Source organism: Ascidiella aspersa, chromosome 7, assembly GCF_963924565.1.
Source record: "Ascidiella aspersa chromosome 7, kaAscAspe10.2, whole genome shotgun sequence".
Lineage (NCBI taxonomy): Eukaryota > Metazoa > Chordata > Ascidiacea > Phlebobranchia > Ascidiidae > Ascidiella > Ascidiella aspersa.
Window position 1 is genome coordinate 16,681,050 of NC_139453.1, and position 112,370 is coordinate 16,793,419.

At 34.9% G+C, this 112,370-nt stretch overlaps 4 protein-coding genes and 1 long non-coding RNA gene across 8 annotated transcripts; 2 read left to right on the forward strand and 3 right to left on the reverse strand.

Moving 5' to 3' along the window:
• Positions 1-220: 220 nt before the first annotated feature.
• Positions 221-22,173, reverse strand: LOC146138073 (2-oxoglutarate dehydrogenase complex component E1-like). 3 transcript variants are annotated; one of them, XM_083393494.1, is made up of 21 exons: positions 21,892-22,173; positions 20,276-20,470; positions 16,360-16,495; positions 13,136-13,236; positions 12,783-12,937; positions 12,469-12,615; positions 12,308-12,390; positions 12,118-12,234; positions 11,897-12,012; positions 10,215-10,330; positions 9,971-10,067; positions 9,406-9,486; positions 9,007-9,129; positions 8,125-8,313; positions 7,875-8,062; positions 5,121-5,248; positions 4,784-4,962; positions 4,292-4,492; positions 3,830-4,066; positions 3,542-3,696; positions 221-530 (listed from the first exon to the last, which is right to left on the reverse strand). In XM_083393494.1, exons 1-21 carry the CDS (start codon positions 22,153-22,155, stop codon positions 428-430), a joined length of 3,111 nt encoding a protein of 1,036 aa, XP_083249620.1. In that variant the 5' UTR covers positions 22,156-22,173; the 3' UTR covers positions 221-427. The 3 variants fall into 3 exon arrangements, with proteins under 3 accessions (XP_083249620.1, XP_083249621.1, XP_083249622.1); XM_083393495.1 differs by lacking the exon at positions 16,360-16,495 and adding an exon at positions 19,929-20,031; XM_083393496.1 differs by lacking the exon at positions 16,360-16,495 and adding an exon at positions 19,923-20,031.
• A 10,618-nt stretch (positions 22,174-32,791) lies between these two features.
• On the reverse strand, positions 32,792-33,547 carry LOC146138074 (uncharacterized). The gene has a single exon (XM_083394510.1). It carries the CDS (start codon positions 33,545-33,547, stop codon positions 32,792-32,794), a length of 756 nt encoding a protein of 251 aa, XP_083250636.1.
• A 36,342-nt stretch (positions 33,548-69,889) lies between these two features.
• On the forward strand, positions 69,890-90,664 carry LOC146138075 (lysosomal alpha-mannosidase-like). Of its 2 annotated transcripts, XM_083394321.1 has the most exons (24): positions 69,890-69,992; positions 71,116-71,218; positions 73,053-73,226; positions 74,038-74,231; positions 76,133-76,265; positions 78,593-78,738; positions 81,657-81,773; positions 81,959-82,153; positions 82,224-82,296; positions 82,490-82,582; positions 83,921-84,036; positions 84,103-84,228; positions 84,981-85,091; positions 86,446-86,532; positions 86,602-86,743; positions 86,816-86,892; positions 86,953-87,009; positions 87,094-87,191; positions 87,606-87,677; positions 87,743-87,911; positions 88,751-88,972; positions 89,107-89,253; positions 89,827-89,938; positions 90,108-90,664. In XM_083394321.1, exons 1-24 carry the CDS (start codon positions 69,897-69,899, stop codon positions 90,230-90,232), a joined length of 2,985 nt encoding a protein of 994 aa, XP_083250447.1. In that variant the 5' UTR covers positions 69,890-69,896; the 3' UTR covers positions 90,233-90,664. The 2 variants fall into 2 exon arrangements, with proteins under 2 accessions (XP_083250447.1, XP_083250448.1); XM_083394322.1 differs by lacking the exons at positions 69,890-69,992; positions 71,116-71,218; positions 73,053-73,226 and adding an exon at positions 73,237-73,718.
• Positions 90,665-91,481: 817 nt separating this feature from the next.
• Positions 91,482-102,799, forward strand: LOC146138076 (platelet glycoprotein 4-like). Its single transcript, XM_083394048.1, has 13 exons — positions 91,482-91,610; positions 91,686-91,873; positions 92,305-92,455; positions 92,539-92,742; positions 95,163-95,257; positions 95,681-95,730; positions 95,802-95,871; positions 96,578-96,762; positions 100,170-100,291; positions 100,356-100,429; positions 100,497-100,586; positions 102,038-102,173; positions 102,242-102,799. Exons 1-13 carry the CDS (start codon positions 91,482-91,484, stop codon positions 102,299-102,301), a joined length of 1,554 nt encoding a protein of 517 aa, XP_083250174.1. The 3' UTR covers positions 102,302-102,799.
• A 7,939-nt stretch (positions 102,800-110,738) lies between these two features.
• On the reverse strand, positions 110,739-111,660 carry LOC146138077 (uncharacterized). The gene is made up of 2 exons (XR_014501440.1): positions 111,448-111,660; positions 110,739-111,202 (listed from the first exon to the last, which is right to left on the reverse strand). It is a non-coding gene; the product is annotated as an uncharacterized LOC146138077 (long non-coding RNA).
• Positions 111,661-112,370: the final 710 nt, after the last annotated feature.

Here is a 112,370-nt window from a genome sequence, read left to right on the forward strand (position 1 = left end):
TATATAATTTAGGTTGCCCAAATTACTTTAGATGGTGCAATGAGACACACGGCGCATTCTGGCTGATCCGTTTACAACATTCTTTTAGCTTTCAGTGCACTCGCGGAACCCCTGGAACCTTATCTCGGACTCCTGGTTGGAAACCACTGCTCTATAGGCAAAAATCACGGTGTAATCATCACCGATAAACTTCTAAATAAACAGTTAAATAATATTTATACTCATTACAGCATGAATTTATTATGCAGGCGTTTTTAGTTTGAAATTTAGGACAAAACTCGGTAAATTAACAATAACAAAAATATAAATATCATCAAAGAGCTGTAAATAACGGACAAACAAAACGTTTACATTGTCAACACCAGACCGATGTTTAGGCAACAATTATAGTGTATATCAAAAAAGGGTGCTTGAAGTTCCTCTCTGCTCATAACTTGCGGAAGGCGTCGTCAAGCAACTTTTGGTGCTCCTTGGCGTGCTTTGATTTTGATCCAGCAGCTGGTGCGGCCTCCGGAGCACGTCCGGTATAGCTGTACACAGCCAAGTCATAAAAAACGACATTAAAAGGGAACTCGACAGATTTTTTAAAAAGATGAAAAACAAAATGCAGCGGACTTCGTGATGTGCAACTGTGCATTCACCGCTTTAATATTTTTATTGTTTAGTTCAGGAATTTCCAACCTGGGGCCATGCCCCCTAGGGGGCAAGTAGCCTTTTTGAAGGCGGCAAGTAAAATTCAAAAATATTTTTTTTAATTTATCATCTCTTAGTCTACTCCACTATAACAAAATAAATTGAAATTTAATAAAGGCAACAATGAGAAACTTCTTAATCTTGAGTTTTTTATGATTTATTAATAATAATATTCGCATTGGCTACCCCTACTAAAATATTGAATATGATGAAAGGTATCTGTGCTGTGTTTATTATTTTATCTTTCTAACTAGCGGTTACAGTACAAACCTGTTTTATAATTAAAATGACGTTTCTTAATTTTTTTAAAAGGTTGAAAAAGAGGGGGCCATTAATTTCTAAAGACTCTCAAAGGGGACCCCTGGTTTAGTTTACCAAACAACGGATATATATATTATTATTACCTCAACATCACAACATCAACAACAACAACAAAATATGAACTGGAAACTTAAATACAGCAATTGCCTAGGGCAATTGCGCATTTTCAGAAGGAACATAAATTTTGAACAAAATAATGGAGGGTTCCAGGAAAAACAAATTTGTTCACGGTTTTTGTAGTAACTTTGGGAATAAAGTCGCCAGATTTTACCCAAATAATTACGCCAAAGTATTCAACGTGGATCGTATCCCTGTGAGCATTGTGTACTTTGCGGCAATTTTGGTAAAAATAATAGTATGGTTATTTGGTCGAACATACCATTTCGATTAAGACAAAGCATGGTTCATTCAAACTTAATGAGGGCCACACTGCCACATATTGCTTTTGTAAAAAAAAAACAATGTGGGCCCAACAAAAAAAAGTTTGCTGTGCGTTGAGACGGCCCATCGCTCGGTTTGGAACCCAAAAGTCCGACGGCAAATCGGACAAGACTGCTTTTTAACATCATTACGTTATGTTCCCAAAATTCATTTGTCTATCAAACCGTAGCTTGCTGATTGTTTTTATTTGCAATTCGTCACCCTGAATGACATAATTAAGTTCATAAGCACATTAAAAAAATGATTTTGTCCGGAATTAAATAATTATGGGTTTTACTAAAAAAAAACAAGGAATATTAACAACCATTGTTTGACAGGAATCACCGTTCAACATGTGTACTAGAGTTTTAGACCCCTTTTTGTGATCAGCCCTCCCAAGACATTTTATGTTTTTTATGAGGCCTCGGTCAAAAATAAACTAGACTAATTCTTTATTGGTCTGCAGGGTCTTTATATTATTCGTAACTATGTCAGTATGTGGGAAACAACGTTTAGCTATTTACCTAAAAAAACGAGCAGCATAACGCAGACTTCACATCATTATAAAACACAATGTGCCAACTACCAATTCACATGCAACCAAAAATGATATTACAGAACGCTTAACATCTTCGACAGAGGGCTAAATATTGCGAATATATTTTAAACTGGTATAACATTTTTATTCAGGCGAAACGTTGCAATACGTGGAGCTACACGTTGGGTAAATATAAATTATATAACATGTGATGCTCTTTCTAGAAAGTCGTCCTTGACCGTTAGCCGCTGATTGTGTCTAAAATGGTTTACCCAAATGAGTAACACGTCATAAGGATACGACCTATGTGGAAGCGGCATTTAATCGACTGGCGTGGTACATTTGCTGAAGCCGCATGTTATAGTCGATGATTTGAAAAGATTAAGCGTATTACACACATCTGATAAGTGACGAAAACCCGTGACGACATGACGTCAATTGACATGGAATGATTTTTCTTGACGGTGATTTAAAAGTCGGCGTCGTTTCCCAGACCAGAATAGGTGGAACTTTTTGGTTTTAATATACCTCCCCGAATAACAAAAATTAATTGAGAAATACCAGTTTCTAATTTCCCCCGGATAGGTAGGGTTTCTATAAGCATTTTTGTTCGTGAAAAGGAAGAAAAAAATAAGGGAAATGTTTCATCTTAAACATAGGCATTTAGCTAGAGTAGCCACTGTACACGTTTAACAAGAGGCACTTTTACTATAGTACCCATAGGTCATCATTAGGGCGATTATTTTTGACTTGTTAAAAAAAGTCAACATTTTGTCAAAATTTACACGTTAGGTCAAAAATTTGTCAAAATATTTTAAGTCAAAATCGATTAAAATGCACATAAATCGTTTACAAAAAGAAAAAAAAACTCTTAGTCAGCTTTTCGAAACTATCGTTCAGTTAAAATATTAGCAAGAAAATTTAGTTTTTAGTTATATTTAACGACATTTTAACTGTATTATGTCTTCATAAGAGCAATATACGGTATACACCAAGCTTGCAGAATAGTTTATCAATTATCACATTAGCCTCATCTAGAACTTCGTTTTTGCATTATAGTTGTTTTTTGATTTGGACAAATGTTTCGAACAGTATTTGCTGTCTTTTTCGCTTGTGACTGCAATTATCACATTTCCTATTTCGAAAACTAGATCTTTGTTAATTTTTTGAAATTATTTTTACGTTGTAGGCCTATTTCAACTGTTTACACAACATTTTTCTTAAATAGCCAGCATATTGTTTGTTTGTCTTTTTTAAAAGACAAAATAACAATAAGCATTTTCATGAGTTTAGTATAAACTCGAAAAAAATATCTGATTTGTGTTCGATCGGTATAGTCAGTAAAACATGTAAAACGTGTGGTTGGCGACGCCCAAGACACTATACAGCAGTACTTCATACAACAATTTGTTGTTTAACGCAATGTATTTCTTTTGAGGTCAAAATTTTGTCAAAAAAATATATTTTTAGGTCAAAATTTGTTAAAATTGTAAATTTTCAGGTCAAAATTTCTCAATTTTTCGGTCAAAAAATAATCGCCTTAGTCATCATAATTGATAGTAAACTTACTGCACTCTGCGGGACCAGTTTCCAGCAGTTCGCATTCTCGGTTTGCAGTAGTCGTAAAATCCCATGTTCTTGTGTTCTTCCTGGCACCAATGAATTCCTGCGTTTGGGTATTTTTCCAGTTCGGCATAAACAAGGTCGAACGGAAATGGGGCTATCTAAAAACATCAAAATAAATCATCATTAAAAAACGTGGCAGTGCACAATTCGTTAACGTAATAGCATGGTACTAATAAATACAAAAACTGGATAAATTTTAGATGCGGTGTACATTCATGAGGCGTTATGTACTTGTTCAATGCGAGTAATCGCCACGTCTTTGGTTAATCCACGAGCTTCCCTCTCTTTCAATATGTCATAATAGACTTTTCCCGTGCAGAAGATCACTCTGCGTGTTTTCTCCGGTTCCTCGGAGGCGGGCCCACTCTCCGGTATGATGCGTTGAAATTGCGTTCCGGGCAGCATTTCATCGAAGGATGATCGTGCCAGAGGGTGACGTAGCAATGATTTCGGGGTAAAAAGGATCAACTTAAAAAAAATTGTTCCCTGAGTTGTTACGCTCGAAGTTTGTTATACAGTCCAAGGTACTAGTACCCAAACTAGCTTATCTAAAGTCGTTCTAAAGCGTAATACGGATGTTTTTTTACCGTACAATACAATAGTTATATGTTTTTTAATTTTATTTATAATTTAAAATGGGTCTAAACTACATCATAGTAATCATAAATACTCATTATACTTGTGTTTACACACTGGTTTTCTGAAGGGAAGTTTGCATTGCCTTCTTAAAATGTGGCAAAGATTTGCGGGCGTCGTACAGTTGGCAATGATCCAATTCGCGTCTTGCAACTGACGAACCAAAAAGCCACTTGAGTTAATATCAGGAAAGTGATCAGGGTCGTCATTTTGCATTTGAAGAAATCTCTCGGGTCTAGCTGAAGAATGTTCCGGACCCTGAATAATGACGTAACTATAAGCTAACTCTGATACAAAACTACAAGAATAACAAACCGCCAGGCGAATTAAAAACAAAACAATGCGTACGTTATATACGCATAGCGCCTTCGGGATAGCATAGCGAAATAAGTAGGCTTATTCAGGATTTTCGTGCAAGCAAGGCCAGGCTAGAAAAACAACTAGCCTGCGATGATGTTCGAACCTACCTTGGTCCAAACCGGGACTGTCGTTCTACTGACGTGTTTAGAATACCTAGCGATTTTAATTTATCTAAAAAATGTTACTAACCATTCCTTCGTATCCATGAGGCAACAGGAGCACAAGCCCACTCATGCGCATCCATTTGGCTTGTCCGCTGGATATGAACTGGTCGATAATGCATTGAGCAGTGTTGTTAAAGTCGCCGAACTGAGCCTCCCAGCAGATAAGTGCGTTCGGGTTTGTCATCGAATACCCAAGTTCAAAACCTATGAAAGTTAATCATAAGATGGACAATTGTTTCTTGAATTACAAAATACTGTTACTAGGTTTGTATGTCACTTTTATTTTAGTGAAAATTAACTGACCAAACCAAATAACAATAAATGAGTTATAATTTCTTTCAATTTCGCAAAAAATACTTAACCTAAAACTCCGTATTCTGACAGCGAGCTGTTGCAAACTGTGTACGAAGCTTGGTCACTAGAGAGGTCATTCAATGGCACGTAAACACTCTTGTCCACCTTTTGATCATGTAGTACATGGTGTCGGTGACTGTAATTGTAAAACAAACAAACTTTTTGGACAAATTCGGACATAAAAAAAAAAATTTTGTTTAACAATTGACGAATATCCGTTGTTGCTCAGGTTCAATTAAACATTTGCCAGTTTAATCATAACAAGTAAAGATTGCTAGCCTCGTGTGTTTATGCATTAGCAATGACTAATAGCATGTAACCAAAAAGTTATGTCAGGGATAGACAAAAATATTCTTTAAAACGTCAAAACATTTTGCATTATGTCTAAACGTTGCAATACGTGCAGCAACACGTTCGGTAAACAGAAATTTCATATCCTTTGCTATGTTTTTTTGGTAATTGGCAAAAATAGCAAAGGCGCTGGAAGTCCCTCGACTGTTCGCCAGTGACTGTGCCTGAATGCATTTGAATGCTTTTCCACAATAAGACTAGCACCTTTCAAGGATAAAACATTTGGTATAAAAGCGATGTATAAAAAGGCGCAAAAACTATCTGCGTTACTGTAAGATAGTTTAGTCTTCATAAACTATAATTTTCAAAGAGTTTTGCAAATGCGTAAAACATTGCTCGGCGTTAGAGCGTAAAACATTTTTAAACAAAATTGTCTCAATTATCTGCGTGATTTTAATGCTATTATTTGTAAGAAAGGGCTTTCTGGCGCTGTTTACCTCGAGCAAATTCAAGATTTTGAGAAGTTAAAACTTTCAAGGTTACTGATTTGTTAAAATATCAACGTTGCGTGTGTGTATAAAATGGATCGACTAAACGTGCTTAGTCAAGTGTAGCGCGTTGTAGTAAGGTATTCGATCCATTTAAGGCGCAATATACATCATCACATATCGGGTATATGATAGTACGTTCTTTTATAAACAGTGTGCTGAAAGGCAAAGTCTTTTTTAGGCTTGACAAAGAGAGCGTCATATAGATAAGCAAGCCTATTTTTACAATAGACACAGTGACGCAGACTATTACGATAATTCAGTCAGACAACTTTTACGACCAGAATTGCGGCTAACAGCATTGGGAATCAAACTATTAGTCAAGGGAGCTACGTATTTGATCCTACAATTCTAACTAAAATACCAAAATTAACACAAAACATCGTGGTACTGGTAACAACAATAATCGAAATAACATAATTTAACATTGATTTTTTAACATAGTTTAATTTATTTTCAGTTGTATGACATTTATACAATCTATAAGCAGTTTACAATTAATAGAAAAAAACGTGATAAGAAATATGTGACATCTTCTCGCTTTAAACATAATAACAAGAGTCAAAAAATCTTTAAATACGATAATAACATTTCTAATTAGTTTGCGAGGCATTTAAGCGTGAGAACTTGCCAGACCGCAATCAATACGTCATTTGTTTGCCTAAAAAGTGGTCCGCAAACTTGTTATATTTATGCAGACTGAAGTTTAAAAATTTCAAAGGTTAAACCAACAAAAACAGATAGTGATAAACGATTTATTTAAACTTAACGTAGGTACGATTGCTAACACAGCCTAAAGTTATACAATAAACATCATCAGCCGTTAATATTATTTTAATTATTGAAAACTAAATCTTGCAACAACTGGTACTCAGGCACAGTAAATTCATAAAACAACATTGTTTTTATGCTTAATTGATAAGAAAACTGAAAACAGTGAAATCTGTAGACTTTTTGATGGGAGGGACGAACAAAATGATAATTCAGTCGTGATTTGAAAAAAAAACTTGTTTATTAAGGTTCGGAACATCCTTATAAATAAACAGTCGTAAGATTTATGCAGTAATCATTTTAACAATATTTATGTTGCTTGTTGTTATGACAATTGATAAGTTTATGATCTTGATTTTTATTGAGTATTTTTTAATAAAACTTTTAATTAACGTTGTCGTTTAACGAAACAGACAGGATGATTACATCTGTTGTTTTTGTAGATTCCGCAATTTTTTTAATCAAACGCTTAGCTAATAAAAATCTTAAAAATACAAAAATATAGTAAAACATCGTCATTTATATCGAATTTTGTGCTAGGCAGATTAATTGCCCTGCAGGTGCAAAAAAAATGTTTTCTATCCATTTTTTCTCAAATAAACAAATGCAAAAAAGTGTTTAGCATATTAAAGTTTTGAAAATGCGTGGTTAAGCGCATTCACATTGGCTAAGCAGAACCAATCATAAATTGCAACAAAAATCAGTCCATGACCAGGTCAGCAACTTATACGACCCACCAATAACTCATAATTTACCCGGTCAGCGATCTCTTACTAACTGCACACGAGCCCATTCGACTTTATTTTACCAGGAGCCGTGCTTATCCTAAAGCTAACGACAATGGAAGTTTAGCCAAATTCTGAATACATTTTATTGTTGTTGACTGATTTTATTGAGTATTTAAAAAAAATAGCACAACCCTGGAAGTTTACCAGCCCTGTTTAAATGATACCATAAAACCTAGATTAACTAATAAAATGGCGTTTTCCGAAACTATTTTTATCGTGCAATTCCAATTGTGATTATGAATAACGACACGTTTACTCAGTAATAAAACAAACAAAGGGTTTTTGCGCTTTGCGCGAACGTGGGGGCATTTTTAATGTAGTTAGACTAATTTGAAAAACTCCTAGGTTCGTCCTTGATCTGTACCTGAATGTTCCGCGCTCAACGTCCTGACCACTAAGTCGTACGTGCATTCCCTCTTGCAGCAAGCTGCCGAAAGCCATGGCTTCTCCTAAAGCCCAGTCGATGGAACGGTTCTTAACCAAGTCCTCGCGCGATTTAAGCACTCTCCTTAATCCCGAGTGAATTGTGACTTCATTGTTTCTTGAAAATTTCTGCAACAAATTGATTTTAGGATAATAGGAATACACGAATAAAATAGTGCTACGGTGCACACCTTGCCTATTTTCTCCAGCATTTCCTCAGAAATTCCAGTGTCTTTTATTTTGAGTTCAACATTTCCGTATGGGTCTTGAAAAAATCCTTTCCATGGCGAATCTAGCCAACTGCTAAAACTAATTTGGCTTATGCTTTTTGAAGCTTCCAAAGCGTCCTCGCAAATCTTGTCATACTCTTGCATTTTACCCTGAACAAAGGAATTTTTTTATTAAACAATCTTTGATAAAATAAAGCGATATTCCTTCATTAACAACGGGAAGGCACACATGACTGTTGAAAGCAGAAATTTATAGTTTCTGGGCCTGCCGCCACTATTCGTGATTTAGGAGTGGTCTAACCAAATTAATCGCATTATGGCAATCCACATAAACGTGAAAAGCACTAAGCTAATGGATTTTATATAAACGCATTGTGAATTATGTCGGGTCTATCAACGTCATTCATAACTAAAACAAAAATATAGATCTATTCCTTCCACGGTTGTCATAAGTTTAATTTTACATTGTTTTGAAAAACAGTGTGAACTATAAACCGTAAAAATTAAATTTGAGGTTTAGCTTGTAAGTCAAGTTTTTTTCCAGAGAAACTTATTTTTTTCTTCGCGTTTTTAGGTGCATACCTGGCCTTATAACACGCGGCTTTAGCAAACTTACTCTAGTTATATGATATTTACAAACAACAAGTATTAACTTATAATATTGGACAAATGGATACTTTCTATTTGTGTAATATACCTCTTTACAATGTGCTAAACGCATAAGCGCAAAATGTTAGCACCTTACTACATCAAACAAATACCCAGTTTTGTAGTTGATATTGTTTTTAATTTATCCCTGTAACAAAGACGTGTTTTGGAGACGGATAAAGTATATAATTATACCTTAATGTCATCTTGTTTAACCAATCCTTCCTTTAGTAGTTTCTCTGTATAAAGCTTAAATACGTTAGGATGTTGTTTGATCTTCTGATACATAAGTGGTTGTGTGAACATAGGCTCATCCATCTAAAAGATTGCACAACATTACATTCAGAAACAACTGTTAAATTTCTCGTCGACGATACGTCAACTTATATCAAGATTACAAAACTAACACAGTAACGTTAAGGCTACTTGCGTAATGGTTATACGTATGAATAGATTAAGGTCAAAAAATAGCCTTTTGTAGAAAAGCCATGTAGATACTTCTCAATCGGCTTCCACTACAAAAATCGATTAGGAAATTATTTTTTTTATATATTAAATAATGCTATGAACTAACTTTTATATGAGTTATTTCACCTCATTGTGCCCGTTTCTCCTGTAGCAAACAAGATCGATAACTACATCTTTGTGGAACTTCATTCGCCATTCAGCGGCTACCTGAAGACAAAAATTTAATTATGCAATTAAAGCGAACCATATGAACCATCACGGTTATTTGCATATCGTTCGTTTGCAATCCATTATTTTGTGGAAAAAAATTGTGCTTAACAACATCACAAAACTACGCAAATAGTGTGGTTAATAATGGCAAAAATATAAATTACTTCTAAATATCAATTGCAAAATAAAAAGAAATGAAATACGGAATAGGGGGAGACACGTCACTTGTTAACCAAACTGTGAGTTAAGGAATGGCAAAAGCAGTTGCGCAACTTCTATTAGGGAGGTTTCCGATTGAGTCATTAGCCAATCACTTAAAAATAAGCACAAGGTGACCTTTTTCAAATGTTATGGATGGGTTGCGGTCGCGCGTCGTGGCTCTAGTTGGCATTTTGATTACAGGAAATAGAGCGACCGGCATTTATGTACAAACCGGTTCGTGTTGGGGAGTTTAACCATCACTAAAGCACTACGCCAGTACCTTACAGACGTGAATCACCGCCTCGACGTCATCAGCATTGACGTGAAATATGGGAGCTCTTACCACCATTGCTACGTCAGTGCAGTACGGGGATGATCTAAATTGACAAGTAAAATATTGCTGAGAAACATAATTTTATATCATTTAGATATTTTTAAACGATTGGGAATCAAAACTAATTGCACAGGTTTTTATAATAGAAGAAGACAGCATTCCTGTGTCGTTGAACAAAACTGAATTATACCTTGAATGCCTTGGATCTGTTGTAAAGCCTATTTGATTATTGACAACGATGTGAATAGTTCCATTTGTTGTGTACTCTGGCAAATCACTCAGGTGGAACGTTTCATAAACCACACCCTGAGCAAATAATTTTTGTAAGTAGGGTGGTTTGAAAATAAACGTTGCAGGGCATTGACTTATATTGCACAGTGTATCACTATAAGACAGCAATTTAACCTAGCTATCAAATTTTTAATTGCTCCTGATAAAATAATATTACAAATCCTCACTGAAAAACTTTAGAAAATAATATTATATTGCTTAAAAAATATAAAAACAATCCCAGTCAGAATGCGTCACTGAACTTTTGAGCCAGCAGTTCCCTGGCTATGATGGACCACAGAAATCACAGCACGTTTAGTGAGCCTCTCAACTATAGTAACAAAGGTACATCTGTACATAAATCAAACTGCTACTGTGCTCAACAAGGCTATGTAGATCCCTTTTTAACACTTTTAACATAAAGTGGAGAAAATCAACTTTGAGGGATATATTATTTAGTGTCTATGGTGAACAGTTCTGGTGATTTATAATTTTGTAGCCAATTTCAAGCACTTCTACCCAAATACGTTTCGCAGCCTATAATTATATGGGCAAAAACAATATTTTCGGGACATATCTTGTTTTCGAGGTTATTCTTTTTTGGTTTGCTTTGGTACGCTTCTGATGAGAAAAATGTGTTTTATATAAATTAGCAAAACTTTCGATTTGATAGGTGGCGTATTAGGCACATAAAAGAGTTTTGCATATTGCTCGAAACAAAAGATTTAAAGTCTGGTTTAACAGTGACATGGCCAAGGCATGGTAAAAAAGTAAATGCATTTAAAGAGTAAAGTTGGCAAAAGTATAGTAAACAATGGGTGTTAAACCATTTTAAGAGAATGATTATATTTGATTTTTAAAGAGGTTAGCTGGCCAAATTTAATAACATGGACATAAGCATTATCTACATAAAGTCTATTTATCAATTTTTTTTTAACATTCCCAAATACCTTGTCATATTTGAATTTATGGTGGTGGTACATGAAGAGACAAGGCCATGTAATAAAGTTTCTCCCTTAGTAAAACGCAGGGAAGCATTGCAAGAAGCGTTTTTTATATGGCGTTTGAGAACTGTGTTGCCAGATTGACAAAAAAAAAAGCTCTAAAAGTATTCTTAAAGGTGAAGTTTTTGGGCGTCAAGTGCCAGTTGGTCACCTTTGCTGGAATTTGGATTTTTGTTTTGTGTATACCTTGCCAACTACCCCTTTCGCATCCAAGCCATAAGTTAAAGCGGGAATTTTTTGGCCCATGTCTGTTTTTGCTTGCAGAAACCAGTTATGAAAACTATAGAACATATAACGTAGATACTAAACCACGGACCAAAGTAAAAATTAATAATATTTAAAAAGTAAACCTAGTGAATAACGCTATTTATAACAGACAACTAACACTTCCATAAAATAAAATAATCAGCCTTGAAAATATACTCCAATAAAATATACAGCAGCTGTAACTTTATCTGGTTGTCTTTTATTGTACCATAGTTTTATAGCTAAAAATAGGTTTGTCAAATACAGCCATGGTAAAATTTAGATATTCAATTTAATGGTTTTAAAAGGCATAAAAAGGTTCGCCAATAACAAAGAGAGGTGCAGCTTTTACCTGACCAGAGAATGCAGCATCACCATGCATCAATATTGACATGACCTTGTTGCCATTAGTGTCGTCTCTATAATATTGCTCAGCCTTTGTTTTTCCCTGGACCACTGGATCCACAGCTGCACAATGACATAAATGGAATGTAAATTGGTGTATAAACTAAGTTATAATTCAACAAGTTGTGTGGTGACTGCATTCAGCAGTAAAATATTAAATGGTCCAACCTTCAAGATGTGAGGGATTAGCCACCAACGACAAGTTAATTAGCTTGTTTGTTACATGATTAATGCGTTGGTGTGACATTCCAAGATGATATTTGACATCACCTGAACCCTCATCACCTGGAAAAGCAAAAATGCAATGAAAGCATCATAACCTAAAAAAACAAAACAACAAAACAACAAAGCAACTAACCTGCTTTCATGTTGCTGTCAAACTGACAGAAAATTTGATCAAGGTCTTTACGAATAACATTTGCAAGGACATTAAGTCGACCTCTGTATAAATTAATGTAGCTTGTTGACAATAGAAGAAACGACTGTTACTTTTATGACAAAAAGCAAAAACACCAAGACCTGTGTGGCATGCCAAGAACAAAGCTGTCCACCCCCTCATTGGATGCAGTGTCAATGATAGTTTTTAATCCAGGAATAAGAATTTCACATCCTTCCAAACCAAACCTCTTTTCACTTGTCCACTTTTTCGCCAAAAATTCTTCAAATCTACAAACCACAGAAGTTGCAAATGTATTATCACATTAGTTGCAAAATGTATTAAGTGACTTTCCAAAAAATGAATCGGTAGCTAGTGCACAAAAACGAAATAACAAATCTACACTCTATGGAAACATAAGAAGTTTAAATGCATAAAAACTCAATTGAAAGCATACTTGGTAGATCTTAGAACCCTCTGCCAAGCCAACAATTTTTCAGCGTCTTTTAACTGTGTAACTCCAGGAACCTCAAACTGTTCACGTATCCAATTACACTGCTCATAGTTATTTATGAACATGTACTCGACACCAATATTTCTACAGTAAGTGTTCTGTAAGACAATCAACAACGGTTAACTCCAGATACATTATTTTTTCATGTTTTTTAACTATGTGTGTTTTTGTAATAACATTTGGTCAGAGAACCGGGCATTTTTTTAGTAATTCCATAAAACATAAAGCGAGTATAATTAGGCAGATTTATAGTCTGTTAAAAATTAAAAAATATGTTCAGTTTAAATAAAATATACCTCTAATCTGCTAATAATTTCTTTTAAAGGCAATGTCTTTTCAGAACCACCAATCATTGTAGTTTTAGGCAGTTGGTAAACTTTGTTCATATCAGATTGACCTTGTTAAACAATGTATTTGTTATGCAACTGTTCTTAAAAATAATTCAAGGAGATAAAAACATTTTTAAAAGGCAGTTTTCACTTGGTACAAAGTCACTTAAACTAAGAGAGGAGTGGGGTTTTGCACATGTTAGTGCAGAGTTTTTTATATTTTTTAAAATAAAACTGACTGCCACTGGTCAATGTATTTGGTGTTGATTTGTATGGTCTTCCATGGTGAGTCTGGGTCTTCCATGGTTTAGTAATACTAGGTCTCAATATCCTGAAAGCAAATCGCTGCCCACACTAAATGTGCCGACATAAACAACAACAATATAAAATTAAAATAAAACACTTTTTTATGGTATAAATTTATATTTCAAATATTCCTTTATTCAACAAACATTATAAAACATCAAGAATTGTGTTGCAAACAATATCTTAAATAAGACTTATGTTAAATCCAATGAGAAATTTTTACCCCACTCTCCCTCATATAAAAAGTAAGCATAGACATATATGTAAGGTTTACAGGTATGAGTATTGCTAAATCAAAAGCAAATTAGTAGATTTGTACACCACTATTTAAATAACACCACTTATACTTTAACACATACAAGTTTACACAATATCATGTCTTCACACTAACACACAAAGGCAGTCCATATCATGCATGAAACAATTAACACCCAATAGGTTTGTTATTTTGTTATATTGTATTCTCACAGAAGCACCCAAAGCAGCAAATAATTTCATATTTGATATACATTGCAAAGTAATAGTACATTTGTGCAATGTTAGTAAAATGCTTAAAAATATTTGTAAAAAGGTGTACTTCTATTGCTAGTCAGTCACATGAATTCAAATTGCATACATATATTATAAAAAAACAAATAAAAAATATTTAGGAATATATAATCAAACAATTAACCATTTGGTTTCTTGAATCTATAACAAGAAGCAAAGTAAATATAATATTTTTATGTTTTTATTAATCCAGCTCAAAACACAAGAGGGCACAGCTGTCCATTCCATATTTTACATTGTTTGACTAAGTCTTGTTATTGTTTCACAACAATTAAATATTCTTTAATAGTTTTTTCAAATATTTTGGATAATACTGCCTACACTTGATTCAGTTAGTAGGGGGTTAAACAAAGTAATGTTTTAAAACCTCCAGAAAATGTGTTCAGGTGCAGTAATAGATGCGATAAGGGTAGATCAGTAAAGGCCCAAACTTAAACATAAATACCCAAAAGCACAGGAGAAAATAACATAAAAATGTGCATAGAAAATGACTTTACAACTTTTTACCACCACTCTGAAAGGCAGAAGCATAATGGATAAAAAATACTTTAATACCAAAATTACTGTTTTTTTTACATTCACGGCGATGCGATGTTAACTGCGCCTCAAATAGTTGAGGGTTTATTATCTGGTACTGATACAGTTAAATTTTAAAACTTAACATATTCGGCTTTCTTCCTTAAAATTTATGTTTATTATGTTAATTGGGTTTATTGGCACAAAATTATGAGAGGGTCTTATTTTATCGCTATAAAATAGTGTGACGTTAAGTTATTTGAAGCTCTCTACGCCTACCTCAGTAATATCTAGAAATATATCTCCCTCGTGTAATATTCGCCAATATGCTATTAATGTAAACCAAATCGCTAATAAACCATAAAAATAATACTATGAATCCCTTGTTTGTTTTTCAGGGGTGAACAACCCAACAATCGAGTGGTTTTATGGCAAATTAAAACAAAAACTTGATTTATAAGAAAACTGTTGGTTGTACTTCGAATTTAGATAAAAAAAAATGATCCAGAAGGTTGCAGATTTTTGTGGTTTGGGCCCAAGGGTTGGCTGAGCATTTTTTTTAAGGGGGAAAAATATTGAAAACCGTATAACAAAATAAACCAAAGTGTAATATATAATACTACAAAAAATAACCTGGTAAATAACACTGTTTATAATGACTCAATTAATGAACCACCCATAAACTACCCCCTGACAAAATATACGACAGTCGCAACCCCATGTAATGATGCAGGATTCATTTTGCAACAATTGAAACAGAAATTACTCCCAATATATTACCTGTGATGTATCACACAAGGAGTTAAGCTTTACTCTAGAAGTTGCTTAAAATTATACGAGCCTCCAGTGGGTCAAACCCCGCTGGCTACAATATAGTTTGTGTTTAATGCGATTTGACTCACCGGTGTACAAAAGATTAAACTGTCTGAAAGAACTCTAAAAGCGAAGAAAACATGTCGCCTAAATTTGGCAGGAAAGCTGTGGCGGCAGCTAGCGGTAGAGAAAATTAAAGGTAATCGCACCGCAAGAAAAATTCAGAATTGCAGTGAACGTGTTAAAGGCTACAGTGTCCTATTATACATTATTATTTATTTGCATCTTACAAATCAAGTATTTCAATTTATTGAGATTTATTTTCTATATTTTTTTGTAGCACTATATAACAGGGTGGGTGGAGCACACACCCTGCAATAAAGCTAACATTATTTCAAAAACCAAAGTGGGCACTTGTTTCATGATATCTGTTTGTTTTGCATGTATATAAATAAGATAAGTATATATTGGGACTTTGTAAACTGCAACAACATTTCCAGTGGGAAAAGTGCCCGGTGTTACAAAATCCTGAAAAAAGAAATCATATAAAAACATGCATTTGTCCCTAATGGCCTTTATTGCCCCCTCAAAGTGAATCAAACATTAGAATCTACCAACAGGAGGTAATGTTATTTGGTCAAATTCCACTAATTTTTGGTGTATTTTTACGAAGTTAAGTATAAATATTTTTAACTTAACACTTGCTTTGCCTGGTGTAAATTAAAACAATAATGTTTGCCTGCCAATTCTTTTTTTAATTAATGTGAACAATATCGCGGAAAGCCACTTAAGCTCAAGCAAAATTTTAAAGTTTGACAAAAATGAATAATTGTTTTTTTAGGATAATAAATGCAATTGTTTCAAATTTAAATGGTTTTGAGCTGGGTTAAGTAATCTATTAGCTTAATTAATTGCACCAAAACACAAATATGCAAAGTGAGTTTTAAATCAATGAAACTGGTTTCTACATGACATGCCCAAAACACCGAACTTCATTCAATTAATACCAAATTGGCTGTCTTTTGCCATAATAACACTGCTTGTCAAACTTGCTTCAGTATTTAGGTTGGACAGCTCGGAGTGTCTGCGGTCATATTTTGCAATTCCAAGTGGATCCAGATTGCTCAGTAAGTGGCCACGTATCTAAGAAATCCAAACTCGCTTTAAAACATCAACATGTTAACCTCTATTTGCCTTTCAAACAAATGTAGTGTGTTTGTTGAAGCTTGTGTCGTGGTAATGGCATTGGACATCCGATTAACGAAAAAAGAGATACATACAATCATACAGACATATATAACAATTATCTTGTCCACATTACAGTTAATTAACTTTCGTGTTATCCTTTCTCTGTTTTGCTTTTCCCACTTAACTAGTCTTCAGCAAAAATATTTTGTCACTTAACCTAATTATTTTTTATAAATAATAAACCCAATAAAAATAAACCAACCACATTTCCTAATATTGCATTTCCTTATAAATGAAAAATACAATTGTCATAAAATATAAGATTGGTTACAATAAAAAGCAGAATTAAATTAATAAAATAGGCTAACGAATCACATTTGGGGAATAAGTCAAAGTTAATGGAATGTAGCATACTTAGGGATAAATTACTTCTAAATGCATAAATCCATTATAGTCCGGGGATAGTGTGGGGGTGTCTAGGAGTCTTGACCCCGATTGGAGACACAAAAACTTAAACCATGATTGCAACGTTACACCAGAAACATTGCATTTGCCATTAAAAACCTGCCTGTTTTGGGCCAGCTTTCTGCGCCAAAGAAGGCACTCTTCTGCCGATTATGAGTTATAACAGCGGTTCCCAAGCTGGGGTCCGCGGACCAAATGGGGTCCGTAGAGCAGTTTCAGAGGGTACGCAAGGGGAATTAGTAAGTTTTCAAACATTAGTCTATGTTTTAAACACTATCTGTCATCATTATTGTGTTTAGTTCTGCTTTATTATTTGATTATAGCGTGTTTTATGATGTCTCTTGTGACATCATAAAGCATCTATTATGCTGTACTACCTGCTATCAGCAAATCGTTCGCATTAGTTAGAACAGGGTGGTCCAAACCCAGGCCCGACATCAATTCGGATCCAGGGTGGCAAGAACACCTAATTCTTGGGATGTGTTAGACCGGTTTAGAGAAGTGCGTCCAATATGGAACTTTCTTTCTAAAATGGCTGTTTTTGCGAACTTATAAGTTATATTTGCGTTTTTAAGCAAATGTACGATAAAATATATCACGCTGCTGGAAAGTATTGCTTTACAGTTTTCACCATGACTTGAGGCTAAACGCCCTGACCCCAAGATGCAATTTCAGCCAAATTGATCTGGTTAATTAAACCTTTTTGCACAAAATGATAATGTCTTTGTAATTTAGTGATTGGAGAGTATGCAACATCTCTCTTACACGAACATTCTACGCTTATAAAATGCAGTCATCTAATTAAAATTTTTGTCAAATACAAAATTTTTTTGCGCTTCGTGCAAATCATTTTTTTCCAGTCTCCTAACATTCGATTTCATTTGCGCACAAGTTCGATGACAGAAGCAAGTTTCTGGAGCGTATCTGTCTATAGATGCTACTTTGTGACGTCATCTTTAAACATTTCATGTCCCACGAAAAACGTTGATCTGCTCCTGGTACGCATGTAGCCTACTTTATGTGGCCCGCAAAGAATAGGCAAGAAATATTGTGGCCCGCGATGCAGTCAACCGTAGACCACCATGAGTAAGAAAGTTGTTGAAGTAGAAAGAATCGTGACTGCCCCAGTGCACTATAAGGAAACCTGGGTTAACTGACTTTGAAATTTTATGGGGCCGCGAAATCAAAACAATTGCAACGGGTCCGCAAGGCAAAATTTTTAGAAAAGTTTGGGAACCGCTGAGTTATAACATCTTGTTGTACATTCATTAGCATTAAATTGATTAAGCACTCTTATGCAGGTGGCTCGGTTGACTGTTTTAATTAGCCTTAATCTTAACAGAAAACATAATACCTTCATGGTTGTAACCAGGGCTTTGGGAGATGTAGATTGACACTTAATTAATTATTAGACGCACGTTATCGCGAGACGCGAAGTAATTGGTCGCCTGAAAAAAACGCTGATAGTGCACTACCCGGCTACATTCGAAGCAAGCCCTATAAATTGATCGCCGCAGCGACTAGCCAATTTACCACACTGGTTTGTACAATTAGGCGCAACAATCGGTGCTTATATCGGTTCCAATTACCCAAAATAAATGGCAGAATTGGATTCAATATTCTACTTTACTTTGAACATCCCTAGTTGTAACAGAAAATTTCATTGCAATTTATATAAAAAAAACATTATTCACCAAAATGTGTTTCATAAAAAAAAAAATTAAATTATGGTAATAAGTGTGAAATGCAAAAACATGGTATGTCATGATTCAGTTTGGCTGCTCGTTAAAAACACCACTAGGCTTAAGGCAAAAAAAGAAATTGCAGTTTGTAAGAATCAATCATACACTTTCGTATAGTGGTAATCTTGCACTGACGATCTTTAGAAGATTGCTTCTAGGCATGTCTAACATGTATTATATATTTAAAAACCTAGGCAAGAACATTTTGTCAAGTTTCAACCTCGGTGCACCAGGTAAAGGTGACAGATTTATGGTATACGTCAGTTTTGTCTGGCATCCATACATTTAACAAAGACAAAATTTCCATTGAACTTTCCTCTCTACATGAGTGCATCAAAAAGCATGCCAAGGTAGATGGATCCACATAATCTACTTAATGCACACCAAATGGCAAAATCTCACTGAAGTCACCTATATAAATCTTTGAACTCTTTAAAACATGCTAATTTTGAACTTTTTGGCACAAGTTTTTTAATTTTTTGAGAAAAATCATTATATAATTCTAGCAGCATAGTTTTTTTTTGTAATCATATCTTAAAGGATAATCTACAAAATAGACAAAAATGCAAATACAACCAAATTAATTTAGGCATTGCTCGTTTCTGACCGTGAAGTGCAACAATTCAATAACCTTTTAATTTGAGTTATACGTCACATAGGCTATTGTGAAACCGCAATTCTGCTGTGTTGTATGTGCAATTGAAATCTGATGACAATAGTACAAGGATGTGTCAGGTGAAAAGTTGCAGTTTTCTGATATATAACAGACAATTTTGCAGCCACACGATCTGAATAAAAATCCACATTTCTAGCGCCTACAAAACACAACACAGAAATGTTTCCAGAATTCGCTCCATCCAATCACACACTTATACCCCCTAGGTGCACTGGGTCGGGGATCTAGTGGCAAACTCTTTTCATAATGTAACGCTATGCGCCTGTATAGTACATATATTTTCACAGGATGGTGAAGTACAGCCATAAATGAATCAAAACTTTATGTAAGAGCAAACAAGTAGATGAGAAGTGTTTTTGAACTTTGTTACCGACCATTAAAACTACATTCATCAAACACTGTTTTGAAATAGTGGTGTATAAATGCACAAACTTGCACCTAACATAGAGCCTTGTTTAAAGTAGTTATTGGGAAAGGCTGGAATATAAGCAAAGATCACTCCTACCCAAATTATAACTGCTAAGGTTAAGTTCTGGTGGGGTTGTAGAGTCGAGATCAGCATCTAGAATACCAAGAGGGTCCAATTGTGCAATACTATGGCCACGTATCTGTGCACAATCATAGCAAAGTTCCTTAGCTTTAAGGTAAAAGTTATAGGTAAAACAGGGTACAGAAATATGAACCTACCATCATACTTTCATATTCCATTAATGATATGCAAATTGAGAATAATGTAAAAAGTAATTATTTTAAATGGTAATACACTTCATATTAGCGTAAAATTACAATTTTTTTAAAAACACTAAGATCTCTATAAGATGAGGTACTTATTTTGTTGAGAAAGATATTTACCTGATAACCACGAATCATGGCTTGGACAGACAAATGCTCATCCACCACATCTTTAATCAAGTTTGTATCTAAGGTTTGACCAGGCACAGATTGATGAGGTATTGTTGATGTAACAGAACCCAATGAGGGTGGGGCTTGGTATGCTTGACCAGGAGGCATCCCCGCATTTACGCTACGGAAATAAGAGTTCCACGACTGCAAAGTTCAATTAGCAAAGATTAGACTACACACCAAAATTGATATAGAAATCGTCTTTATATATCTTATAGCGTTCTCCACTGATTGTCTAGTGTTGTTCAATGATTCAAAAGGCCTTTGTTTCCTTTTAAACATTCATATTTATCTTAAAGATACATAAATGGGAAGACCTTTAGTGGAGAATGCCACACAATCAGAGACAGGCAGCATTTTCCATTCTGCTTCCCAAGCAAGTAACATGCTGCACAGTTGACCTTATCACTTTAGGTAAGAGACTGTTAAATTATAGACAAAAGACAACCATAAATATGATAACTTGGGGTAAAAACGTAACAATGCCCTCTAATAACAATTTTTCATATTACTAAGGTATGCATATGAGGCATTCTGTGCTTAACCAGCAAATCACAGTCATCCTCTTTCTAGGAAAGTTATGCTGAGTTTAAATTGCTCTTCCGGCAATTTCAGATTTAGTTCAGAATTTAAGGGGGAATGTCTTTATCAGGGAATGGAACATACCAGCACGCACTACACTACGCAGAGTCAAAACAAGAAAATTTTATTGAAACATTGGAAGTTAAACAAGAAGTTGCCGAAAAAAGTATCTCTAAGTAGACTATCGCTTGACACATATTTAGTAGTTTAAGTGGTATCTTGAAACGTGTCGGAAGTCCAGCAGAAACTTTTGTGCAAACTTGGGTGCAGGCATTCCTAAAATGAAAGCAAAGCAAAACAGCACTGATATAAATATGCTGTGCTCATGCCAGAACTCAGTCAATTGTACGGAAGACAAGAAATACAATGATTATTAATTAAATTTGAAAAAGTGACTTGTCATAGGGTTTCTATTAAATTAAAAATTACACTTACCAGGTGTGCTAGTGTCTGCACCCGAAGAGACAAAATCACACTCACTAAAAATGATGGCATGTCATTTGCATATCCCACCCTACCCTATTGTTTTTCACCAATAATTCAATTTGCTTTTATTATTCACTATTAATTCAACTTGCTTTCATTATGTAATAAAATGGTTTAATATTTTTTATTGTTTTATAAGTGTATTATCTCACATATTAATCGGCTTACAATCTTTTGCATTTAACATAATCTGTTGCCAATCAATAAAGTCCTATAGGTATGATAACAACTAATTTTTGCTTAAGGGCACTTGTCATTCGCTTGAGTTGTTGTCAATCAGCACTTTCCTGTGGCACTCGTCGTTTAATATCAATATCATATATATATAAAAATCTGCACTCGCTTTGCTCGCTCCATACGCAAGTATGCCATAATGGATAAAAAGTTACGAAAGACTACTGAAAGTAGATTGGTACTAACCTTTGTCATTTTAATGCAGGACTGAGTACATATTAGCTTTACGTACAATTTAATGTAAAATATTTTAACATATATACCTGGTGTACACTGGTTGGGTCTTTAAGCCAGCTTTCATACATATCTTCTACATAAATTGCATTGCTTCCATTTAGAAATGGTTCTGCCTTTGCCGCAGCCGCCACTTGGCTGTGTGAAACTTTGGAGGTACTAGCATATTTTCGATATATAGTCCTACTATTACTTTGTACAGTTCTTTTGTTATTTTGCACAACAATTTGGCTGTTTGGTGAAGATCTTGTTGTCCTTTGGAAAGTTGTGAGAATTTTACCTATTCTATGCATTACTATAAATCAAATGCCTAATCTGGAAAATTATAAAGATATTATAAGCAAATAAACCAGTTTTGTAAATAGGGCTTCATTGGCATAAACTAAAATAATCTGTTGTCATTATAAGACTTCATTTGTAGGTTTGTCTCAAAAATATTCAAACTGTTAGTGAGTGTCTAAACGCTGTAACAATAAGGCAGATTTTAACCAAATGACTTGAAAAATACCTTTCTCATTATTCTTTCGGGCTTGCTTGTGCATAGGAATGAGTAATTGTTCCTACTAAGCAAATTTTTTACGCATTTTATTCACGAAATTGTCCAAGCAAAAAAATCAAATGTTGTTATTTTGCAAATTTCATATCAAGTAGTGTTCGAAAGCCAACACGGTCACAATTTTGCAGGAATTATATATTAAATATAATACCTTCAGTACCTTATGTTTACTTCAGCTAAGTTTAAAAAAGTACCCAAATTGGTTTTATTCAAGCTACGTACAAACAAAAATTTGCCCAAATTAGTTTGATTTGAGCTCTGTACCACCAAGTGTCCACCAAATTAGTTTTCTTCAAGCTACATGCCAATAAAAAGTGTCCGCCAAATAAGTTTGATTCAAGCAATGTGTAAATAAAAAAGTGTTGAAATTAGTTTATATCAAGCTTTGTATGATCAAAAAAACTGCAAAATATCTTTTGGTTAAGTTTTATGTGCGAAAAAATGCAAAATTATTTTTGTTCAAGCTCAAATGCCAAAAAAGTGCTCAAATTACTATAGTTAAGATTGTTCTTTTGTGGATGTATCTTTTATATTTGATTACATTTGCGGATTATTAAAAATAGACATATAGAAAATAACTATATTTTGGGGTCTGTTATAGAATTTACCAGTTAAGTGAAATCCATAATCCTTAAGACATGAAATACAGATGTTATGATGTTTAATCATGTTATGAAAAAAAATTAAGGTGAGGCAACAGCCTGGTTTTTATATCATATTTTATGTTTTTACTTTGTTTTTCGTGTAGTCATGCATCATGTTTTGTTATTAAAGGATATATATATTATGAATAATCCACCGAAAAAATATAAAAAGTAAACAATTTACTAAAAATATACTTGGGATTCAATATTTTTGATTCCTTATTCTAGATTCGAAACCTATTTATCTGAGGTGGACATTAGCAGATCGCAATGTGAAGACCAAATAAAAGGTCTGTCACAGAGCCCATTTTAAGCCCTAACACTGTAGCGATAGGGAGTAATTTTCCCTATCTTATGCTACTGCTTTTTCCCTATCTTATGCTACTTTTCCCCTATCTTACGCTATTGTTGTCAATCCGTACTCTCCCGTGGCACTCATCGTTTAATATCAATATATAAAAATCTGCGCTCGCTTTGCTCGCTCCATACGTAAGTATGTCATAACGGATAAAAAGTTACGAAAGACTACTCAAAGTAGATTTGGCATGTTTTGTGCAATTGTGCATGTGATAAATAACTAAAGGAAACACTGGAATGAAGTCACCTGGTATCTGATTGCGATACATTTTGTTAAAAATATTTGGTCGCCCAATAAAAGTATTGGACAACCCTAATAATAATATAAACCAGTGCTTTTCAACCGTGGGATGGTATGCACTTGTGCGGATAAATGTGCGGATGAAAATGGTAATACAGTAATCAAATAAGCTGGTGCACCCATTTATGCGTTACAGCAGGGGTTCATAAACTTTTTTTACCGCGGACCCCCAACATTTTTTTTGCTTTGCATGGACCCCGGTAGGCAAGAAACGACGTCACAATACAAATAGACTCCATAGCTCTGTTATATCGGTCTGAAAAATGTGAAAGTTAAAATGGAGTCTAACTATACATTCAGTGCAAACCGTTAAATTTTTATTTGAAGTGTTTTCTTAAAAAATTAATTCCTATTAAGTATACACTAGTAACTCTTTAATTGGATGTTCATGGACCCCCTAAAACTGGTTCACAGACTCCAAAGGGGTCCATAGACCCCAGTTTAAGAACCCCTGCATTACAGGTACTGTAATAGTCTCTCAGTGGTTCATTGCAGCTTAAGCTATCTATTTTATATCGGTCAAGGCTTAGGCACACGGCTTTAATGCACAAAACCGTTCCTTGTTATTTAACAAATAAAACTAAAGAGTGCAAACTTACTGTGTTTGTTTCGGGCAGATGAAATTTTTCCCAAAATACAAAAGTGCGGATGAAAAATTTAAAGGTTGAAAAGCACTGATATGACTGCATTCTAGCCTGACTGCAAAAACGACGAACAGCTCAAATAAGTTTGGAAAGTTATGGATGTAATAGGTTTTACCTAAAGTTTGTAGTAATGCAATGAGGACATTAATATAAAATCTTCAACCCTATATAGTAAAACATATTTGTAAAACGTGCTGCTTTAAAAAGTTATTTCTAAATAGAATAGAATTAACAAAGAAACCACACACGAGAAAACTTTAATTGTTTTGAAATGACTACTAGAAAAAAATATGTGCATTTTTGCAGTTTTTATATGAGCACACAGTTGCCGAACAGAAAATCAGTGCTAAAACATAAAAAATCGGCATCAAAACAAAATCACTATTTTTTAGTAGTTCCAGACTTTCATTGCATGACGAATTATATTCAAATATTAACGTGCTCGCTAGTTATGTGTTAAAAATTATTTTGACGGTGTCATAACTCACAACATTAAAGTACACCAGCAGAGTTAATAAACTTTGAAGATTTCAGGTACTAACTGCGTCTATTATCCTCAGTTGTTTCTAAAACTCAAATCAGTGGTTGGAATATATTAAACAAATGTCGCTTAACATGCAATCCAACAATTCGGCAGTTTTGAACTGTCAGAAAAATATCAGACTTATACGATTCGCGGTGCTGGTCTAGAATCCAAAAAACACAGAGTTTAAACAATTATTACATCATCGAACAATATTTGGTTAGGGTGTGTCAAATATTATTTTATATTTCATAATAATTCTTGACCCACCCAAACGCTAACCCAAACAATGTGCGTTGTGGTAGGATTCTATAGCAGTGACCGATTTGCTCCAAAGTATATGGCGATGGCGTCTCAATCGAATGACACTCAAGGTAACACCGACAAAGACAACCAAAAGCAAGTCGCGTGTCGCGCAGACAACATACAAACGACACGCTGCAATGCCTTCTATCCAGTGACACACACGAAATCAAAACGGCAATTTTTTAAGACGACTACGGTGAGTGTGCTAGAGTCTGTGCGTTGGCATAGACTCGGATCGTTGAGTCGGTGTCAGCTGAGTGTAGGTCACTTGTATTTTGAAATGTTACTAGGCGAAATACCCGGCGTTGCCCAGATTAAATAGAATATTTACAGTCAGTTATTCTAAAAGGTCAAAATTATTTACACCTACAATAACCACCATAATGCACAAAATCAGCCTGAATTTTGTCTGGTTAAACCAGGGCTGCTGAGTCGGTTAAAAATAACCCGACTTTGACTTCGGCCATCAAATAAGCTATTCCACCTTTACAATTTTCAGTTGGAGGCCATACCAGTTTTAAAACTTGGTACTGTGCATGTGCATGTGCATGTTAGACTTGGTTAGTTTTACGTGGTCTTACTCGAGTCCCGAGTCCGACTCCAGCAAAACAAACCGACTCCTTGAGTCTTTATAGATAAAGTGTACACCGTAGAACTTTCAAATTTTCAGACATGGCGTAGAGTGGTATGAAGCTGCGATGTCGAGGAGGCTGCACCCCTAGGTGCCTTTGATTGGGGGGCATAAACCTGAAATATTGCATTTTAGCTCTGTGTAGCTAACAATCCAACATATCAACACCAGGCCTACACAACTTAAAATTGTGTGTTGATATGTTGGAATGAAGTATACGAAACAGGTGCAAATGGCAGATATTCTCCAAATACGTTTTTTTCAAATATTTTCTAAATCGTATTTCATTTTATTGTCGCGGTAATACACAACGAGGTAAGGCCGTGAATAAACTTTTACCCACCGTGCAATATTTTAGAGAGATTCTCCTCTTAGCATAAAAACTTATTGCTTTTACAGCACAACATATTTACCGCTGCAATTTTTAATGCGAAATCTGGAGTCAGTGTACGCCCTCCGTTAGCACCTGTTGTGTACGTTGCTCCAACCAACACCAGGCCTAAACAACTAGCAAAACTTTCAATTTAATAGGTTGCGTATTAGGCACCTACAGTGTTAAAAACACTGCATTTATGGATTTAAATTGGCAAAACTTTTACCATAAAAGGTGGCTTATTAGGCACATGAACGTGTTTTGCATATTGCTCGAAACTACAGATTTAAAGTCTGTTACAACAGTGATTATGCTCGGACCAAGCTATGATGATAAAAATTTACCCAGTAAAATATGATGATAAAAATTTACCCAGTAAAAGTTGGAAAAAGTATAGCAAACCATAGACGTTAAATAATTTAAAGAGAATAATAATATGTGATTTTTAAACATGTTAGCTTACCAAAATGTAATAACATTGCCGTACGCATTATCTATACGTAAATTATATTTATCAAATATATATATTTCGATCATTCCCCAAATACTACGCCATAAATTCCGGCGTTTTTTGTGTCTAGAGATGTCTAAAAAACTAAACAAAACATTGTTAAATAGTTTTTAATTATAAAGACAAATTATAGGTTGCTTCACAGCAAAATTTTGACCTTCAACTCAAAATAATTAACCCATGGGGGAAAATAATTAACCAAAAATATAGAAATTAAAGTGATTTTTTGATGGAAAAAAATTGCAAACAGAGTGGTGTACATTGCCTGGCAGATTTTCATTTAAACTTGCGGCGGTAAAATATGTTGTTTTGAAAGAGCAATAAGTTAATTCACTGAGAGAAGCCTCTTTCTAAAAGACAAGTCGCACGCGCTTAGTTTCACTAAGACGAGACACTTTGCATAATGAATGTTGCACGCGCTGGACAAAAAAAGCACAGCAGGGAGCTAGCCGCTTCGCGGCCAGAATAAGGCAAGCGATATGAACAAATTCTGTATTGAAGGTTTTCTGCCGCTAGATTGGAGTGGATAGCTGTAAAGAACTAAATCGAATACATCACACTATTGACTTTTGTCCCCAATTAGAGGCGTATAGGGGTGCAAAAAAAAATAGTTGGAACATGAAATTTTAACAACTGGTAAATGCCCTCCCAAAGTTGTTTCTAATATAAAAAAAATTTGCCTAGGTTCTAAGGGGTGTTTTTTAGGGGCGCAAAACTGTCATTTTTTGTTAGTTTTGGTTTTAAGCACTTTTCAGAGATAAAAAAAATGTAAAAAAAACACATATATTTATGGATGATGGATACATGACATATACAATGCTAAGTAACAAAATTTTAAACCTTATCCCTGAACTGTTCATACAGGGGGTCAAAATTCAAAACACTTTAGGAAATTTCAATGATATATTTACACTAGAAAAATTTTACCTCTTGATAAAATGGTAGTATTTTAGGGGGGCAAAATTAAAATTCCGGCGTTTTTGTGTCTAGAGATGTCTAAAAAACGAAACAAAACATTGTTAAATAGTTTTTAATTATAAAGACAAATTATAGGTTGCTTCACAGCAAAATTTTGACCTTCAACTCAAAATAATTAACCCATGGGGGAAAATAAAATTGCAAACAGAGTGGTGTACACTGCCTGGCAGACTTTTCATTTAAACTTGCGGCGGTAAAATATGTTGTTTTGTAAGAGCAATAAGTTAATTTACTAAGAGAAGCCTCTTTCTGAAAGGCAAGTCGCACGCGCTTATAGTTTCACTAAGACGAGGCCCTTTGCACAATAAATGTTGCACGCGCTGGACAAAAGAAGCACAGCCGGGAGCTGTCAAATATTTTTTAATTGTAAAGACAAGTTATAGGTTTGCTTCGCAGCAAAATTTATATTAAGACTACTGGCAATCAATCTTGTAAAAATGCACCATGTCCAACCTATATCACGCAACTTCGGGTCACATCCGCTTTTGCCTGCTAAAGCACCGAAACTGGAAGCACAACATTGGGAGTATTTGGACACTGACAAATAAGACCCGTTGAAAGAATATAGAATAACTATGGAATAACACCCTGCTAAAGTATAGTGGAACTGCGCTATACCCCTCTGGTATAATATAGTACAACCGCACTATACCCCCTGGTATAATATAGTAGAACCGCGCTATACCCCCTGGAAAAATATATAAAAACCGCACACCCTGTCTAGTTTAATAATTATTTTAACGCTGAAAAAAGCTCAAACTCGTCGGATTATTATTTGTAGTTATTTAATTACGTGGCCCAATTGCAGACCTGCCACGGTTGCTCGTAAATTAACACGAAGATGTTATTTGCATTCCGTAAATACGACTCTGCTAATCGATGGCCAGGCGTGTGTACAAAAGCCTAACGAGGCGGCATCTTAAGGGAATCTACTGAACGTAACTGGAACTGACTGAATCTCAATTTAACCAACTGAAATAATGTAACGGACAGACTTTATTGTGCTAGACTGTGTTAGTACTGTACCATGGACTTTAAGCTATTCCTGTAAGTTGTTTGCCGTTCTGATGTTCTCAATAAACTCAGATACGTTCAATACCTTGCTGTGGCTAAGCTGCTAGAACACGCAACCTTCAAACAACCCCCCAAGTCAACTCAACAAATGATGCCGGTTTCAATCATGCAGAAACCAGTATCAGTCTTCTACTTATCAGCTCTAGCCCTGCAAAAGAAAACTCTCTATACCTTTTTTTCACAAATAGAATATACCCACTACTTCTGTTGTCGTATAAACTGCTGGTTACGTTTCCAAATACATATTTCTTCCAAAATTTACACGTTTTTTTGCCTCGGCTATGATCACAACTGAATTATATCGCCTAGCTTTGAACAGTTGAAGTTTCGCGCGCTTTGTCGGTGGGGACTGGACAGAGACGCTTTCAGGCACGACGCGACAAGTCAACAGACAGACATGTTTCGTCGCGTCGTGTCTGTGGTCCGGTGGGGATTCAGCCTCGCAAAAAAGCATCATCAGTTCTGCTAATTTCTGTAAACACAACGAAAACACCGAAGTTATATATGAATATAAAACTATTAACAAGTCTGAAAAACCAATAACAGAATTGCAATGCAGTACAGTCCAGGTGTAAACCAATAGTGAAGGTAAAATTACAAAATAAAAAACAGCTATAATAAAAGGGAATCGCAATGCCTGAAGCAAAACACCGCCAAGAAATCGCAAAGAAATAATGAGGTCGCGCAAAATGTAGGTCAAGAAAAGAGTAGGTCAAGAAAAAGAGAAAAACGGGAGGTTAAGGATTATTTAATAGTAGGTGTTATAATATGTTAAATATTGATGGTAGCTCCTATTTTATTTAATCAAATATCCTCGTGAAAATCCAGCTGGGCCATTTCGGGTTGTGCAACAAATGTTACATTGTAATCAAATGTTACTCACATTTCACTTACATTTCATTAACATTTCTATGATATTTCTCTCACATATTACTCACATATTTCTCTCACATATCACTCACATTTCACTCACATTTCACTCACATTTCACTCACCTTTAACTCACATTTTATTCACTTTTTCCTCACATGTCACTCATTTCATTCACATTTCAATCATTTCACTCACATTTCACTCTTTCACTCCTTCCACTCACATTTCACTCATGTTTTACTCACTTTTCACTCACATTTTAGTCAAATATTCCTCACATTTCGCCCACATTTCTCCCACATTTCTCTTACATTTCACTCACTTTTCACTCACATTTCAGTCAAATATCCCTCACATTTAACTCACATTTATCCCACATTTCTCTCACATTTCACTCATTTCACTCACATTTCACTGAGAATACTCATTTCACATTTTATTCACGTTTCACTCATTTTACTCACTTCACTCACATTTTAATTCAATGTCACTCGCATTTCCCCCATATTTTACTCAAATTTCACCCACATTGATCTCACATTTCCTCACATTTCACTCCAATTTCATATATTTCACATTTCACGCACATTTCACTAACATATTCCTTACATTTTACTCACATTTCACATATTACACTCATATTTTACTCATTTTACATTTCACGCTTTTCACTCACATTTGCCTCACATTTTACTCAATTCAAATCTCACTCACATTCTAATCATATTTCCCTCAAATTTCACTCACATTTCTCATTTCACATTTTATTCACGTTTCACTCATTTTACACACTTCACTCACATTGTATAAATCAAGCTTTGCAATACTCAGCACTTCTTTCTATTATTGCTTGCGTCTACAAGGACAATAGCGAACGTACAATTTTCGCACGGCACAAATCAAAACAGTAGAGAAATCGGTGCAGGTTTTCTGTAAGGCGTAAGAAGAAATGTTAGCGCTCAATACTTCATAGACAAACAAAAAAGGTTACGAAATAAAACATACCGAAGTTTGATGTCTGGGGTGTATAGCGTCTCCAGTAATGATGCTGGTGATGACTGCACCATGCACCGCAAAACAAAACCTTTATATAGCAACTAAATTGGCCCCAAAGGCTAGAAGCTAATTGCATTCTTAGCGTGAGAGGTGCGCACTCCCTCGCCTAATTAAGTGAGCGTACGTATGCGATGCGTCGCGCCATTATGCGCGCGCAAAAACGAGAAATGGAGCAATAGTGAAAGGCAAAAAACTAACAAACTCCCCCCCAAAAAATAGGGTACGTAACATATTTTTTATACAAAAACAAAGTTTTGCCGTTCGCGACTATCGTAATGTTCGTCGCTATGGATGAAGCGTGGGGGTTTGCTACTCGGGAGTAGCATGGATGGACGTCAGGGATGATGGATGTACATCGGATCATCGTCATTGGTCATCGGCTGCTGGTAGGGTGGCGCAAAGTTTCCTCCAGATGGATCACTCAGCGCCTCCCAAATGCATATTGTAGAAGTCGGTAGCGTTGTCGGGTGTAGCAGTCGCTTACATCGGTGACGAGCGGCGGGAGGCCGATCGCCGAGTTATCTTCAACAAGCGATTTGGAGTAATAAGTAGGTCTTCTCCGGCTTCTAAGGAATGTCAATTGGCGGGACAACATCTTCCACTTCTATAAACAGTGTGTGCACTCCGCAAGCAGAATGTTGCACAGCTTGGAGAAGATCGGGCACCAAAAGTATGGACGGTCATGCGATTTGAGCAGGGCGTTTTGGACATATCTCCACCTGGCCACCAAAGGAACCGCAGAGCGTCGCGGTCTCGAGGCGTGACGAAGACTTTCATTAGCCTATCGTTGATGGCGATTGCTAGCCATCTTGCAGCGCAGTCGACTCGAACCTTGCACGGCTTCCGCGGATTTATAAATGGACGGTGCGGTAAACACCAATTGCGATTCTTCGTATTAATTCGATCAGCCGGTACTTCTTCTGCATAAACTTTATCGAGTAGTACCTTCATTTGTTCAACGTATTCTTGGCGTAGCCTTTCGTCGTTTGAAAAGCGTTTCTTCAAAGTGGTCAAACGTCGACGTGCCATCGGCAAACAGTCAGAGAGGTTTGCAAAGTCGTTCTTCCTTGGAGGAAGCTGGAAGTGGACGTTTATAAGTTCCACCAGTCTAGACATCATGTTGGAAGCTACAGCGTCTTCTCTGGAATGCTGCAAACCGAATTCCACCGCTTCCTTGTGGTTGCTTATCCAGCCTATGACACAATCCGTGTTCAGTACGTCAGTTTCGTGCGGCGAGGGAATAACTTTGGCCTTGTCATTGACAAGAGTGCTTGCGAGTTCGTCTACTTCATGTGCGCTAGCCTTGGTTGATGGAGTTGATGACGAGGGTTCGGTGCGAAACGGCTCTCCAGGCAACAATGAGCAAGGGCGTTGTCATTGCCGATCAGTAGCATTACGGACCCGCCAGTAATGCTTGGCAAATTAACACCGCTGAGGTATTCATGTCGATCCAATTCGTATTGAGGTGGGGCAACAGTTGGCTTTGCGGGAATTTGATCAATGAGCAACACATCTGGTAAGAAGATCTCCCCACTGCCTTCCAAGGGGCGTATTGATAGCGATATAGACGCTGTATTGACTTCCCGCTTTTCGGAACCGAACGTGCTTAGGTTGATGCTTGTTGACCTTTCAGTAGAAGTAGCGTTCAGTAAGCTGGCCAACTTTCGTTCGCAAAACGTCGTGTTAGAACCGGAGTCTAACAGCGCTTAGGTTTGAACTTCTTTTTCTTCATAGCGAACGCATATTGGAACCATGTCTAGATAAGCAGAAAGTTGCTTCGTATCCGCATCCTTCGATAAGGAATGTAGGCAGTTACTTCGTGCAGAGCTTTGACGAGCTGCGGTCTTTTCTGTCATATTGGTACGTTCAGTCTTAACGAAATGCAACAAAAAATGATGAAAACGGCTTTTACAGCCACCCTGACTGCAAGTGACGTCACTGCGACAGTTTCGAACAGTATGGTCGTGGCGCAAGCATCTGTAGCAGCGAAATGCAGTTCGCAAGTACTCTTCTCGGTCGGAGATGGCCTTTCGACCAAATTCTTCGCAGTCCTCCAGGCGATGGGATTTTTCGCAAAGCGGACATTGTCGAACAGCCTCGTTCTAAATAGAAGTTGGTGCGACGACGGTGGTGTAAGCTGTAGCAAACTGTCTCTTATTAGACTTGGAGCTAGCAGCTTCGTTGCTAGGAGGGGCGACATCTTTGTGTTGATCCGACAAATAGAAAAGAATGATTCCATAATTTGAGTTGGCCTCCTTACTCTGGAGGTTTACAAATTCGGAAAAGTCGAAAAACGCTGCAAATCGGCCGGTTGTATTTTGTACTTGTAGAGAAAAGGTCACCCATCGGTCCTGCAATTTTGCCGCAATGGCTGTTATAAAGCCAACAGAATCGACTGTAGAGGCGCCGCGTATTTGCTCAAGAGCTGCGAAGCAGTTGGTTAGAAGGACGGCAAATTTCTCAAGACCTTCAGCGTCGTTAGCAGCTAGCTTGCGTTGCTTATTTAGAAGACTTTCACAGCGACGAGCCACTATGTGTGGCTGCCCGTAGCGGCTGTATAAATCTTGTAGAGTACTTTCGAAAGCATCCTGCGGATTCCGGTTTACAGCATGATGCTTTACCTTATCGCAAACATGTTTTTGGCAGTGCTGCAGAAGGTAGTTGAGCTTCAAGTAAAACGAATCGACCTTCCTGCCAATATGTATGGTGTATCGATTGATGAAGCTCCAATAGTCCATCGGATCGCCGTCGAACTTCTCCACTATAGGTTTCGGTAGAAAGCGTTCGCCCACTTCACCTCTGCAACAATGATTAGCTGGATCACGTTGGCGTGAATCTGTATCGTATAAGCTCTCCATGGGGGCTTGAAATTGTCGTGGCTCATTTGGGGGACTATAACGAAAGGTGTCGACACTGGGATGAAATCTAGTCGAGCGTTGGGTCACGTTGCGGAAATCCGGTGCGTGGCTTGTAGTAGAGAAAACCGGAACTGTCGACCGTCCTGACGTCGCAATAGGAACGGGGAACATGGGCAAGACTAGCCGGACCGCTCAATCTGGGAGTAGAAGAAGATGAAATGTTCGGAAGCTCGATTCCAGGAAGAAGCGGAGTTATAGAACCCGAAAAGTTGCGTTGCGAGAGCCCTCTTAGGCGAGTTGAACCACAGTTTGACACAGCCTCTTCATTTCTTGATATTAAAGAATGAATCGGATTTATGGAGTCCGAATACTCGCACCGAGAGAGCCCTCTTCGACGGCTAGAGCCGCAATTCGATTCCTCCTCGTCGCAGGCAGCTTCCAGTTCCGATAGCTCGTGACGATGACGAGTCTCGCGAAAACGTTCTTGAAACTCAAGCTCCAGTGCCTCTCGTTCACGTTGGATCTTCCGCTCGGCCTTTTCTTTCGCCTCTTCTGCTTCTTTTGCCTGTCGCTGAAGTTGTCTCTCGGTGGCTTGCTTTTGCGATGCGAGACGTTCCTCTTCGTGTACTCTAGTAAGGCGTGCGATTTTCAACTTTTTTCGGCTCTCCCGCTGTCGAGTGCTGCTTTGCCTCGAGGATGCTGCAGTCGTAATACTTCCTTTGACTGAACGACGAGCTGCCTCGTCAGCGGGGCTGTCAGGCAGCGGCGTATGCAATGGGCCTGCGGAAGAACTTCTCACGAGGCAAGCCACTCTTGCACGTGCTTTTGAAATTCAGTGTAGCCAATAATACACTGTGCTTTCGTAGAGCTGGATCCTGGCACGACTTGGTTGTCGAGGATATTGCCACATAGAGACATAAGGTGAAGGTATTGGGCGTTGACATCCGGTAACAACGAAATGACTGTAGGGCGACCTTCGGCTTGCTTCATCTCACTTTCAACGTCTACGTACAATCGGTTTAGCGCTTGCCATGCGACAATAATGGGATCCATGGTGTATGCGCAATGTGCTGTACTTCAGGTAACAATGGAGAAGCCTCGGGTCAGAGCGTGCAATGAAAAACTTAATGCTGCAGGAAATTAAGCAGAGCCCTGCAGGCACGATGCGTGGTGACACAAGACGACGGACGTTGTGCTTTACTACAACGGAAACAAAGAGCGCAAACGGCACAACGTGCTGAACTTTGAGCGTGTCTAAAGCACTTATGCTGCACTGTGTTGCAACGTGACAACAGGGTTCACAGGCACTTCTTGCCTAGCGACGGTACGTCGTGCGCTGCACTTCGGTGCAACGGGACAACAGGAGTCGCGGGCACTTATTACCGAGCGTCCTCACCAGCTGCCTCACCAGCTGTAAGACGGGAGACTTTAAAAACTTGAGAAATGGAGCAATAGCGAAAGGCAAAAAACTAACACACATTTTGCTCACATTCCACTCAAATTTTAATTCAATGTCACTCACATTTCCCCGATATTTTACTCAAAGTTCACCCACATTGATCTCACATTTCCCTCACATTTCACTCAAATTTTACATATTTCACATTTCACTAACATATCCTCTACATTTTACGCACATTTCACATATTACACTCATATTTACTCATTTCACATTTCACGCTTTTCACTCACATTTCACACTCATTTGCCTCATATTTTACTCAATTCAAATCTCAATCACATTTTAATCATATTTCATTCACATTTTACTCACATTTCACACACATTTTAATCACAGTTCAATCAAATTTCACTCAAATTTCACTCATTTTACATTTCACATATTTCACTCATATTTCCTTCAAATTTCACTCATTTTACATGTCTCACATTTCACTCACATTTCACTCTCTTTTCACTTACATTCCACTCACATTTAACTCACATTTCACTCACCTTTCCCTCACATTTCACTCACATTTCACTTTCTTTTCACTCAGAGTTCACTCACATTTAACTCAATTCAAATGTCACTCACATTTTAATCATTTTTTTAAATCATTCCTTCAAATTTCACTCATTTCACATGAATTTCACATTTCACTAATATTTAACTCACATTTCACTCAACTATCCCTCACATTTCACTTACATTTTACTCACCTTTCCCGCACATTTCAGTCACATTTAACTTACATCTTATTCATTTCACATTTCACTCACCTTTCCCTCACATTTAACTCACATATCACTCATTTTATTCACATTTCACTCACATTTTACTCACAGATTTCGGTCACATTTCACACATTTCACTCATTTCAATAACATTTTATTCACATTTTACTCATTTCATTCATTTTATATTTCACACACATTTCACTTACATTTCGCTCACATTTCACTGACATTCCATTCACCTTTCCCGCACATTTCAACCACATTTCATTCATTTCATAATTCCCTTACGTTTTACTACCTTTCACTCATTTCACATTTTACTCATTTAATATTTAACATTTTACTCACATTTTATTAACATCCACTCACGTTTGAATCAAATGTCATTCACATTTCCTTCACATTTTACTCACATTTCACTTGCATTACACTCACATTTAACTCACATTTTATTTAATTTACATTTCACTCACATTTTCCCTTCATTTCACTCGATTCACATTTGATAGTTTTCACTAACATTTCGCCCTCATTTCCCTTACATTTTACCCATTTCAAATGTCACTCATATTTCACTCATTTTCCCTTCAAATTTCACTCCCATTTCACTCAAATTTCCCTCACATTTTACTTAAATTTTATTCATTTCACGTTTCACAATTTTCACACACATTTCGCCCTCATTTCCCTCACATTTCACTCGTTTCAAATGTCGCTCACATTTCACTCACATTTCATTCATTTAACATTTGACTTTCATTTCACTCACATTTCATTATCAGTTCAACCACATTTCACTCACATTTTACTCATTTCACATTCCACTCATTTCATTCATTTTACTCACATTCCACTCACATTTCAATCAAATGTCACTAACATTCCACTCACATTTCAATCAAATGTCACTCACATTTCACTCACAATACATTCAGTTTACATTTCACATTTCATTCACATTTCACTCATTATACTCACTTCACTCGCAATTTATTCACATTCCACTCACATTTTAATTCAATGTCACTCACATTTCTCTTATATTTTACTCACATGTCACCGACATTTAATTCACATTTCCCTTACATTTCACTCAAATTTTATTCATTTCACATTTCACTAATATATCCCTTAAATTTCACTTACAATTTAAATATTTCACTCACATTTCACTCATTTCACATTTCACGCTTTTCACTAGCATTTCACCCTCATTTTCTTCACATTTCACAAATTTCAAACGTCACTCACATTTCACTCACTTCCTTCACCTCTCACCTTTCCCTCACCTTTCCCTCACATCTCACTTTTCCTTCACATTTCACTCATAGTCACTCACATTTCATACAGATTTTACCCATATATCACTCACTTTTCACTCACATTTACTACAACTTTCGCTCAAATTTTGCTCACTTGTTTCTCACATTTCACTCACATTTTACTCATTTGAAATTTTGCTCACATTTCACTCACATTTTAATCACAGTTCAATCAGATTTCACTCACATTTCAGTCATTTTACATTTCACATATTTCATGCACATTTCACTCATATTTCCTTCACATTTCACTCATTTTACATGTATTTTACATTTCACTCACCTTTCCCTCACATTTCACTCTTTTTTTCATTCACATTTCACTCACATTTAACTCACATTTCACTCAATTTTCCCTCACATTTCAGTCACATTTTATTCATTTAACATTTCCCTCTCATTTACTCACTTTTCCCTCACATTTCACTCGCATTTACCTCACATTGAACTGACATCTAACTCACATTTTGCTCATTTCATTCATTTCACATTTTACACACATTTCACTCACATTCCACGCATTTTACTCATTTCACATTTTACTCTCATTTCACTCACAATTCACTCATATTTCTCACACATTTCAATAACCTTTCCCTCAAATTTAAATTTCCCACCTATTTCACTCACATTTTACTGACATCCCTCATTTTACACTTTATCCAAATTTCACTCAGACTTCGCTTATATTTCACGCATTTCACTAATTTCTTTCACATTTTACTCTCATTTAAATGGCATTTCATTCACAGTTTAGCCACATTTCACTCATTTCAGATTACACACATTTCACTCACATTTCAATAACATTTCACTCACATTTCACATTAAACACAATTGCCTCATAATTCACCGATATTTCTCTCACATTTTACTAACTTTTCCCTTACATTTCACTCTTTTCGCTCATTTCACATTTTTCTCATTTCACGTTTCACTCACATTTCACTCATTTCCCTCACATTTTACTAACATTCCACTCGCATTTCAATCAAACGTCACTCACATTTCCCTTACATTTTCCACCCATTTCACTCACATTTCAATCACAGTTCATTTTCACTCAGACTTCGCTCATATTTCACGCATTTCACTAATTTCATTCACATTTTGCTCACATTTCACTCATTTCACACACATTTTACACACATTTCACAAACATTTCACTCACATTTCACTCACATTTCACACACATTTCACACACATTTCACACACATTTCACACACATTTCACACGCATTTCACCCACATTTCACCCACATTTCACTCATATTTCAATCACATTTCATTTCACTCACATCACTCATATTTCTCTCACATTTAACTCAATTTAGATGTATCTTACATTTCACTCAACTTTCCCACACATTTCACTCACATTTTACTCACATTTCACTCATTTCACATTTCACTCACATTTCCCTCATTTTACACTTTATCCAAATTTCACTCAGACTTCGCTCATATTTCACGCATTTCACTAATTTCATTCACATTTTGCTCACATTTCACTCATTTCACATTTCACTCACATTTCCCTCATTTTACACTTGATCCAAATTTCACTCAGACTTCGCTCATATTTCACGCATTTCACTAATTTCATTCACATTTTGCTCACATTTCACTCATTTCACACACATTTCACAAACATTTCACAAACATTTCACTCACATTTCACTAACATTTTTTTCATTTTACATTTCCTTCACATTTAACTAACTTTCCCTCACATTTTACTCTTTTCACTCACATTTTACTAACATTCCACTCACATTTCACCCACATTTCACTCATATTTCAATCACATTTTATTTCACTCACATTTCAATCACATCACTCATATTTCTCTCACATTTAACTCATTTCAGATGTATCTTACATTTCACTCAACTTCCCTCACATTTCACTCACATTTCACTCGCATTTCACTCATTTTTTCCTCAAATTTTGCTCACATTTCACTCACATTTCACTCAAATTTCAATGAGATTTTATTCACAGTTTATTTACACATTTTACTTACATTTTACTCACTTTTCCCTCAAATTTCACTCACACACTCCCTTCGCTCCCTTCGCTCCCTTCGCTCCCTTCATTCCCTTCATTCCCTTCATTCCCTTCATTCCCTTCATTCCCTTCATTCCCTTCATTCCCTTCATTCCCTTCATTCCCTTCATTCCCTTCATTCCCTTCATTCCCTTCATTCCCTTCATTCCCTTCATTCCCTTCATTCCCTTCATTCCCTTCATTCCCTTCATTCGCTTCATTCCCTTCATTCCCTTCATTCCCTTCATTCCCTTCATTCATCCCCAGATGTATCTTACATTTCACTCAACTTTCCTCACATTTCACTCACATTTCACTCGCATTTCACTCATTTTTTCCTCAAATTTTGCTCACATTTCACTCACATTTCCCTCACATTTTACTTACATTTTACTCACTTTTCCCTCAAATTTCACTCACACACTCCCTTCACTCCCTTCGCTCCCTTCGCTCCCTTCTTTCTTTCATTCCCTTCATTCACATTTTGCTCACATTTCACTCATTTCACACACATTTCACACACACTTCACAAACATTTCACTCACATTTCACTCACATTTTTTTCATTTCACATTTCCATCACATTTTACTACCTTTCCCTCACATTTTACTCATTTTACTCAAATTTTACTAACATTCCACTCACATTTCAATCAAATGCCACTCACATTTCCTTTACATTTCAATCATATTTCCCTCAAATATCACTCTAAATTCACTCACATGTTATTCATTTCACATTTCCCACACATTTTTGTCACTTCTTCATAACATTTCACTCACAATTCACTTATTTCACATTTCACTCACATTTCGCACACATTTCCCTCACATTTCATTCATATTTCACTCACATTTCACTCACATTTTATTCACACATTTTACTCAGATTTTACTCACTTTTCCTTCACTTTTCACTCACATTTCACACTTTGCTCTCATTTCACTCATATTTCACTCACATTTCACTGATTTGACATGAATCTAACACTTCCCTAACATTTCAATTTTCCCTCACATTTCACTTAGTATACCTTTCACTCACATTTCACACAAAATTCACTCCATTTTACTAACATTTCATCCACATTTCAGTCAGATTTCGCTCACATTTCACGTTTATCATTCACTTCACATTTTACACATTTTACACACATTTCACACACATTTCACTCACATTTCCTTCAGATTTTATTTATTTTTCCATTACATTTAACTCACATTTCACTGATTTCTTTCATTTCACTAATTTCACGTTAAACACATGACCTTACATTTCACTCACATTTCCTTCAGATTTTACTCGTTTTTCCATTACATTTTACTTACATTTCACTCTTTTCACATTTTACTCACATTTCCCTCCATTTCGCAAACAATTCACTCCCATTTCATTCAAATTTCATTTAAATTTCACTCACTTTTCACTCACATTTTACTCACATTTCACTCATTTCACTCTTCACTCCCATTTCATTCAAATTTCATTTAAATTTCACTCACTTTTCACTCACATTTTACTCACATTTCACTCATTTCACTCCTTTCACTCCTTTCACTCCATTCACTCCTTTCACTCCTTTCACTCTTTTCACTCTTTTCACTCCTTTCACTCTTTTCACTCCTTTCACTCCTTTCACTCCTTTCACTCCGTTCACTCATTTCACTCATTTCACTCCTTTCACTCCTTTCACTCCTTTCACTCTTTTCACTCTTTTCACTCTTTTCACTCTTTTCCTTCTTTTCACTCTTTTCACTCTTTTCACTCTTTTCACTCTTTTCACTCTTTTCACTCTTTTCACTCTTTTCACTCTTTTCACTCTTTTCACTCTTTTCACTCTTTTCACTCTTTTCACTCTTTTCACTCTTTTCACTCTTTTCACTCTTTTCACTCTTTTCACTCTTTTCACTCTTTTCACTCTTTTCACTCTTTTCACTCTTTTCACTCTTTTCACTCTTTTCACTCTTTTCACTCTTTTCACTCTTTTCACTCTTTTCACTCTTTTCACTCTTTTCACTCTTAACTTATGAATAAATAAAATAAAACCTTCGCCATACGAAAATACAATCTTTTAGCAATAAGTTGCCGCAGGTTCTATAAAAATATCTTGTTCACAGCAAAAGTTATGACCGTTTAAAAAAGACAAAAAATGTGGTACAACGTGCCCCGTGCACGGGTCGGTTGTAAAACCTGATGGGGCAAATTGTAACAAATGAAAACAAACGCATAAACACATTGGAAATGTATTTTTATTGTTATATTTCAACGAAATACGATAGAGCAAAAGGGCTACTATCAAGCTGTAGGTCTCAGCCTGGGTGTAACCAGGAGTTGCAAACATGGTACGGTTACCATACTTATCCAAAAAATTAGTTTTCATCATCCGAGTCGCAGCAGTGACATAAATAGGATGAATAACTCATGTCGGGGGTGCACGCTTTGTGGGCCCACAGGTGACATCTGACACTTTGAATCCAAACCTCATTTGTTTTAGAATTTTGAAAATGTTCCATAAATACCAAACAGAAATTTTCTTCGTCGTCCGAAGAATCAATTAGCGTGGCTCGCCTTTTCTTGGATTGTTTAAATTTATTTTGTTTGTTTTTTGTTGCCTTTTTGGGCAGAATTATTTTTCTTTTAGCTTTAGCAGGCTTTTGTCTCTCCGCCTCTTCCATTGCTTTTTTGACTGGTGTATCCGTTAAAATTTCCGCTTGCATCTTTTTTCGTCGTAAGAAGTCCGATCCGTTGGAATGCGAAGACAGAAAAGCTGGTGGCAGACCATGTTGAGACAACAAAGATGTCCCAATGGGAGCTGGAGGCAAATTGCCAGACGATGAAGCTTCTTCTTCATGTTGAGCCTGCAAAGATGAGTCAAGAAGAGCTGGGTATGGCCGATCAGTCACCGGTGAAGGAGAAAAATCATGTTCTTCGAATATATCGGAATTGAAGGGCCAGATTCCTGTGCAACGGAATTCTGACTGAATGTTATTTGGCGCTGTTGCCATTGGAAAAGAGGTTTTGACAAGCCCAGGAACATCGTAAATGGTCATGTTTTTTCCGGGGTGTATTTTCATCCACGCGTCACTGGCACAATTAACAATTTTTTTCAAAGGTCCATAAACACTACGATCGAGAGGCTGATATTTGTGGCTGCAGTGAGGAGGAAACGAAAGAAGTATGATACCACTGCTTACAAAAATCTATGTCGCTTACAAAAAATCTACGTCTGCAATTCTACGGTGGGAGCTATGATTGTCGAGCATAAGCAAAACCTTTCGTCCTACTATGACTTTAGTGTAGCTAACAAAGTGTTTAAGCAAAATAAAGAAGTCGTCCTGTTGCATCCATCCGGATTTGTTTCCGAATCCTATGCAGTCATGAGGACCATCTCGAACAAAATGATCAGCTTATCGAGACCGAGGGAAAACAAACATGGGAGGTATTGTATTTCCGATTGCGTTTGTTGCACAGGCAAGAGTGACTAACGTGCCCCTCTCACCTGAGGTGAAAGCACCGACCTGTTTTGACCCTCGTTTTGCGATAACACGGTTAGGAACTTGAACAGTGGTAATACCTGTTTCGTCGACATTCCAAATATCGTTAACATTCAACTTATGCTTTGATATCACGCCGTCTAGTTTGGGAAAAACACACCGACGTTGTGTAAAACTTGTACCCCTTGACAGACTCGTTGCCTCTGCACTTCGTATTGATAGCGTTGAGTTTCTTTTGATGTAGCCAGTAAACCAATCCGCTGTGGCTTTACCATTTTCTTCCCAACTCTTGACTGCACTTGTATTTCACTGCAAGTTCGTATGCGAATTCTCGGACCTAAAGTTAAAATAAATTAAACTTTATTTCCAAAATTTTAAGTACAGCCTACTTATAATTTATGTGATTTAGAAATAATGTCATCGATTCTACAAAAACAAAAAGCAACATAGTAAATGTAATATTTTACATTTTTGGGAGACAATCCGTAATAAGCATCCGCTGACATCAAGAGATATTTCGTCAACTCCTTTTCTTGCAACTCTGTGAATACTTGAATAGCACTGCGGTAACCAACAGAAGGCAATTCATTTGTCTTCTGTTTTGTTTACAAAATCTAGACAACGTGACATGACAAATAGAATATTCTTTTGCTACTGATCGAATAGATTTTCCTTGGTTTTTCACATCGTTGGCAGCTCTTGCAAGTTCTTGCACAGGTGTAGTAGGCCTACCTCTGTCAGTTTTTCGTTTAAAGTTTCTCACCATAGCTAGAAATATTTAAAGATTTAGTACATTATACTGTTTCACCGGGGTCAGTTGTAACACCTTTCAAATGTTACAACCAACCCCGTCAATTTTGTTACAACCGACCCAGGTCCATGTCAGGCAAAAATTACCTTCGTTCACCACTTGCCCAGTCAACTGGCTAGTTCATAAAGTATGCAACAATGAACTATAATAATTGCTAAATCCGATGCTTTTCAATTTTTAAAGTTAAATGGTTAAACAACACTAACAAAAACTAAAAATAGAAAAAAGTTACTTTCTTACCTGAAATATAAGTTTTTGTCGTGTTACTTTATGTGTTACTTTACGCCCCGGCTCCCCTTAGTTTCATCGCACGTATTTTTTTAATTCAAATTGCGCTTCGGACTGTTGAAACCATACTCGAGGTTGCTCGACCCAAAACGTCGGAAGCTTTAGAGAAACGGCGTTTTGCATGCTTTAATCTTGAATTTCAAGCATTAAACTTATTTATAACCAAGGACCGGGGTCACCAAATGTAGTGGCAACCTTATATTCGGTCAGCATGTTCTGATGAAAGACACCAGTTGCCACGTTCGCGACACGCAAACACAAAAACGACAAATGCGAACACGTACATAAAAAGGCACAAGACACGCTTCGATTACTTCGATTACCATGCTGCAGGGGCTTCATAACCATGGTATTAAGACCAACAACATAATACAGCCAAATATCCAGTAATATCCAGTGCAGTAAGATCAAAATCGTCTGAATATGACCTAAATAGTTTGACTGGCGCAGTCAGGGCCGTAGTTTGACTGGCGCAGTCAGGGCGCCGCTGTTTTGGCACCGGATTTTTGGTCCTGATTGGGGTTATTGGTGGGTATAATGGGTAAGGTTACAAAAGGGGTTAGTTTTTAAATTATTAGGGGGTTATCGATGTACGGGGTGGTGTTCGGGGTTAGTTGAAGTGTTGTTTAGCCCTAATTCTGACCTTTTAGGTTTTAATCAGACGGATTCAGGACTTATTCCGATTTAGACGGTATACTAATACCATTAAGTATTAGTCCTATTTGAGCCCTATTTTGAATTGTGTTTTATTCTGTCGTTGGTGTTGTTCTTTTCTCGGTCTTATGGCTGGAGTCCAATCAATAACCACACTTGTCTTTGCAATAACATTAAAAACTGTTGTGGGAGTGACTATAGGGGTACAATTAAAAAAGAAACTGATCAAAGATGTCAAAAAACTGGTCAAAATGTCGCAAATGGGCTTACTGACTAAATTATCGAACAAATAGTAGGCCTACCACATTAAGCACCTTCGCCATTGTATTTTTTTTTTTTACCTTCGCCATTGTAAACAAAACGACTTCATCTGAGTCGGTCCGCGCGCCCCCTAGTGACAGAAACCATCTCATTAGACGCGTTTTAAACTATTAATCACTATACCAGTATGCTTTAATAGACAGCAGGTAATAAGTTAAGGTGTTACAAACACATTACTGTAACCTACATGACAGTAATGTCGTAAATTTGTTTTTTAAATGTTGGTGAGTAGCCTAACATTTAAAATAAACCAGGTTGGACGAAGATACAGGATCTGTGCATGTAAAACGATGTTTTTTATTGTCATTTTTGTCAATGTGTAAAGTATGGCTCTTTGCGGTTAGCACAGCAAAAATGAGGTCCTTGGTCGCCGACTGCATGGCCACCCCTGCCTTATAAGTAGGGTAATTATTTTTTGGTTTGTCAAAAATATGTCAAAATCGATTACAAAATGCACAAATATTGTTTACAAAACTAAAAACTGTAGCTTTTAGAAGCTATCATTCAGTTATTAAAATCGATAAAGTATAGCTTAAATACACAACATTTTAACAGTGATTTATCTTCTTTAGAGCAATATATGGTATACCCGACCCGGAAAAGTTAGTCATGCAGGCCTAGATTATCGCATTAGGTTCAGCTCAAACTCCGTTTGTTTTAAGTTGGTGTGTAAAAGATTCAAATTTTGCAATAGTTAAAACAGATAAAATATATAGTTTTGAGGAGACGTAGGCTATTTACATGACCTACTCTCCTGGATCTGGCCCCCATTCTTCATAATATTCAGTTAAGATCATTTTCTGCTCAAAATGCATAATTACCATTATATAATAAGTTTATTGCAGCTATAATTATGGTCAAAAAGTAATAATAAATAAGCGAAGACCAAAAATAAAACTCAATTTAAATATGTAATTCATATTTATGAAATGTTTGAAACGAGGAGGTAAAGACAAAATAATATTATGAACGAAAAAGTTGGCCTAAAAGATTATACGTGTACATTGTAAATAAAATGTTTGCAAGTTTACCATTCATATTTTACAATCAAATCGAGCAATGTGAACTGCAGCGGATGAACCTGTGGTAGTTCGGTCCTGCCTACTGGTTAAGATACATTGGCCTACGACAGGCGTGTTTTTAATCGGTGCTTCAATTATTTTAGCACATGTAAAAGCTGGCCAAATTGTTTGGCAAAAATTAAAAAATATGGTTAATTTAAGACAACACAAGCCAATTCAACGAAACGTATTGGACTTTCGTATTCAGTGCCCCAGAAACCGTTGAAAAACGAATTTAAGCCCTTAACAAAATGTTATTTTTTGTTGGCTAGTGAAAACATAGATTATTTTACCAGCCCTTTGTTAAATAGGTCTTGCTAATGTGTATCAAATTTAGCATACTTGTAATAAAATGAAAACCATAAGTCAATTTTGCACTGATCTGGAAAGTTTGGCATAAATATTTACCCAGCTTTGCAAAACATACAAACTTATCGGTTTTATCATGAGCGAGACCATGACGTCATATGGTTTACCTCAGTGTTTCCCAACCTTTTTTACACCACTGCCCCCTTGGGCTCCGTAATATTTCATATCGCCGCACTCATCATGCTTTACAATAAAGTATTATATTAATTTAGGTTACATACATTTACTATAGGGATTTACATAAGCATGTGTAAAAATTTAACTAAGTTAATGACGTAGGTGCCTATTAAAAAACTAAGGCATGTAGGTAACAGAACATATGTAATTTACATACAACAATAATTGCGTTAAGGTCACACTTGTGCAAACTACTTTGCGATACTGCCATCAATATATCTGGCGATTCAACATATTTTTTTATAATCCAGTTTTGTAGTTAGCTCAACATAAAAGAATAACTCCTAATATACATACATTATTTCACAAAGTTATATCATTACCAGGAAAAACTCAACTTTCTGCACCAAGAGTTTAAATCAGGGGTCGGCAACCTTTTTCTAGTCGCGTCAACAACCAAACTCACAAAGGTCTCTGCGAGCCGCGCATAATGTTAACTATAGGAATTGTGTTCTTGAAATGTTAGAATAACTGTGAATCAGGCGGGCCTCGGATTTTTGTTTTGCACTTAAAAATGTGTTTAATTACATTTAAGGAGGTAGTAACAAAGTGTTGGTACGAACCGCGAAAAAAAGCGTTTGTTTGGGTAAAAATTCGAATACACACTTTGTCATCGATACATAATAATGAAAAGTGTAATAAAACTACTTTAAAAAAACCCGATAACTTTCAGAATTATTCTAGATCAGTGTTTGTTAACGTTTTTGAAGTCCGGGCGGACCTGGCGAGCGAAGCGAGCGCAATTCTTTGGGGGTATAGCTACATTATCTTTAACTTTTGTGCTAGTTTTTATTACATTGCCGAAAAATAATAAAAACAGTTAAAAAATATTTGTCCAATATTTTGAATGCGTTTTGCGTTGTCCGCGACGCACTTGGCAGCCTTCCACGGCACAACGCTGGAGAAGCGGTGATATAAAAGACACGTATAGTTAAAATAATCAAAACGTTATTGAAATGGACTCGTGTCTTGTTGTCAAAAAGGCCCATCGGTTGGAAAGCCCTGCGTTAAATATAAAAACATTTTGCCGCGTATAAAATGGGGAAACGCAACAACAGCCAACAACTTTACATAAGAAAGCCAATTGTTACGCCAAAAGTTACCAATTGGCGGAAAACTACGTTAGCAGTATGAAAATTGGCATTTAAGGTTACCTACAGTGCTGTTTGTTACTATTTTTATGTGAACTTTTTATAAAATTTTGCGAAACGTACTTTTGTGTAACGCCCCCTTATGTACGTTCAGCGCCTCCCAAATTAGAAAAAGACCCAAAACGCCGCTTGTAACTCGCCAACGCCCACAAGGGGGCGGTCCGCCCACGTTGGGAACCTCTGGTTTAGGCTACCTGTTTCCTTTGGCTGGAAAAGTTCTTTGCTTAGAAAGCAAAATTTTTAGAACTTATCTTTTGTAGGTCTTCAACATTGAATGACTTGTAATTACCTATCAACTGATAAAGGATTCCCATCGCTAATAGAGTCAAACACTCCAATTTGAAGTTTAGCGGTCCCTGGTATCGCCTGATTTTCGCGTACAGCAGTTTGTACCAAGGCTGCGGATTCAGTTCAATAACCCGAGCGCGATCCTGTAAAAAAATGAACCCGAGTTTTCGTCGAGTCTTCGTCGAGTCTCGAGTGCGCCTCCGATTTTACCGCCTGTATTTCACCCATTTACGCAACTAAAATAATGGGGATATAGACCAATCCGCTCATAGGGGTGTCATATAATTTATCCACCCATAATAAGTGTTTGGGAAATATTTCATTATATGCTATGTCACCTTTGCAATTAATAGTTTGTGCCCTTATCCGTTGCGAAGTTTGGTACTGCGCGTGCGAGCGTCGGACTCGGGTAGTCTTACGGTGTCTTAGTCGAGTCTAACGTCCAACTTCGGCAAAACAAACAGATTCCAACCAGTCTAGAGTCTGAATACAAATCCCTGGTTTGCACTGAAAATATTTTTGCAAAAATCACCTTCACTTCCGTAACTATATGACTAAAATTGTTTAACGCAAAGCAAATGGTAATAATGCTTGCGGCAAAGCAAAAACAGGTAAAGCATAGGTTTCATCTGTTTGAAAAAAAACTATGGCAAATAAAATAAAAAATCAACGTCTCACACAAGAGATATTGCCATCAAATCTAATCATTGAAGATCAATTAAAATATTAGCATTTACTTTACTTGGAAAATTCGTTTATGTTGACTTCCTTCTTCAGCCGAATAGCTTCTATAGTAAAGATCTTGTAACCGTAACTCCAAAATGAGCCGTTAAAATTGGGTCCTTATAAGTGTTTTTTATGGTATTTTATTTAATTTATAAAAGCAATTTATTCAAACCAGGAAGTGGAACCGAACCCGAATTTTTGGACCCGGTTTTAGGAAAATTTTTCCGAACCGTAACCAAACCTTAACCGTGTTTTGTAAGATTTGATTCAGCTGTACGGGAACTAAACCGAATATACCAAAAAAGTTGAATCTTGAACCACAATGGTTCACTCCAGCATGAATTTTAAAGAGTTGCTTGGAAAATAAAATTGTTTGTTTGATAAATGACAAAGTATAATTTTTTTATTCGTTTACCGGTAGCCTACCTAATTTTTTAACATGCTTGTTATAATTGAATATTTGTTAAGTAATAAAATACTTATTACAGATTAGCTGAAAAACGGAGCTTCCGAGATAAACCGTATATCTCCAGCAACTTATAAAAAAGTGTTAAACGCTGCAACAGCACAAATGTAGCATTGCAGGGCGGAACCTTGAAAGGAAATCGTCCGGTCGTGTTTTCGCGCTTTGAGGCCTAAACAGTTTTTACTTGGTTAAAGTAAGAACAAAAAGTCTAAACGCCTGCCTTATGCACAAATTTTTAAATTTCAATATCTACAGGAGCTGCTCGACGTATATTCACAAACTCAAATTTAATGTTCTGTTTTTTAAGTGAAAAAACATATAATTTTGACCTAATGGATGATATGGCTTTTTATGACTTTATTACTTTTTGAATAGACGTTTGCAGCTAAATTCCAGTATCTTTAAATACTTCCAAGTGTTTGAAGAAATGATGCATTAAGTTTCGGAAAGGCAAAAAACTTTTAATACCCTAACAAATAATTAGCACACTGGTTCTTAACCTTGTTATATCCCGCCTTTTTTGTAATTCTTTTCCAGCTCGCGCCTTCTCAGATATGGATTAAGTATCATACCAAAATCCCCAGCGTAATAATGGACAATGTTTCTTATTTATTAGAGTGCAATACATGTGGAGTCTTAATCGCGCGAATGGCAACCGGAAAATAAATCATAAATTGTTTGAATGCTAAATACCGAAAAAAAAACACGAAAAGTCTGGCTCAATTTTAGGACTTTGTTCCAAACAATTTTTTTTAATTTTTTTTTTGTTTTTCACCATTTTTAGCCTGTTAATATCCGCGAATTTACCTAAAAACGAGAAAAGGAGCAATAGCGAAAGACAACAAACTAACAATACCTAAATATCCAATTAGTGCAAATTGCCGCTACCTCAATGTCTAAAAGTCAGACTCTCCAGCTATTGGGATGCCCTAACTGACGTAGACCTTTTTGCTAAGAACTGCACTATTTTCAGACGAATGGGCTAAAACTACATATGCGTGTAATTTCAAAGTAAAGCATAAGACTCTGAATATACATGTAACCAAAAATATTACTGCACAAAATATAAAATATTCATAGCAGTACTTGCGACCCCCTGAGAATTTGCCGGCGCTTTATTTAGGGGGGGAAGCGCCTCCCCTATGTGAAACTTTTTTCGCACGTATATCTCAAAGCAAACTAATTAGGACACTTTTTGGTCGTACGTAGCTCAAATAAAATTAATTTGGGCACTTTATTTGTCCGTACGTGCCTACGATAAAACTAAGTTGGACACCTTTTTGACCGTACGTATAGATCAAATAAAACTAATTTTGGCACTTTTTGTTCCGTGCGTAGCTCGGATAAAATTAATTTGGGCACTTTTTGGTTGTACGTAGCTGAAATAAAACTGCTTAGGGCACTTTTTGTTCCGTACGTAGCTCGAATAAAGAAAATTTGGGCACTTTTGTGGTCGTACGTAGCTCGAATAAAACTATTTTGGGCACTTTTTGTTCCGTACGTAGCTCGGATAAAACTAATTTGGGCACGTTTTCGAAACTTTCGTGAAGCAAAAATGGGGTGCATAAGGTATTATGTGTAAAAATATTTGTAAAATAGTGAAAATGTGGACTTCAGGAGACGACTAGAGGTCGAATTATAGTAAAAAAAAAAAAAGTGCCCAAAATTTTGCGCAAATGAATGCGCTCAGCGGGAACACTGTTGCAATGTTACACAGATTTTTTTTATTTTTATAAGACTTGATTTCACCTCATTTTCACTATTGCGTCCTCAATAACGAACTTTCATTGCCTTTCACGCGTTTTTCTTTCTTGTATTACGTTTTCTGTTGACCTCTTTTCATCATTAAGTTACGTTTGGCACTTATAACATTGTTATTTCGTTGTGGTTGTAGGTAACAAACTAAAAAACAAGTTAGTGAGGCAAGGGTCGGGAACCTTTTTAGCTGGGAGCCATAAATGTCAAATATTCTTGGTTGTGTTTCCATGAGAGCCATATGAACCATTTTTAACATCTAGTTATAGGTCAGCAAAAAATAGTAAACTAAGCAGGGCCGTTTCTTTTGTTCTCATTTAAAGGACAGAACACACTATGCACCAAAAATGAATTCCTAAAATAAGCTATTGTTGCCTGGCATAATATATAACGGAGTGTTGCTCTTCCAGCAGAATATATAATAGATCGACGTTTCGGCGTGCTATACAGAACGTCTTCATCAGGATACTGACGTTACATGTAAAACAGATTCTTTATAAATCAACAAGTAACAATTGAAAAACTCGCACCAACGCTCGTTGGTGTAAGAGCGCGCGATCAACTACTGAAACAGTTTTTACTGATGCCAGAATATACATGTTTTTAGTCACTATCAAACATATTATACTATACTCATCGGTCATACGAAATATTTCTCATGACTTGTATGTATGTCATTTCTGGTTTGGTTTTTGTACAAGCTGAAAAATAAAAAGAGACAAGAGTGAGCAGTTATTTGCTGAAAAAACTGTAAAACTGTGTGAGATAAATTATATGGGCCGAAAATTTATTTTCGGGACATATCTTGTTTTTGCCGTTATTATTATATGGGCCGAAAATTTATTTTCGGGACATATCTTGTTTTTGCCGTTATTATTATATGGGCCGAAAATTTATTTTCGGGACATATCTTGTTTTTGCCGTTATTATATGGGCCGAAAATTTATTTTCGGGACATATCTTGTTTTTGCCGTTATTATATGGGCCGAAAATTTATTTTCGGGACATATCTTGTTTTTGCCGTTATTATATGGGCCGAAAATTTATTTTCGGGACATATCTTGTTTTTGCCGTTATTATATGGGCCGAAAATTTATTTTCGGGACATATCTTGTTTTTGCCGCTATTTATATGGGCCGAAAATGTTTCAGACCGATTTTGTCCGGAGCTTTATAGAAAAAGTAGACATGGTAGAACTTTCAAATTTTCAGACATGGCGTAGAGTGGTATGAAGGTGCGATGTTGAGGTTTATGAGGCTGTACCCCTAGGGGCCTCTGACTGGGGGGCCAAAAACCTAAAATATTGTGACGTCATCGTTTTAGCTTTTTGTAGCTATATACTCCTACCTAGCGGCAGAAAACTCTATACAGAATTCGTTTATATCGCTTCCTGGCTCAACTCGCGAAGGGACTAAGTGGCTGCTGACATCACGCTGCGCTTCATTGTCCCGCCCGTGCAACGTTCATTGTTGCGTTAGTAAAATTTGGCGCGTGCGACTTGCATTTAAGAAAGAGGCTTCACTTAGTAAAATAACCTACTACTGTTACAAAACAACATATTTTATGCCGCAAATATAAATGCGAAATCTGGTGGCAGTGTACGCCTCTCTATTTGCATATGTTGCGCATTTTACTTCAATCAAACATATCAACACCAGGCCTAAAAAAATTAAAATTGTCCAAGGACCGCAGCAAGCAAAACATAAAGCGGAATGCGGACCAAGTCAGGGTAAAATATTACCGAGTAAAATTGGCAAAAGCATAGCAAACTATATGCGTTAAATAATTTTAAGAGAATTATTATATTTGCTTTTTAAATAAGTTGCCTCGTCAAAATTCAAGAACATGACCGCACGCATTATCTACGCAAATTCTATTTATCAAATATATTTCTCGATCATTTCCCAAATACCTTGCCGTATTTTAGTTTATTATCGCGGTATTACATGAAGAGGCAAGGCCAGTATAAAATAAAGTTTCACCCATCGTAAAGCAGGGAGGCATTGCTAGAAACTTCATTTATATGACGTTCGTGAACTATGTCGCCAGATTGAATCATAACTTAAAATAGCCTGAAAATTTTCTTGAAGGTAAAGCTTTCAGGCGTCAAGTGCCAATTTGTCACTGTCTCTGGAAATAGAATTTTTGTTTTGAAGCGGCAAAAAAATAAATAAATGAATAAAATATTTTGATTGATAAACGATTCTAAAATTAATTTTGCAGAGTTTTTACCAAACTAACATATAAGAAAATTAAACCCTGGCAACTTCCCCTTTCGCATCTAAGACATATAAGTTAAGGCGGGTGATTTTCGGCCCATATCTGTTTTTGCTTGCAGAAACAAGTTAAGTAAATAAAAGAACAGGCAACGTTTATAATAAACCACAAACCAAAGTCAAATTAATATTATTTGAAAGCAACCCTGATAGGTAACGCTATTTATAACGGTACAACCGCACTCCCGTCTAGTTCTTTTTTGGTTTCCTATGGTTTCCTATGGTATGTTTCAGACCGAGTTTTGTCCGAAGCTTTATAGAAAAAGTAGACATCGTAGAACCTTCAAATTTTCAGACATGGCGTAGAGTGGTATGTAGGTGCTTTGTAAAAGTTTATGAGGCTGCACTCCCAAGGGCCTTTGCTTGGGGGGTAAAAACCTGAAATATTGCGTTTTAGCACTTTGTAGCTAACGACAGCCATCTAGCAGCAGAAAAACTTTCATACAGAATTCGTTCATATTCGCTTACTTTGTCCAGCTCGCGTCGCGACGAGGCGGCTGCTGGCATCCCTGCTGCGCCCTATTGTCCCGCGCGTGCAACATTTGTGTTGGAAGTGGCTTGCCTAGTAAAACTATGCACATGCGACTTGCCTTTCATAAAGAGGCCTCTCTAAGTAAAAAAACCTATTGCTCTTACAACACAAAATATTTTACCACCGCAAATTTAAATGCGAATCCTACAGGCAGTGTCCACATCTCTGTTAGCACATGTTGTAATTGTTGCACCATTCAAACATATCAACACCAGGTCTAAGCAAATATAATTATACAAGGGCCGCAACAACAAAAAGCTTAAGCTTAACGCATTCTTAACGACGACGTTACAAAGCTACGTCATAACATGGCGTCATAAATAAATAAATCTTGCGTTTATTGGATTTAAATTGGCAAAACTTTCAATATAAAACGTGGCTTATTAGGCACATAAACGTGTTTGCATATTGCTCAAAACTACAGATTTAAACTCTGTTTCAACAGTGATTGCTCAGACCAAGGCATGGTAAAAATTTACACAGTAAAAGTTGGAAAAAGTATAGCAAACCATAGACGTTAAATCATTTAGAGAGAATGAAAATATTGACTTTTTAAACATGCTAGCTGACCAAAATGTAATAACATGGCCGTAAGCATTATCTACGTAAATTTTTATTGATCAAATGTATGTTTCGATCATTTGCCAAAATCTACGCCATATTTGAACCCCCTTCGCTTCAAAGCCATAAGTTATTATATTATTATACACAACTTATAATTGTGATATGTTGGATTGGAGTAACATATAGAACAGGTGCAAATAGCAAATATTCTCCAAATACGATGTTTCCAATATTCTCCAAATCGTATTTCATCGTATTGTCGCGGTAATACACAAAGAGGTAAGGCCGTGAATAAAGTTTCACCCACCGTACAATTAACGGAGGGGAGCATTTCGAGTAGGGATGTTCAAGGTAGAATATCGGCGACACATTTATAATGCTTGCTTTAAATGCGGCGTCAGCATTTTTTGGGGCGACCAATTACTTCGCGATAATCTTCGCCTAATAATTAAGTGTCAATAGGGTGTATTTACCGCCGCAAGTTTAAATGCGAAATCTTAAGGCAGTCTACGCCTCTCTGTTAGCACCTGTTGTGCATCTTGCTCCAACCAGCATACCAACATCAGGCCTAAACTTATCTAGCAAAACTTTCGATTTAATAGTTTGCGTATTAGGCACGTAATAGTGTTTTTCATATTGTTTGAAACGACAGATTTGAAGCCTGTTTTAACAGTGATTGCTCGGACCAAGCTATGGTAAAAAATTACCTAGTGAAAGTTTGCAAAAGTATAGCAAACCATAGGCGTTAAACCATTTTTAGTCTTTAAGAGAATGAGAATATTTGATTTTCAAACACGTAAGCTGGTCAAAATTTAATAAAATAGCCATATGCATTATCTAAGTAAATTCTATTTATCAAATATATGTTTCGATCATTCCCCAAATTCTACGCCATATTTGAAACCCTTTCGCATCAAAGGCATATTTTAAGTGGGGAAGTTTTCGGCCCATACCTGTTTTTGCTTGCAGAAACAAGTTAAGGAAAATGAAAAACAAAATATATAATATAAAGTACACAATACAAATATATTAAAAAAAAAAATTAATATAAAGTAAAAATTGAAAATAAACACTAAGCCCTGAAAATATATCCCCTGACAAAATATACAACAACCGCACCCCCGTTTAGTTATATGGGCCGAAAATTTATTTTCGGGACATATCTTGTTTTTGCCGTTATTATATGGGCCGAAAATTTATTTTCGGGACATATCTTGTTTTTGCCGCTATTCTTTTTTGGTTTCCTATGGTTTCCTATGGTTTGTTTCAGACCGAGTTTTGTCCGAAGCTTTATAGAAAAAGTAGACATCGTAGAACCTTCAAATTTTCAGACATGGCGTAGAGTGGTATGAAGGTGCTTTGTAAAAGTTTATGAGGCTGCACTCCCAGGGGCCTTTGCTTGGGGGGTAAAAACCTGAAATATTGCGTTTTAGCACTTTGTAGCTAACGACAGCCATCTAGCAGCAGAAAAACTTTCATACAGAATTCGTTCATATTCGCTTGCTTTGTCCAGCTCGCGTCGCGACGAGGCGGCTACTGGCATCCCTGCTGCGCCCTATTGTCCCGCGCGTGCAACATTTGTGTTGGAAGTGGCTTGCCTAGTAAAACTATGCACATGCGACTTGCCTTTCATAAAGAGGCCTCTCTAAGTAAAAAAAACTATTGCTCTTACAACACAAAATATTTTACCACCGCAAATTTAAATGCGAATCCTACAGGCAGTGTACACATCTCTGTTAGCACATGTTGTAATTGTTGCACCATTCAAACATATCAACACCAGGTCTAAGCAAATATAATTATACAAGGGCCGCAACAACAAAAAGCTTAAGTTTAACGCATTCTTAACGACGACGTTACAAAGCTACGTCATAACATGGCGTCATAAATAAATAAATCTTGCGTTTATTGGATTTAAATTGGCAAAACTTTCAATATAAAACGTGGCTTATTAGGCACATAAACGTGTTTGCATATTGCTCAAAACTACAGATTTAAACTCTGTTTCAACAGTGATTGCTCAGACCAAGGCATGGTAAAAATTTACACAGTAAAAGTTGGAAAAAGTATAGCAAACCATAGACGTTAAATCATTTAGAGAGAATGAAAATATTGACTTTTTAAACATGCTAGCTGACCAAAATGTAATAACATGGCCGTAAGCATTATCTACGTAAATTTTTATTGATCAAATGTATGTTTCGATCATTTGCCAAAATCTACGCCATATTTGAACCCCCTTCGCTTCAAAGCCATAAGTTATTATATTATTATACACAACTCATAATTGTGTGTAGATATGTTGGATTGGAGTAACATACAGAACAGGTGCAAATAGCAAATATTCTCCAAATACGATGTTTCCAATATTCTCCAAATCGTATTTCATCGTATTGTCGCGGTAATACACAAAGAGGTAAGGCCGTGAATAAAGTTTCACCCACCGTACAATTAACGGAGGGAAGCATTTCGAGTAGGGATGTTCAAGGCAGAATATCGGCGACACATTTATAATGCTTGCTTTAAATGCGGCGTCAGCATTTTTTGGGGCGACCAATTACTTCGCGATAAGCTTCGCGTAATAATTAAGTGTCAATAGGGTGTATTTACCGCCGCAAGTTTAAATGCGAAATCTTAAGGCAGTCTACGCCTCTCTGTTAGCACCTGTTGTGCATCTTGCTCCAACCAGCATACCAACATCAGACCTAAACTTATTTAGCAAAACTTTCGATTTAATAGTTTGCGTATTAGGCACGTAATAGTGTTTTTCATATTGTTTGAAACGACAGATTTAAAGCCTGTTTTAACAGTGATTGCTCGGACCAAGCTATGGTAAAAAATTACCTAGTGAAAGTTTGCAAAAGTATAGCAAACCATAGGCGTTAAACCATTTTTAGTCTTTAAGAGAATGATAATATTTGATTTTCAAACACGTAAGCTGGTCAAAATTTAATAAAATAGCCATATGCATTATCTAAGTAAATTCTATTTATCAAATATATGTTTCGATCATTCCCCAAATTCTACGCCATATTTGAACCCCTTTCGCATCAAAGGCATATTTTAAGTGGGGAAGTTTTCGGCCCATATCTGTTTTTGCTTGCAGAAACAAGTTAAGGAAAAAACAAAATATATAATATAAAGTACACAATACAAAATATTAAAAAAAAAATTAAAAAAAAAAAAAATTAAAATAAAGTAAAAATTGAAAATAAACACTAAGCCCTGAAAATATATCCCCTGACAAAATATACAACAACCGCACCCCCGTCTAGTTCTTTTTTGGTTTCCTATGGTTTCCTATGGTTTCCTATGGTTTGTTTCAGACCGAGTTTTGTCCGAAGCTTTATAGAAAAAGTAGACATCGTAGAACCTTCAAATTTTCAGACATGGCGTAGAGTGGTATGTAGGTGCTTTGTAAAAGTTTATGAGGCTGCACTCCCAGGGGCCTTTGCTTGGGGGGTAAAAACCTGAAATATTGCGTTTTAGCACTTTGTAGCTAACGACAGCCATCTAGCAGCAGAAAAACTCTCATACAGAATTCGTTCATATTCGCTTGCTTTGTCCAGCTCGCGTCGCGACGAGGCGGCTGCTGGCATCCCTGCTGCGCCCTATTGTCCCGCGCGTGCAACATTTGTGTTGGAAGTGGCTTGCCTAGTAAAACTATGCACATGCGACTTGCCTTTCATAAAGAGGCCTCTCTAAGTAAAAAAACCTATTGCTCTTACAACACAAAATATTTTACCACCGCAAATTTAAATGCGAATCCTACAGGCAGTGTACACATCTCTGTTAGCACATGTTGTAATTGTTACACCATTCAAACATATCAACACCAGGTCTAAGCAAATATAATTATACAAGGGCCGCAACAACAAAAAGCTTAAGTTTAACGCATTCTTAACGACGACGTTACAAAGCTACGTCATAACATGGCGTCATAAATAAATAAATCTTGCGTTTATTGGATTTAAATTGGCAAAACTTTCAATATAAAACGTGGCTTATTAGGCACATAAACGTGTTTGCATATTGCTCAAAACTACAGATTTAAACTCTGTTTCAACAGTGATTGCTCAGACCAAGGCATGGTAAAAATTTACACAGTAAAAGTTGGAAAAAGTATAGCAAACCATAGACGTTAAATCATTTAGAGAGAATGAAAATATTGACTTTTTAAACATGCTAGCTGACCAAAATGTAATAACATGGCCGTAAGCATTATCTACGTAAATTTTTATTGATCAAATGTATGTTTCGATCATTTGCCAAAATCTACGCCATATTTGAACCCCCTTCGCTTCAAAGCCATAATTTATTATATTATTATACACAACTTATAATTGTGTGTAGATATGTTGGATTGGAGTAACATACAGAACAGGTGCAAATAGCAAATATTCTCCAAATACGATGTTTCCAATATTCTCCAAATCGTATTTCATCGTATTGTCGCGGTAATACACAAAGAGGTAAGGCCGTGAATAAAGTTTCACCCAGCGTACAAATAACGGAGGGAAGCATTGCGAGTAGAGATGTTCAAAGCAGAATATCGGCGACACATTTATAATGCTTGCTTTAAATGCAGCGTCAGCATTTTTTCGGGCGACCAATTACTTTGCGATAAGCTTCGCCTAATAATCAAGTGTCCGCTGCAAATTTAAATGCGAAATCTTAAGGCAGTGTACGCCTCTCTGTTAGCACCTGTTGTGCATGTTGCTCCAACCAACCTACCAACATCAGGCCTAAACAACTAGCAAAACTTTCGATTTAATAGTTTGCGTATTGAGAACATAATAGTGTGTTTCATATTGTTTAAAACTACAGATTTAAAGTCTGTTTTAACAGTGATTGCTCGGACCAAGCCATGGTAAAAATTTACCGAGTAAAAGTTTGCAAAAGTATAGCAAACCATAGGCGTTAAACCATTTTAAGTCTTTGGGAGAATGATAATATTTGTTTTTCAAACACGTAAGCTGGCCAAAATGTAATAAAATGGCCATACACACTATCTACGTAAATTCTATTTATCAAATATATGTTTCGATCATTTCCCAAAATCTACGCCATATTTGAATCCCTTTCGCATCAAAGGCTTAAGTGGGGAATTTTTTGGCCCATATCTGTTTTTGCTTGCAGAAACAAGTTAAGGAAAATGAAAAACAAAATATATAATATAAAATACACAATACAAAATATTAAAAAATAAAAAGTATTAAATAAAAAAAAAATGAAAATAAAAATAAAACATAAAAAATGAAAAATTAAAACAAAAATCAAAAAAAACTAAATAAAAAAAATAAATAATAAAAATAAAAACATTAATAAATAAAAATATTGAAAAATAAAAATAAATAATTAAGTCAATCAAAAATATTAAAAAAAAAATTGAAAAAAAAAAAAAAAAAAAATTAAAAAAAATAACACTAAACCTTGAAAGTATACCCCCTGACAAAATAAACAACAACCGCACCCCCGTCTAGTGTTTTCTTGTTTTCCAAGCTTCAATTCCATTTCTTGAAGGTTTCTCTTTATCATGTTCAGTGTGTACATATATTGAGCAAACTTTGTTGAATATTAATCAGTTTCATTTGTTTGAAGTTTTGTGTAACATTGGAGCCAAAAAATTGATTAACGTTACATAGGTATTTCAGAATTTCCACAGTTTCCCTGAATATATCAAAGTTGAGTGTAAAAATAAGTTTTAAAATTTGCATAAAGTAATTTTTTCCAAATATTTAGGCCAAGTACTTTACTGTTGGTTACTGTTTAAATGGCAATTCAAATCTATACTCTCAAACAAGTGCTCTTTTTATTATTTATTAAACTAACAAACGTCAACACAATTTTTTCACAAAATGTTAGAATCGTTTTGGAATATTTTGGGGCTCCTGAGACTGGAATTTTTTTTTTTTTTTTTTCTAGTTCTTTTTTGGTTTCCTATGGTTTCCTATGGTTTCCTATGGTTTGTTTCAGACCGAGTTTTGTCCGAAGCTTTATAGAAAAAGTAGACATCGCAGAACCTTCAAATTTTCAGACATGGCGTAGAGTGGTATGTAGGTGCTTTGTAAAAGTTTATGAGGCTGCACTCCCAGGGGCCTTTGCTTGGGGGGTAAAAACCTGAAATATTGCGTTTTAGCACTTTTTAGCTAACGACAGCCATCTAGCAGCAGAAAAACTTTCATACAGAATTCGTTCATATTCGCTTGCTTTGTCCAGCTTGCGTCGCGACGAGGCGGCTGCTGGCATCCCTGCTGCGCCCTATTGTCCAGCGCGTGCAACATTTGTGTTGGAAGTGGCTTGCCTAGTAAAACTATGCACACGCGACTTGCCTTTCATAAAGAGGCCTCTCTAAGTAAAAAAACCTATTGCTCTTACAACACAAAATATTTTACCACCGCAAATTTAAATGCGAATCCTACAGGCAGTGTACACATCTCTGTTAGCACATGTTGTAATTGTTGCACCATTCAAACATATCAACACCAGGTCTAAGCAAATATAATTATACAAGGGCCGCAACAACAAAAAGCTTAAGTTTAACGCATTCTTAACGACGACGTTATAAAGCTACGTCATAACATGGCGTCATAAATAAATAAATCTTGCGTTTATTGGATTTAAATTGGCAAAACTTTCAATATAAAACGTGGCTTAAAAAGTATAGCAAACCATAGACGTTAAATCATTTAGAGAGAATGAAAATATTGACTTTTTAAACATGCTAGCTGACCACAATGTAATAACATGGCCGTAAGCATTATCTACGTAAATTTTTATTGATCAAATGTATGTTTCGATCATTTGCCAAAATCTACGCCATATTTGAACCCCCTTCGCTTCAAAGCCATAAGTTATTATATTATTATACACAACTTATAATTGTGTGTAGATATGTTGAATTGGAGTAACATACAGAACAGGTGCAAATAGCAAATATTCTCCAAATACGATGTTTCCAATATTCTCCAAATCGTATTTCATCGTATTGTCGCGGTAATACACAAAGAGGTAAGGCCGTGAATAAAGTTTCACCCACCGTACAATTAACGGAGGGAAGCATTTCGAGTAGGGATGTTCAAGGCAGAATATCGGCGACACATTTATAATGCTTGCTTTAAATGAGCGTCAGCATTTTTTGGGGCGACCAATTACTTCGCGATAAGCTTCGCCTAATAATTAAGTGTCAATAGGGTGTATTTACCGCCGCAAGTTTAAATGCGAAATCTTAAGGCAGTCTACGCCTCTCTGTTAGCACCTGTTGTGCATCTTGCTCCAACCAGCATACCAACATCAGGCCTAAACTTATCTAGCAAAACTTTCGATTTAATAGTTTGCGTATTAGGCACGTAATAGTGTTTTTCATATTGTTTGAAACGACAGATTTAAAGCCTGTTTTAACAGTGATTGCTCGGACCAAACTATGGTAAAAAATTACCTAGTGAAAGTTTGCAAAAGTATAGCAAACCATAGGCGTTAAACCATTTTTAGTCTTTAAGAGAATGATAATATTTGATTTTCAAACACGTAAGCTGGTCAAAATTTAATAAAATAGCCATATGCATTACCTAAGTAAATTCTATTTATCAAATATATGTTTCGATCATTCCCCAAATTCTACGCCATATTTGAACCCCTTTCGCATCAAAGGCATATTTTAAGTGGGGAAGTTTTCGGCCCATATTTGTTTTTGCTTGCAGAAACAAGTTAAGGAAAAAACAAAATATATAATATAAAGTACACAATACAAAATATTAAAAAAAAAATTAAAAAAAAAAAAATTAAAATAAAGTAAAAATTGAAAATAAACACTAAGCCCTGAAAATATATCCCCTGACAAAATATACAACAACCGCACCCCCGTCTAGTTCTTTTTTGGTTTCCTATAGTATGTTTCAGACCGAGTTTTGTCCGAAGCTTTATAGAAAAAGTAGACATCATAGAACCTTAAAATTTTCAGACATGGCGTAGAGTGGTATGTAGGTGCTTTGTAAAAGTTTATGAGGCTGCACCCCCAGGGGCCTTTGCTTGGGGGGTAAAAACCTGAAATATTGCGTTTTAGCACTTTGTAGCTAACGACAGCCATCTAGCAGCAGAAAAACTTTCATACAGAATTCGTTCATATTCGCTTGCTTTGTCCAGCTTGTGAAGTGACGAAGCGACTCACCGCCTGCTGCGCTTTATTGTCCCGCGCGTGAGACTTTGATTGTGCGAAGTGGCACGTCCGAAACTGGGCTCGTGCGACTTGCATTTTAAAAAGAGGCTTCTCTTTAGTAAAATTACTTAATGGTCTTAAGAAACAACTTATTTTTCCGCCGCAAATTTAAATGCGAAATCTGGTGGCAACTCTAATCCAATATATCAACACCAAGCCTACACAACTTAAAATTGTGTGTTGATGTGTTGGATTGGAGTAATATTTGCTTTTTCAAATACGTAAGCTGGCCAAAATGTAATAAAATGGCCATACACACTATCTACGTAAATTCTGTTTATCAAATAAATGTTTCGATCATTCCCCCAAATCTACGCCATATTTGAATCACTTTCGCATCAAAGGCAAGTGGGGAATTTTTCGGCCCATATCTGTTTTTGCTTGCAGAAATAAGTTAAGGAAAATAAAAAACAAAATATATAATATAAAATACACCATACAAAATATTAAAAAATAAAAAGTATTGAATAAAAAAAAAAAAAAAATTAAAAAAAGTAAAAATTGAAAATAAACACTAAGTCCTGAAAATATACCCCCTGACAAAATATACAACAACCGCACCCCCGTCTAGTTAAGTTTACTTTTTTGTTTAAATCTCGTTCAACGAAAAACACAGTCTTAACCAAGAGATTAATGGCATATGTATTTACAACACTGTTCAAGAGTACGTTTTTCAATTGGTTTAAGGTAATTGACACTTTGTCATTTAAACGAATTATATGTAATGATAACGTTAAAAAATCTTACTAACAAAATTGAATGTTTTACCAATGTTTAAAATCAAGCCGTTCTTTCAAGTTCGTTAAGTCCATATCACGTATTTTAATCAAATATAGCATTAAATTATGCGCTTGTAAAATAAGTTTACTATTTTGTTTAAATCTCAATCATCGATAAACACAAACTTTATCCAAGAAATTAATGGCATAAGGATTTACAACACTGGTCGAGCAAACGTTTTCCATTTGGTTTAGGGCAATTGACATTTTTTCATTTAATTGTCTTCTAGAGCAGCGGTTCCCAAACTTTTCTAAAAATTTTTCCTGGCGGACCCGTTGCAATTATTTTGATATTTCGCGGCCCTATGAGATTTCAAGGGTCAGTTGACGCATGTTTCTTGTAATACACTAGTGCAGTCACGATTCTTTGTAATGTAACAACCTTCTAACTCAGGGTGGTCCACGGTTGACTGCATCGCGGGCCACAATATTTCTTGCATATTCTTTGTGGGCCACATAAAGTAGGCTAAATGCGTATCAGGACCGGATCAATGTTTTTCGTTTGGTCGAGGCATGAAATGTTTAAAGATAACGTCACAAAGTAGCATTGAAAGACAGATACGCTACAGAAACTTGCTTCTGTTGTCGAACTTGTGCGCGAATAAAATCGAATGGTATGAGACTGGGAAAACTGGTGTGCGCGATGTGCGAAAAATTTGCGTATTTGACAAAAATTTTAATTAGAAGAATGCATTTTATAAGCGTAGAATGTACGCGTAAAAGAGATGTTGCATACTCCCCAATCGCTAAATTACAACGACGTTATCATTTCGCGCAAAAAGGTTTAATTGACCAGATATATTTGGCTAAAATTGCAACTGGGTTGGACCACCCTGTTCTAACTAATGCGAACGATTCGCTGATAACAGGTAGTACAGCATAATAGATGCTTTATGATGTCACAATAGACATCACAAAACACGCTATGATGGAATAATAAAGCATAACTAAAGACAATAAAGATGACAGATAATGTTTAAAACATAGACTAATGTTTAAAAACTTAAAAGACTAATTCTCCTTGCTGACCCTCTGAAACTGCTGTACGGACCCCATTTGGTCCGCGGACCCCAGTTTGGGAACCGCTGTTCTAGAGGAACATTTTTTGGGGGCCTGGCTTATTGGCTCGGGAGTCTTTATTTTTGCTCAGGCCATTTTTTTGATCGTAAACCCTAACAAACGTAAAGTCGAAGCAGCAATTGTTCAAATTGCGAGAAATCCAAGCAAATACGTAGGATCCCGGTCGAAAAACCATACTGCATCCAACGAAAAGTTAGGGTTGCTGTACGTTGTTTGTGTAATTGGAAACACACAATAATACCTAAAAGGCAACAATACCTGTAGTAGAGTCTACTTCCGCGTCCAGGCCTACGCAAACGCCCAATCGGGTACTTCAGGTCTGACAATTCGAAAACGCGCCCTCCTACACAGTTCTCTTCCCCCAAACTCCACAAAGGTATCCAACCAAAACTTTATTACTGGTGACACGCTTTAAAGGCTTGAAATGGCAGGACGAGCAATTATGTAGGCGAGTGAGCGGTTTTCTAAATCAACAAATAGGCACATTATATATACATTTTTCAACACAAAACAACAAATCTCACCGAAACGTTTGTGCCTGGGTCTTCAGTTAAATGTGTCGGTACGAAGCCAAACTGTAATATAACATGATATTTAGGCCAGTTATAGTTGGCACAATGAAAACAATCGCCGTAACAATGAACAATAATGACGATTCTTAAAATTACTTCACACTGAGTTATGTTTACATGTACATTTACAACAGTCAACACAACACTTACCAAAATACAGCTTGGGTTCAAATTACTTTCAATTAACACAGCAAACGTAACTTTACACAGTTAAGCTTTTAAATTACTTCTGTAAAGACACTAACAATAAAACATTAGCAGCTTAAAAAATTCAGCAAACAAAACGGCTACGTTTCCAACAAAAAAACAAGGCGACATCGTGACCGCATGAGGCGGTGTATTTAACTATTTAAATTTACACTAAAAGGGGAATAGTTTGCAATAATGTAGATTTGCGATGTAACAATACCTGAAGCAGAAAAATCTATAAAACCATAGTATTAAGACCAACGACATAATACAGCCAAAAACGCAATAATATCCAGTACAGCAAAGATCAAAATCGTCTGAATAAGACCTGAATCTGTCGGAATAAGGCCTAAATTCTTCGAAATAAGGCCTAAATTCATCGGAATAAGGCCTAAATTTATAGGAATAGGGCCTAAACCTAAATTCATCAGAATAAGGCCTAAATTCATCGGAAGGAGGCCTAATAAATGGCCAAAATAACGCCTGAACTTGTCGTCGCCCTAGTTAGACCGGCGCCGTCAGGGCGCCGCTGTTTTAGCACCGGATATTTGGTCCTGTTTTGGGTTAGTATCTGTAATAAAAAGTAGCATCTGTCAATCACACCGTTGTGAAACTCAACCTTTCAAGCAACTTTAACAAAGGGAGCCAGACTCAAATCATAGCAGAAACCAGTATCAGTCTTCAAACTCTATTAGTTTTAGCCCTGCAATGTGACCTGAATATCCCGAACTGGAAGCAATGATACTATAATACCAAATAGTATTATAGTTTCAACGCTGGAAGTTTATTAAATTTGAGGTGAAAGTAGCGTCACAGTTGAGAGACACAACATCACGTGACCAGCTATGATTAGGTCAACATAGCCAACATCGTTATAGGACAAAATTGACGTAGTATTTTCACTGGTAAATACCCTAAATAGGTTGCACAATGTTGCAATTCTGCAACAATAACATAGGCACCCGATCCGTTAGAAATTAGTGCATTTCTAAGCAAAAAGGTCTGCTACAATTAGTGCATCCAAAGGATCAAAAAGTCCGACTTTTAGACTTTGAGGTCTCGGACAATGCACTAATTTGACTTAACATTGTGCTTCAAAAGATTAAGTTTAATAATACTTGACCTACCTAAACCCAAACGCTAACCAGCACCCTAACCCAAATAATGTGCATTGAATTAATATAACATAAACGCTTTAGGCTCCAATACCTCAATTTGTGACGTAACAATCCTATGGTACCATAGACGAGAAACTATCTTATGCCCACCCGAGTTTGGGCTTTTTCACCAGCATTCTTACATTAACGCACATTATTTGAGTTAGGGTTTGGGTTAGCGTTTAGGTTAGGGTGGGTCAAATGTTATTAATGCTATCTCACACTTTTTGTAATCTTTTGTGAATGTTCAGCGAATATTTTCAATTTATCCATGCCAGGAGTTTACCTAAAGGTCCAAATTAGTGCATTGCCAAGACCTCAAGGTCTAAAAGTCCAGACTTTTCTGCCATTGGTTGCCCTATTTGTCGTAGACCTTTTTGCTTAGAAATGAACTAATTTCTAACGGATCGGGTGACATAGGCCACTGCAAAAAGTATGGCAAGTGTACTCGTAATTTTTTTCAGCAAAGCCAACCTGCACCACGATTTACTGTACTTTACACTAGCGGGGTGCACTTTAGACCTTTGATGCACCCCGTCCACCGATTTTTTAGGGCATACACCGGTTGCACCCGTGAGATCTCGTCGAAATTTGCCATACTTTTTCTTCCCTTGAGGAACATATTTCGTTTAGAAACTGCATTGCCATTACTGCCCAATGCCCATGAAATTTACTATGAAAATGACGTGTATAGAAGAAACTGGCGTAGGATTTTGGCTAAAATTGGCTATTAAGATTAGGTAAAAGTACATCGAAACTTTATTATTTAAGTAATAAGTATTTTTTTAAAGAATTACTTGGGTAATTTGGAAATCCAAGTAAATTTTGTAACTCATATTCAGGCTTAAAAGCATAGAACTAAATCTAAATTATTAAAATAGATACATATTTGATCGAAGGAAAATATCCTGCCCTGGTCTATCTAGACTAGAATCCTACCACAGCATTCAAAGAAACAATATTTGGGTTAAGGTGCGGGTTTAGGTGTGGATTGGTCAAGTATTATTATTGTTTGACCTACCTAAACCTAAACGCCCAAATCCCAACCTAAATAATGTCAAATTGGAAACTTTGGATTTTGCGCAGGGGAGATGATTTTGCAGCTTGAAATTGCGCAGGTGCAATAATGTTATTTGTAAAATTTGCACGGCTGAAAATTGAGTACTATACTGAAAACCGTTAGCGCAACATAAGTTTTGCGCATTTGTGCGATTTTTCACATCACACTGCATATCACGTTGATTTTACATGAAATGAATGGGTATGACCCTGGCCGAGTGGGAAACAGTTCTGTTCCAAAACAGCATTGGCTCAACATGGCTGTTTGTACCAGGACTTACAAATGCCGACCAAATATATTGATGGTCCTCGATTGGACAAAATGCTGTCCTTACTATTTTAGGTGGTATTCATGCTTTATTCCGATGAACTTTTGACTTTTTCCAACATATTTAGGGTTTATTCTAACAATTTTTGGTCTTATTTGATCATTGACGCAACTGTGTATTTTGGTTTATTGCGTCATTGGTCTTAATACTACGCTGTTGTTATAGTTAATTCAGCATAGATAATTTAAGATATGGTTGCTTTTTAGTTTCATTGTGTGTTCCTATTTGTGCAAAGTTGGGGCTTTATCCCCAGGTTTCAAATATGTAAATATTCATCAAAAATTATTTAGGCTATGGTGTGGTTAGCATTTGGGTTCGCATAGATAAGGTATTATTTTTAGTCTTGTATTTTTTAATTTTTATGATTATATACCATATATGTGTGTGAAGTTACCTCAGTTAATTGAAAGTAAATAACGCTGAGCAAGCGATTCCTGTTCTGGACTGTTTGTCATTAGCAATATCCTTTCATCAGAATATTTTTGAGCTCAAGCGTAATATAATAATGTACTTGAGTTGCGAAAATAATGTACCTGAGTTGTGAATTTTTTCTATAGCTTTGAACCAAACTTCAAATTTTATACTTCTGGACCCGACTCATTCTTCGATATGTAAAAAAGATTCGATGCCGGTATACCATGCAAATAGCCTCCGTTTAAATCCTATTGGCAGTTTAATTATTATTTTCAAATGGCAGTTTAATCATTAATTTTACAAAACCCAAACAGTCCGACATATCACCACTTAATGAAGTTTTAAGCTTATATACACACAATTTAGCAGAACTAAAGTATCAAAATTACACTCCAATTAAAGCTAAACTAAACAAAAAGTTTTTAAACAATGCAACACCAATTTAAAGAGGTTATTTTGTTTCACGCCACTCATAACACATACCGAAAATTATTTTTTAGTGATCCACAGTTTATTTTGTTATGGTTATGCTCATTTTTATTAATTGGGCATTATTTTCCTGTGAAATTACCTTTGATTAGACTTTTATTTCGTTGTTCAGAATAGAATCATTTGTAATAATTATATAATTGTATTACAACCTGCATTTTTAAGACATTTATTTTGCGATTAGTTGCTATTTGTCAGTTAGGGTATATTTTATTCCTTGTTAAAATCGCAATTAAACAAATTGATAAAAAGATATACTGGGATTTAATATTCTGAATTGGTATTATAGATTCAATACTTAATGTTCTAGAAATCTAGAATACCTGTTGTTTTCTACTTTCCACATCCCTAGGACTGTCTTAAGTCTCAGGATGTGGAAGAATGCATAGGTATTGTAGATTAGTATCGAAGAAAGCAAAATAAGGATATTTATTATTTTAATTACCATGTTGTCATGGGATTGGCAACAATAATTAGTGGCTAACAATAATTGTAAAAAACTTGTTTGAAATATATTTACTGAACCAAAATAAAATTTCATATAGATCAGATTCGAAACAACACTTGTTTGGAGCCATATCATAGAAATTGTTATGACTCCAGAAATAAATAAACCAACACATGATAAAAGAGCAGAGTATTTCAAAAAATATTAAGTGGCATACAACATGACTGTTTTACAATATAATTGTTGGTGTTGTTGGTGTACTTGCTTAGTAAAGTGATCTGTCAAGGTATATACTCAATTCCAACTTTCTGCTGCCAAAACTGCGTAACTATTGCTTGCTGTGCATAAGCTCTTTGCTTATTGGCATAAGCTTGACTTTCTGTAACTTATAGTTAAGGTTTATGTAAAATGTTACATTTGCAACAGAAACACATATTAAGACAATTGCAAAACAAAATAATTGTTTGCAATAAAATGCTGAACATATCACTAAATAAGTGTACTTTCAAAGAAATATTATATATAATTTACTCTTGTGATAAGACATTTTTCACTTGCTATTCATGTGTGTACAAATTAAAAGCAACCTGTCATGTTATGGCAATTTGGTAAAAAATGTGGTCCTAATTACTATACAATAATGGTAAATTTAGGTTTAAATACTTTGAAATCCTAAAGATCAACAATAACATGGTAATACAGATACGCTATCCTGTATTCAGTCATAAATTTTGCATTTGCTTTGTTTCCACAAAAATCTTAAACATGGAATATATTAAGTCTGCCATTGTAAATGATTCTTATGTTTTGGCATATCATTACTGTAGTGATTTAACAACAAAATATTGCAGTTATTTGCTAGCTATTAAATAATATCAGGAAGGAAATCCACCCAACAAATTTTAATGTAAATTTTTGTCTGCCCCAAGTAATGAAATTCAATGAGTGTGGGCTAGTTTTAACCTGAAAAGAATACATAGTTTAGCAAGCTTTGTGTTGTAAATCCAGGGTTATGGATGCTTATGTGATGTAAATTCAGGTTATGGCAGAGTAAAATTATGTTTTTGGTTAATAAATATATCTTAAAGCATTTTTTAATAATATATGCTCCTGTTTTGACAGTCCACCACTTTATGATAAAAAACTTTGTTCATAAAATGTTGTATTCAGCTGTAATTTGCCTTCTTGGCATTGTTGGACATGTTTCTGCGAGTTCTTGTGACTATCAAGTAAGTTATAAACTTTGTTACACTTATGCATATTTTCATGTTGGTTTTGCTAAAGTTTATGTGTAAAGTTATTCAAAGTGGGATATTGGATTCTTGGATTTTAAGTCCATAGTATTTGGATCCGAATCTACAGTTATATCTGTAAATGGAAAGCTATGTTTTTCATTCAAATATTGTAGCTCTTGCTTAAAATGTGTTTATTTAGGGAGATGTTGTTATTTCACTCTAGAGCATTACTTTGCTCAGCTAGATTTTTGTAAATGTTATACACAAACAATAAAGACTAGGTTACATAAACAAAGATAATGCATTGTTTTAATGATTTTATGCGAAATTGTAAAATCACTTTTCTAGGAGCTGTTTAGTAATTATTTTGTACTGGTTTAAAAAGAACCCCCCTGAGTTTTGAAAGTTTATTGCATAAGATTAACTTATTGGAATACATATATTTGTAATAAATATGTGTGTATAACGGGAACCCTCGAAAAGATTATTAACAAAATCAGTTGGCCTCCAATCAGTATGTAGTGCAAGCAAGGCCAGGTTTCAAGACAATTAGCCTATTTTGAACTCATGTTATAACAGGAGCATCACTCTACCAACTGATCTACACAGGCCCGGAGGGGAGCAGGTCAAAAAATCCTGTATGTGCATACAATTTAATGATAAAGGTTTAGCACCCGATTTTTTAAATACATTATTTTACCACAGGACGTGGTTCAGTAATTGGTATACCCAAAAGCAGCAAGTGTGAATAAGTATATGTTACTGGGGCGATGTATAATTATTTTTTTTTTAAGTTTATGGCAACAAAATTTTGATGGCATTAATTATCTTTGGCCCTAACATGATCAGATGTCATTTAATTGTTATGCCATATATTATATATATATATAAAAAGGCTGGATATTGGCCTTAAAGTTGACCTATAAAACCCCAAGAGTGAATCTAGTCAAGGCTAATGCTTTGCAATGATTTTCTTTTTTGCAAAGGAGGCATATTTCATAATGTGCAATTCAAAACTTCTGCTATTTGACATTATCAGTCTGTTTATTGTTCAAAAGCAGCAGCACTATCATTTGAACTAAAATGCAGGCTTACAAGAAACTTTCACATTTTTCAGAAATGCAATTTGGGAGAGAAAGATCATCTTAATGTTCACCTTGTTCCGCACACACACGATGATGTTGGTTGGTTAAAAACTGTTGATCAGTATTATTATGGAGGTTAGTATTAAAAAAGGTTAAAGATATAAATACCATTTTTAGAAATATTTATATTTAACATAAAAATGACAATTTTATTTGCCAAGTTATATTTTTAAATAGTTTGGATAACCTACTTTTTATATTAACTAACAACCCTTTTAATGCTGGTTAGACTTATTTAACTTAGAATAATTATTAGATAGGTATTTGTTAGTCACATTGTTATCTAAATGTTGAACACCACCATCATCGTCACCAGATTCAACCGTAAGTCTGCACAATACCCTAAACCTTATGTTATTGTTGTGTAATCTAAACTAATGCACATTTCAGCAATAGTGGTTGCTTTAATTTTTAAGTAGGTTTATCAATCAATACATAGAAAATTATACAGTTGCTGTTTGCAATAATTTTGTTTTATGAGCCAAATGCAATTTTTCATACTGGAAGTAATTTTCTAATTTTTCTTTTCCAAGTTAAACCAATTTTTTTTTCAACTTTTTTAGTATTATTTATTTTTCCTTCAAACACATTTTTTTGACGCCAAAAATGGTATATGTTTCCTGTTGATGTCACAAAATCAAACTCCTGTATTGGTAGAAATGGAAAATAAATGCTTTGTCAATTTTTTTTACACCAAAAATATTTTATGTAGAAATAGCAGTCCCCAACAATGTTTACATCGCCCAAAATTTATAAAGTTGGCCAATATATTTTTCTCTCTGCCAAAAATCTTTGAAGTTTGCTGTTCATGATGTCGATTGAATGACTCTTTTGAAAACTACAAATATTTAAATGTATGATTGCTAACCTTAGACGCCTTATGTATTATTTTGCAATATGCCAAATATTTTTGAAGTTTGTTGTGGGTCTTACAAGTCCACCGAATATTTTTATAGTTGCCAACTTAATTTTTCCACAGAAAAGTTCTTACCTTTATTGAAAAATTTAAAATGCAGATACACTAGTGACAAACCATATTTACCCAGACACCATTAGGAGCAGCTAAATTTGTGTGCTATATTTCAAACATGTTTGGTGGACTGTAAAATTTCTCTTTAAATTTGATAAATAGTTGATGAACTGCAAATAGTTTTGACAAAAAGGTAGCCAACTGAATCATTTTTCCCAAGATTGAATGTTTAATAGGATTGATCAATTCATTTGGGATTTATGTCAAGTAGGGTACCAAATTGTATGAAACACCCAAAATGTTCAGTATTTAACAGGAGGATTTATCATTGCTTTAAGGGAGAACTTAACACCCCAACTCTCCTATGGGTGCTCAGCGCAAGTGGCTTTATGGTAACACGTAGAGCATCATAAATAAGGAAGATAAACTGGATCAAAACTGAGTTTTTTGGGGGGCTAATTTTTAACCGAACTGTAACCATTTAAAAAAAAAAGTTGTCTAAATTTTTGTTTTTCATTTTTAAATTTTCATTTATCACGAGTTCTTCAATGTATAAAAAGTTTTGGAAGCAACAAAGATGCTTATTTTAGATAGGCTTACTGTATTATGTTTGCTGTACAAATTGTAAATCCAACAATATCTGAGGTAATTGAACCCCAATCAGAACTTCATAAACCTGTTTTGAAAATACCTTTGGTTAAATAGGAGCTGAACCTTATTTTGAAAAACTCTTGAATCCTACCCAAACCTGTAGTTGATAATTCAAATGGTTCGATAAGTCAAAAAGGGTCTTGCTAAGTATAAATGTGTAAAAGATAGACTTTCAAATTAAAATCACCATAATAGGCTATGCTATTTGTCACCCCCCCCCCCCCTGACTTTTCTAATCTCAAAAAATATTTCAAGTTAATTTGTTTTAATTTATATTTTTCTATAAAGCAAACAATAGTATTGCAATTGCTGGTGTCCAATATATTCTGGATACTGTTATACCTCATCTTGTGTCTGACCCAAGTAAGAGGTTTATATACGTTGAAATTGCCTTCTTTTCTCGATGGTGGAAACAACAATCACAAGCCATGAAGTCTCTTGTCAAAATGCTAGTCAAAGAAGGTCATTTTAGTTAACTACTTTAAAGTTTCCAAGATTTGTGTAAAATGTAATTGTTCTAAAAAAGATCTAAAAATAATCGAAAAGTTTAGATTTTGCTAATGTTACGTATTGCACGAATCTTGGAAAGATTTCCATCTAATGTAGAAGGTAAATTATGCTATATTATTATTACAATATTGTGTTTTTATCTTCTTTTAATCCTTGCAAACCAACTCGTTGTTGTGATTGACTGCACGATGAACTAATTTTGTTTGGCTGATGTTTTTTTTACAAAATGGACAACAATTAATTATTTGTTAAAAATTATCACGATCAAAGCATATAGCAATGTACAGAAAGCCGCTGTTCAATATATTCTGGATACTTCTATTAATGCGCTTCTGCTCAATCCCAAACGGAAATTTATCTATGTTGAAATTGCCTACTTTAAAAGGTGGTGGGATGAACAAAATGATATGCTTAGACAGCAAGTTGTCACATTGGTGAATGAGGGTAAGGCTATGATTACCCTTTCTTGTATCACAGTTTAAGCTGGACGTGTGATAGGTCAGGTGATAAAATATTGACTATGTTTTGCAGTTTTCATAACATTCCTCCCATCTTGAGACCACAAATGCCTTATTGTGCAACTTTTTCAAATGCTAAAATAAAATATCTGGCATATTTGCCTAAATGTGTCATTGTATTTGTATTTTTTTTTATGTATATTTGTGTTTAAAATTTAGTTTGTAATGTTAAACTGGGAATGGAATATTGAGTAATGATCTCCTCATTACTACCATGTTTAGGCAAACATTACCTTTCAATTTAGGTCGCCTTGAGTTTATTCTTGGTGGTTGGTGCATGAATGATGAAGCTGCAACTCATTACAATGCAATAATTGATCAAATGTCCCTTGGTTTAAGGTTTCTAAATGAAACTTTTGGTGAATGTGCCCGCCCCCGTGTAGCTTGGCAAATTGACCCATTTGGCCACTCACGCGAACAGGCTTCACTTTTTGCTCAAGTAACTAACATATGATACTATATTATTTGATAATAGGTAACCTGTTTTAAAGGTAATGTAAATGTGAAAAAAGTCCAATTACCCTTGACTTGCATTCATTTATAATCTTGCACTATTTTGTGGTAATGGTGATGCATGGGTATTGAAATCTAATTGCAAAATGTATAGTTCAGCTTAAAAAAAATCAGTATGAAAGGGTGTAATGTATCAACATGATGGATTGATTACACAGAAAACATCTGCTGTCATTTGTAGTGCCTTGTCCTAATAAAACTTACAAAATCAAATCACTTCAAGCTGACATGGTTTCACATATCAACTTGCACGACAAAACCTTTTTGTAAAGCTACCTTAATGTGTAATTCTTTTTAGGCATTGTAATTATATAACAGAATGTAACTAAGTGCAATATAACAAAACTTTTGTGATGTTTTGTATAACAAAACTTTTTGTGATGTATTTTTCTGTAACATTGCTTTACACTGATTGAGATAATGACCACAATATTTGCCGACTATTTAAGGTTATCAAAATGTGGTTTAAATAAAATGACATTGTATTCTTTTCTTCCTTCTTGTCAGTACGAGGTCATTCATTAGTGATTGAGCTTAATAAAGTAAATTACATATTTAGTGCAATTGAAATTTAAAATTTAGAGTTTTTGAAATTGTAACTGGTTTAAACGTCACCTTATCTTAAATTACTTTATTTTGTAAGAAATCGACAATACAGATTTTATAGATTGTTTCTGCTGCTGTGCTCAGCAATACATAAACATATTAATTTACTGGTTGTGTGTGTATTGTTGTATAAAAATGTCAGGGCTGATACGAGGTCATTCTGCATTTTTTAGTGTTTTATACGACTTTACATATATATAGTCAATATAACCATTCTATGTTGTATTAAATAATGCCACTGCAAGATCAACAAAACACAATGTATGTTGAATTGCCTTGGCTCAATTTTTTTTAGTGTTTTTTCTGCAGCCATTGGGTTCCTAGGTCAATTGCCCTTCCAAATTAAACGTTTTTCAAATTATCCATATAAAAACATTAGGATGTACAATTTTTTGACCAACGGGTAATGTTTCACAATACAAAAAAAAGTATGTACTTTATGTGTGTCCATTGGTGCAATCTTGTTAAATGCATATCAACTCGTTTTACTTGTTTGGCCTGGGCCGGAGGTTTTAAACGTTGTTTTATTACATAAAAAAAACATTTTAAGCCATTTAAAAAAAATTAAATGCCCCAAACAAACTCCTACATATGATGCCCCAAAATTGTATACCTTGAAAATAAATGTTTTGGAATGGAAAAAATACCATTTCTGTATCGCCCACTTCAATACAAGTTTCACTTTTAAAATGTTTCACATTGGGCTAACATTTATTTAATATTTTTTGTATTTAATGTTTTCTATTGTTGCACTCTTACAAGACTATTAATACTGAGGAGTAAATTTAGGGTTTGTTTAGGTACAGATTTCAGTTTCATCAAAATATTTATAATCAATTGAGAGCACATTGTGTTGTAGCCTTGGATTTGTAGACTGCTAACTAAACCACCGTTTTTTTATTGTCCCACAAAGTCACCCTTCACCATTAGGTGTAGTGTGTCTTAATAAGCAAGTAATAGATTGGATTGTTATCCATACTAGTTTGTTTCTATACTTTATGTCATCTGTATCCCAGGATTGCCATTTGTAACATTAGGACATTTTAAAATCACTATAGTTGACTCTTTCTACAAACAACAGGTTTTTATTTACTACGGCTTAAAGAACAAATATATATTTTTGCTGACTGATTTATAAAAAAAAAACAGGTCTTTAAAGTGTTTAAAGTTGCCCATTTGAAAAGCATAACTATTTAAATAGATATTTATTTAAATTTCTAGATGGGATTCGATGGATTATTTTTTGGTAGATTGGACTACCAAGACAAAACTCTAAGAGAAAAACAAAATAGAATGGAAGAAATTTGGAGAGGAAGTGATAGTTTAATGAGACCAACTGCAGACTTGTTTACAGGTATAACCCCATTGTAGAGTAAATACATTTTAGAACTTTAAGCTAATATATATCTTATTATTTGCCCTTTTGGTGTTTGGTAAAAAATATAGTTATTCAATTACTAGTCACTATCTTTAAGTGTATCATAAACAAGCAACACAATTGCTCTTTTAAGTATTTTAATAAGTATATGTAATTTTTACATAATTACAATTGTTGTCCTACAAATATACAAACTGCTTCATAGGGGTAGTAGCTCTAAGGAAAACTTTTGTATATTGATTTAAATAATTCTTTGCTGTCCCCTCATTGTTTAGTATGCTCTTTATGCTGTCCTAAACATGAAAAAAATGCATGCATAGTTAGTAAATGAAAAAAATGTGTAATTATTTTGTGATTTAAAAATGTTGGCTGCTTTTTCTTTGTATGTGCTGCTTATTCACTGACAAGTTAGGCCATTTTTTTTTATCAAAACAGTGTTTGTTGTAATTCTATGGTGTTGCACCAAGACTGCTATTTTTTACCAAGTTTAATAATTTAACTGCAATATTTGTATTAATATTATAGTTCTTTGGTTTTCTAATTGTTTAAAATATATTTTGCCATGCATATAATGACCTGTTTTCTGTCTTTTTAAAAGTAAACATGTCAGGGATAAATTTTTTACACTCGCCCACTTGCCAATGTGAGTACAATTTGCTCCAGCGAGTGCTGCTTGTCAGAGTGACAAGTGCTTTAGACAAAAATTAGTTGTTTATACCTACTGGACTCCATTTGTTCGTCTGTAATTCTAAATGTTAAAGAGTGAAGGCCACAATTCTTGCGCAAATTTTTTTACTTGTTTCATTAATAATTTGTTTACATATGCAGTGATATCCCAGTTAAGTGCAACTTGAACCTGAGTAGTTGTGTGGACTTATGTAGTAGGTGCGAACTTAATGATTCTTCATTATGAATACAATGTAATCTATAATATTACATAATACATGGCATAAATCAACAAAACTAAAAACCAATAAATGATGTTGCTGTCAAACTTTATTATTGTGATTCCTTTGGAAAAGTTTGTTTGACTTGCACCGTATCCAGCGATACTATTTTAATTATTTTCATTTAGAAGTTGGGATCAATTGTGCCATTATCTTAGTATCAATGATTTTGTATACATATGTCACGGCATAATAGTATACTTTCACGCATCTTATAACCGCATTTAAGTTTAGATCAAAATCATTTTGCGACAACCTTAAAAAATTGTGACCCACCTGGGTGTGGTGACATTCTCAATTAGAAACAATGTACAGCCATTGAAACAATTAAAGTTCTCTAGGTTATTATTGTTTTAAAAGTGTTTCGCAAAATTTCTCATAAAACTTTGCCAAGTTACATTTTGCAAAACTCTTTTTTCTAAAACAATTTTTTGGTCACAAATAAAAATATTTCTGGCTGGAATTGCTAAACTGCCATGCTTGATGTACAGGCCAAACTACTGTGTTCTCAAATTAAAAGAAAAGGCCTAACAACCAGTCATGACCAGACAAGAGTATAAAAATGTGTAACACTTTTTTTTTAAATAACTCCTATGCTAGAACTTTTGTAACAGATTATTCATAATTGTATTTATTTATTAAAAAACGGGCAAACGTCATTAATTTTTCTGAACTTAAGAGGAGTCGAACTCCCTACAATAAATGTTCCTAACAAACAAATGAATGACAGTTAATTGTGTAACAAGTTTAGGTTTGAGATATAAGTTTTTGCAAGTGCTTTATTGACATAGGTTGCATGCCACTCTTGACAGGAGTGTCCTGTGTTGCACACTTTTGATTCAGTTGAATGGTTTATTCTTATGTGTTTGGTCCAGTTTTACCATACTCTATATACCCTGCAGCACACTTTTTTTGAGCAACCTTTTTTTTGGCAACACACTGGCAATTTATATTAGGGATGGAATTGGCATAAAAATGGTACATAGTGAATGACATTAAATAAATTCAATTGTACAGTCAACCAGGTTATACCTTTTGTTTTACCACACCAAACTTCAAAATTTTGTAGTGAAAATGCATTGCTCTTAAAACTCCACAGGCCAACTGGCTGAGAACCATAAAATCAAGTATATTAAAGTCAATAAGTTACCTAACTGTAATTACTTGGCAATATTTATATTTCAATTTGCTTTATACACCAAAAAATACTGTATTGTTTCTACAAAATATACATATGATTGCAGATAAATCTCCTAATGGTAATTAGAGGACATGACATTTACATTAAGCAAATTAGTTTGTTTAAAGAAGTAAAATTTGAGATATAGATTTATTTGTACAAATTTTCTTAAACAGGGGTAAATGAAAATGGTTATGGGCCACCATCTGGATTTTGTTTTGATGAACTCTGTGGTGATTCCCCTATTATGGATGATCCTGATTTGGAAGAGTACAATGTCGATGAAAAAGTGAACTTTTTTCTTGATGCTGCAAGACACCAGGTAAACATATAAAAATAATTGTATAACCAAAAAGAAAAAAGTTCCAAACTTAGTTTTATTAGAGCTACATGCAGTATGGCAGAATGCTGGCGACTTGGCGACTATGTCGGCCGAAGAAAACAGCCAGAAAACCGAAGAAATTGGTGCAAAAAAAAATTCAACTAAAAAAAAATTTAAAAAAAAAAATTGTTTTTCTTTTTTTTTCGAATTTTTTTTTTTTTTGAAGATTTTTTCAACATCTAATTTTCAAAATACCTTGTGGTTGTTTCCACACATATTTAATCACATATATTTTTGAAAAGTGGAATATGCAATAAGTAATAACATTACACAAACTACAATTGGCAGAAATTAATTTTGTTGTGTCATTTTGAAAAAAGTTAAGGTAGTGTGAAGCACAGTGTTTAGTGAGAAAAAGCCAGTGTAAGGCATATAGACTGTTTATTATTTTAAAAAGTACACACTTTTGATCATACAATTGTTTACCTGTTGGCAGTTTTACTTTGCATTGGCAAGTACTGCTATATTGAGTTGATTTCCTGTATATTGAGTTGAATTCCCCATTTCTGTTAAATGTACAGGTATAACATTCGCATCGGCATATTAAGGATGTACCAGGCTATGTTTCCCCCCCTAAGGCCTAAAGTATATTTTTGGTTGTTTAATTATGCAAATGCAAAAAAAAATTCTTTAGCGTGATTTTGCTACGTTTATGTGTCTTTGTTTTCAACAAATCTATCCCAAAGGTAATATGCATACTATGGGGCATTTTGCAATGTGACTGTGACAATTTCTATTACATTTTCTTATAAATATCATTATTTTGAGCAATATAAATTGGAAATTTAGCCAAATAATATTTTTTTGTGCTTTTCAATCTGGTTTTGAGCAGCTCATTTTCACACAAGTTTGCCTGAAAACAGCTTATCTATGTAACACTTTTAAAGCAAGAAAAGCAGACATGTACGTACACCCCCAGACCCCAGGTTGTACCTTCACATGTCCCTTATGTATTTGTTAATGACTTAATGTCACAAAATTTTTTGCGCCTGCGGCGCTACGTTTTGTTGTCTAATTTTATTATTAATAGCCTTGTTTATCGCCAAAACATAGCAAGGTTCATACATTCCTTTGGCGAACACATCCTTTAAGTTTAGGGGCGCGACCAAAAACTGAATAATTTTCGCCAAAATGCTTGTCACCAGAAGGCTGGCAAGATTCTGCCAGCCTGGCTACATGCAATTAAAAATGTGTCCAAATAAGTTTTGTTCCAGCTACACTAAAACAAAGAATTGCCAAAATAAGGTATAATTGAGCTACATCTGAATAAAAGGATCAAATTAGTATTGTCTAGCTATGTTTGAATTAAAAATTACTGTAATTAGTTTAATTCAAGCTATGTGGAAACAAAAATGCCCTAAATTTTTAATCCAGTTTCAAGTGAATGCAAAAGAGTTGTTTACTTTATTTTCTGGCTATGATTAAATATAAAAGGTCACAAAAATTTATGTAATAGTGTTACTGAGAAAAAAGTTTTCTTGTTGCTCTGCTGATTTTAATGAGAAACAACAATAAAATGTGCTGTTTAAGACAACTGGTTTCTAAATACGTCTAAGGAACGACAAGTCCACTGTGGACTTCATATTGATGTTACCAGGCCAGAAAAATGATATTGTCCTTGGTTTGGTTAATTAAATATGCTAAGCCACATAATCGGCTTCCTGAAAACCTGTTGTATTATGTTGGTGATTTATGAGCATTTTGTATTAGTAAAGAAAAACTCTTTGAAATTTTGAAAGTTTGGCGCCTATGCCTGCATGCCCATACAGCATTGTATAAACTTTTTTTGTACACATAAGGCCATTTCTAAGTATGCTTAGTGCATAGTACTTCAAAATAGATGCTGTAACCCAGCGGTACCCAAACTTTTCTAAAAATTTTGCCTGGCGGACCCGGTGCAATTATTTTGATATTTCGCGGCCCTATAAAATTTCAAGGGTCAGTTGAGCCATATTTCTTGTAGTACACTAGTGCAGTCATGATTCTTTCTAATGTAACAAACCTTCTAACTCAGGGTGGTCCACGGATGACTGCATCGCGGGCCACAATGTTTCTTGCATATTCTTTGTGGGCCACATAAAGTAGGCTAAATGCGTACCAGGAGCGGATCAATGTTTTTCGTCTGTTCGAGGCATGAAATGTTTAAAGATAACATCACAAAGTAGCATTGAAAGACAGATACGCTCCAGAAACTTGCTTCTGTCTTCGAACTTGTGTGCAAATAAAATCGAACGTTATGAGACCGGGAAAACTGGTGTACGCGAAGCGCGAAAAATTTGCGTATTTAAAAAAAAATTTTAATTAGAAGACTGCTTTTTATAAGCGTAGAATGATCGCGTAAAAGAGATGTTGCATACTCCCCAACCGCTAAATTACAAAGACGTTATCATTTTGTGCAAAAAGGTTTAATTAACCAGATCAATTTAGCTAAAATTGCAACTGGGTTTGGACCACCCTGTTACTAATGCGAACGATTCGCTGATAGCATGCTTTATGATGTCACAAGAGACATTATAAAACACGCTATATGATCGAATAATAAAGCATAACTAAAGACAATAAAGATGACAGATAATGTTTAAAACATAGACTAATGTTTAAAAACTTAAAAGACTAATTACCCTTGCGGACCCTCTGAAACTGCTGTACGGACCCCTTTGGTCCGTGGACCCCAGTTTGGGAACCGCTGCTGTAACCAAAATCAAAATGTATTATTATTGACTAACACTCTATTACATATGAATAATAATGTTTTTATTTAACGTTTCTGAATACATGTAATTACTGGTTAGGATGTATTTTCCAAATTTATTTGTGACAACAGCAACACAAAATTTATAATTTTTTGTATCACCCAGGCAAAGCATTTCAAAACCAACCACATTATGATGACTATGGGTTCTGACTTTCAATATAGCAATGCTCAAACATGGTTTAAAAATTTGGACAAATTAATAAAATATGTGAATGCTGCAGTAAGACAATTATTTTCTTTGTATCATTTTTGTTAACTAACAGCATAGATTATAGCCTATTAAGTATGTTGTTGTATAGAACATCATAAAGTTGTATTCTGTTCAGGTAATGGATTTTTGTTATGCTACATTGCTTTCCATATGAAACTATTAGTCAAAGTATATCTATGTATATTTTTTGGCAGAATAAAAGTGTCAGTGTGTTTTATTCAACACCATCTTGCTACTTGTATGCCTTAAACCAAGCTTCAGAAAAGTGGTCCATTAAAACCGATGACTTTTTTCCATATGCAGACAGCCCACATGCATTTTGGACTGGTTATTTTACTAGTAGGCCAGGGCTAAAAGCTTATGTAAGAGAAAGTAACAACTTTTTACAGGTTAGTTTTTAATTTGTTGTGTTGGACTCTTTGTGTTATGCAAATTTATTTCATTAACCTGTTATGTTAGGTATGTAATCATCTTGAAGCCTTTCATGACATGAATAAGGAAAGCAAACTTCTCAATACAACCAAACATCTGCGTGAGTTATCTAAACACGTCCTAATTGAGTGCAAGTTTGCATATCTAGTTTGCCTTTTTGTTTTTCTGGCTTACTTTTACATATTTTTTGTTGTTATTAGATTTTTTTATTGCTTTCTAAACGTTTGTTACAGGTCAAACAATTTTTTAATCAATTTTATTCCTAACTTTAATGACTCAGTTTGCTTTTATAGGTGAGGCGATGGGGGTAGCACAACATCATGATGCTGTTTCTGGAACAAGTAAACAGCATGTTGCTAATGATTATGCCAAACGTCTTTATAAAGGTGTGGTTGACAACAATTGTACAAAATAACTTTATATATTTAACCTATACAAAATATACTGCAACTGCTTTTAAAAACCTAACAACCGAGTTGCATCATCAAATAGAAAACTAATATTGTTTAATGTTAACCTTTTTTACAAAATCATATTTAAAAAAAAACATTGCAATTAAATTCTGTTTCATTTTAATTTAGGGATTGGAAATAATAAACAAAACTAACATAAAATTTCAGCTATGATTTACAATTCAAAGCAGCGATTTAATCTTGAAGGATAAGTTTATCAAAGTAAAAAAGAATTGTAGTTTAGCAACTGGACAACTAGTTTTTCTAAAGCTAAAGGAAATTGCCACCTAATAACCAGACAAAACCCTTAAACATTTTAATTTCACCTATTTTGCTTATTAGGAAATAATAATAACATAACTTAGTATAAATCTAATTGCCATACTTTTTGTCAAAAATTAGTTTTTGGTATTGGAAAAAATGCCAAGTATCAGACATCCCAGGTGTGAATAGTAAGTTGTTTTTATCACATGTTTAGTGTGTAACATGTGAAAATATATACTGCTCTGGATATTATCAGTAACACAATACATAATTCTATGGTTGCCAAATTAATACACAAAAATTCAACAGTGTTATGATATAATACATTGTTTCCCAACCTTTTTATTTTTGCAGCCCCCTTTTCAGTTTTTGAAAACCTAGGCAAACCACTAATTTTTGTGTATTACACAAAAACCATATTACAGTCATATACAATTCGAAAAAATGTTTACATTTCTTGACAGATTGTTTCAAAATTAGGCAAGAGTCAGGATTTAACAAAGTAGAAAATTGATTTTACACTTATTATGTAATGATGAAAATGTACAATTAGGTGCAACCTTCCCTGGTAAAACAAAGAAACTATAATTGTTAAAATGACCTGATATAGACTACCCATTTGGGTTCAATGTTTAACTTTCAGTATACCTACATGCTAATCTATTCTGGTGACCAGTACTGCAGTTAAATTATGTAGGTGATTGTACCCTGCAGCTCTATAACCACATATGGCTCTTACAACTGTGTACCATGGCTCTCACTAGTTAACAGTAAACGAATTTATAAAAACAATGTGAATGATTGGTTGTTTTTAGTTTATTATGTAGTAACCTAATATGTTTGTCAGATTATTATTTAGACCAGTTAATGTTGACAAGGAAAAAATGATTGTTTTTATTTTGGTGATAATTTTATAGGGGTACCTTTTTGTTTGTAATTGGAAAGCATTTGTTTTTATTGATGGTTAAGATTGGCGACGCATGGTGTAGTTTGATTTATGATTTGCAGGTAGACAGTCTTGCAAATGTCTGCTCAGTGAAGCAATAACTGGGAAAATTAATACTTTAAACTACTGTGATTATCTCAACATAACACTTTGCAACTATACACAGCACATGAACCAGGTAAAAGTGGATGCTTTTTCAACTAAAGTAAAAAACTTATTATTATAACTGTAAATTATTTTTCAGTTTGTGGTAGTAGTTTACAATCCTTTGGCAAGGCCAGTCAGCAAGTACTTGCGGCTACCAATATCGACTACTAGAGGGACACTATTTAATGTTGCCTACATAAATGGAAGTGATTTATCTTTTCAGGTAAAAAAAATATTTTCAGGTTAACAATGCTAGAAAGGTCTGAAAATGTGCATAATGTATATATATTTTACCTTTATGCACATTTTCATATGTATATATCATGTTTGGGATAAAATTAAAAAAAACTACCGATATTTTGTTATGTAATTTTAACAGTGCAAAATTTTTCCTGACAAATATTATTAAACAAATCAGATGCTCAGTGAAATAATTAGTTCCTTCTCCACAAGACAGTTTTTAATTGGCTTTCAGTCAGTGAAGTTAAACGTAATTTGTTGCCAATCAATAAATTGAAGACCTTCAGTAGGTCTGAAATAACAACCAATTTTTGCTCTAGGGCACTCACCAGACTTTAACTGGTGTCAAAACTCGCTTTGGCGAGCAGGCGAGCGTAAAAAACACACCTTGTATATGTATTTAAGCTGACTAAAAATAATATGCTTCATAGTTGTGATCAATTATAATTTGTACCTGAGCTAAATGTCTAACTTATCACAATTTTTGATGTAATTCAAACTTGATTAGTTTTTATGAATTCTTATTTAGTGTTTTCAGGACTGGGTAAAACTTGCATTGTAAGTGTAACTTAACTAAAGTTATACAATTCACCGAACCCAATATGCATATATTAGTAAACAGTGCAATGACAATTTCTATATAAAAATCAAGGTTTGTGGGACGCTAAAAAAGCTTAATGGCAAAAGTATAGTAACTTGAAGTTTGTTTTGTAAAAAATCATTTATTATTATTAGATTGTACCAGTTAATGACGGAACAATGAGCACAAGAAGAAATCGTGGCAATGCGGATTCTGAGTTAGTTTTTTTGGCACATCTTCCAGCATTAGGATACAGTGAAATTGTGGTAAAAATTTTTATTTTATTTACTTTTGAACAAAACAATATAGTAATTTTTTGTTAGCAATTTTTGTATTATCATCTGCATGCTTTATCTGGTACTACTGTCATTTAAGAGAAGTGACAGCATGTTGTTAAGCAGCCCTGAAGGTTAAAATATCTTTTGTTGTGATCCTGTTTTTCTTGGGACCTGGTAATACTGTCATTTAAGAAAAGTGACAGCATGTTGTTGAGCAGCCCTGAAGTTTAAAATATATTTTGTTGTGATCACGTTTTTCTTGGGACAGGAAGCATGGCAGACATATCCAGACAGAATCTGTTTTTGCTATTATTAACTGCATTTAACAATCTCTCTGGCTAAAATACGTTCTCTTTCAAGCTCTTGGAATTATGGGAGCTGCCTAAAATGCACTGACTATTAAACCTTTTCAAATCATATATATATATCAGGGTTGGGCTTAAAGCACTCGCCCGCTCGCGAGTACAAATCGCTCCTGGCGAGTGCTGATTGACACCCACTCGCCCGACTGGCGAGTGCCTTCGGCGAGAAATTTACTTAGTTGGTGTGGGATAACTTGTGTTACGCACCACTACTAAGCGAAATATAACTTAGCGCCAGTTATTTACATAAACACTAAGACGCAAATACATTCAAAACTACACAAATAATACGGTTAATCGAAGTCACGTTCGAAGCTCGATATAAAGACTCTTTGTCCCGCTGTATGATCGTAATAAAGACTCTTTGTCCCGTTTAAAAAAAACCGTTTAACTGCAAACAATCAAAGACGTCATTGCGGCAGTGGCAAATAGTTATAAGGTTTATCGTTTAACTTAAACGTTGTTAATTTTTAAATGTTTAACCTTGTTGTTGACGCCTTTGGAAAAGTTTATTGGACTTGCGATGTACCCAGGATAAGAATTCTACTTTTTTGTATTTATTTAATTGTTTGTATTAAGAAATTAAGAGCAATTGCTGCAGTTTTTGGTAACAATAAGTTTAAATGGAAATATATAACAAAGTGTTGTTCATCCAGCAGTATAATAAAATTTATCGACGTTTGGACGTGCTATACACAACGTCTTCATCAGGATACTGACATATCATGTAAAGATATACTAACGTTTACGTATGAAACTACAAGACAGGTAAACGATGACCCAAGAAATGACCGCGCTATGACGTAAATTTGCAGACGGCGTGCCCACATTTTTGGCGAGTGTTATTTCGACCGGGCGAGTGCTGATTGATAGCCGCTCGCCCGGCTGGCGAGTGTAAATTTTTGCTTAGGAACAATAGATTTCATTTGATGAGTAATTTTCCATAACTCACACAAATATGCATAATTCTGCCTTTGCAGGTAACAAAAACAGCAAGCTCAAAGAAATTTCATGCAATTCCTTCCTATAAAAAAATTAAAAACGAAGATGCTATTATAAGCAATGAGGTATTTTTTTCTTTTGTTTACTGTTTATTTCTGTTTTTATTATTCCTCATAATGTCCTTTTTTGTTTAGTATTACAAAGTACTATTTGATGGAACTTCTGGGCTAATGAAAGCTATTGTTAACACGGAAAGTTCTATAGAAATGCCAGTGTCACAAAATTTATATTGGTACAATGCCAGTATGGGAAACAATGTCAGTAACCAACAATCAGGTCACAATAGTTAGCATTTACTTTTATTAGAAAAATGTTTGAATATTTGATGATTGATTTTCCAATTTTAAGGTGCCTATATATTTCGTCCAAACTCAACACATCTGTTTCCATGCGCCAATGGTCAAATTGAAACCCATGTTGTGCAGGTAAAAATTACATTGTGATAGCTTTTTAAACATTAACTGTTTTTAAAATCTGTTTTACAGTCTGAAAATTCACTTGTTCATGAAGTGTATCAAAAGTTCAGTAATTGGGCTTGGCAGGTATAAAAACAATTTTTAACAAAAAACTATCTACAGTCATAATGTAAGGTTTATTCACTTATGTAACTCTATCTGTTAATTTAGGTTGTCCGGTTATATAAGGGTAAGAAATTTGTTGAAGTGGAATGGACAATTGGCCCAATTCCTTTTAAAGATATCATGGGAAAAGAAGTTATTTCAAGGTTTGATATTATATGCTTCCAACTATTCAAACATATTTATTTTTATTGTTCGTGTTTTAATAAATAAAGTTATGGTAATGCTATACATTAAATAATTTAAATAAGAAGCAATTTTGTGACAATTTTAGTTAATTGTTATTTTTTTTACAATATAGAGATAAACTAGTTCAAAATCAGGCTAGGTTTTATAGGTAAAGTGTCATTTTACTTGTTGGTTTATTCACTTTTTATTGATCTGATGTTTTCATGGTTTATATAAATTAAAAACATTTAAAAATGTATACACGCCAACACAAATTTAAGTAACACACTTTCAAAATATACAAAACTGTAGGTAGTTTCACTGATACATGTCTAGTTTAAGTAACTTGTGTTTAATTCAACCAAAAAAATATATTTTTTTAAATCAAAAAGGTATTCAACAAGCTTGAAAACTGCTGGATTGTTTTACACCGACTCCAATGGACGAGAAATTTTAGAAAGAAAGTAAGAATCAAAGCTAAAGTTATAGTTTTGGCAGCAGTAATTTTATAATTTTTGCTTTTTCACAGGAGGAATTTCAGACCTACCTGGACGTTAAACCAATCTGAACCTATAGCTGGAAATTATTTTCCTGTCAATTCACGAATTTTTATAAAAGATACCAATTTTCAATTTACAATTTTAAATGACCGTTCACAAGGTGGTGCCAGCATAGAAGATGGATCCGTGGAATTAATGGTTCGTAAAAGTGTCATCATAACTTCTAGCAAATATTGCATTTTCTTCTGCATTATTTAACCAGAGCTTAAAGCATTTTAGGTTTTATGCATTACCAAGATAGTTTGTCAGAATGTGACTTTTTTAAGATGTAAAAATTTATCATGCAAGTGACTTTTCATATATATTTTTGTAATATGTGAAAAATTTAATATTACATGTTTATAATAATATTATTAACTAGATGAAACACCCAACGTTGCCAAAGTTCAACTGATACTAACCAGTTTAGTACTTTGTTACATTAAAGGAAATGAGAAAAAATGCTTGAACTCCTGTCGTTTTGAGATTACCGCTATATGTTTATTTTATCACTTGAATGAACCTATTTTTTTTTCAACGTACAATTTTTGAAATACTTCTATTTTAATATTATTTTCAAGTGAGTTTAAGTTTCGATTAGGTATGAATTACGAACATAAAAAAATCAAATCTAAAAAATATCTCATGGTGTTTCAGCGTTTAAATAGTAATTTTTTATAGTTCAGCCACACAGGTAATCATAATACGGAAACATGGTAGGAATCAGACGCGGAAAGAATGCTGACAAATTTCAGTTTTTAGGACAAATATATTTTGCTACAAATGAATATTTCTGATGGTTTTGTGCGTTTTTTGGGGGGGCCTTGTATTTCGTTTTTCGGCGTAAGCCATATAAAAAAGTACGTTTTCGCAGACAACCACCTGCAAGCGTTATTGTTTTTTTGTTTAATATTAGATGTATTGTTTTCTAATTTTTACATTTACTTGCGTATCATCGTAATTTGTAAAATGTAAGGTAATAAAATATGTTTTTAAAGCTTCATAGGCGATTGTTCGGAGAGGACTCAAAGGGTGTCGGTGAAGCACTTAACGAAACTGGACAGTTTGGAGATGGTCTAATTGTTCGCGGCAAGCAATGGCTTATTCTGGACACCGTTGAGAAGTCAGCTCGCCAACATCGTCTTTTGGCCGAGCAAGTGTACATGGACGCCCTGGTTGCTTTCACAAACACCACCAGCATATACAACGAATTTAAAACTGTAAGTTAGGTTTGTTGGGTAGGTTATAACTCTAAACAAAGTAAGCAAAGTTTAACAAAATGTAATAACTTTCGTGTGCGTTTTACAGTTTATATCAATAGTATGCTCTCAAATTATTCTCCCTATTTTTACAGGGATCTCTATTAAACTCTGCCCTTCCAGACAACGTTCACCTTTTAACTCTAGCAACAACTGACAGTGGAATTATGATTCGCCTTGAACATCAATTCGCTGTGGAAGAAGATGCCGAGATGTCAAAGCCTGTAACAGTTTCCTTAAAGGTTAATTTACATAACTTGCGTTCATTGTTCAAAAATAGGGTTTGATGATTTTGAACTGACATAGCGAGGAAGAAAATTTGTTTTTTGTGTTGTAAATATTTGTTCTTAAAAGAAATTAAGGCATTTTGAACATAACATGAACTTTAAAAATATATGTTTTCTATCTATTTATTTTAAATAATTTTACGCTCAGTAGTAACTAAACAATACAGCCACATATTACGAAATCATTGTAAACTATATACTGAATGTCTGAATTTGATTTAGTTAAAACTACAACTAAAATAACTTGTAGTGCTGTGACTACTTTTATTAATAAACTGTTTAAAAAATCTACTTTCACGTTTTAAACGAATCAATATAATTTATTAACTTATTACTTTGCACACGACAAAACTTGGCTAGTGTTTTTCATGTTTGTTTTTTCCTTCTGTTTGTCTGTGATATTATTGTAAAACAACAATATTTATTGGCTTATATTTTAATTAACTCTAAATGCTATCTAACGTCGATGGTTATGTTGCCCATTTAAGTAACGTATTTTTTAAGTTATCTTTTCTTTTATATCGACAGACCCTTTTCAAGAACTTCCAACCTGTTTCAGTCGAAGAGTTGGAGCTTGGCGGCAACGTCCTTAAAAGTCAAGTCACTAGGCTGAATTGGGAGGAAAAAGTTCACAAACGAGGTATGCTTTTTGGTCGAAGGTCGTTAGCCTTTGAAAATGTACACATTGTTAGCCTTTAAAACTGTACACATTATGTTGACTCACTCCGCAATTTATTGTGCTTTATGAGAACTTGGTGCAGCACAACAGGTTGTGATTTTACAGGAAAATAAATGTTTAACTTCTGCAGACGTGGATGCCGTGCTTCATTTCGAACGACCTTACAAACCGAACAACGGGTTTTCAAGCGTGTCAAACAACCAGTTTGATGTAGTGCTGCAACCTATGCAAATTCGTACTTTTTTGCTGCATTAATATTCTATATTGTATAGGCTACTGTGATCAAATATAAGTTTTCCAAATTAAGCACAATTTTTTTTTAACATTTAATCATCTTGTAAGCTGTGTGTAATATTGGCACTTTCCTTGCCTATAGCCTGGCTTGCGCTACAAATTTGATTAGGTCAACTAATTTCGGTAATTGGCTTTTGAAAGGCACTTGTTTTATTTATTAATTGTAGATCCCAATTTTGTTAAATACGGGCATTTAAAAAAGTTCTGAGGCACTGGTCTTTATGCTAAAAAAGTAAATCGATATAACGTTAAGAGAAAATTAGTCATTCTATTGTGATGTCGATTGTAGAAAACTATTTGTTATAGCTCTGTTTATAACTGCATTTTTAAGAATATTAATACATCGGTCCAGTGATGCAATATCGCGTTAAATACATTTACTTATAGCTTTGACATTGTTATTTTATTACAGAATGTTGATTTAAAAGTATATGTAGTGTTCACGTAATGGGCGACAAATCTGTAGCAAGAAAAAAAACTAACTAATGTAATAAAAACGCGGTTAAATTCGATTCGATTCCTCGCTTACTTAAACTTTCATTCTAAACCCAAGGCTTCCGAACTTTCAATAATTTTATTGCCTGGTGTGAAGTATTTTTCTATTTTACCTTAACTGCATACAGATTTAAAAAAAAAAAAAGTCAAATAGCGCTGTTCGACAGGGATTCAGATGTAATCAGAGCAGGGTCTTCGCCAAAAGTTCTTTCTTACTTGTGGAGCATTTGTGGCCGTTCGCGGAGCAACCGCAGCTTTAAAGGCCAGCATCGTGCTTTGAATTTAAATCATTTCATACGAGTATCGGATTGGTTGTACTCACAGGCCTACCGCCTTTGTTGTTAATTGACAGTAACAAAATAAATCAATGTATGGGATGACATTTCAAACATTAACCCCAACATTCTGGGCTTTATAACAAAGTGTAACTGTTTGTCATTTATAAAAAAAATCATAAAAGAAGCGAATGCCTACTGGTGGCATTCGCATGTTTACTGATGCTCGTAAAGACACTGCCTTCCATATTTTCCGAGAAGATTAATCTTTGCAATCAAAAGTTATTCATTAACAAATAATCTCGTATGTGCCAGTCTCGTTTTTGTATGCGCTTCATGTCATAAAGAAAATCAGACATGGTGCAACGTTTTTGAACTTTTCATGAAAAATTGTGGATAGCCGAAAGAAGTATTTTTTAACCTTAACAGTAGTCAGCACGATGGGTGTCCAGTGCTGCAACCAAAAATGTGGAATGATAACTTTATTTGTAATTGGAATAATATTTGTTGTTGTTGGGGGAATTGCAGTGTTGGTGTTTGATCTCCTATTTGTGGAAATCGTTAAACAGGTAATAGTATTTTTTACAGAAAACACGTTTTTAAACTTGAGTTGTGATATATATTTTTTGTTTTTATCTCACCAGGAAGCGTTAATCGAAGAAGGTACCACTATGTATGATAATTGGGAAATTGTCACAACCCCAACTTTTATGAGCTACTATTTTTTTAACATAACAAACATGAATGAAGTTCTGGATAGTTTAGAAGGACGACCGGCCAATAGGAAATGGATAAAACCGCATATGGAGGAAATTGGTCCTTATACGTACAGGCGAGTTTAGGCCATAGGTTAATTGAAATCATATTCCGATGTGTCTGAACTTATTCAGCTAGGTTGATGTATTATTTTAAGTGTTTAGAGCTTATTTCGTCCCATACATAAGTACGTATTTGGTTTTATTATGTCATTGAGCTTAATAGATGTTATTATAGATTATTCCGCCTTAGATATTATTTCTTTATATGCTTTTATACATTGACGATTTTTTACTTATATCGGTTTGGCTAAGGACGATAGTTTGAACCTCACCGAAGGCTAGATTTTTTTAATCTTGCGTTTATTGAGAGAAAATCTTTCTTAGATCGGTCGTTCTAGATTAGCACTTCAAGCCTTCCTGGTGTATATAACAAAATAAGTGTTGGAATTGGAAACAAGTCATTTTTTTTTAAATCATTAGGTTTTAACTAAATATTGTATTTTAGAGAATACCTGTCCAAAGACAACATTACTTTCTTAACAGAAGAAGATCCGGAACAAGTATTTTATCGCCAAAAAACTATACTCGTGTTTGATCCCGAACTGTCAAATGGTTCTTTGGACGACGTTATAAACACTGTTAACATAATAGCTGTGGTAAATTGTTTAGTTTTTTTTCCTATATATATCTGCGGTCTAGTTTCCGAGTTAAAATCGTAATTTTTCAACATTTGTTGTAGAGCCTTCCAAGTGTAGCGGAACATTTACTGGGAGATCTAAACCAAACCATAGCAAATCTTTTAAACGCTGCTTATCGGACGACCGGTTCCAAGGTTTTGTTCTCACACACAGCACGCGATCTCCTGTTTGGATTTAATGATCCTTTACTTGATATTTTTGGAAAAATTGTTGGTCAGAACATAACATTTGGTTTGTTTTCGACGGTAAGTTTTTCATGAGTTTAGTAATTTAAGTATCCCAGCTTTTCACTAACTTATACTGCTTCAAAATTTAAAATTAGGATAATCCGACGTCATTTTCATGCTACATGTTGTGCGAATTTAGGTGGAAATGACGCCAGCTGCTTCCAAATAATAGTCATAAAATTTGTTTACTTTGAAAAACTATACAACCCTAAACATAAATACATTTGTTGCGCAGTGACGCCCAAGACCTTGGTGAAAAGTGCTCTTATATTACTTGAGAAAAAAATTAGGGTAAGAGGCCTGAAATGTGGCCACACAAAACTACTTCGGACATAATTAAATATAAAGTGTCAATTTTGTAAATGAGTTTTTTTCACTTTGCGCTAAAGTTTAATATCGTTTCTATGCACCCATAGGAAATTATTTTTTTGATTGTATCCCATTGTAACCCAATAAACCAGGGATGGTTGGCTAATGGCTTCGCTCAAACGCTATTGACACCATTTTTTTTAATGTACGCCGTTGCACATTCGCGCACATATTATCGATCGACAACAGCAAATTTCTTGAGGTTGGCTCTCTTACGATTTCACGTTATTAAGATATTTATAAAATATGATGGATGCGTTCCGGTATAAATTGTAGGGATTGTAGGGATTAGTAGGAGTATATTAGGAAGACTACGGGCGTTAAGATGGCATATAAATTCTTGTGACACCGTAGCGTTTAAATTTTTGTTTAATTTATTTTTAGTGAGCTCGCAAGATTTCTCAAAAATATGCACAAAGTTATGGAAACAATATAAAATGAATGCTGATCAATTAAAGTTAAACTATTTCAATATGTTTATGGCTTATTTGAGTTTTTTTAGACTTACAAAAAGCTGCAAAAATGTTTAGAACTACTAGTTCATTTAATTCCATATACCACAGTCAAATCAACGGGCATTTTCCTCCTAAACATTCTAATTTTATGATATAGGGCAGTGTGTATGGCCCGCCGCAACTTTTTCCGTCATTAAAAATGTTTATTTTTTTGGTAAGGTTACAATCTTTATTTTTTGCCAACTTTAACAGTATTTTTATGCTGCTTCTTGGTTACGACTACAAGTTTGCATATCTGAGTGTAGGTATGTTTGTGGTATGTATTCAACAAAACTAATTATTGCAGTTAAATGTTTCGAATCCGCACGAGTAAAGTGTAAAAAAATTGTAAATAAAAAAAAGCGTTACCTTAATTGCGGTGCTTCGTACTAGGTTTTTGCTACAGTAATTTGCAAATGTTTTCCAATCTGTCCATTTAAGAAACTAAGAGAAAAACTATTTGCGAAACCAATCGAAAAATTATTTTTTATGTAATTTAAAGAGTCCCTATTGTTTTTTTTCAGGTTACGGTACGGTTATCCAATTTACCATTGTTTATCCATAGTAGCACAAAAACTATTTACAATTTAGTAAGAAAAAAGGCATTTAAATAAACGGAAGTTAAGCCATTTAAAAAAAATATTTACTTAGGTAAAAATTTAGAAAGCTGCAATATACAATATTTTGGCTGGGATTGGTAATCTACGGCCCTCGGGCTGGATCACGCCGGTCAATGTAAAGCATTCAGTCCGCCGTCTTTCTTTAACTAAGAATAGGTTTTTGGCTATTTTAACTGGGTACAAAATGTTTCGCGTTTCGCTCAAATTCCTTTGTACATCTGGCATGATGAGTTAGACGAAATATTTACTGTCAAGGCGCCCTGCATACCCAGATTTCTTTTTTACACATTTTTTTTATTATGATGATGATGGATGACGCCGTGTGGACCAAACGTAAAAACAAACGCAATTGGTTTTGCGCGAACGCATTACCGCCTTTCAGTAACGGTAATATTAGAACCATTTTGGTAAAATCTATCCTAGGTACAACCTGATAAACTGTTATTTATAATAAAAATCCTTAAAAATCACACATTTAGCAACAGAATGGCTAGTAAAATTTACTACGGCCCGCTGAGACCTTTGTGATTTCGCAACTTCACTAGTTCTTCACCAGTAAGAATTAATTCGGTAAAACATCTTTAAACCTGGGCAACCCCGAGTATTTAGTCTAGTAAAACTATAAAGCCGTTATTTTGAGCAACACCCTAATGTCTTTTATCTACCTAATGAGCTAGTTATTGTTTAAAATTCATATTTTTATGACGTAAATGTGTGTCGACATCCCAGTAAATGTACATGGTACCCCAAACAGAAATGCTGGATCCTCCGAGGGATTCAATTCGATTCCTTAGGACAAAGTCTGAAGTAGGCCTACTTGTGATGACAAATATTCTTGTAAAGTGTTTATGTGGTGCCCTATATCCAAATTAACAAAAATATTTTGGAATGCTCGCTGAAAACCAAATAATGTCAGATAGAAAGGCGTCACGTTAATAAATACCATGTTTTGTAGGCTAACAATTCTGACGGTTGGTTCGATTATCAAGTTTACACAGGAAGAAATAACATTGAACTTACTAATGTAATTACGACTTTTAACGGCATGACGTAAGTTTTGTTTGGCCTGCGGGTACAGTAAAGTGTTATTCATTTCATCTACCTTTCTATATCACTTCTAATTGAACAAAAATAAAATATTTTTGCGACATTAAAACATTCATGCACGCGGGTATGAACCACCGCTCGAATAGTATTACCATTTTTCCACAAACGCCATACCATTCTTGATCATCAACACTAGAACTTGAAACATGTTAGCAAATAATTACAACATACAGCTTCTCGATGAGAATCTACCCAAAACTTTCGTCAACCTATGGAGACCACATATACAAAAAAAGTAAACGTTTAGGATTACACAACGATGTATTTTTATTATGCAAAACTAAAAACGTTTTAAGGTGTCTTTAAATTAAAATTAGTTTAAGAATATTTTATCAACAATTTTTCTATTTTGCATGCGGCTTTTAGAAAGTTGGACTATTGGACTGGTGATGAATGTAATATGATAAATGGTACAGGTAATGTAGTAATTTATGTGATTTAGATTATTTTACGTACACCGTCTTTTATGAAAGTATTTAATTTCTAGATGGAACAACTACTCCACCTTTCATGAATAGAGATGATCGAATTTACTTTTTTGTGGACGACATTTGCAGGCAGGTCATCTGTAAAGAGAATATTCCTTAAATGCACAAGTTTGATAGAACATAGAATAATTAAATTTTTGCAAAACATATCTAATTATAAATGCTTTAATAAAAGCAAGTAGTTTTAAGTAAAAAATGTGAAGCGTTTTATATGAATATAGCCGTACCCTCTAGTTCAGTGCTTTTAAACCTTTTCGACTAGGCGTGGCCCCTTTACTTCCTTGAAATAATGCATGACACGTTAGTCCTCATGCAAGTTATACTTACTGTACACAAATGATTTGTTTTCATGATTATAACTCAACAATGAGAAAGATATGCTCCAGCTATATTAAAAAATTTAGTATATATTACGTGGATCTTTCAAATTAAAAAAAATCACTGTTTCAGTTTTAAACCAGGGGTGATCAAATATATGTTACCGTGGTCCGCGTAACAAACAAAATGTTGCGGTGGACCGGGTCGAAAATTGAATCTGCAATACAAACACTACAACGTCATACTCGGAAGCTATAAACATTCAAGTTTCATAGACCTGCTCTTATGTTGAGAGTTCGAATTTAAAAGAAAATGGGCAACACCTATTGCGGCTATTTGGTTTAAAATGCTAAACTTTAATTTAGATTTGGCGACAGATGTGACGCATTAAGCACGAATAAATATATGAATGGCACGTTGCTCGATATATTGGCATTTAACAAATTACGCTTTGCAGGTCTATCTTCGCTGTTTATGAAGTGGATGTCAATGTCAAAAGCGTTCCAGCATGGAAGTATATTATTCCGCCAGAAGCATTCGCCGCGCCGAATTTAAACCCGGAAAATTACTGTTTCTGTCCCAAAGACGGAGAACCACTTTGCAATTATTCCGGCGCAGTTTCTATACAGAACTGCATGTTTGGTAACTACTTGCAATTTGTTTTATTGTATCCTTCAGGCCTGTATAACTCAAAATTGGAAAAAAGGGTCGCAAAAGCAAAAAGAATTGTGAGGGATGACGTTACAAAGTTACTTCATAACATAACATAATACAACAATTATTCCTAGAAACATCCGTTGTTATCTAGAAAACTCGTTCGCAAATTCGGATATAATCCCGGCTAATCGCGCCAAGACAAAAAAGCAATTATTGCGTTTATTTGGTTTAAACTGGCAAATCTTGGTTTAAACTGGCAAAAGGAGCGGCGACTCCCCGTCGACTGACAAAAGGAGCGGCGACTCCCCGCCGTGTGCTCGCCTCTCCCCGGGCGCCTGGTATATGGTAAACCTATTCACGTAACCGCGCAACACCTTTTGTTCAAGCGCAATTACCTGCGTTGACATCAAAAATCAAATTATATTTCCCCTACAAAAATATATTTGATTGTTTTCAACTTAAAATATGTTTGACGTGCTTAGCCGTTGGGTATTTAGTCCTTGCTTTAATAGTAGCCAATTTTCAGTTATAAAAAAATCAACGTAAGTATATTTCCTTAACAAATTAAAGTTTAATGTTTCCAACTAAAGTTTATTAAATTTAGGAACTTATTGATGACTGTTACCGCGTAAAATTTGAAAAACTTTTTTTTTTGGTCGCAATTACCTGCGTTTCATAAAAAATCAAATTAGGTATATTGCCCTAATTAGAAAATAAATTTTAATGTATTTAACTTAACAGATGTTTGACGTGCTTAGCCGTTGGCTATTTAGTCTTTGCAGCGGTTTTAATAGTAGCCAATTTTCAGTTTCAAGCGATATTTTACTTACGTTGGAAGACGTATGGTACCGGGATTACGTAAAAGCAAGGGTTATGGGTTTTTCTGACGTTGGACGCAGCTTAATTTGGCGTTTAGTGCAAAGGTTTACCATTTTTCACTTTTATAAACATACTTTGAATAAACATCAGGAAACCTACACGGATATCTACAACAAACCTTACCAACAAATTCTGACCGTGATTGAGGCCTAAGCCTAATGGCTTCTTACAATGTGTTTATAAACGCAATTCTCGGCAGAGGTCACAAAATATTGCTTTTTTGCAGCAGTTTCATTAGGATTCTTTCATGAGGTATTAAGATACTTACACAGACACGTACAGCAACCCTAACCGAGTATAAACTACGCAACATTTGGACTGAGACAGTTGGTAGAGCGACGGTCCTGGCTTGATCGGAGGTCGTGAGTTCGAACCTCACTGCAGGCTAGTTGTTTTTCTAGTCTGCCCTGCTTGCATCATAGATCAACATCTGCGATGGCTTTCGGTGTACCATTTGGCCTAAGTTTGCAAAATATCGTGTGCAGCGGTTTGACCACTAAGCAAATTGTCTTTTCAAACGGGATTTTCTTTCGTTGGATGCATGGTACCTACCGGGATTACGTATGTGCTTAAATTTCGCGCATTTTAAACAGTTGCTGATACGACTTTTTTACGTTAGTTAGTGATTTTCGATCAACATATGTCACGGGTGTTTGTTGCGGAAAATATTACGTTTATTGCAGCGGTTTCCTTAACATTCTTTTATACAGTAACAGCAACCCTAACCGAGTATATTCTACGCAACATTTGGACTGAGTTTGCAAAATATCGCGTTTATTGCAGCGGTTTGAATACCAAGCAAATTTAGTTTTCAAACGGGATTTTTTTTCGTTGGATGCAGTATGCTATCTACCGGGATTACGTATTTGCTTAAATTTCGCGCGATTTAAACAATTGTTGCTACGACTTTTTCACGTTTGTTAGTAATTTTTGATCAACATATGTCACGGGTTTTCGTTACGTAAAATATGCGAGACGTCTTTAGCCAAAGTTGTGTGTTAAGTAGCTCCATTTTATAAAAACACACAACGTTGCAATTTGGTTTCATGTTAAATGTATTTTTAAATTATCGGCTATAACATATAGTGGCTTCAGGAAGAAGATTATACAATGCTGGTAACACGTGATTAGTGATTAAATGGTCAGAGCGCGTTCGCGCCTTACCTTTAGTGACCTATTTCAGACACAAAACTGGTTTTTATACGTTAATTTTACACTGTTTTAACCAAATGCAAAATTTAATGGCAATTTACGGAGACCAAGAATTAGATCTTTAGAGCCACGCAGATAAGTCACATAATTAAACACGACATTCCATTAATGCCGCTTTCACACAGGCTGTGGGGTGTTACTCTGATTGTGGGGAAGCATAAGGTTAACCTTTTTTTAGACACACGATATGACATGATTTGAAACACATCACATGATTTAAAATTTCTATTTAGTGACACGCAGTGCAAACGTTTAGGCATAGGCAAATTTGTTATGACACTAAAAAAAATATGTTTGCATTATTTATGCCTTTTAGGAAGTTCTTACGCTATCTGTAACATTACTTTTTGGGTATATTTTTATTACCACATTTATCTTCCATATTCATGGTATATAACATGAGGCCAGCAGTTTAACATGTAACAACGTAACGTGCAATAGTGATAATGAGCCCACAGTATGTTGGATTGTTTCATTTTGTTTAACCAGACAAAATTCAGGTAGACTTCGTACATTATGGTGATAGTTGTGGTGTAATTAACTTTTAACCAGTTAAAATAACTGGTAAATATTCTATTTAACCTGGGCAACGCCGGGTATTTCGTCTAGTACATCATTAAAATACACTTATATACCATTATTACCAATTCCTACTCTTACCGCAGCTTGTCATAAAAGGATATTTAAAGCATTCGTTCAAAATAAGTCACACGTTTAATTATATGTAATAATGCATTTCAGATTCTATTTTTGATCAGACCCTACATTACATTTTCTATAGTAACGTAATACAAAAAAATAAAATAAAATAAAAGGCAACATAATCATGTACGAAACATAGACCGACACGTAAAAAGTTCGAACAGACATACGTACAAGGCTTGCCAGATTGGCTTTTTCGAAAACAAATTACAAATCTGAATCTGTTTTTTTAACGTGGTTGTTATCAGATTCAGCCTGAATGCAATCAATTGAACATCAAAAAACATTATATTTTAGCCATTTTTTTCTATATTGTAAGTACTAGGAGTTGAATTTTGTAATAAAAAAATGCCATTTTGGATGTTGTGAACGTGCTATGTATCTTATATGGTCACAGCACACTAGTTGTTTTGATGAGAGCCTAATTGATACTAATTTTGTTTTGAATATAAAAATACATTTAATTGTTTTTGACTTTTTTCCATGTTTTTACGTACAGTTCGGGTTTAAAGCAAAATTTAATCTGGCAACCCTGCTACGGACCGGAAATAAACTCGCAGACCGGTACCAATACATAAATGTTTTTATTTTTCGTTGAGGTGCACCAATTATGGTTAGTTCACCACACTTTTTATTTGGTTCGCCATATTACATCAATCAAACTACTGGAATTACAGAACCGAATAAAGAAGAACATGAAACTGCTTTAGTATTTGAACCTGTGAGTTACAAGTCAAATAATAGTTGAACTTAAGCGACTTGAACTTAAAATATTCTGTTTGTAGAACACCGGTGCGGCAATTAAAGTGGATAAACGACTTCAAATAAATATTGTTCTGAGAAGTTCACCGGGAATCAAGTAAATTACTTACTGGATAAGTATAGTACATTAATACCTTAAAATGTTTATTTGGTTTATTTTGCAGCCTATTGAAAAATGTCGACACTGTTATTCCTATTTTGTGGCTAAATGAAAGTGCTACTCTTGGACAATCGGACGCAGATTTGTTGTATGGGTATGTAGTTTAGAAGGCTGTAAACCAATTCCTAAAGAAGTTATTTTTATATATCCCTGTACTAAAGGTACATTTAATATTTAAATTACCACTAGAAACATAAAAGTTTTATGGTAATGTAAAAATAAAATTCATACTATTATGCTTCATTAAAAGCACTACCGCCTGATATCCAGATTTAGGATTAGATATATACTGCTAATTAAAAAAGCTTTTTGTATAAACTTACCTGTTAACCACTATTCGGAAACGTTAACTAAGGTCACCTTCTAAAAACTTGTATTTAAGTCTCCTTGTTTTGCAGCTTGCACTAAATGTAAATTATTAAAATTTTAATCCAACTCGCCTTGTTAAACAGTTTGCAGACTAGATAACGTTTAATATACAGTTTTAAATAAGGCAACAAGGTTTAGACCAGTGGTACGTTACCTATTTTCCACAGCGCCTCCTTTGGTAATTGTTCTGTGTCTTGCGCCCCTTAGATGTTAAACAAGAATCATACTAAACGAAACTCGCGGTATTCTCCGATTGCATATCAATAAGACAGAATGGCAATTAAAAAGTTAACTCTTTATCTCGCGAAGCGCGAAAGATGTTGCATTTATTCGGTTTGTGCAGGCTAAACTTTCATCTTGGAAACACACAAAAATTGCTTGTGCTCGGTATATTGGTTTGCAACGATCTGATTTGACAATCATGTTGTAAATAAATTAAACATTGCGTTAGTCGTGTCAAAACAGCCCCAATGGGCCGTAGTAACTAACAAATATTGTCCAACAAAACTAGAAACTATATTAAAACAGTGGTAGACCCTAAATTCGCAACTCGCAAAACTATGAACTGTTTTTTGTCAGTTGCTTATCGAAACATGTGTAATTAGCAGAATTAACAATTACCGCAATATGAACTTAATAAAATCTTAATAAAAAGTCAACTATTGGAGTGTACCCGGCTAATCCAAATTTGTAAAAAAACATTTTAAATTCAAAAATCGTTTACACACCCTTTTCATAATATTGTAGCCATTTATCGTGTTCTTGGATGCAAACATTTTCAAAGTTTCTCGCGTTGGGTTTGAGCCACTTTGTTTTGGTGAACTGAAAGATAGCACATTGTTGCTTAAGTTTAACGCACTTAATTTTTTTATTTTGATTTTGGCCTATAATTTGTTAAACGATTAAATATTCAATTAAAACGAGACTTGCCCAAAGGTTTTTAACAAAAACAGAATGAAAAATACAAATTTTATTGATCCCTAAAGTGTAATGTCTGTAATGATGGTATTTTACGATTAAAAATCGTTTGCCTATTATTAGAGATAATTATGTATATTGCTCAAGTAGAAGTTTGTTTGGACAAACACTCATAAACAAATACATAAAACATTAATTTATTTTTATTATTTACTTTGTGTTGTACATTTTATATAACGGTACTATTTTATATTTTAGACTGCTGGTTGTACCTAAAGATGTTGTTGCTATTTTACAAATTGTGTTATGCTGTGTTGGAAGTGTGATGGCTGTGGTTCCTTTGTTTTGCCTAATGTTGTGCAGCCAAAATAAAGAGGTTACGAAGGATAGTATGGTAAAAGAAACTTTTTTCTTCTTTCCTTAAAGATTAACTTAACGGTGTTTTATTAATTTTATTTTTAGAATTGTACAAAACAAGACAAAGACGAAAAGGGTAACATTGATAGCCTAACTTGTTGTTAAATTGTAAAATTATTGTTTATAACCAAAAAATAATGTTATTTGACAGCATACACATATGAAAACTCTGGAGCTGTTGACAAATATACCTCAAAAACTCAAAGGTTGTAGACCTATACAAGCTTGATATCTCTGACGCAATTGTTCTTAGTTCATCGCCTTCACATTTAATAAACTTTGCTAAAAAATTGAAGGGGAATTGTTTTTTACCTGATTAAAACAAGTCAAAGTTTTGCATTTGGTTGAGCTACTTCATTTTTGCTGTAATTTATCGCGCATCCTTATTTTGCATATTGAATATTACAAAATTGTTTTGTGTATTGATTATTATTTCAGAAGTCCCACGACAATGTCACGTTTTTCTGCTATGTTATGTTCTGTACCAACTTCCAAGCTATATTCTGTTGTAGAAATAGCAAGTATGTCGAACATAAATGGTTGTTTAAACGTAAATGGATGTTTCCTGCGTTAATATTAAAAACACACAATCTGGTCGCAAACCTTGATACGTGAGTTGCAAATATGTTATTTTAGCTATCTTTATAAATGGCCGTTTAATTTTTAATAGGGTAAAATAGAAACCTTTCAACTTTGAATTGATAAAGCACGGTTGCGGGAAAGCTTGTCGAGAACGCAAATGAATTTGTCGTTATATAGTGCTATCTGATTGCCCTGTGTTTAAGCTTAAAACCGTAAAAAAATATCGGTATTAACCACAATAAAGCAGCGTATAAAGACTAGAAAATAAGTTATCCTTAATAACTAGAGCCGCGTCCCATACGTATGGGTCGCGACCCGAAGTTAAGTTGCCTATTACTTTTTCTTAGTCGCTTGAATGGTGAAACCAAAGTAGCCTACATTATAAACCCTCACGGGTTATAGATAACAAAGTTGAAAACAACATAACTAACGAATAATTAAAAGTGTAGGCTAACATGTGGCATTATATGCCCTTAGTTGCAATTTGTTTAACAAAAAGTCAGTATAGGGATGTTTAACGTAGAATTTTGAATCCTTTTGATATGTTTTAATTATCGTGGAACGTTACGCCTAATCGTATGTAGGCTACGCGAGTGGAAAGTTTGGATAAAGGCCTGTCGCTGTGGCGAAACAATTACTGTGTTGCTTTATAAATAGTCATGATAGTGTGGCGTCAGCGTTTTTTCGGGCTGCCAATTGCCGATAACCTATACGCCTAATCATTAAGCGTCAATCAAGTGTTGTTCAGCGAGAAACCAAGGCAGACCTGGCCAAAATACGGCCCGCGGGCCGGATCGATTTATACCGTCTTTGCAATATGTCCATTCAAAAAACTTCTTACCTACTGAAGCCAAAAATGCATTGTAAGTTGTTCTGTGCTAAATTTTCAAGTATTTTAACCTTGAGCTGTTAGATTACCACTCCCACCACTTAATCAATGCCAACATGTCGAGGAATGTACATATGTTTTATCTGTGCTCAATGTGTCACGTCCCCATCTAAATCCGAATTGAAGTTTGTATTTTAAATCAAATAGTGGAGCTTTTTTCGCGCTTTCGCGCATTGATTTGCGCACCATTCCCAACGTAATAACAGGTCTTTAGTCTACTTGTATTATAGATTCATCTTGCGTGAATTTGAGCTACGATGTTCGGCCTGGCCCGCCACAACATTTTAGGTTTTTCATGCGGCCCGCGGTAAAACAATTGCCCACCCCGGAACTAACTTGTAATGCCAGGTGCAGAGATTACGCCATTTCCTAAAAGGGCGTTAAGTTGCAATTTAAGCAACTAATCGTAAAACGCATGAAGATTTCGTTAGGCCAATATTTACCGAGGTTATGCGTAGCGTATTTCGCAAGTAATAGTAACGCATTTATAAGACAAAAATCGACAAATTATCTTGACGAATATAGTGACATTCGCTTGGTTTGAACAAAATAGAGCTGAATATAAAAACACCTTGAAGAAGATCCAAGAACGAGCTTTGTAATGACTTACTAAGTTTAATTAAATTAAAATGACATATATTTTTAGAAAGTAGTTAGGCTACAGTTGTTCGTTGATTAATAGCTGTATTTGTTATTAACGCGAATAAGTACAACAAGTGAAAACAATTAAGAACAACGCTAGGTATTTTTATAAGCCAGGGGGCCACGAGGCACCCGATTCGATTTGTTTTCAACGCTTGTAGCGTTCGTATTAGGATAATTCGGGGCTTTGAAGCGTCTGTGTTAGAACATGTGTTAGAAATTAGACGCTTTAAGCGAACCGTATAAGAACAGGATACAGGCGAACAGCGAATGCGCAGACTAATCATGCATAACGAAACGTTGCCAAGCGATGCAGACTACAGATTTTTCATCTTGTACAGTTTTGGATGTTAGAAATGCAGAAATGTTTATCGTTTATTACTGTACCAAGTTAATGCAATATTTATAATTTTACCCAGTAAATAGCAGGTTAAAAGCTTTTATTGGTGCTGAAGCCTACCTTAGGGAACATTATTTGGGTTAGGGTGCGGGTTTGGGTATAAGTTAAGCAATACTATTAATAATAATACTTGAACCACCTTTACCCCAGCCTGGAAAGTATAACAGAACACGCGGGTGCACTGCCGAAAAAAATCGGGTGACTAGGTGCAACAAAGTTAAAAAAGGGCGCTGGTCGAGAATCCTACCACATTATTAAATCAACGCACAATATTAGGGTTAGGGGCGGCGAGAGTTAGTGTTTGGGTGTGGTGTGGGTTGGTGAAGTATTATTATATTCATTTTTAACCCTAACCAAAATAATGTGCGTTGTGGTAGGACTTTAGACCAGCACGAAAAAAGTGCATTTCTGGTCTGCTTTCGAATTTCCAGACTTCCACGTTATGATTTTCTCATGCACTCCATATTGTATACATTGCACTGTAAACATATAAATAGGGTGCACGAACGTTTGACATGTTTAGGGTGCAGTTCAGATTTTTTTTTGGGTGCACTTGCCATACTTTCCAAAGTGGCCCCCACCCAAACAGTAACCAACACCCTATCCCAAATATTGTAGCTTGCTGTAAAAATTGTTTCAACGCTGTGGTAGGATTAAAGACCAGCGCCAATACTTTTATTGTTGCTAAAGCTGCTGTTTCTGGCTATTGACTTTCATTCCAAAGTTTTATTAGTTAAAAGACAATATTATTTACATTTACAATGCTAAAAAATATTATTTGTAGCTAATTTACCTCATTATAATAAACTTAGTTAGCAAAATATATGCCAAGAAATATTAAATTAGATAAGATCACCTTTGTTTTCCAACTTATTTTCTAAAATTTGGTCACCATTATAATGTAAAGTAAGTCCTAGGTAGTATACATGTTTGAAATATTATAAATTGAAACTAAAGCCCATATTTTGGTGTTAAATTTAATTTAACAATTGGCTAATTTTATGGTGCATATTGCATCTAGTTTGCATTCTGTGGCAGATGCATACCAAATATATTTAAAGCAATTTGTATGCACACCTCAATAAATAAATTGCACACTTCAGAAAAGGTTGTGTTGCAGTAGGATTTCAAACTTCAGTTATGCCGAAATATGTCTGCACATCTGGAAATTTGGTGATGAACGTCAGATATCTGTGCATGGCACATTCTTTGAACCACATTTTAGTGTAAATTTTAAATTTGTGGCATATAAATCTTAAGGTTCGAAAATATGTTACTTCCTTCTGTTCATGGTGGTCTGAAGGCATACAACCAAACTAATAAAAACTCATGAATATTATTAGTTGTAAAAGTGTTGTAGTGATCTCAAGTTGATAAAAAATAGCTGCTGCATAAGGTTGCGAAGTTGTAGGAAATAGTGCCCGATAAATTTAAATTTCATGTGTCACTACCTTAATTGACCTTACTTTTTAACATTTTTGCATTCTTAACTTTTTCCATTAAGGTCATATACAAGTCATGATTTTTAATAAAATTTTGAACTTAAGTTGTTTATTATCTATAAGCTGCTTTAAGTTTAATATTACAGAATTTAATTAAATATTATCATGCCTGGCCAAATTAATTTATATTTTTGTTTTTCATTAATAAAAATGTTTTTATTTCCCGAAATAGCATTTTATATAATTCCTAGATGTAATATTTCAGTCAACCCCCAAAATTAAGGACAAGGGAGTCCAATCATCTAACCAGGAGAAACAACTAGCGATGAACTCGTGGCGCATATGTGCAAAAAATCATACAGTGAGGAAGAAAAGGACAAACAATTAAATGTGTAATTATTCTATATCGGTGGTTACTGTATATTTACCCCCCCATCATTTCACACAATCGTTCGTGTTTGCCCCTTAAAACTCCACATGGTAAAATAAACAGATTTGGAAAATCATAAATGGCCCATTGATTTGAGTTATAGTTCCTAACAGGCCGTTTAAAATACCCGGAATGCGATAGTTTATTGAACGATTTTATGGACTACGTATGCTACATTTATTACGCACCACATTGTGCAATTTTGGAAAAACATATAAATAGTTTCCTGCTTTAGTACACTCTGATTATGTTTTTGTGCCTTGTTTTCAGCTATTAGTGCTTTAAATGTGAGTTTAATAAAATAAAAAACAACGGTTATGTGTTCCAGTGTTGGTTGACTACAAAAACTAAGTCCACTCACAAATAACAGTATTTTTGTTAGCTGATTTTTACGCATTTTGCGTTGCGTCCTTAGTATTAAAAAAAGAGGCCGAACAGTGTATTAAAATAAATGATTTTATTAATTACTACATTCAAATTATGCCCGTGTTGGGTTGTTCCTTGTTCTACAATTGACGATTAAAAATCAAGCAATATATCCACCGCACAACGCAGTAAATTAAAAGTGAATTGAGCACTCATTTTTGTAGTGGTTTATCTTGATATTTATTGATTCGACCTATATTTGCCCCTATGACTTCGTTGTATCTGGTAGGACTCCAATGGTCCAGCCACAAGATCGAAATATATATTTCGGAAAAAAACAAAAATCGGACTAGGACCTAATACTCGTAATAATAACGTATAAACGGAATATGTCCGGAATAAGACTTAACTTGCATGAAAGAACCAAGCCTACATTTCACCTAACCCCGCCCGTAGGTACATCACAAACCCTTCTAATAATTTCAACTCTAAAAACAGTTTCCTAACCCTAAACAGGGCCTAAAATCGATACCAAAACAGCGGAGCCTTAACGGCGCCGTTCCATCTAAGGTGCCCAAGCGTCGACACCAAAACAGCCGATGGCCCTGACCGTCCCATACACTCTCCTACCAGTTTCAGACGTTATTTTGGCCATTAAACGCCCTGTTTCGATGAATTTAGGACTTTCCGGCGGGTATGTGTCTTATTCAGGCGGTTTAGATCTTATTCTGTCGTGGGTATTTGGCTTTATTATGTCGTTGGTTTTGCTTTGTAGTTATTATTGTATGTTCCCATCTGATTCCTATAAAACTGTCTTAAATAGTGCCAAGGCGTAATGACTGTTAGCGATGGATACAATCGTCTTTATACTCTTAATAGCTTACGTTACAACATGTTGGTCACCTCGGACAAACTTCCGACGTCAACCTGGTTTTAAAATGGCCATATTTCTGAAAAAAATCCATCTCTTAAGGTTTTAATACTGTTAGCACTGCTGTATTGAGGCATTGTTTTAACTACGTGTGACGAAACGAAACTAAACAATTATGGTTTGTTCAATGAGAACATGTTATTGACTTGCGTCTAAAAATATTGTTGTTCACAAGATTTGTCAAAAGGTAAAAAGCTTAGTATTAATGCACATTTCAACATACTAAACCATGCCTGTTAAATATTTTCATCCTGGCAGCTGCACAGCCGACAATTATCTGCGAGAGCCTATGGCTGTTTTAATTCTCATGTACACGTCTTGAGTATACCAGTTTTTTTTGCTAAACGAAAAGAGTTACATGATCAGTTGTTTTACCAAACATCTCAGCTTATACGTCATTTACAAATGTGTAAGTTTTAATTTCCAATTTGAAAAATTATTCTGTACTAAGCGCGCATCATAAGCATTTATAATGCACAATCCTGTGCGAAAAGTTAGCTTTGCGACCTTTAACGCGCAATCAAATTACTTCCAAACGAAAAGAGTTAAACGAACAGTTATTTTACGAAGCATCTCAGTTTATACGTCTTTTACAAATGTGTAATTTTTAATTTTCCAACTTGAAAAATGCTTCTGTACTAAGCGCGCTTCATAAGCATTTATAACGCACGACCCTGTGCGAAAAGACAGCTTTGCGAACTTTAACGCACAGTCAAATTACTGCGAAACGAAAAGAGTTAAACGAACAGTTGTTTTACGAAACATCTCAGTTTATACGTCTTTTACAAATGTGTAATTTTTAATTTTCCAACTTGAAAAATGCTTCTGTACTAAGCGCGCTTCATAAGCATTTGTAACGCACTACTATGTGCGAAAAGTCAGCTTTGCGACCTTCAACGCGCAATCAAATTACTGCCAAACGAAAAGAGTTAAACGAACAGTTGTTTTACGAAACATCTCAGTTTAGACGTCTTTTACAAATGTGTAATTTTTAATTTTCCAACTTGAAAAATGCTTCTGTACTAAGCGCGCTTCATAAGCATTTATAACGCACGACCAGGTGCGAAAAGTCAGCTTTGCGAACTTTAACGCGCAATCAAATTACTGCCAAACGAAAAGAGTTAAACGAACAGTTGTTTTACCTAACATCTCATTTGATATGTCTCCCACAAATGTGTAAGTTTTGATATTCCAACTTGAAAAATTCTCCTGTACCAAGCGCGCATCATAAGCATTTATTAATGCACTACTATGTGCGAAAAGTCAGCTTTGCGACCTTCAACGCGCAATCAAATTACTGTCAAACGAAAAGAGTTAAACGAACAGTTGTTTTACGAAACATCTCAGTTTATATGTATTTTACAAATGTGTAATTTTTAATTTTCCAACTTGAAAAACTTTTATGTACTTAGCGCGGATCAAAGGCATTTAAAAGGTACAACCGTGGGAAAGTTAGCTTTGCAACAGTCAGCGCAAAATTAAAATTACGGACAAGGTACGAAATGTAAACAAACAGTTTTCGCACAAGAATCATTGTGTTTATATTTTCTACAATTGTAAAAGTTACTCATTTTTAACCGAAGTACACTTTGGGTACTGGTATACACAAGACGTGCACATGAGAATTAAAACAGCCACAGGCTCTCGCAGACAATTGTCGGCTGTGCAGCTGCCAGGATGAAAATATTTAATAGGCATGGTTTAGTATGTTGAAATGTGCATTAATACTAAGCTTTTTAACTTTTGACAAATATTGTGAATAACTTTTAGACGCAAGTCAAAAATATGTTCTCATTGAACAAACCATAATTGTTTAGTTTCGTTTCGTCACACGTAGTTAAAACAATGCCTCAATACAGCAGTGCTAATAGTATCAAAACCTAAAGAGATGGATTTTTTCAGACATATGGCCATTTTAAAACCAGGTTGACGTCGGAAGTTTGTCCGAGGTGACCAACATGTTGTAACGTAAGCTATTAAAAGTATAAACACGATTGTATCCATCGCTAACAGTCATTACACCTTGGCACCATTTAACACAGATTTATAGGAATCAGATGGGAACATACAATAATAACTATAAAGCAAAAATACATTGAGCACAAAAATCTATAATACCATAGTTAGAAGACCAACGACATAATAAAGCCAAATACGTAGTAGGCCTAATTCCCACGACAGAATAAGATATAAATCGCCTGAATAAGACACATACCCGCCGGAAAGTTCTAAATTCATTAAAACAGGGCGTTTGATGGCCAAAATAACGTCTGAAACTGTAGGGAGAGGGTATGGGACGATCAGGGGCCATCGGCTGTTTTGGTGTCGACGCTTGGGCACCCTAGATGGAACAGCGCCGTTAAGGCTCCGCTGTTTTGGTATCGATTTTAGGCCCTGTTTAGGGTTAGAAAATTGTTTTCCGAGTTGAAATTATTAGAAGGGTTTGTGATGTACCTACGGGCGGGGTTAGGTGAAATTTTGTGTAGGCTTGGTTCTTGCAAGTTAAGTCTTATTCCGACGTATTTAGGACATATTCCGTTTATACGTTATTACGATTATAAGGTCCTAGTGCGATTTTTGTTTTATTCCGAAATATATATTTCGATCTTGTGGCTGGACCTTTGGAGTCCTACCAGATACAACGAAATCATAGGGGCAAATCAATTGTAGAACAAGGAACGACCCAACACGGACATAATTTGAATGTAGTAATTAATAAAATTCTTTATTTTAATACACTGTTCGGCCTCTTTTTTAATACCAAGGACGAAACGCAAAATGCGTAAAAATCAGCTAACAAAAATACTGCTATTTGTAAGTGGACTTAGTTTTTGTAGTCAACCAACACTGGAACACATAACCGTTGTTTTTTGTTTTATTAAACTCACATTTAAAGCACTAATAGCTAAAAACAAGGCACAAAAACATAATCAGAGTGTACTAAAGCACGAAACTATTTATGTGTTTTTCCAAAATTGCACAATGTGCGTAATAAATGTAGCATACGTAGTCCATAAAATCTTTCAATAAACTATCGCATTCCGGGTATTTTAAACGGCCTGTTAGGAACTATAACTCAATCAATGGGCCATTTTGGATATGATTTTCCAAATCTGTTTATTTTACCATGTGCAGTTTTAAGGCGATCACGAACGATTGTGTAAAATGATGCGGGGTAACTATGCAGTAACCACCGGTCTAGAATAATTACACATTTAAATGTTTGTCCTTTTCTTCATCACTGTATGATTTTTTTCACATAGGCACCACGAGTTCATCGCTAGTTGTTTCTCCTTGTTAGATGATTGGACTCCCTTGTCGACACTAGACAATACTAAAAATGTTAGATATACATATATTTCTCCTGAACTACTTGCATGTTTTTATTAAATAGGCCTTGTATATTGGTTACATATTTTAATAACTGTGGACTAAATTAGCCAAGTCGTTATAAAATATTATTGAAAAAACATTTTCGAGTTTGGCACCTGGAAACCATCGGCCACAGGTTGGGAAGTGCTGGTAAACATTAATGTTTTGGAATGCACAACACACAAAATGGAAATTACCTTTTCTCTAACTTCCGTGCACAAAGGTTTGTTAGTGGGGATGGAAACTGAAGCTGTTTCTTTGTCAAATGGGTGCAGACTTAATGCAGAGAGCTTTTCCAATGATTTAAAGGTTACTTAACACTTCAGAGACATCTTTTTACTTGCACTTTCACCTTACAAAGTCCTTAATTGTGGGGGTTGACTGAAATATTACATCTAGGAATTATATAAAATGCTATTTCGGGAAATAAAAACATTTTTATTAATGAAAAACAAAAATATAAATTAATTTGGCCAGGCATGATAATATTTAATTAAATTCTGTAATATTAAACTTAAAGCAGCTTATAGATAATAAACAACTTAAGTTCAAAATTTTATTAAAAATCATGACTTGTATATGACCTTAATGGAAAAAGTTAAGAATGCAAAAAGGTTAAAAAGTAAGGTCAATTAAGGTAGTGAAACATGAAATTTAAATTTATTGGGCACTATTCGCTACAACTTCGCAACCTTATGCAGCAGCTATTTTTTATCAACTTGAGATCACTACAACACTTTTACAGCTAATAATATTCATGAGTTTTTATTAGTTTGGTTGTATGCCTTTAGACCACCATGAACAGAAGGAAGTAACATATTTTCGGACCTTAAGATTTTTATGCCACAAATTTGAAATTTACACTAAAATGTGATTCAAAGAATGTGCGATGCACAGATATCTGACGTACATCACCAACTTTCCAGATGTGCAGACATATTTCGGCATAACTGAAGTTTAAAATCCTACTGCAACACAACCTTTTCTGAAGTGTGCAATTTAGTTATTGAGGTGTGCACACAAATTGCTTTAAAAATATTTGGTATGCATCTGCCACAGAATGCAAACTAGATGCAATATGCACCATAACAATAGCCAATTGTTACAGTTAAATTTAACA

What these genes read in the sequence shown, in the direction of transcription:
- LOC146138073 (XM_083393494.1), bottom strand. Translation starts at nt 22,155, where the DNA reads ATGCATAGAATAGGTAAAATTCTCACAACTTTCCAAAGGACAACAAGA. An exon ending in CCATGATTCGTGGTTATCAG is followed by an intron (nt 16,496 to 20,275) that starts GTAAATATCTTT and finishes TGGATTTCTTAG; the next exon opens with ATACGTGGCCACTTACTGAG. An exon ending in TGACAGCAACATGAAAGCAG is followed by an intron (nt 12,235 to 12,307) that starts GTTAGTTGCTTT and finishes TTGCTTTTCCAG; the next exon opens with GTGATGAGGGTTCAGGTGAT.
- LOC146138076 (XM_083394048.1), top strand. Translation starts at nt 91,482, where the DNA reads ATGGGTGTCCAGTGCTGCAACCAAAAATGTGGAATGATAACTTTATTT. An exon ending in ATTGGTCCTTATACGTACAG is followed by an intron (nt 91,874 to 92,304) that starts GCGAGTTTAGGC and finishes ATTGTATTTTAG; the next exon opens with AGAATACCTGTCCAAAGACA. An exon ending in CATTTGGTTTGTTTTCGACG is followed by an intron (nt 92,743 to 95,162) that starts GTAAGTTTTTCA and finishes CATGTTTTGTAG; the next exon opens with GCTAACAATTCTGACGGTTG.
- LOC146138074 (XM_083394510.1), bottom strand. Translation starts at nt 33,547, where the DNA reads ATGGAGAGCTTATACGATACAGATTCACGCCAACGTGATCCAGCTAAT.
- LOC146138075 (XM_083394321.1), top strand. Translation starts at nt 69,897, where the DNA reads ATGATAAAAAACTTTGTTCATAAAATGTTGTATTCAGCTGTAATTTGC. An exon ending in TAAAATATGTGAATGCTGCA is followed by an intron (nt 81,774 to 81,958) that starts GTAAGACAATTA and finishes ATTTTTTGGCAG; the next exon opens with AATAAAAGTGTCAGTGTGTT. An exon ending in TGTCAGTAACCAACAATCAG is followed by an intron (nt 86,744 to 86,815) that starts GTCACAATAGTT and finishes TCCAATTTTAAG; the next exon opens with GTGCCTATATATTTCGTCCA.